This window comes from Lepisma saccharinum, chromosome 14 (genome assembly GCF_977018435.1).
Source record: "Lepisma saccharinum chromosome 14, izLepSacc3.1, whole genome shotgun sequence".
NCBI lineage: Eukaryota > Metazoa > Arthropoda > Insecta > Zygentoma > Lepismatidae > Lepisma > Lepisma saccharinum.
Genome location: NC_139242.1, coordinates 68,629,684 through 68,773,862, shown reverse-complemented (window position 1 = coordinate 68,773,862; position 144,179 = coordinate 68,629,684).

Below are 144,179 nucleotides of genomic sequence, written 5' to 3'. Positions count from 1 at the left end.
CAACCGTGACTCCTCGCACCTGCCGTAAATATTTATCCTGGCTTCCAGGTAGAGCGCGAACACGTGCTCTGGGTAACAGAGAGGGAAGGACAGGTTTGTTTGGCCTTGCAGCCAGTGGCGTGCCCAGGGGGGGGTTGGTGGGGGTTAAAACCCCCCCCCATTGGTTTCGTCATTTAAAAAAATTCAAAGCAGAAATACATTTTATTTCATAAATCGCCAATATTGTAAAATGTTTACATTTGGCAATTAGAAATGTATTACTTTTGATAATATTGGAGTTGAGTTACAGCAATGCACAAGCATTCATTCATTCCTTAGTCACTGAAAAGGAAGTAGAATTTCCTTCTCAGTATGGTCAAGAAAAGAGCCGCAACCCTTGGAATGCGAACTGAAGGAATCCCTCCTCCCCTTTCTTTCACCCACGATGACCCTCTTAGGAGAATGACCCTCCCTTTCCTGTTACGACAGTGCTGCTAACTTCCCTTTTCTTTCTTTCCCCTTCTTATACCATTTATGCCAGCAGAGCAAAGTTCTGTGAGATTTGAATCACTACAATTAGTAGGCAAAGTAAGTCAAAATCTTATTTCGCACCTGGATGCATATTTATTTCAAAATATCAATAATTATAATAATAATAATAATTGTTGCAGGCAGTAGCGAGGCATGGTTTTACGAAGGAGGCAAGCGATGTTTTGTACAATAGCATGCCGGGAGGGAGGGAGGGATGCGTTATATAGCGCAACTGGCCCAGTCAGTTTCATAAACAAAATAAAAGCAATTAATGTGCCAAAATATTATACGTTTTACTCTTGTGCTCTTTACAAATTAGATATTTTTTTCTCAACCAATTTCCAGCCTTCAGTTTATTGAATTTTCTTGTAACATGTGTGAAAGATCTCACTTGAATTTGTGCGTAAATAATTAAGCAGTTGCCAACACTACTGACACTACTGGTTGCTGTCAACACTGGTGACGTAATTTGAGCTGGACCAAGTTGGATGCATGTTTCAGACATTCGACCGCCCGGTATCTTTGTCCCAAGTCCTGGTGTTCTCTGGGGTTGTAGCGAGTTGCAGTCTGCAAGGTAGCAAGTTGAAGTGGTTGTGTTGTGTGTTACGTTTCTGCGTGTGTAATAGATTTTTGACGTGGAACTAAAGATGGATAGAGAAAAGAGGAGAAATACGTATTAGATTATTTAAAAAAGAAACAAAAAATGGAAGTTGAAGCTTCACCTTCCACAAATAGAACGTCAGAAAAGGTCGATTTAAGTTCAGAGGAATTCCATCCGAATTGCGAGAGTGAAACGTGCGAACTTTCAGACTCTTGATATTCAACAAGAAGGCATAACAGAAGATATTGCAAACCTTGTTGCAACATTATGTCAAGGAACTGTCGAGGTAAGTGACGTTCATTATTTGATAGCAGATATATCCATAGACGGATTTAGAATTGTTTTTCTGGGAGGGCACAGCATGTGCTGTAAGCATACAATCGTGTGTGTGCAGGGGAGGGGGGTACCCGCGTGTGTATGTCTGGAAGACGTGTGTAGGATGTCACCCTATATCACCAATAAACTTTCGCAGGGCGAGAGAACATGAGGATGAACAAGTTCCCTCAATGATTTCAGGGGCCTCACCGATGGTGGTGTAATCAAAGAGGTCCTGGGTTTGATCCCCTGTGAAGGTGCATTGCACAGTGGTACGTATCCCGATTTAAACTTTAAGTCCAGTCCCGATTAACGTATCTGAATATAAAATGGACTTTACAATCATTTACTTTTTGTTTTGTTCACGAACCCTCGAAAAACGATAGATCCACCAAGGCATTTGAAACCCTGGCATCGGAGCAGTGGCACTAGTGTCGCTAGTTAAAGTAACGGGGAAGCCTGTGGTTCACGTATTTTCCGAGGTCCCAGAAAGCTTGGTGCTACTATACAGTGTATATGTATGCAACCACATTATAAAATCAGTTTTATTATTTTGTAGGAAAGGGATAAAATTTGTATTACGACACGGGATAGACTAGATAGGCATCCTATTAACTGTAAATATTCCTTACAAATCTTCTGAATATTTCTCTTATACAAACGCAACAAATACAATAAGTAATATACGTGTGCAGTAATAAATTCATTTTCTGAAAGCATCTTTTCTGGCATCAGTGGTCGAAGTAGGTGATGCTGCCTCCAGTTAAGAAAGTTTCACAAATCATACCCCCAATTAGAATAATTTTCATATTGAGCATCCTCCACCTACTGTATTGTCTCCATGTTGATCCATACAAGGATGTACCCCATCGTATTTCCAAAATCGATCAAATATCCCCTCCCTTTTCGGCTACGAATTTCTATTTCGAGCACTGTCTGGCAAGATTTTGTCGGGCTCAGTGACAGATCCTGTGGTGCGGTACTGGGCTTCGGAGGGGAAGGGGGGAGTGGCCCCTTCAACAGTTGGTTTCGCAGTTCCATAACGTTAACATTATACACAATTCCTCTCCATAGACCTAATATGAAAATGAATATGACACATTAATGACACTGTAGTAGAAAATGTTAATTACTGAAGGGGTTCGTATTTGTTTATCGACTGTCAAACAAATGTTTTGACCAATAATATAATAATACAATGCCAAAAATGTACACAATATTTAGCAAATCCATCTCCACAACAAGTACAATGTTGATTGAATTGATGTTTTAAATCCACTTTATGCACAGTAAGGCTAATAGGGACTGGGCCTAAAGTTTAAAGTGAGACCCGAACCACTATTAGCCTCCACCGGGTGGGTATTGAACCTGGAACACCTTGATTACAAGGCGACGACGCTCACACTGAAATGAAACTGTGGTATCGTCATCTTGCAGCAATGCAAAGACGTCCAGTAAATGCTCTTGAAGCAATTGATATATGCATTGAAGTAATATTTCCCTGGGTAAACACACGTTTGCGCATATTATGTACAATCCCGGTAACAACAACATCAAATGATAAATCATTCTCAACTTTGAGGCGTTGAAGACCTATCTTCGAAATACCATTTGCGAAGAAAGATTAAATGGGTTAGCTGCTCTGAACATTCACTGGGATATAAAAGTTACTTGTGACGACATATTGTCAGAACTCGCACAGAAACCTCGATGCCTAAATTTCAGAATTTAAATTGTTGAACTGTGGTACCTTATTTATTACTGTCTTTAAGACATCAAGTAGTCTTAATCTCTTTAATGTTGTTACAATGTTGAGTGTACATTTTTTGTTTAAAAATTATATTTGAGCAATTAAATATAAAATATTAATAATTTGGAAATATTCAAGCAGGTGCTTTTATATGATGCAATAAAAACATGAAGCATCCATAGCAAATACATTGATTGCGTTCATTGGGGTAAAATCCAAGTATATTAATTATCTAATTTATTACAAGAAATTTGACCTGTGAACTGGAAAATGTATTGGATTCATAACCCCCCCCTTACGAAAATCCTGGGCACGCGCCTGCTTGCAGCAGGTGTCCAGGCGACCAATGTGACTCACTCCGATTCCCCAGACACAATCAGTGCAGTGCGTCTGGAGCGGCAGATGTCTTTTCGTCACGGCGGCGGGACCGACCAGAAGATTGGAAAAGTCCACAGAAAAAACTATAAAACATGGTAGATTCACGGAATCAAGTGAAATGTAAGGCCCCCAGGTATTCTGCACCAGAGCTTCCTAGCAACCTGATATATTTTTTGTAGAACACTGGAACACTTTCAAAGTCTTTTTATCATGGTGTTCTACACACTTCGATACCCGGTGGAGGCACATAGTGGTTCGGCACTTTAAATTATAGGCCCAGTCCCCATTAGCCTATCTGTGGATAAAGTGGACTTAAAACTCAATATTAACAACATGTACAGAGTGATACTTCCAAGTTTAAAGTGGGGTGGGGTGGATTCCAGTTACTTCTTTTTGAAGCACAGAGATCTTTCCTATAGTATGCAACCAGAGGGGGAAATTCACTCTAATCCCCTTCCACATGCCTTATGTATGTTTATGTGTGTGTGCGTGATCGCGCGCGCCCGTTTGTGTGTATTCTACATGCCAGATATCCTAGGTTCAAATCTTAGATAAACCAAGGACTCGTTATTGTGTTTGTTCCTTCATCTATTTAATGAAATAATTCTTTATTCATCTCTCATCTTCACGATTAACGCAGAGATAGAAAAGCGACGTAAAATAACCAGAATATAAATAAAATTTATTTTCAGAGCAGTTTCACTCAATTGTTTGATAAACCCCTGCCATATATTGAATTTCATTCATACAAAAAATGTACAATTTATTAACGATGGCTATCAAATTCAGTGTTTATTTGTAAAAAAAAAAGTATCTCTCTCTCTTAATTTATAAATTTGTTTTCAGAAATATTTAAGGGACGAAATTGTTTCTCAATCACAAAACATTCTTTCCAAATGTTATATATAGTTTTCAGAGAGGAGCCGAAATTTTCATAAAATCAACAGCAAAGAAGCCTGGAAAAACGAAAGTGGTAAATGCAACCTCCCCCCCTAAAATGGCCCCCCGATTACCATTTTTGCTTCTTAAGAACTATTGAAAAGAAGGTTATAAATGGTAATTACGAAATATTTTATACCGTAACCCTAGTGACAGGAGAAATACATATATGTGTGCATGTCTTGGTCTTCAGTTAATTATAACTGGAGAAAGTCGTGTCAGAGACAAGTTTACAGAGGCATTGTGTTGGCCACTTCATTCACATTGGAACTATCTCCCATATATTATACAAGTGCTTTCTTTGGACAAATGTAACCTTCAAATACTAAGAGGAATAATAACTACAGCAATAAAAAACACGAACTACAAAAACTTAACAGACCACAGAAAGGAAAATGAGCAGATATTTTCAGATGATTACAATCGATTGTATCGAATTGTTAGTAGGTGTTGCAAAATGCAATCCCGAGTACACGTCACTACCTTTTATGGAGGATGCCTTTACAATGAACGTAGACAATAAAAAGGAAAGCTGTGAACAATGGAGAGCGCTTGTGTTTTGTGAAAGAGATGATATGTTCCTTGAGGGAACTTGAAATTTCAATTCTGGCAACCGGCATGTCGCCTTTCAAAAGTTCACTTGTAACTATTCCTAATCCGGTGGCAAAATTCCAAATCTACAAAGTTATTGTTGGCTGTAAGAAGAAATTCACAATTCTGAATCGAAGAACAGTTCGCTTGGTTCACAAAATCACAACATCCACAAAATATTTACAAGAATTACGAAAGTTGCAGCACAGGTGTCAGAAATGTGTTGTTCTTCAGAGGGATTGTGTTGAATAAAAATATTAAAACCACTAGCATAGCTACTGTATTTTACTTCTAGGAAAGGCTAAAGACTAATCAGCCCCCCTCGTATTCTGAATGTGACTGAAAAAAATGATAAAATATGATCAATCAAGAAGAAATATGAACATACGTATATATCGTACGAATGACCTTAATTTAATTTACCTACACACACACACGCTACTGTGCGTGTGTACTGTAGCGCCAACTTCAAATATATTTGGGGACAAGATTGACATAAACGATATAACTATGCAAAGTTATGAAATCTTAGCCTTAAAAAGCAGTCAGTTGTTCAGCGTTTTATATTCTAAACAGGCACGTATATAGAACTATATATTCGAACCATGTGTCTCACATGTAATAACAACAATAATACAGTTTATAATTAGTAGGTTAATAAGATTAATTTATATTAATAATGATTTTAAAACAGGCGAAATAATAATAATAATTGTTATAACATTAAGAGATAAAACTGTGATAAAATGAAAGATATAACAGCTCGCATTCAGTATCTAGCTTATTATTTAAGATCACTAAAATTTGTATAAAAATAGCTGTCCAACCATAGAAATTAATGTAAAAATAATTATTTATTGAATACCAAAAAGGTTCTTAGATTGTGAAAAGTAAAGTCCCTGATCATTATTTTTATGCTTCTCAATATTGGTAGTGGTATGCATATATTTTCACTGGTGCTGTCAACGCAAAGCTGAATGATCCAGCACTTGAAATGGAAAATGTTTGCCGTGTTTTGGGCGAGCCTTGACTTTAGCTGGGAGATGCTCGTGTAATTTACGTGGTGACAACGAAACAGCTGGTGGGGATACTTTACGAAAACTTTACTAGCTGGAGGAATACCATCTCCCCACATTGTCCATCACTTGGAGCACTGATATGATCACAATTTACTTCTTATTTCTTACGTTAGTTCTGCCAAAATAATTTCACTTCATATTAAGATACCATTAAACTAGCTTTTAGCTTATTTAATTTAGTACTTGGTAAGTCTTTCGGGGGGTGGTCTGGACCCCTTGGGTTCCCCACTCTAAATACGCCATTGGTCCCAAAGTAGACATTAGAAAAAACCTTCGCTTCAGCACAGGATGGTTTCATGATTCCAATTGGTTTCTGTTCATTGTTTTGCCATATATTTTATCCTGTGGCTATAAAGAAAAATATCCATTTGGAATATTGAATAATTCAGTTTATGAATATGAAACAATATTATGTAGCTATGGAGCCTGTTGCGTTTTTCTTTAGAAGACAATTCCATGTCAGTGGGGAATGTTACGCACACGTGGAGCTAAGTTGCAGGAGAAATCATTGGGAAAACACGAACCTCTACTTGGGTGGTCCTCAGAGCCCGGAGTCTGTAATTTGGAGGTTGGGCTTCTCCTACCCCCCCCCCCCTCGTGGAATGGGAGAGGAGGTAGCGAATGGTCTTTCAAATGACATTGACAAAGCGATACTCTCATCCGTGGGAAGCTTTACAAGGACCCAAACACTTGTCAAAGAATATCGATTGCAATTGGTTACCATGGATGTAGTCTACTAATTTTATTTTCCTGTGACATTTAGCACTATTAATATTGTTGTTATGGTTTTGGATAGTGAACAAAATGATTTTTGACTGTAAAGCAATAAGGGTTGCAAACTTTAAAGATTGATTGATTTGCTTTATTGTACTTAGCTTTTGTGCCACTTTTGGCTAATTTGCGAAGATGGAGATGAGTAGAGCCCGGAAGTTTGGCAAAATGCCTCTTTTTATCTACTGCATATATTGATAAAATTTTTCCGGATATATGTTTCTTATGTTGTTTCGAATGTTTTGGAAGCCTTTTCATTTTGCCTATTTTGCCTATTTGGGACCCCACTGCCTATTTTTAATTATAATGCCTTTTTTTTGCCTTTTTCAATGAAATTTGACAATTTTTTTTTAAAAAATGTGTATATATATTATTTTTCTCCCAAAAAACGTTGTTGGCATTTATTTTTCTTCCGTTTATTATGTGAATAATTTTCGCCTTATTTAAGTAATATTGAACTCACGCATGTTTCAACATTGCTGAAGGAGAAAAGTGTGAGAAAAAAGTATTTCATGCTCAGTTAGGATATTGCCTTTCGGTTAACATTTCTTGTGCATGATTGACTGCTGAAGTGGACAGGTTGATTTCGAACACAAAGAAAATATTTCTGAAATCTCCCTCTCGAACCCGAAAATTTCAGGAAGTTGCGATTGAGCTTAGTTTACCTCAGCAACCAGTCTTGACGAGATAGGGAACCTGGATATCAGCAGCTATATATTATGCTAACAACCTTCAAAAAATCAGTGAGGTGATCGATGCTCTTCCAGAAAATGAAGCGGCTTCAATTCGTGAAGTGAAAAAACTCCTGTGCTATTCAAGTTTACTTTTGCACATTATGGTGCATTGCCGGAGACAATTACAATTATAGCATCCATGAAAATCTTCGAGGAATCTATGCAGCAGATGATGGAAGTGCCAGGAGAAAAGGGGTGAGCTGTTGCGGAAAAGTGCTAACGGGTAGTGAGTGCAAATGAGGACTTGAAACAATTGAAAACAATTTGTGATATTCTAAAAGGTGAAAATGCTGTTACCAAAATGAGTCCAGCTACATTAGCTTGTTATATGTATGCTCCAATAACTTCTGTCGAAGTAGAAAGATCATTTTCTATTATGAAAAACATTCTCTCTGACAGACGACTATCAATGAATGTTTAGAACTTAAAAAACACCTTGTAGTTATGTGCAATCAAGACGGAGAAAATTGCCCGACCCTGTGGCCGAGTGGTTAGCACATCGCGCTGCGACGCCAAGGGTCCCGGGTTCGAATCCCGGTCGGGCTTGGTTGTTTGTGAATGTCCATTCATCACTTTCATCATTTCATCACTCATCCTCATCTTCGCAAATTAGCCAAGAGGCACAAAACGCGAAGTAAAATAAACTAAATCAATCAATCAAGACGGAGAAAATTGAAATGCTCTTCCCAATTTCGATTTTAACATTTTGCCAGAAATTATAGATAAAAGTAAGCGACTTCTAAATGTGCCTTTTTTCGGTTTATTTTGCCTTTTTTTTCATTTTTAGTGCCTATTTACCACATTATAAATGCCTTTTTGCCTGCCTATTTTAACGAAAATAAATGCCTGAACTTCCGGGCTCTAGAGATGAGTGATGATATGATGAAACACAAACAGCCATGCCTAGGACGGGATTCAAACCCGGGACCCCTGGCGTCGTAGCACGATGTGCTAACCACTTTTTTTTTTTTTTTTTTAAAGGAATACCCCCCTATGCGGAAGTATTCCCCATCGTTCACACGACTTTCACTCATATCAATTGGACTATTTTCTCGATTTTTCTCAGGACAGACAAACACAAATACCCATGCCTTACCCGGGACTCGAACCCGGAACCCCTGGCGTTGTAGCGCGCTGTGCTAACCACTCCGCTACGAGAGTGAAGAAAACTAACGAAGTAGAGAAGTTTGCTGAAATGTAGTAGACTTTTGTGAACAAAGACAGAAAATCTTCAACTGGCCTCGAACAACAAACAACCTTCGCCTAACGCGTTCGTCAACTGAGGACGCTGTTATTCCTTTCACATATCTATATATATTTATTCATGAGCGTAGGCATCCTTTGAAACCCAGATCGTAAAATACAGACAAAAACTCGATTAGAAAATGTGTATTAAATTGTATCTCACTAAGATGATGATTTTTCATATTGCCCCTTCTTTATTCATCCCATTAAACATATATTTTAATTTTTATTTGATTGACTTTTCATTGTTTGCTTAACAGAAATAATAATAATAATTATTATTATTTTGTGATTTCTGATTTCAATTTCAATCTCCCCTTTTCGGCACTTTTGTTTTCAATTCAAACACAACAGTATAGTGAGGTAGCCCACATCTTGAACTCAACATACGCCACTGTATATAGAGAGAGGAGAGTCAGAGAGGAATATTTGAAAATATTCTTGTAGCGAAGGAATCCAGTGGCTGCTTTCGAGCATGGGCATGTTACATGGCACCCCCTCTCGCTTTCCAAGATAAAAGAAATGCAACCAAAAATAGGAATGTAATGTCCAGAGGGAAGGAAGCATTCAACAACTCCCCTCTACATACAGTGTGTTTGAAAAACAATCTTTCCATTTAAGTGGCAATCCCCTGGAGCCTTGGAGGGGCTTTGTGGGGCTGTACCCTCTCCACTGTTCAAGCTTTCCTAAAACTGCAAAAAGGTCAGATACAGGAAAACATACGGTAAAAAAAATTGGTAAAATGTGGCACAGATTACTAGAAAAAATAACCCCATTAAAATTCCTCTGCGATTCAGCAAAAGCTGCCGGAATTGGTTTGAGGAACCTCAAGCAGCAGAAGCCATGTTAGGAATGGTATCGAGACAGAATCTCGTCCCGTCTTGCTTGCGTGCGAGGAGGTCCGTCTCGTTTCTTGTCTCGATTTATAAACTCTCGTCTCGGTCTCGAGATACACAACTTATTATAGGCTAGATAAAAATATTATCGAACATTGTAAATGTATAAATATATAAATTTTATTTTTAAAGGCAGTTTGTGGATGATGCATAATAAACTTAAAGGAAATGATAAGGAAACATTCCTATTAATTTGTGTGGTTGAGGAGGAAAGTCACGAAGTGTTAGGTCAGGTTATCAGAAGGTTAGTTCCTGCTTGTATATTTTTATCATATGCTTGGTTCTTACTCATTTATTTTTGTCAGATATTTTTCCCATATAGTCCTTTCTCATGTAAACCAACTACAACTCCATTGTGCAACAGCCCTCTAAGGGCAAGGACCTGTCTAGAGGCTTTTTATTGGATGACGCGTGGTCAGCGCATCGAGTCCCATCGTCGCTGTTTTCGGCCTTCCGAGAGCGAAATCCCCTACTTCTTTTCAAACATTTTCAAGTAGCTTCTCAGTTGCCTCACAATGCTGGGTCAACACCGATATTTTTGTGCCTCACACAGGAAATCGAACCCGGAACCGCTCACACCAAGGGAGAGAGCGCTAAACAATTAGCTATGCGGGTGCGTGCTCTGTCTGATATATTTTTATCATGTGGTTGGTGCTTCCTGATATATTTTAGCCATACGGCGAGTTCTTTCTTATATATTTTTCTCATACGGTTGGACCAATCCCCCTGACGGAGTGGTTAGCACATCGCGTTACGACGCCAAGGGTCCATGGTTTGAATTCCGGCCTGAGCCAAAAGTGGCAGTAAAGCGAAGTAAAATAAACCAAATCTATCAATCATACGGTTGGTTCTTTCTGATATATTTTGGTCAGATGATTGGCTCTGTCTGATAGAGGAAAAGGTCTAAATATGGGTTCCCCTTTTAATGTTGTCATTTTCAGAGGGAAAAAATATATTAAGCACCTGCCTTTAAAATGCATATCTATGAAATATATACTTAAATGAAATAGCATGTTAAAGTATAGAAGGTCTCCATTTTTTTTATTTAAAAAAAAAAAGCAATTTCAAAAAAATGGTAAATTTTGTATTTCAAAATTGTGGTCTAAATATGGGCTACTAGTGGCAATATCACAAAAAGCAATTAAATTTTTTTTAAAAAAAACAGTCATTTATCGCTAAAACATTATAAAATTCATATTTATGAATAATCTGTTGTTTTGAAATTCACGCGGAATAGGAAAAATCGAAATTAAGAAAAACATCCAAATATTTGTTGAAAATGTGATCTCAACATTAGACCTCATGTCATAGCCCATATTTAGACCATCACCCTATTTTTCTTCTTCAATTTATTTTCACTCTCTGTGGTACATATTTCACAAACAAATCATGGCATTATAAACGCCCACATTTGTTTTATGTACTGTTAATATCATAACCTATACAAAGCAGATGAGAATTCAGAAAATGCTGAGTTAAAACATACCTGCAAAAAGTTTTCGGAGGTCGCAATTCTGTAACAGCGTCCAAGGCCGAAACTAACCACCACTTTCTCTTGAGAATAGGCGCCGCAACCTTTGTCCTTGACAGATAACCAGTTCTCATAGCCTCTGCCAGGCTGCACCACCCGAGAGCGCTGATAACTCTAAAACCCATATTTAAACCTTCGCCCATATTTAGACCTTCCCCTCTATATATTTTTTGTCATGTGGTTATTGTCAGTGCTTCTTATATCTGGTGGTACGCCGTACTGGCACCTTTTTATAGGTGATCATTTCTGAACATCATACCACAATATCTTGAGATGTTCTCCTGATGAACACAATAACAAACCAACTTAAAGAATTCTGGAACTTTTCTTCCCAGAGGAATAAAAAAACAATGTTTTTATCATGTGGCTCTATCTCGTATTTTTTGACACATCGTTCTTTCTCTTTCTCGCGGCCCTTTTCAGGGCTATTTCTTTTTCCCAGTGGAGACCCCTTTATAGATGGAACCCCGTGGCTGAAGTATCGAAGCCTCATCTCGTTTTCAATTTCCCACAATTCCCTTCCACCATTTCCTGCGATTGGAAATCTCACGCCACACGCCGACCTTCATCTGTTAATCTTTCGGGGAAGATCCGGTGACAGTATATCACATCACTTGCGGCTGTCCGCGGTTCACACCCGCGGAAGGAACCGACGACGGGAAACGGCGGGGCGGTCTGGTGCCGGAAGTATTCGCCCAGGGACAACGTGCTGGAGAAAAAGGACAGGCGGAGGAAAAGATAAAAAAAGACGATGCGTCGGTGCAGAATAACGCACGACACGGTAAAGCTCTAACTTCCTGTTTGGGTGCCAAACTGGAAACACCAAAAACCGTCCCAGGATTTCATTCAGGAGATTCTGCTTCAGTATTGGTTTTATTTTCCATGGAAAAGTTAACCCTAGATTATCCGTGCCGTACAAGAAACTTAACTTTTTGAGGAGGGTGCGGGGGGGTCAGAGGCCCACACTTTTTTATTACTAAAATTCAAGAAACCATTTTGTAATTGAATCACTGTTTTGTTGATTATCAGGTGTGGTTAAATAATAATTATAATAACTACAAATGTAACCATGACACGCACACACTGACTTTGAGTGTAAATGTCCTAAAGTAACTAACTAACTTCCCATAATCGGACTTCTCAGATGGTTTGTATAAGGCAAGAGTCCAGAATAACTTAATTTACACAATCTCATATGCGTGTAGGAAAAATGTTGAGTTTCCTCTCACAAAGCAATTTCAAATAACGTACTTCCAAACCCATTTCCAACATTTATCTTCGTCTATTCAGAGAAACCAACACACTTATGCAAATATGAAGTTTCATCATTGTTAATCACATTAAACACGGTAAAAAATAATTAACATGTAACTTACAAAATTGTTACATCCATATCTCCTTTTGACAATAAACCACAATCTTAATTATCACATTTTTCTCTGTCTCCATAACCGAACCTTCTAGATTATCACATTTTTTAGTCACCCATGAAGGTTTGTTGTTAACCACAATTTCAACAGAAATGCGTCATACTGTTGAAATCGTATCGATCACTGACAAGGCCGTTACAACCCACCAACAATTAAAATGAAGATCCTGCACCGTGGTCATGCGATCTAAAGGACCTCGCATACTGAGAAGCGGCGAAACACAGAAAAATCTGGCAACAGAACTTCTGTTGTCTGCTTCTATTGAAATCAAATGGTGTAACGCTTACTATATGGGAACGTGCGGAACCGAAGCACGGAAATTCCGGCTGCAAGTCTGCAGGTTATATTGAGGGATATGCCCCACTGAGACGCCGGAAGCAAAACTTTACCGTTTGGAAGCTTTGGGCTCCGGCTACGGGACGTGCGCTGGTTCGAGTCTCCTAGGGGAAGCATAACAACTTCTCTCATGAGATCAAAGCCTGTGTACGGGACCGGTGGCCACCCACTATCATGAGTAGGGGGCGGAAGTTGATGAAATGTCATCTTTTTTCTGACATCTCGGACACGATGCCCATTAAATATACGCAATATTACACTTCGTCTAGAACCCGAAAAAGGTAATTTTAAAGTGCATTTTTTTTTTTGCCAATTTTCAGGTTTTAGGTCATTTTCCCCGATTTTCCGTCATTTTTCGCAATATTGGGTGTATTGTTTCGTCATATTTTGTCACTTCTTTCATTTTGGTAATATTCTTGAGTATTTTCACCAAGGTGAAATATATATCTCCCAAGATTGCAATTTACGAGCAAAGGAAATGCTGAACTGGTGACGGTCTTTGTTGTCTCGGGGGAAACAACCAGGTGTCCGTCTGGGACAAACTCAAATTTAAGATCAGATAAGGAAGTAGTGTAATGGGCTATAATATTGGGTCGATAAATGATGAACCCCCCTCAGGCAGATTTGGCTACACTTAAAACTTGCTCAACATGCCCATATGAGCTTTTTGCTCAAGTGTGGTACTCCGTCTAATCCAAGATTTTTGTAAAAATGCCCTCGGGAAGTTCCTGTGAAATGATGAGCCCCCTCAGATTGATTTGTCCACACTTACAAAAGGCACTTCTGTCAGATTGTTGTCCATAAATTTGTTAAAAATATGCCCCTCTTGATATTTTTTTTCGCTACACATAAAACTAAGCCAAGATACACACACACACACACACACCTACACACACACCCACACACACACACACACACACACACACACACACACACACACACACACACACACACACAAAGCACATTGTTGAACCCAACTGATATTTTTTATTAAGTATAGAGTTTTGATTTGAACCCCAAGAAATTTTATATAAATACCAAAGCCAAAAAATATTAACACACATACACACACACACACACACTAAATATACAAAACACACTGCTGAACCCAACTGATATTTTTTTATTAAGCATAGAATTTTGATTTGAACCCCAAGAAATTTTATATAATAAACATAACAAAATTCTAATATTTATTTTTGTTTAACAGGTACAACAAGTTCTGAGCACATAAGCAGTTTCTGAGGAATACAAGGCAGCAGCAGCAGCAAGCAAATAACTTATAGAAGGCAGTGTGTATCCTATCTAATTGCATGGATAATCTTGACACAGGATTTTTTGAGAGAAGATGTATTACAAAATACATAAAATCTAAGTCACTTGTTGATGATTTAAAGCTTAGATTCTTTGGCCTGTCCGAGTATGACCTGTTTACAGTGCAAAATGAAACTGAAATGCAGTAAGTGCTTGCCAGTGACAGGCCATTCCAATGCCTATTTCTCAATTTTATCAGCAAGTTTGATAGGCTTGTATACAACAAGTACAAGAGAATTGTTGGATTTTTTGTTAATTTTTATACAGACAGGTGCCATTATTATTTAAGGTTGAAATTGTTTGACAATTATTGGTTCAACAATTGCTATGAGCATTGTTTTCAGTATAGGATGCCCATGATTGCATCTCAGAGTTTAAATTGGAGACATTATAAATATTCAAATAAAATTATTAACAGGATATCTAAAGATAAGAAGATTGAATTTGTTACAACTGATAATGGGAATTTGTACAGTGGTGAAGATTTCAATCCAGAGTTTGTATCTTATTCCGACTATATATATTTGAATGAGCTTGTCATGTATTTTATAAGGCAAAAATTTAGAGATTGCACTTATGATTGTATTGTTGAGGCACTGGGGCAGAATAATTTGCATAACATATGCAACTGTGGGAGAGTTTTGTCCAGCCTCTCAGTGTGATTTCAGGCACAGGAATCTGGCAGTTGGGAATCAACCCGCAGCAGGCAGCCCTGATTATTTCAGCAGAGACAGCAATCAAGGTAAATAAATATTTGCTGCAAGTGTAATTTAATTCTCTTCTCATCAGTGTAACACATTTCCTGTCTTATGCAGTTCCAAATCCCTGCCCCATCAGTGCTGTAGAAATATCAGCCAGGCTCGGGTCTGTATGCAGGAAGAGGCAAGACATTTGTTTGAAATCTGTTTTGAAGCCTGTACCTAATCACAGCACAGCTCTGTCAGAGATAGGGACAATGAGTAATATCTGTAATTAATAATTCAGTAATCATTTCTAACAAGTTTAATTTTCAATAGGCTCTTCTCATCAGTGTAACACATTTCCTGTCTTATGCAGTTCCAAATCCCTGCATAGCAGTGCTGTAGCCAGGCTCGGGTCTGTATGTAGGAAGAGGCATAGTTGAAATCTGCTTGGGTATAATTTTTTGAAGCCTGTACCTCATCACAGCATAGCTCTGTCAGAGGATAGGGACATTGAGTATACAATCTGTAATCAATAAGTCAGTAATCAATTCTAACAAGTTTAATTTTTAATAGGATCTTCTCATCAGTGTAACAAATTTCCTGTCTTGTTTCACATGCAGTTCCAAATCCCTGCCCCATCAGTGCTGTAGAAATATGAGCCAGGCTCGGGTCTGTATGTAGGAAGAGGCAAGACATTTGTTTGAAATCTGCTTGGGTATAATTTTCTGAAGCCTGTACCTAATCACTGCACAGCTCTGTCAGAGATAGGGACATTGAGTATAAAATCTGTAATCAATATTGTCAGTAATCAATTCTAACAAGTTTAATTCTCTTCTCATCAGTGTAACAAATTTCCTGTCTTGTTTCACATGCAAATCCCTGCTCATCAGTGCTGCAGCCAGGCTTGGGTCTGTATGCAGGAAGAGGCAAGATATTTGTTTGAAATCTGCTTGGGTATAATTTTCTGAAGCCTGTACCCATCACAGCATAGCTCTGTCAGAGATAGGGACATTGAGTAATAATTAATAATTATTCTTGTCAGTAATCAATTCTAACAAGTTTAATTTTTAATAGGTTCTTCTCATCAGTGTAACAAATTTCCTGTCTCATGCAGTTTCAAATCCCTACCCATCATCAGTGCTGTAGAAATATCAGCCAGGCTCGGGTCTGTATGCAGGAAGAGGCAAGACATTTGTTTGAAATCTGCTTGGGTATAATTTTCTGAAGCCTGTACCTAATCACAGCACAGCTCTGTCAGAGTGTAACAAATTTCCTGTCTTGTTTCACATGCAGTTCCAAATCCCTGCCCAGCAGTGCTGCAGCCAGGCTCGGGTCTGTATGCAGGAACAGGCATAATATTTGTGAAATCTGCTTGGCTATAATTTTCTGAAGCCTGTACCCATCACAGCATAGCTCTGTCAGAGATAGGGACATTGAGTAATAATTAATAATTATTCTTGTCAGTAATCAATTCTAACAAGTTTAATTTTTAATAGGTTCTTCTCATCAGTGTAACAAATTTCCTGTCTCATGCAGTTCCAAATCCCTACCCATCATCAGTGCTGTAGAAATATCAGCCAGGCTCGGGTCTGTATGCAGGAAGAGGCAAGACATTTGTTTGAAATCTGCTTGGGTATAATTTTCTGAAGCCTGTACCTAATCACAGCACAGCTCTGTCAGAGTGTAACAAATTTCCTGTCTTGTTTCACATGCAGTTCCAAATCCCTGCCCAGCAGTGCTGCAGCCAGGCTCGGGTCTGTATGCAGGAACAGGCATAATATTTGTGAAATCTGCTTGGCTATAATTTTCTGAAGCCTGTACCCATCACAGCACAGCTCTGTCAGAAATAGGGACATTGAGTAATATCTGTAATCAATAATTAATAATTATTCTTGTCAGTAATCAATTCTAACAAGTTTAATTTTTAATAGGCTCTTCTCCTGTCTTGTTTCACATGCAGTTCCAAATCCCTGCCCATCAGTGCTGTAGAAATATCTTCCAGGCTCGGGTCTGTGTGTAGGAATAGGCAAGATATCTGCTTGGGCATAATTTTTTGAAGCCTGTACCCATCACAGCATAGCTCTGTCAGAGATAGGGACATTGAGTATGTATTATTACTGCACCTGCCCCATCTAACATGTTGCTGTGTTTCTTCAATACATTAGTCATAATCAATAAAATATTCAGAACAAACCTCTATAAGATATGACAACCTGCAGCAATCTGGATGTATGAGATGTTTTATTTTCTGTATTTTTCAGGCTCTCTTGTTACAATCTTGTTTCTCTCTCCAACATTGCCATCACTATAATTCCACATGTTCTATGCTAACAACTTCAAACCTGAAAACATATCTGTAATCAATAATTAATAATTATTCTTGTCAGTAATCAATTCTAATATTTAATTTTTAATAGGTTCTTCTCATCAGTGTCCTGTCTTGTTTCACATGCAGTTCCAAATCCCTGCCCATCAGTGCTGCAGCCAGGCTCTGGGTCTGTGTGCAGGAAGTTTGTAGTTGAAATCTGCTTGGGTATAATTTTTTGAAGCCTGTACCTCATCACAGCATAGCTCTGTCAGAGATAGGGACATTGAGTATAAAATTATTACTGCACTATATTTTAAAACCTGCCCCATCTAACATTGCTGTGTTTCTTCATAATCAATAAAATATTCAGAACAAACCTCTATAAGATATGACAACCTGCAACAATCTGGATGTATGAGATGTTTTATTTTCTGTATTTTTCAGGCTCTCTTGTTACAATCTTGTTTCTCTCTTCAACATTGCCATCACTATAATAATATCTGCCACATGTTCTATGTTAACAACTTCATAATCGATGCAAAAAAATTAAACCTGAAAACATATCTGTAATCTAATCAATTCTAACATTTAATTTTCAATAGGCTCTTCTCCTGTCTTGTTTTACATACAGTTCCATCCCTGCTCATCAGTGCTGTAGAAATATCAGCCAGGCTCGGGGGTCTGTGTGTAGGAACAGGCAAGATATTTGTTTGAAATCTGCTTGGGTATAATTTTCTGAAGCCTGTACCTAATAACAGAATCACAGCATAGCTCTGTCAGAGATAAGAACATTGAGTAATATCTGTAATCAACAATTAATAATTATTCTTGTCAGTAATCAATTCTAACAAGTTTAATTTTTAATAGGCTCTTCCTGTCTTGTTTTACTTACAGTTCCAAATACGTTGAAACGTTTATAAAACGTTTTAAAAACGTTTTATAAACGTATGTTGAAACGTTTATATAGGAACAATGGTGGAAAATATCAGAATCAGATTATCAGCAGCAGCTATAAAGCAACAACAGTGTCTTCTGGATTTACCTCCAGGGTCACTGTCTTGCCTGTCAATGTTTTCACAAATATCTGCATTATATGTATATTTATAATGGCTGCTTCTCTATCAGAGCTATGCTGTGATGCTATTATTAGGTACAGGCTTCAGAAAATTATACCCAAGCAGATTTCAAACAAATATCTTGCCTCTTCCTGCACACAGACCCGAGCCTGGCTGATATTTCTACAGCACTGATGGGCAGGGATTTGGAAATGTGAAACAAGACAGGAAATTTGATACACTGATGAGTTAGAATTAATTACTGACAAGATTATTATTGATTACAGATATGTTTTCAGGTTTATTTTTTTGCATCGATTATGAAGTTGTTAGATAGAACATGTGGCAGATATTATTATAGTGATGGCAATGTTGCAGAGAGAAACAAGATTGTAACAAGAGAGCCTGAAAAATACAGAAACAATAAAACATCTCATACATCCAGATTGTTGCAGGTTGTCATATCTTATAGAGGTTTGTTCTGAATATAAATAAATTTATACTCAATGTCTCTATCTCTGACAGAGTTGTGCTGTGATGAGGTACAGGCTTCAGAGCAGATTTCAAACAAATATCTTGCCTCTTCCTGCATACAGACCCGAGCCTGGCTGAGCACTGATGTGAAGGGATTTGGAACTGCATGTAAAACAAGAAGGAAATTTGTTACTCTGATGAGAAGAAAATTAAACTTGTTAGAATTGATTATTGAGAATTATTGATTATAGATATATATGTCCCTATCTCTGACAGAGCTGTGCTGTGATGAGGTACAGGCTTCAGAGCAGATTTCAAACAAATTTCTTGCCTCTTCCTGCATACAGACCCGAGCCTGGCTGAGCACTGATGTGAAGGGATTTGGAAATGTGAAACAAGACAGGAAATTTGTTACACTGATGAGAAGAAAATTAAACTTGTTAGAATTGATTACTGACTTATTGATTACAGATATGTTTTCAATTAAATTTATACTCAATGTCCCTATCTCTGACAGAGTTATGCTGTGATGCTGTTATTAGGTACAGGCTTCAGAGCAGATTTCAAAGAAATATCTTGCCTCTTCCTACATACAGACCCGAGCCTGGCTGAGCAGTGATGGGTAGGGATTTGGAACTGCATGCACAAGAAGACAGGAAATTTGTTACACTGATGAGAAGAGCTACTGACAAGAAAAATTATTATTGATTACAGATAAGTTGTTAGAGCATATAAGCATAGAACATGTGACAGGGCAATGAGATTGTAACAAGAGAGAACCTGAAAAATACAGAAACATAAAAACAATAAAACATCTCTTACATCCAGATTGTTGCAGGTTGTCATATCTTATAGAGGTTTATACTCAATGTCCCTGTCTCTGACAGAGCTGTGCTGTGATGTTATTATTAGGTGCAGGCTTCAGAAAATTATACCCAAGCAGATTTCAACTATGCCTGTTCCTGCATACAGACCCCCTGAGCCTGGCTGATATTTCTACAGCACTGATGGGCAGGGATGGAACTGCATGTAAAACAAGACAGGAAATTTGTTACACTGATGAGAAGGAATTGATTACTGACAAGAATAATGATTATTGATTACAGATATGTTTTCACAATAAAGTTTATACTCAATGTCCCTGTCTCTGACAGAGCTGTGCTGTAATGTTATTATTAGGTACAGGCTTCAGAAAATTATACCCAAGCAGATTTCAACTATGCCTGTTCCTGCATACAGACCCTCCGAGCCTGGCTGATATTTCTACAGCACTGATGGGCAGGGATGGAACTGCATGTGAAACAACACAGAGAAGAGCCTATTAAGAATTAAACTTGTTAGTGACTTATTGATTACAGATATGTTTTCAATTAAGTTTATACTCAATGTCCCTATCTCTGACAGAGCTGTGCTGTGATGAGGTACAGGCTTCAGAAAATTATACCCAAGCAGATTTCAAAATTTTATGTACCACTGCAGGTATCATGCCTCTTCCTGCACACAGACCCGAGCCTGGCTGATATTTCTACAGCACTGATGGGCATTTGGAACTGTATGTAAAACAAGACAGGAAGAGCCTAATAAAAATTAAACTTGTTAGAATTGATTACTGACAAGAATAATTATTAATTGTTGATTACAGATATTACTCAATGTTCTTATCTCTGACAGAGCTATGCTGTGATTCTGTTATTAGGTACAGGCTTCAGAAAATTATACCCAAGCAGATTTCAAACAAATATCTTGCCTGTTCCTACACACAGACCCCCGAGCCTGGCTGATATTTCTACAGCACTGATGAGCAGGGATGGAACTGTATGTAAAACAAGACAGGAGAAGAGCCTATTGAAAATTAAATGTTAGAATTGATTAGATTACAGATATGTTTTCAGGTTTAATTTTTTTGCATCGATTATGAAGTTGTTAACATAGAACATGTGGCAGATATTATTATAGTGATGGCAATGTTGAAGAGAGAAACAAGATTGTAACAAGAGAGCCTGAAAAATACAGAAAATAAAACATCTCATACATCCAGATTGTTGCAGGTTGTCATATCTTATAGAGGTTTGTTCTGAATATTTTATTGATTATGAAGAAACACAGCAATGTTAGATGGGGCAGGTTTTAAAATATAGTGCAGTAATAATTTTATACTCAATGTCCCTATCTCTGACAGAGCTATGCTGTGATGAGGTACAGGCTTCAAAAAATTATACCCAAGCAGATTTCAACTACAAACTTCCTGCACACAGACCCAGAGCCTGGCTGCAGCACTGATGGGCAGGGATTTGGAACTGCATGTGAAACAAGACAGGACACTGATGAGAAGAACCTATTAAAAATTAAATATTAGAATTGATTACTGACAAGAATAATTATTAATTATTGATTACAGATATGTTTTCAGGTTTGAAGTTGTTAGCATAGAACATGTGGAATTATAGTGATGGCAATGTTGGAGAGAGAAACAAGATTGTAACAAGAGAGCCTGAAAAATACAGAAAATATAACATCTCATACATCCAGATTGCTGCAGGTTGTCATATCTTATAGAGGTTTGTTCTGAATATTTTATTGATTATGACTAATGTATTGAAGAAACACAGCAACATGTTAGATGGGGCAGGTGCAGTAATAATACATACTCAATGTCCCTATCTCTGACAGAGCTATGCTGTGATGGGTACAGGCTTCAAAAAATTATGCCCAAGCAGATATCTTGCCTATTCCTACACACAGACCCGAGCCTGGAAGATATTTCTACAGCACTGATGGGCAGGGATTTGGAACTGCATGTGAAACAAGACAGGAGAAGAGCCTATTAAAAAATAAACTTGTTAGAATTGATTACTGACAAGAATAATTATTAATTATTGATTACAGATATTACTCAATGTCCCTATCTCTGACAGAGCTGTGCTGTGATGGGTACAGGCTTCAGAAAATTATAGCCAAGCAGATTTCACAAATATTATGCCTTTTCCTGCATACAGACCCGAGCCTGGCTGCAGCACTGCTGGGCAGGGATTTGGAACTGCATGTGAAACAAGACAGGAAATTTGTTACACTCTGACAGAGCTGTGCTGTGATTAGGTACAGGCTTCAGAAAATTATACCCAAGCAGATTTCAAACAAATGTCTTGCCTCTTCCTGCATACAGACCCGAGCCTGGCTGATATTTCTACAGCACTGATGATGGGTAGGGATTTGGAACTGCATGAGACAGGAAATTTGTTACACTGATGAGAAGAACCTATTAAAAATTAAACTTGTTAGAATTGATTACTGACAAGAATAATTATTAATTATTACTCAATGTCCCTATCTCTGACAGAGCTATGCTGTGATGGGTACAGGCTTCAGAAAATTATAGCCAAGCAGATTTCACAAATATTATGCCTGTTCCTGCATACAGACCCGAGCCTGGCTGCAGCACTGCTGGGCAGGGATTTGGAACTGCATGTGAAACAAGACAGGAAATTTGTTACACTCTGACAGAGCTGTGCTGTGATTAGGTACAGGCTTCAGAAAATTATACCCAAGCAGATTTCAAACAAATGTCTTGCCTCTTCCTGCATACAGACCCGAGCCTGGCTGATATTTCTACAGCACTGATGATGGGTAGGGATTTGAAACTGCATGAGACAGGAAATTTGTTACACTGATGAGAAGAACCTATTAAAAATTAAACTTGTTAGAATTGATTACTGACAAGAATAATTATTAATTATTACTCAATGTCCCTATCTCTGACAGAGCTATGCTGTGATGGGTACAGGCTTCAGAAAATTATACCCAAGCAGATTTCAAACAAATATCTTGCCTCTTCCTGCATACAGACCCAAGCCTGGCTGCAGCACTGATGAGCAGGGATTTGCATGTGAAACAAGACAGGAAATTTGTTACACTGATGAGAAGAGAATTAAACTTGTTAGAATTGATTACTGACAATATTGATTACAGATTTTATACTCAATGTCCCTATCTCTGACAGAGCTGTGCTGTGATTAGGTACAGGCTTCAGAAAATTATACCCAAGCAGATTTCAAACAAATGTCTTGCCTCTTCCTACATACAGACCCGAGCCTGGCTCATATTTCTACAGCACTGATGGGGCAGGGATTTGGAACTGCATGTGAAACAAGACAGGAAATTTGTTACACTGATGAGAAGATCCTATTAAAAATTAAACTTGTTAGAATTGATTACTGACTTATTGATTACAGATTGTATACTCAATGTCCCTATCCTCTGACAGAGCTATGCTGTGATGAGGTACAGGCTTCAAAAAATTATACCCAAGCAGATTTCAACTATGCCTCTTCCTACATACAGACCCGAGCCTGGCTACAGCACTGCTATGCAGGGATTTGGAACTGCATAAGACAGGAAATGTGTTACACTGATGAGAAGAGCCTATTGAAAATTAAACTTGTTAGAAATGATTACTGAATTATTAATTACAGATATTACTCATTGTCCCTATCTCTGACAGAGCTGTGCTGTGATTAGGTACAGGCTTCAAAACAGATTTCAAACAAATGTCTTGCCTCTTCCTGCATACAGACCCGAGCCTGGCTGATATTTCTACAGCACTGATGGGGCAGGGATTTGGAACTGCATAAGACAGGAAATGTGTTACACTGATGAGAAGAGAATTAAATTACACTTGCAGCAAATATTTATTTACCTTGATTGCTGTCTCTGCTGAAATAATCAGGGCTGCCTGCTGCGGGTTGATTCCCAACTGCCAGATTCCTGTGCCTGAAATCACACTGAGAGGCTGGACAAAACTCTCCCACAGTTGCATATGTTATGCAAATTATTCTGCCCCAGTGCCTCAACAATACAATCATAAGTGCAATCTCTAAATTTTTGCCTTATAAAATACATGACAAGCTCATTCAAATATATATAGTCGGAATAAGATACAAACTCTGGATTGAAATCTTCACCACTGTACAAATTCCCATTATCAGTTGTAACAAATTCAATCTTCTTATCTTTAGATATCCTGTTAATAATTTTATTTGAATATTTATAATGTCTCCAATTTAAACTCTGAGATGCAAACATGGGCATCCTATACTGAAAACAATGCTCATAGCAATTGTTGAACCAATAATTGTCAAACAATTTCAACCTTAAATAATAATGGCACCTGTCTGTATAAAAATTAACAAAAAATCCAACAATTCTCTTGTACTTGTTGTATACAAGCCTTTCAAACTTGCTGATAAAATTGAGAAATAGGCATTGGAATGGCCTGTCACTGGCAAGCACTTACTGCATTTCAGTTTCATTTTGCACTGTAAACAGGTCATACTCGGACAGGCCAAAGAATCTAAGCTTTAAATCATCCCCAAGTGACTTAGATTTTATGTATTTTGAAATACATCTTCTCTCAAAAAATCCTGTGTCAAGATTATCCATGCAATTAGATAGGATACACACTGCCTTCTATAAGTTATTTGCTTGCTGCTGCTGCTGCCTTGTTTTCCTCAGAAACTGCTTATGTGCTCAGAACTTGTTGTACCTGTTAAACAAAAATAAATATTAGAATTTTGTTATGTTTATTATATAAAATTTCTTGGGGTTCAAATCAAAATTCTATGCTTAATAAAAAAATATCAGTTGGGTTCAGCAGTGTGTTTTGTATATTTAGTGTGTGTGTGTGTGTGTATGTGTGTTAATATTTTTTGGCTTTGGTATTTATATAAAATTTCTTGGGGTTCAAATCAAAACTCTATACTTAATAAAAAATATCAGTTGGGTTCAACAATGTGCTTTGTGTGTGTGTGTGTGTGTGTGTGTGTGTGTGTGTGTGTGTGTGTAGGTGTGTGTGTGTGTGTGTGTATCTTGGCTTAGTTTTAAGTGTATCCAAAAAAATATCAAGAGGAGCATATTTTTAACAAGCTTATGGACAACAATCTGACAGAAGTGCCTTTTGTAAGTGTGTACAAATCAATCTGAGGGGGCTCATCATTTCACAGGAACTTCCCGAGGGCATTTTTACAAAAATCTTGGATTAGACGGAGTACCACACTTGAGCAAAAAGCTCATATGGGCATGTTGAGCAAGTTTTAAGTGTAGCCAAATCTGCCTGAGGGGGGTTCATCATTTATCGACCCAATAGTATAGCCAATTACACTACTTAAGGAGATTGCATTTTGTTTAATTTCCTTATCATTCTGCGATGGCAGATAGGAAAATAGGATATCCGAAGGAAAATACATGTTATTGGAGCGCAAAAATCTTGACGTCGACGTCTACATATTCATATACAATAAATATTCTCATTAACTGGCGCTTAAAATAAACTTTGCTAATATAATTATATACCTTCTTCTGAAGAGTAACTATAAAATTCTAGTGATGTACTCGCTGAGCTAGTATTTTTAAATACTGCAAAAAAAATTTTGTGCCTAAAGCACATTATTAAATAATAAGTCTGCTTTTATTTAACCTTTAATATTATTAGTGCCATTTTATTATTATTATGTCACGCGAGTGGATTTAAAATATTAGACCTGTTTCACTTTAATAAATGTCGTAACTTGGAGCGAAAATTGCAATATTTATACTTTAAAATTTAAAACAAACTACATTTTAGAGTTTTTAACATTCGAAGCTACAATGTGCCAAGGATAAATATTCAACTGTCAAACGAAACAGTGTTTCGGACAGAAAAAAAAAATATAAATATATACTAACAAAAAAAAATCTCATTAATATGTGAGAAACGTCCACGCCGTGTAAAGCTCTCATAATTCTCTTCTAGTTATTCAAATAAGTTGGCTGTGCCTAACTTTGCTTAAAGCATATAAATATATGTAAATATGTGTACGGACTCATTCTCGTCATTACTGCTTAGCTGTGTACGGACATCTGTCGTATTACTTCTCAACTAGAACTTTTAATTAATCGGGCGGTTTATATCCTAAATCACGGTACGAACATTTGTACAGCGTGTCGAGGAATAATTAGCGTTTCGTCTCTTTACATATTAACATGAATTAAAATTTTCAGGCAATGTATTCGTAAGTTAAGGTAACATAAGGCAAGTGACTATCTCGTATAAACTTGACTATCTCCTTAATCTAAGCTCTCTTCATGAGGTGCTAGGAGACTTCAGTCATTAAGAATATAAATGAGTGGTCCTCGGGGCCTTATTCGTTCCCAAAACTATATATATATAAAAATGTAATATCCTCGCTGCAATAGTCTTAGCAGTTATAGTTCCAGCATTCTAAATCATTTACAAGTTACGGTCAGTTTTAAACAAAATTTAAATTAAACTTTTAAGGAATTTCAATTAATAATAATAACAAAAACAAAATATTGACTCAAACAAGCATACTCTGTGCTATGACTCGTTAAAATGCACATAGTGCCACTGAGTCAGAGTCAATAAACTAATTTATTTTCCTCATTCATAAATATCTTTAAAATCCACTTTTTTAATTAATTAAAATGTTAAGGTAAAAAAATCGTTTACTGTTGCTTACTGCATTAGTTTAATCCTCATAACCAACGTTGTGATAATTTTCGTATCCAAGATCATATAAAAAATTTTCCTACCTCTTATGTTCTAAAATCACTGTCAATGCAAGAAATCATTGAATCTAAATGCCTTATTCTCCTACCTTATTAAAATTCTGGGAATGGTAAAAATTTCCCAGGTGGGAATCTGTCGTAGCCATGGTACCGGGTTCGTGAGTGAACCACAGAGCTACCAGGAGCGGATTGATAGGGAAACGTCCACGGACGTCCCTGGCCGACCACATTTTTGGCAAAATGTGGCTGCCTGAAACCCGACATCGAACCTTCCGCCACGCGGAATGCCGGACGCTCCTGATACGATAGCGCCAGCCCGACGTGGGTAACCGCGATGGAGCTAGGGCGCAGGTTCCTCCGCATTCTTACATTTGGCTGATTACCGACCCAGACTCGAAGTCGATAAATTTCATCGCATTCATCCTCATGTTAAACTAAACATCTATCATGGCATATAATATTCTTCCTCCATTAATGTTAAAAAAATTTAAAAAAAACTTTAAGCCCTATGTATTTTCAACATCAATTGTGGCAAGGACATACTAAAAAAAAAACTAAACAAGTTAGCAAAATTTTGGGGTGGGTTTAAATTTAAAACTGATTAACAAACTCTTTTCATTTCTGAAAAAAAAAAATGAAAAGACCCGAGGCAACTCCTTCACGTAACGAGCTATTTTCTCATCGCATTTCCGAAAAAATGCATGAGAAGCCCCAGCAAATCCACCACGTAACGAACCTTAAAGTTCGTGGGATCTTACGAGTACCTAGAATGTTAACCAATTAATCAATGAGTGATGTAAATTACTCATCATTCACCCTCTGATGAGAGCACTCCTCATTGGCCTGACGAGTTAACGCTTGGCAATGCGAAAGGTACAAAATCACACTAAAGAACTAAACTACAGAAAAGACAATTGTCACTCGTTGGGTTTTGTGAACCGTTGAACCTGAATCATGGCTGGGTGTTACGATAATTACCTGTCTATCTGAAGTATTAGGCTGAATAGAATATGCGAAGTCCTCTGTTAGCTTCTCCAATTTGTCGACCAGAGCGTCGTTCCACTTCTGACCTACTGCTCTGCTAACCACCTCTTCTCTCAACTCCAATCCCAAAAGTCAGTCCCCTCTCAGCTTGTCTCACCTCTATACACTAGGCCATCGAGCTCTTCCTCTATGCCGAATCGTGTTTTTAATTGCCACCATGCAAACCGCTGACTCTATAACCAGAAGTATTACCTGTTTCCTGAATGCTCAGGAGGTTTGCATGGCACAACACTGTGCATTGTAAACATGCCTCAGAGGTTGAGACAACTGAGAAAAACAAGTGAATGCCCTGGTCAACGTGAAGCATTCAGAGACACTTAATAAAATAAACATATAATCTTAGGGATTGATACGCAATTTTCAGGTTTTAGGTCATTTTCCCCGATTTTCCGTCATTTTTCGCAATATTCGGTGTATTGTTTCGTCATATTTTGTCACTTCTTTCATTTTGGTAATATTCTTGAGTCTATTCACCAAGGTGAAATATATATCTCGCAAGATTGCAATTTACGACCAAAAGAAATGCTGAACTGGTGACGGTCTTTGTTGTCTCGGGGGAAACAACCAGGTGTCCGTCTGGGACAAACTCAAATTTAAGATCAGATAAGGAGATTGCATTTTGTTTAATTTCCTTTTCTTTAATTTTTTAACCCGAAACTAACAAATTTAATGGTCATTTTTTGCATTTTTTACGTCATTTTTTCTCCCATTTTTTAGGACATTCTATAGGTCATATACCTATATTTTTTAGGTCATCAACTTCCGCTCCATAATCATGAGGAAATTTGGGAGCTACGAATGAGTAGCGTAATCCGGTCATGGAAACATACAACGAATGGGGATTCGTCGTGCTGATCACACGTCACCCAATAACTGGTTGGATGATGGGAGTGAGGCCGGTACAGGCCCTGACCTTCATGGGCTGTGGCGCCATGAACTAATTACTTCATGAGTGTCACTCACATATTTTATCATTCACTAAACCTAAAAAAACCCACTAATGTTGCAATAATGCTTTTTTTTGTTTACATACGTGTAGTTATATCGTAATTATAATAATTACAAAAATTACCATAATTACCAACCAATTGTACACCGTTACATGCAGGACTGTCATGTCGGAACACACATCCAAAGGGGACTGATACACTCAAGAAACACTGGGGACACCCTTGCGAAAAATGTAATTATTTTCAATTTTTCCTAAAAAAAAAATCACAGTTAAAAAATCGAAATCGTCGAGTTCCTCGTCCTCCAGTTCTTCGAAGCGAAGGAGGAAAAATTCAATAACGGGAGATGGACAAAATGTAACCGCACAAGGTGGCAGCGGAAAACCCATTCATTTGACAAATGCAACTTGGTTTTCCCACCACTATGGTCTCTGTAATAGTTAGTAAGAAATCTATGGAAGATGCAGACCGGACGGGCACCCAACTTTCTCATGATTGGTCGAAATTGCAGCGAAACAGGAAAATCCCATTGCTGTAACACTGGATATCATGATCAAAGAATTTTACTTCCGAAGATATGAGTGACATTGGTTCTCGCAACTTAAATCTTACCAAAAATCATAATCTAACAAATCCAGCACAATCGTTTATGAGTTTTGTCTTCTGGGTCTTGTCCCTGCGTGTTTGTAATTTTCCATTCACGACTTTCATCCAATCATCCATTCTACATCATGTCTTGGTGAGTCAAAAGAGCAAAATAACACCACATGATAATAATAATAAAAACGAACAAAGAACACCCTAACTTTGACTGTTGCAACGGAGCGGGATCCAAGTAGTATGACACGGACGATAAGTCGAAACATGTTCTAACATGCCACGTCTTTCCACGCATGTTTTCCTGTGTCTCTGGGAACTGAAATCACGTTCATTTTTGAACGACCCTCGTATTTGCCTTATACTTGGCAGTTGTCTACGAAGCGTCGATGAAGGAAAGTGAGAAGCAACACTTGCAAATTCAATTGAAAAAACACGAAAATCAAGGTTCTATGTTGTTGCAGCCTTGTTTGGAGCTGCTATCACGCCCACAAGCAGGATGCTGCGAGAGAAATCTGCTGCGATTGCTTTGAATGACGCAGTCCATGCATGACTCCGGATCTCCGCCTACAGGAAACGTCATCAAACATATTTCCGGAGGTCAACGACGTTTTTATGAATATGCGTGTGTGTGTGAAGCATCAGGGCAAGGAACCAACGCACGGCGGTATAATTGCTGCTTGAAGGCCCAAAACTACATCCTCTTAATAATCTAACAGCCGCATTCAGGAAGCTCCATGGTGCCCACTCTAGGATCATGATACCATTACACTATAATTCCCGGTATTCAAGATGAACTCTCCAAAAATCAAGGATACAATCAGATGTTTTCTCTATTTGAACTATTATCGCCTCTCACCACCCACACACACGAATATATTAACAATATAAAGGGCCTGTGTGATAACAATGTATCCAAAAATTCTAATGATTCAATTAAATGGTATATACACATTTAAAATATTGAATTTAAGTATCATTTCACATCTTCAGACACGAAATACATCTACAAACACAAGTCACAAATGTTACGGGATATACTAATCTACGAAAAATTGTTAATTGTGTGAGAATTTCAACTTAAATTTGCTTAATCAATTTCAAGGTATCTTATCTTGCAATAATCTTCCGTCTGTCTAATAGATTCTTCTGCAAAGAACACTAACAAACGAACTGAGAGAATTTCCACGCAGCTTTCTTTTCCTCGATAATAGTTCTCAGTTCGGGCATCGAGTAGTTCAAAATTGTAACTAAAAAAGAAAAAAAATTGTTCGACTTAGAAAAGAAACCGAATTGCTAGAAACTCGGTTAGAACAACAAGGCCACAGTTCGTGTGAATAAGCCCGTGTTCCGAACTTTTCTATAACTTCTAGAGCAGGCCCGTAGCTAGAATTGATCTCCAGGGGAGGCTTTGTAAACCAAGTCCATTTAAAAAAAAATGAAGGTAAATTATGTGTGTGTGTGGGTGGGGGCGCTCATTCATTTATAAATATCATATACTACACAAATACTACATTTTTCTACATCTTTTAAAACATCTCCTGAAGTGTTAATTGACTGATACTGAAATTATCCCTTACACACCCCATATTATTTTAGATGATACAGATATGTATATCACAAAAAACGCATAATATTTAATCACAGTGCCTACAGTATATTCCACCCCCGGCCGAAGCAATTAAACTCCCCTTCCTTCCCAAAACTTGGGAGCTGTTGTTGGCCTTTGACGCAGACGCGGAGGGAACTTGCATGATGACATCAAAGTCACAGATTTCTGTCTAAACGGGAGTTTGCAACAGAGACAGTGAAGGTACAGATAAAGAAGCTCCCCTATGATAGAACTTTCTGAAGTCCAGAGAATATTCTAAATACTTGCAGCTACTTCTGCTCATAAACAAAATGAGCGAATGTAATAGATACTGTTCATATTCTGTGGATTTATCCTTAGTTGTGAGTTGTCTACATTTTCACTCTTCACTGCAAACAAATTATGCAAAATAGTTTAATTAATGTAAAGGGGTTCTGATGGCAGTGCCAGGGGGGCTGAGCCCCCCCTGGCCCCTGCCTGGCTACGGGCCTTTTCTAGAGCCAACAGTAATATGTTCTAAAGTTCCTGATGGTGCAGCAAGTTGTTATACAACCACATCAACATTCTCCAGATCTTCAAGACAGACCTGTTTTTAAAAAATCCCGAATAACTATGCAACTCTTCGTCATCCGGTTCTTAAAGAAAAAAATGCATACACTTAAAATGTATCTTGCATGACTCGTGTGGTAATTCGAGAAGGCGGGACAGCATCACAGAAGTCACGAGGTTCACAAATTGTTCTTGCACGCTTGGTCATGTCACGAAAACACTGGAAGTAGGAACTGTAATAATAGTGTAATGGTATCCGTGTCGTCTTTTCTGGAGTGCCTTCTCTTTTGCAGTAAGTGGAATCTGTGCAATGGTGTTCAAACGGGAAGATGGTTTTGGTTTGTTTCGAAGTTGCAAATATTGAGATGGTTTTCATCCTTGTAAAAAAAAAAATAATTAAAAACTCATTAACCCAGGAGGAGGCATGTTCTCTGCCAGGACGCAAGGACTTCCTGGGCAGTGGTGTCGCGTGTGATTCGCATACGAGTGTTCACAATAACGTTTTTGTACTGAATGCAGATTTACTCCTCTCCCTTGTAACTTCATCTTCAATTTCAACAATTTCCCCCCCAATTCACGCTATATTTGAAGTAATACAAGAAGGACCTAGGTGAAATTGTCCCTCTCCCCCTTAAAATCCGCCAGGTTTAGCGAATTCTCGATAAAGTTTGCAACTATGTAGCGCAGAACTTTTCGAGTTCCCCTAGACATGCCTTCTATAGGCTATATGCTGCACTCTGGTGCCGAATGTAAGAAGTATTGTCGCTTGCAGTGTTCGCACAGAGAAGTGAACATCTTCGGGGTATAGTGGCCAACAGCCCCTTAGCTGTCAGCTCTATGCAACACGCACAGCAATTGTGTTGAACGCCATCCGTGGAACACCGTGGGAGTCAGTGTTACCAACTATCTAGAGAAGTTATCAGACGGTGTATATACTCGTACATCATAGTATTTTATCGAATAAATATACGTACGTGTGTGTGGATTTAATATGTACGTAATTTAAGACATATACATGAGTGTTCATGTGCTCATGCGAACATTATCAGGCGACGCGCCTGTTCCTGGGTAAATACTGTATTATTCACAAGAAAAAACTTTTCCGAATTATAACTGTTTTAAAGCATGTAAATTATAATACGTTCATTGATTTGACTAATCTGATTAACTTCCAGCATTTTTTATTGTATTACGGAAATGATATAAGAAAAAGAGACAGTAAGATGCGCTGTCCTCGCCAGGATGTGCGCTTGGTAAATATTATTTTGAGTGTTTGTTTAAAGTTCACTTTATGCACACATGCTAATTGGTACTAGACCTACAATTCAAAATGCGATCCTAACCACAATGTACCTCCACCGGATAGCGAATCCGGAGTCCGTTGATTACAAGGCAACGTCGCCATAGGGAAGGCGTAGGGTAAATATTACTCACAACAAAAATTACTTCTTACGTCAGAATTATAATTGTTTTAAAGCATGTAAATAGCGGTACCTTTATTGACTAAACTAATTTTAGTAGTTTAGTCAATAAAGGTATCGTTGCGGTAGCACTGGCAGAGACGATTCCACGCAGTTAAAACAGCGATAGTGACCGTGGCGGAGTGGTTAGCACAGCGCGCTACAACGCCAGGGGTTCCGGGTTCGAGTCCCGGGTAAGGTCTGTCCTGGGAAAAATCAAGAAAATAGTCCAATTGATATGAGTGAAAGTCGCGTGAATGATGGAGAATACTTCCGCATAGGGGTATTCCTTTAAGAAAAAAAAGTGGTAGAGCAATGGCACGGTATACCAGAGACCCGGGTTCGAGTCCTGGTCGAGCCTGCATTTCTCACTGAAAATTTCTACGTAGTATATCTCCTGTGTGTGTGCCTAATCTTCAATAATTTGATTAAGTTTGAACGTGTTTTTTACATTACGCAATTGGCCAAAACGAGGAAAGAAGGACATGTTGATACCAGGTATGAGCGCGCGTGGGGGTGAAATTTACCTAGGTGGTGCTTTTGTACAGCCCTGCGAGCGAAGTCTCACGGCTGATTTGACGTTGCGACATTCGGAAGGGTTCACTGGAAAGGGACTATTAAGGGTGGCCTCAGGCATTCGATGGAAATGATCAAGAAGTATATTTCAAAATCACCAGAGTATTAAGATTGGATCTTTCCAGGCAAGAACTTCAGTCTAATGGAGCCCATTTTACGTACAGTCACAGGCAATAAAAATGGCACCCCTAAATCCTGAAATACTCGTTTCCCTGCGAGGCGATAAGTGTGTTGCCTAACTCTAAGGGGATAAGTGGATTTTAATAGGAAATTTTCAATGGTAACTTCCACCACCGCCGTAGAGTTATGCAACACACATAACGCGTTGCAGGGAAGAGATTGTTTCAGGATCTAGGTGTCCCATTTTCATTGACGATGACTGTACATAAGTTTGGACCTTCCGAGGCTGGAGTAACTTCGTTATAATTGAGTCGGACGGTTTCAGACCAACCAAATCCTATCACTAAAATTATTTCCAAAAAATAACCAGTGAGAGTTCATTCAACTTCTGCAAACAAACATATAAACGGGTAACTAATGAAAGAAGCAATTGTGTCGGTTTTCAATGCAAACCTGCCAGAAAATGCCCAAACATCCGTTCCACAAATTAGCTTGTTCTGTAATAATACTGGAGCAATGTTTTACAGAATTGCGAGCACTGCCATCTGTGGTTGGTTTTCCAAGCTCTTAAATTTCCGTTACCAAACAAATGGTTTGTGAACCATTGTTAAATCAGAAATTCTCGAGGGAGAAACAAATGAGCATGACTTAAACAAACAACGCAGTTTAACGGTTGAAAGCATTACAAAACAGTGAAACAACTTTTGTTCGTCAGCTTTTTTTGCTTTTTTTTCCTCCCTTGCGCTTTCAATGAGACGAAACAATGTTGGCAGAGGGTCACTGCGAGGTTGCTGAACAATGAGCGAAGCAAGACATTTTTTTATTTACCAAATATAATAATATCGTTTTGAGGATATTTTCTAATCTTCCCACATCATGCAGTCACTTGGTATTAGGGTTCAGTATATTATTGATTTGATTTGATTTGATTTTAAAATTTTTGGGTGCGTCAGCACTAAGGCTATTTTGCACCCGTCACACTATACCGGGTCCAGCCCCTTACCGTTACACGTAACAACTCTAACGTTGCTTAATTAAAATCATAAAAGATTAAAATGTTCTGACTGTTGTTAAAAGCCGAGGCTGCAAAGAACACTCAGCACAAATAAGGACAAAACACAGGACAACACAAACAAAATTATACTGGCCATGGGGCCAGTCGCCAGAGCCTCGCTAGTCTTCAGTCCAGGGTGCACTACGTGGAAGTGAGGTTGACTTTTGGGCGCCTACGTGGAAGGTACCCCTTACACCCCCAGTATATTATTGTTAAATGTATTTGTACAGTAAACCCTCGTTAACACGAATCCTAAGGGACAGAAAATTCAAGAGTTCGTGTTAAAAAGAAATCGTGACAACCGGGGACTCAAATTTTATTGTGGCAATACAGTTCTTTCTACACATTAACCATTTGCAATACGTATCATGTATGTCGTCATAAGAAACACTAGTACAGTACTACAGTTATTAACTTTTAAAAAAGTACTCACAGGTCATTTTCTGGTGAAAAATTCCTTTATATTGCGCTTTCGCAAGTACGATAAGACCTCTTCATAAGAGCAACATGCCTTGGTCCAAAGGCACTTGATGTTACTCGTACTGGCTACGTCTTAAAGAATAGAAGGACACATCTGAACACACAACTGAATTTGTTGGTTAAATACGTATAAGCTCATTGTTGACGCGATGCTCGCGATTGTCGAGCAATTGCACACAAGTTTTAATCTTGATGTTACTCGTACTGGCTATGTTTTAAATAATAGAAAAACATATTTGAGCACATTGTTGATCTGAATCTGTTGGTTACAATACTGTCTAAGTTGATTGTTGACAAGATGATAGAGATTGTTGAGCGATTTCTTACATACCTAGCAGAGGAACGTCAGAGGAACAACAGAAAATAGTTATGAAAAACTTTGACAGTTCGTGTTAAATGAGATCTAATGACTCAACGGACTAAAAAGCAGTTCATAATTCGTGGTAACCGAAATTCGCGTTAACCGATACAACTTTCTATAAAATATAATACATCCCTGCCGGGACCAACATTTTGTTCATGTTAACAGAGTGTTCGTCTTAAGCGAGTTTGTGTTAACGAGGGTTTACTGTATTATTAAATCACATGGCATCATTGACATAGGAAGTTCTTGGAAGTGTGTGTTTATGTATGCGTGTGTGTATGTGCAGCAAACAAACATAGAATGTGCAGTCGCCTTAGCAGTTCCGCAATTTGCTTGTTTATACAGGATTTATGTCCAATGTAGGTCGATCGAACCACCTTGGACAAAATTTATGTATAAACAAGCGAAGTGAGTATGTGCCAGTTGAGCGCTATTGAAGTCATTTAGCTAACACCTCAAATTGACGGTTATTTTCTCATATGCACAATTGGAAGAACACACACACACAAATTTATATTTAAGAAAAGTAGGCTGGTACCAAAATGGCCGACTTCAAGATGGTCGCCATGTTGGCAACCTAATCTATCAAGTATTATTTCCCCTCTCGCTTTTCATGTTTGGTTTACACGAGTGTTTCTACATTTATGAACTACACTGCACTTCCGCCAAGGCAATACTAAGCATTCTAGCAGAACGTAGCAGAATGAATAAAACTTTTATAGCCTGTTTGAATGGTGGTCTGTCCTACCGTAACAACCCATTACCACAGGAAACCCTTCTGCACACAATAATATCCTACATAGCAGGATTTAACCACAAACATATGGGGGTAGAAAGAGAGGTAAAACAGGATAGAAATAATGAGAAAGAAATTGATAGAAAGGGATGAAGAAATGGGAGAGAAGGCGGGACACATAAAAAGCCACGGCGGTCCATCATTTGGACAAAAAGAATAAAGAGGAAGTGAGTACCTATCAACGAAAAAGATAAGAGGGGAGAAAAAGCGAATATAGAGAATAAACAAAGAAAGCGAGAAATGGAAAATAAGAAAATAAAGAGAGAAATGAAGATAGAAAAAGAAAGAGAGAAATGAAGATGGGGAAGAAATGAGAGAAAATGGAAAGAAAGGGATTGAGAGAGAAGCAGATGAGAGAGAAAATAGAAAAAAATGGGTGGAAGAGAAATGAAGACATGAAAGGAAGAGAAAGAGAGAGAAATGAAGATAGGAAAACAAAGATAAATGGAGATCGGAGAATGAGGAGTTAGGAAGAGTGTGAGAGAGAGTGAGCCACAAGAAAGAGATATAGCAAGAATGAGAGAGAAAGCAATGCAGAGAAAGAAAAGAGACAGAAAAGAAAGTATTGTAGTCATTACCACCGAAGCAAACATAATTGACTGAAACAAGGAGACTGCATGATGAACAATTAACATTTCCTCGTGCAGTCACAAAACCGGAAACCAATTTCAAGATGGCCGACGGAGGAGAACGCCAGATTAATGCTCGCACCTGCATTACGATCGTCGAGGGTCAATCCATTTGACACGGTTAGCGAATGACCTGTCGCGCGGAGTGGACCAGCCTCCAGATCCCAGCTGTTGCTGCCGCCCGTCTATTGATCGCACGTGAGAACTAGGTTAGTGGTACAGCAGCCGACACAAGTCTGGCAACTGTTGGACGCCGGCCATCTCATCTTCATAATTTAGGCTGTTTTTGGCCCAGTCTTAAGACACCTTTCCAAGCTTGTTTTTTTACGGTTTCCCAACTTCATATGGAGAACAGTGGTATCTGATAGCTGACGTTACCAATGATATACAGGGTGCTCAAGACTTTACGGTGCTCGAAGTGAAAATACTAGCTGGAAGGATGTTTGGTCGGGTTTAGGGATAAACATGAAGACAATGTAGTAGGTGGCGGAGGCGGGATCCTTATGCAAATTATCCTAGCCAGGAGGATGCTTCATGAAAATATTCTTAAGGGGAGGCGATACAGTTACGCACCAATTATGCATTTACGTATTTCAATATCGCCCGAATGGGCACTGCTACTAAAAAAAAACCTGGGTGTATCCAAGAGTATGAATTTCTCTCCATGTTGCAAGTGTAAGCGTTTTTTCATGTTGATTATTAAGCCGAATAACATGTTTGAAAAATATGATGAATAAGAATTTTCGGAATCCCATGTATTCCTTATGGGGAATCAACTTCAACATCAAGTTACGGCTAATGAAATGGAAGTTTCGACTTTTCCGCTGGTGAAATTCATCTTCAAACTGCGCTCTTCCCGTTGACATCTCTTTCTATTCCATCGGAAGTTTTATATTCCCAAGAGAACGAATCAAATCATACTCCCATATGATCAATGCTTTTCTCCTTGCCTCCTGGTAGTGTTGCCAAACCTGATGCGCATAAAAGAACTAAATTGCACCTTAAATGGAGTTAAAACTGACTTTCATGGAGCTAGATTTACGATGGCTGGATAAAGTGCCTTCTAGGGTAATGTTAGTTGTCAAAGGGGTGGGGCACTGCTATTATCGTTAACTCTAAATTGATGACAATTTATTCTTAGTTTTCATCGTCTAGATCCGGCGGCATCGCCTATCTCAATAATCCACCGATGGTGGTATCAAATCGAAAATAAAGAATTCACTGATAACAATATTTTATCAATTTCACGTCAAACATTGCGCTATAAAGAAGTAGCTGGGGAGATTAGAGGGAGTGGGGCGACGCAGCCAATATAACAATATCACGTCACGTGCAAAATGTATATTTATGATAAAAGTTGGTCTATGTGGGCCAGAACCAGTGATGGCATCATAGTGGGGCACGAGGGTGGGCGTGCCAGTTCACAGCCGAACGAGTGCACGAAAGAGCCAGATCTGGCTCCAAGAGAGCTAAGTTGGCACACTGTCACGGACGGAAGAGCTTGGGAAGACTCCCGTGGAAACTGTATCGCATGCCCTTAACTGGGGAGATATCATCCCCCGTTTGCTCCCACTTCGAACACCGGGCTTATGACGAGAAATGGAGTCTCCCCGATGGTGTGGTGGTAACGTCGTCACCTTGGTATCCTTACACACCCATACAACTGTGACATAATGGAAAATTAGTACCCTCAAGTTATACCGAATTCTTGATTTTGGCCACTTGTCCTTGTCCCATAGACTCTAGTAGTAGAATTAATAGGAAAGAAAATCTTCCATAATATCAACTTGCTGACCAGGGCAGATTATTAAAAATAAAAAAACATTAAACGTAACGTTTCTACCCTATCGGGATCTTCCTCAGACGAAGTTTAGTTCTTTGTCTGAGCAAGATCCTAATATAGGATAGAAACGTTACTTTTAGTGTTTTTCATTTTTAATAATCTGCCTTGGTAAGCAACTTTAGTGTATCATTTTTAAATCTAAAATAATAATTGTTATTTGGAGTTATAATACAGTTTCTACATCAAAGACGCGGAAAATGTCAGCAATTACAAAGAATAGCATTGAACATGGAATTCGCGATGAGGATTTTGAGTGAAATCCTCAATCGAATGGATATATTTTTTGTCGATCGATAAGTTTTTTGTAGTAGGGAAGCTAAGGCTATTGCTGTTAAATTAATTAATATAATGATTAATACACCAAGAGTAAGAAAAAACAGTATTTAAGATGATTAGGAGATATGGGTTAAACAAAAATTTACATACTTTCAATGTACCTAGAAAGTTTTTAATTTTAATATTAAGATTGAGAACAGGCCACATCAAATTATAAATCACCACTTACATAACTTCATATTAACTTAGTTAATTCACCAAAGTGCAAATGTAAACTAGACCAGGAGAGGAGGATGCTCATCACGTTATATTTCAAATTTCAATGTCCTCTTTGTACCAAACAAAGGGAGGCCTTTTATGAAAAATCTAAATAAAAAATCAATACCTCTACCAACTTCTTTATCCTCTTTATCGGGTTCGATACCCGGTGGAGGCATATTAGTGGCTCTGATCCCATTTTAAACTGTAGGACCATCCTAATTAGCCTATTTGTGCATAAAAGTAGACCTAAAGCTCAGCTTAACTCAACTCAACTCAAATATAGCCACTAGAGGCAACAACTGTATATACACAGCAGGAGCGTATATTCTAGGCTAGCTAGGCTACCTGCGAAACCTGAAGTCTAGATAATTAGATAATAAAGTACAGGAGAAAAATCTATCAGAAATTGTAAATAAAATTATTCATATCAGTGAGATGATGATGATCGTGATTCTGGAGTTGGCAACCTGATTTCCTATGAGTTGGCAACCTGATTTCTTATGAATTGGCAACATCATTTCCTATGAGTGGGCAACCTCATTTCCTATGAGTTGGCAACCTGATTTCTTATGAGTTGGCAACATCATTTCCTATGAGTTGGCAACCTGATTTCTTATGAATTGGCAACATCATTTCCTATGAGTTGGCAACCTCATTTCCTATGAGTTGGCAACCTCATTTCCTATGAGTTGGCAACCTCATTTCTTATGAGTTGGCAACCTGATTTCCTATGAGTTGGCAACCTCATATCTTATGAGTTGGCAACCTGATTTCTTATGAGTTGGCAACCTGATTTCCTATGAGTTGGCAACCTGATTTCTTATGAGTTGGCAACCTGATTTCTTATGAGTTGGCAACCTGATTTCCTATGAGTTGGCAACCTCATTTCCTATGAGTTGGCAACCTCATTTCCTATGAGTTGGCAACCTGATTTCTTATAAATTGGCAACATCATTTCCTATGAGATGAGTTGGCAACCTGATTTCTTATGAGTTGGCAACCTGATTTCTTATGAGTTGGCAACATCATTTCCTATGAGATGAGTTGGCAACCTGATTTCTTATGAATTGGCAACCTCATTTCCTATGAGATGAGTTGGCAACCTGATTTCTTATGAGTTGGCAACCTGATTTCCTATGAGTTGGCAACCTCATTTCCTATGAGTTGGCAACATCATTTCCTATGAGTTGGCAACCTGATTTCTTATGAATTGGCAACATAATTTCCTGTGAGATGAGTTGGCAACCTGATTTCTTATGAGTTGGCAACCTGATTTCCTATGAGATGAGTTGGCAACCTGATTTCCTATGAGTTGGCAACATCATTTCCTATGAGTTGGCAACCTGATTTCTTATAAATTGGCAACATCATTTCCTATGAGATGAGTTGGCAACCTGATTTCTTATGAGTTGGCAACCTGATTTCCTATGAGATGAGTTGGCAACCTGATTTCTTATGAGTTGGCAACATCATTTCCTATGAGATGAGTTGGCAACCTGATTTCTTATGAATTGGCAACCTCATTTCCTATGAGATGAGTTGGCAACCTGATTTCTTATGAGTTGGCAACCTCATTTCCTATGAGTTGGCAACATCATTTCCTATGAGTTGGCAACATCATTTCCTATGAGTTGGCAACCTGATTTCTTATGAATTTGCAACATCATTTCCTGTGAGATGAGTTGGCAACCTGATTTCTTATGAGTTGGCAACCTGATTTCCTATGAGATGAGTTGGCAACCTGATTTCTTATGAGTTGGCAACATAATTTCCTATGAGATGAGTTGGCAACCTGATTTCTTATGAATTGGCAACCTCATTTCCTATGAGATGAGTTGGCAACCTGATTTCTTATGAGTTGGCAACCTGATTTCTTATGAGTTGGCAACATAATTTCCTATGAGATGAGTTGGCAACCTGATTTCTTATGAATTGGCAACCTCATTTCCTATGAGATGAGTTGGCAACCTGATTTCTTATGAGTTGGCAACCTGATTTCCTATGAGATGAGTTGGCAACCTGATTTCTTATGAGTTGGCAACATAATTTCCTATGAGATGAGTTGGCAACCTGATTTCTTATGAATTGGCAACCTCATTTCCTATGAGATGAGTTGGCAACCTGATTTCCTATGAGTTGGCAACCTCATTTCCTATGAGTTGGCAACATCATTTCCTATGAGTTGGCAACCTGATTTCTTATGAATTTGCAACATCATTTCCTGTGAGATGAGTTGGCAACCTGATTTCTTATGAGTTGGCAACCTGATTTCCTATGAGATGAGTTGGCAACCTGATTTCTTATGAGTTGGCAACATCATTTCCTATAAGATGAGTTGGCAACCTGATTTCTTATGAATTGGCAACCTCATTTCCTATGAGATGAGTTGGCAACCTGATTTCTTATGAGGTGGCAACCTGATTTCTTATGAGTTCGTAAACTCATTTCTCATAGTCTAGGACTACGTGACGTAGTGAGATAGCTCGGATCTTGAAGTCAGTATACGCCACTGATACACAGGGTATATTTAGATTTTTCCATGAAATTGGATATTCAAGAAATTGTGCTTTGATTCAATTATGTAGGACACTTGGTGTACAGCTGGTACAACAGCTAAATCTAATAAAGAAAGAAAGAAAGAAAAATGCATTATTTAAAGGCAAGGCCAAGCCTTCAGCTACGAGGGAGTGAGTACCCCTCTCCTTACAAATTCCCGGAGACACCGAGCGTGCAAGCCAAAATTCTCGCTTAACCTAACCGCAAATTTCAAATTAGAGCGCGACGCTCCATTCCACCCAATAGCCTTGAAGACCGTTTAACAAAACCGTTACCTCAGGCCCGTTTACAAACGGTCAGAAGCTCTGCCTTTGGAAACATGAGGCAGGTACGAGAGTAATCACTTCGGGACGGTCCTTGCAGCATCCTCCGACTCTCATCTCGCCGAGATAGCATCGGATATCCTCTCCCTTTGCCTTAATTATCTTCCCTCAGGAACGGGGGGGGGGGGGTAATTGGAGTGACGTAGCAATCTTGGCACTTTGATTAACTGGCACTTTCGACGGCGGCGTAACCAGACATTCTGAACTTTCGGGAAGGCACGACTTCAGATATTATCTCGAAATTTGTCACTTCGTGCGCTCCCTTCTTGGCGAAAATATTCCCCGATTTTGCCTCCATTTTAATGTAATAACGAACTCGTATTATGAGCCCGTGGTGTTCTGTCGAGGGATTTATGGGAAGGGTTAAAACCGCTTGGTTTAGGAGTTGTGGCAACAGGACTGGATTTAGAGGAGTTGGGGGAGGTTTCAGCCCTGAGACTCCATCTGAAAAGAGCAAATCCGCTATGAAAAAAGAATTGCTTTTAAAAGGTTCGTAAAAGGAATGAAAAAAAAACAAGATATTTGATACTCGATAAAATAGTAGTAGTAGTCAGTCCTCGTTTTGCCATCTTTTCCTGCCATTCACGTTCTTTTACTGTTAGGAATGATGGGCCAAAGGGGGATATGATCCCCACCAACTCCTTGGGCACGCCACTGACATAATACACCTTTTCTATGGAACTAATATTTGAATTCCTTGCACACTTACTCGCACTGTGTGCGAACTTCCAAAAGCTGTTCGTGCCTTCCTTCGCATATCTTGATAATAAGCTGGGTACATACAGAGTAAGCCAAAATGAAACATTCACGTCTAATGGACCCCAAATGCCCACGATTGCTACAGGTGGAAAAAAGAGTTTGGTCTAGCTTTCTGCTGCGTAGATACAATCTTCGCCGATGAACAATGAATACCACGCAGATGAGAGGTAGACCGACGTAATTTTTTATCCTTCATCTCTACCAATTTCTCAGACGATTTAATTAAACGCGAGTAATATATATTACAAATCGGGACCTGTATTGTCAGTGTCACACAGTGATGTGCCGTAGATTATAAGTTTACGTCTACATGCGTTGTCTACACGTAATCTACGCGTAGATTACATTGGGTTGTAGTTTACATAGACTACGTAGACAATTTAAACTGCATTAAAATTAATTTTCAAGGGTCTCATGAAAGGAAAGTGACATTTTCAACTATATTAGTTCCTAACGAAATAAAAAGAATCCTGTTTACAACAAATTTATCTTCTCTTCTATTATCAACTATGGAAGAAGATAAATAGTATGCAAAAAACAACAACAGATGGCAGTCGTGAGGCAAAAGTGGTCTTTTCCCCATAAAACACTAGAATATTTCCAATATTAGATTTTTTCCTAGGTGAGAAATTGTTCGAATTTGGAAGAAAGAGTATGGGAATTTCTTCTCACACATCAGCAACTGATACGCAATATAATTTTCTTCTAATTCCACGGCGCCCTTTGCTAAGTTATCACCTTTCGCCATGTTGTTTACATAGATTACGTAATCTAAGCGTATAAAATAGTCTACGTGTAGAATGTAGACTATCGTTGTTTACGCGTAGACGCACATCACTGTTGTAAGGGATGACTTTCGATGGAAAGCTGTATGTTGTCCTGTGGCTTGACCCTCTATGCGCTGAGCGCTTCTTTACTGCCTCAGCTTTTAACCTGGGTGCGGAGATTTTCAGTCCTCAAGGACACACGTTGATTTTAGTTTCGGTATGGGGTTTTTGATCCGGTAAAATGTGACTCTTTTTAAGAGTTAGACGTGTTCCTAAAAACTTTGATAAATCGGATTTGCGTCACTCTTGTTCTCACACCACGTAGCCCAAGTGTTCAGGCGCCCCAAAATTTTCATTTCAGGGATAAATTTTTGTTGCAAATGTTACTATCATATTCTTATGGGGTGATAAAATCATCCATTGCGAGGAATATAGTAAGGGAGGTGGAATTCACCGTGAATTCGCGACGTGTATGTATGTTGCTGCCATAAGCATGTGCTTTTGATTGATTGATTGAGTTGGTGTTTTAAGTCCACTTTATGTACAGAAAGGCTAAAAGGGGCTGGACCTACAGTTTAAAGTGGGATCCGAACCACCATGTGCCTCCACCGGGTATCGAACCCGAGACCCCTTGAGTACAAGGCGACAACACTACAACTGCGCCATCGGGGAGACCCATAAGTATGTGCAAATCCATTACTGTGCGTTCGTGTGAGTGTGTAAAATTCCGCTAATGTGTTACTATTCATGATTTTGACTCAATTGTTAGTAAAACAGGAACATGTTCCCTCCATAACTTCCCTCGAAATAGGCGAGAGCACTTTAAAATTTCCGTTCAGTAATGAAACCCAGGACGATTTGCATAATCATAACAATAATAACAAACGTTGTCGTTATGAGATTACCAAGGCCCGTTAGAATGCAGAATTAATTTTCCCGACTCGGAGGTATAAACAGTTCCGTTTGTTCGCCTGGCTCCCCTCATCTGCATCTCATCCCGAATATTCTCTCCCTCGTCGTCTCCTGGATGCTGTGTATGCACACTGCGGTCAAGCTGCGGCTTTATCTGTCCTGTGCATTTATCACCCGTCATCCATTACGCACTGTTGCCAACTTACGTTCTGGCAATCCTCACGCACTCCACAGCACCCAGTGTGTTACTCGTATTTGAAAAATCTCCAACTAACTCTCTAGCCTTGGTCCATCTCAACGTTGTCCCTCCATCTTCGTCTCGGCCTTCCTACAGGTCCCTTACCATCAGGTTTCCCAGCAAGAATCCTGTAAACTCCTCTTTCCTCTCCCATTCGTGCCACATGGCCTGCCCACCTAAGTCTTCTTGATTTAATCATTCTAATAATATCTGGACATGAATACAAATTATGTAGTTCTAAATTATGTAACCTTCTCCACTCACCTGACTCCTCATCCCTTTTAGGTCCAAATATTTTCCTAAGGATCTTATTTTCAAATACTCTCAATTTGTGTTCCTCTTTCAATGTAAGGGGCCAAGTTTCACACGCATCTAATACTACAGGTAATATTACTGTTTTGTATATTTTAACTTTTAGTTTCTTAGATATTAAACGAGAAGACAAACGTTTATGAAGAGAAAAGTAACATGCATTTCCTGAATTAAGCCTACTTTTTATTTCCTCTTTAATATAATTTTCATTTGTTAATATTACTCCTTAGTATTTGAATTTGGAAACTGGTTCAAACGAGTTGTTATCAATAATTAGATTTTGATTATTACCTAACAATTGGTTTCGGTCTGTAAGCATATATTTAGTTTTCTCTTTGCTAACTTCCAAACCTATCTCTTTAGCTGCTTTGAAAAATATTTCAGCATTATTCTTAATTGTATTTACATCATCCCCCAGTAAGTCTACATCATCTGCATATGCTAACAACTGAGTCACACCATTTAATTTTAGTCCTTCTTTAGTTTCTTTTACCTTCCTAACAGCATATTCTAAGGCAAAATTAAAGAGCAATGGAGATAATGCATCTCCTTGTTTTAACCCATCATGAATTGCAAATTTGTCAGACACATTAATACCCGCATGAATTTTACTTTCTGTTTCACTGGTGCATACTTTTATCATACTAACAAGCTTCTTAGGTATTCCAAACTCTACTAATATATTATATAATTTATCTCTTTTGACCGAATCATATGCTTTTTTGAAATCAATGAATAGCTGATGGACATTTTGATTATATTCCCACTTTTTTTCAAGTGTCTGTCTGATGTGAAAAAATTGATCTGTAGTTGATCTGTTACGTTTAAATCCACATTGATATTCACCTATAATTTCATTAGCATATGGGGTTAGTCTTGTTGAAAGAATGTTAGATAATATTTTATATGTTGTTGAGAGTAAAGAAATTCCACGGTAATTATTGAAGTTCATGTTATCATCTTTTTTAAACACATTTTTTGACATATTAACGAATTCCCACCATATTTAATTAACTCAGCTGGTATTAAATCAATGCCAGGTGCTTTGTTATTCTTTAGCCTTTTAATAGCATCTTTAACTTCAGTCAGGTTAGGTTCTGGAACTAAAGGTTCTGCTGTGTGTACTTCATTTACTTCTGATTTATCTCCTACATGAACATTTAAAAGGACATTAAATTAGTTCTTCCATCTATTTAGAATATCGCTTGGGTCAGCTAGAAAATCACCGTCTTTATCTTTTATCAAGTTTACTTTACTTTGCCACCCCTTTCTAAATTCATTTACACCTTTATATATGTCCCAGTGCGGGACATTTTAGTAACTGCCCTTGAAACACTATGATGGTACATACATTACATATAGTCTAGTCCTTCCCCCTCAAGAGCCAAAAATTGGAAAGAGAGGGAGGGGCTATCCGCCCCATCTCTCTTTCAAATACCACCCTCAGAGCACTCATAATAAAATATCAGCTTGAAGGTTGAAACATTAGAATTTTATCGGGTATAAAATATTCGCCACTTCGCTTCACTTACGCATGTATTTTCAAGAAAATCGTTTTATTAAACATATGGACTATTTATATACAACAATAGAGGAAAAGGTCTATATGGGCCCCCCCTTTTATTTTGTCATTTTCGGAGGAAAAAAATAATATATCAAGCACCTGCCTTTAAAATGCATATCTATGAAATATATACTTAAATGTAATAGCATGCTAAAGTATAGAAGGTCTCCATTTTTTTTTAAAAAAAGCCATTTCCAAAAAATGGTAAAATGATGTATTTATAAATTGTGGTCTAAATATGTGCTACTAGTGGCAATATCACAAAAAAAAATTACGATTTTAAAAAACACTCATTTATCGCTAAAACATCATAAAATTCATATTTATGAATAATCTGTTGTTTTGAAAATCACGCGGAATGGGAAAAATCGAAATTAAGAAAAACATCCAAATATTTGTTGAAAATGTGATCCCAACATCAGACCTCATGTCATAGCCCATATTTAGACCATCGCCCTATTTTTCTTCTTCAATTTATTTTCGCTCTCTGTGGTACATATTTCACAAACAAATCATGGCAATATAAAAGCCCACATTTGTTTTATGTACAGCTAATATCATAACCTATACAAAGCAGATGACAATTCAGAAAGCGGTGAGTTAAAACCTACCTGCAAAAGGTTTTCGGAGGTCGCAATTCTATAACAGCGTCCAAGGCGGAAACTAACCACCACTTTCTCTTGCGAATTGGCGCCGCAACCTTTGTCCTTGACAGATAACCAGTTCCAATAGCCTCTGCCAGGCTGCAGCACCCGGCAGCGCTGATAACTCCAAAACCCATATTTAAACCTTCGCCCATGTTTAAACCTTCGCCCATATTTAGACCTTCTCCTCTAATAATTAGCAGACTGTTCATTCAATAAATGAAATGTTCGTCTTAGTCATTAATATATTATTGTATTGGTCGTATGTAAAGAAAAAAGCTGCCTTGAAATAAACAGTCGGACTTCTATTGCTCTTCCATCTTTTTTTACCTACTTCAGTTGGCAAGCGTACTCATCTTCTGATTGATTGTTGAACTTAAGAATGGATCTAAAGATGGTTTCTAATCCTGAAAGGAACTGAAGACAGTAAGAAGAATAAGACACGATCTTGAAGTAACAAAGCTAGAGGTCGATCCGGAAGTGAAGACGGACCTAAGTATCGTGTGAGATTAGTTTAAAAGTCCCCATACCCCTTCAGCGGAAAAATCTCGCCCGCTTCGGCCTCAGTGGGCGAGCTTGCCTTTGATTTCTCATATTTCTCTCAACTGGATTTCCGCTGCGTCAGAGGCTTCGCATCGCCTCCGCTCCGGTGGGCGCCCAGCTTTTGAAGATCGAAGCTTTTGGCCAACAGCACGAAGACAAGACGCCTTACCATCCCTCTTCCACCTCCAGCAATAAGAAGATAACGACCGTCTTCTGGCGGGAATCTACTCATCGATGCATGCGCCGGCTGAAACAAACGAGCGTCATTTGGAGAGATGTGAGAACAGCATCCGAGCAGGGAACTCTCCCCATCTGTTACGCGTTAATTTTCTCCTGAACCCCTCCCCTCCCTCGGAGCCACGATGGAGCGGCTCTCGTTTCACAACCTTCCATCCCCATCTAACATTTCCATATGGGAGGAACGTCGCATCCTCCATGCACTCTTCTCCCCCACCTGCCAGCCGGCAGAAAAAAGTGCATGTCTTTTTCGCTTATCTAACTTTCATGTACAGAGTGCAAATTAGTTAAAAATACCCAGCTGTAACATAAGAGGAAAGCTGCGAGTATCCTGGTATTCATGAAGTTTACTTTTACGAATTGTTATTTTCATCAAACAACTTTTGGGAGAGACATCAGAAAGACAAATTCTCGAATATAAAATCGGGGATTGAGACCAAAAATCGCACGTCGAAAATAAATGATTGTTGTTTACAAATATATATTTTTGCTATTTAACGCCGATTTTCTGCCACCTTTGGCTAATCTCGACGATGTGAATGAGCGATGACATAAAATTGATCAAGGAACATTCACAAAGAACACGAACGCACAGGCCGTGCTCGAATCCGGGACCCTTAGCGTCGCATTGCACTGAGTTAACCACTCCGCCAAGGATGTTGGCATGAATAGGTGATGATGATGAAGGAGTAACCAACAACATCCTCAGGCCGGCGTTCGAACCCGGACATCGGCGAGATCGAAAGCCGACCACTGAGTCGGCACTTGTTGTTGTCATGTAGTAGTTGTCGTTGTTGTTATTATTATTATAATCATTATTATTAAAGTGTCCTGTGAGCCACAGTGCTCCCAGTCGGCACACACTAAAAAAATATGCAAATGAATTGCCACTAAAAGTTCTGTAAGAACCTAATTTGCGTAATACAACATCTAATCGAGTGTTAAAGGTCTTCCTTAATAGTGTGGTTTGGCAGGAAATGTTGCAAAAAGACACCACAACGCCAATGAAAAGAGGTGTCATGTTGTCACCAGTTGCATATTTTTTTAGAGTGTATGGTGTCTGGCTGCAACGTGGGAGACCTCAGTGAGTGACCTCACATGGGTAAAAAAAAATTGCCGGCAATCTCCCTGTATAAAGCAGCTCCAGTCTAATCACCTCCACTATGGTCCCGATAAAGACTACATCTTGTATCTTTGTGCACGGCTGCAGTGCACAAGGGATAACTTTATTTTATTTTCTACAGCAATATTTCATGCACATATTCTGTGGTTGACCGAAATGCTGCAAATGGAATCCTGGGTACATTGATTACAAGCCAGCAGCGTAGAGGTGATGTGATCAGCACCACCCTGTGACCACCTTTACCCCACGATAGCTTCTTATTCAGATTTACAATAGAAAATCTACCACACGAGATCCACTACTCTGGGAGATTGAGACTGTCCCAATTCTCAAACTGTGATATTCAATGTTAATGTTATTTGTTATTAACGTTGCTTTATGTTATGCATGTTTCTATATGTTATATTGTTTATTTATTTATTTATTTATTTATTTATTACGTCTTGTTTATCATGGGGAAGTTAAGGCTTTGTAGCCTTTTCTACCACTTGATCATGTTTACAGCGAAATTTGATCATATGAAAATTAGAAAACAACATTTAAATCATTACATAGAAAGAATTACAAAGAAAAATTACAAAAAAAGGATAAGAAAAACAATACATACGGGAATAAAAGTCTAACCAATACTCACAAGCATACAACAAAACACACACATACACATATCGCGCTGTATAAAAGACTGCATCTAAAAAGGAAAAAGAAGAAAACAAATTGTTGTGACCATAGCAACGAAAATCAATAAGTACAAAAAATGGTGATGGAAGTGGTGACATTTCCTGCGCCTGTACTGTATTTGTTTTAAATATGATTAACGTTAATTACCGCAATATTATTTGCATTGGTAATCGCTCTGCAAGTTTAATTGCAGCGGCGGTTATCAAAATTCAACCCAGTTCTCCCACGAGGTATAGGGCGGCCACAAATAAAAGAACCTTCGGCTAAAAGGATTCGCACATCTTTCCCTCCATCCGTTCAACTCGAGCCACGGCTAAGCATGATCCATTCTACTCCTCCCCTCCACGCACGAGAACGATGCGGGTCTGAGCAGGTCCCTGTGGTCCCATCCTTTCAAGACTGCATAGGAAATCAGTATATTTCCAGTTTCATTCGATCATGTGTGGACTATTTAGGCAAATACTTCTGTACTCTTCATATTACAGTATGCTAAAGGAAGTTATTCTAACGGTGAGGAAGATGAATAAATCCTTGAAGGCCTATTGGTATGGCGTTTATGTAGACAGTGTTGCCTCATGGTGCGCAGCAGAATACAGTTCCATGGTTCATTGCATAGGCGCCGACTCCAAGCCCCCCAAATGTTAACGATGTGGGGGCAGAGCCCCCTAAATAATTTTGCTTAAGAGAATCTAATGTATTATTTTGCTTCTCTTGTAAAGTTTACTCTGAATTGTGCCACATGAACTTAACTTTAAATACACATTTGAAATGTTCTAGACCATCAACTTTGAGGGGATGAGACCGCTAAACCATCAACTTTGGGGGGGGGGGGGGCTATAACCAGAGACAGCAAAACACATGACTTAACACTATATACTAAGTATGTAATGAGTATTATTAACATTTTTACTAAAAAGAGTTTCAAAAGACGAAGTAGGGTAGTGGATGGGACGTTCGGGCTACAAATGGCTCTCACATGACATTCAGAACGAGATCATTGATATATTAGGAAGATCTGTTTTGCGCTCCGTGGTAGCAGATATTAAGAGTCGGGAATATTTTGTTATTATGGTTGAGGAAACTGGTGACATATCCATTCGTTGACAATTAATATTCTGCATTCGAACTGTGAATAAAAATTTTGATATTTTTGAGGAATTCATGGGCTTTTATGAGATTCCGAACACTGAGGCCAAAACTTAAAAAGGGAGAGAGTGAGTCATTCATTAATTTATTTCAGTGATCAGAGCCCCCCCCCCCAATAATTTTCACAAGTCGGCGCCCCTGGTTCATTGGATGTCTGTTGTAGCACACACCGAAACAAAAATTAGCAAGCCACCATTACTGTTAAGTACAAGAGCGAAACTTCCACGAAATCAATGGCCCTAAGAAACACTAAATTTAAATGCAATTTAGGGGAACCGTAGTCACAAAGATTTGTGTACTCAGAATACCACTAACTTCTCATGCCAAAGGAGCAAAACCGTCCTTTGTCTCGTCACAGCTTCAAGAACCACTCAAAATACTCTCATTTTGGGATTGCGAACTCAAAAGTCAAAGCCCATAAGACTGAAGTCTTTAAGTTGCGATCGCCTATAGTTGTAGACGCTACTCTGTAAAATGTTGGCTGAGGAAATAAATGATTGTCTAATACCGCCAATTTCCGCTACCATCCAGTCAATGATAGGGAAAACCGTCGAATGTTGGAAAAATTCAGTAAAATCTGCAATTTGGTCAGTTGTTACAACATTACTAGAAGTGAAAAATCGAAAAAAAGTACCTGTTCCTCCGCTAAACATCAGATTCACACACTCTCTGTTCCTGGTGTGTATCTCCGTAACGAATTATCAGAAGCATATATTTTTTAAAAAATAAATGTTGATCATGATTATATGCTGTAAAGAAGATTCTCTTTGATTTTTCGCTAATGTCAGTGATTTTGCTTTAATCTTTATAAAAAAGGCAATTTTTCTATTACGTTTTGAAGTTTGCCCCCTTGTAACTTTTGAAAAAAATTACGCGATAGGAAATTGTTTGGAATAAAAGTTATAGCCTAATTTGTAAGCTTTAAAATTATATCAGTTTTAATGTATTTTAATCAAAGATACACCATAAAATGTGTCTCCAATTAGAGGATGTCGTACGGACGATCTTCATCATAGTCCAACGGTTAACTCTCTCACAAATTATTACACTTTTTGATAAAAGCAAGAGATTGCCATTTAAGATATATTTTCAGCCGAGGAACCAATCGCTTGCGTGCTGACGCCCGTCATCATTTGACGGATTTTTCTTTTTCTTTCTTTAATGTACGGTCACCGGCAATAAAAGTGGACACCTAGATCCTGATATACTCGCTTCCCTTCAAGGTGTTATGTGTGTTGTCTAACTCTAAGGTGACGGAAGTTGTCATTAAACATATGCTATTACCTTAACTTACCAACTGGCTCTACAGCTCTAGGTAGCTTTGGCCTCCTGTACTATCAGCCTCCAAGCATCTCGGTCCAATATATTCTCCCTCCATACATGGACTCCCATTCTTTGAAGATCTTGTACGACACTATCCCGCTATCTTAGTTTGGGTCTGTCTCTTCTTCTTGTGGAATACATTCTCTGATACATGATTCTTTGCGGCATTCTACCCTTCCTCATACGTTCTATGTGACCCATCCAACAAATTCTTCTGGCTTTAATAAATCTTACTATATCCCTTTGGTTTAAGATGGAATTTATATCTCTTTATTGTTTCGACTTCTACAAAAATCTCCATCCTTGATTGGTCCATATATTTTTCTGATTATTCTTCTTTCTGTTTTCCTTAATTGTTGTTCATCTTGTAAACTCATTGTCCATACCTGAGCCCGGTCTTATAAGTGTTTTGTGAATCAATAGTTTTGTATATCTGCTAATTAACTTGCTTTTTAGTAATTGTATATTGGCATAATATGCTTTGTTCCCTGCGTTTATTCTTTCTCTAATTGTATCATGCATATTATTTTGGTCATTTATCCCCATTCCAAGATACTTGAAGTTTGTTACTGCTTCAAATTTCTTGTCATCTTGTAAATTGGTGGTAACGTTTCTTACCTTGTTTTGGTGTGAGTAGTATGAATTTCATGTTTGTCTGTAACCCAATTTTATTTGCTTCTTCTTCTAATATCCCCGGTCGAGAAGACCTACAACGGCTGGGGGTTCGTCGGGCTGACCACCCGTCACCCCAATACTGGTCTAAGATCTCCACGCTCTAACAGGTGACGGAGGAACAGTGTGGGAGGGAGACCAGCAGTCGGTAGGTAAGCCAAGGCTCTCACGGGCTATGGGTTATTGGGTTCTTCTAATATCCCGTATGTTCTCTTTAATTCTTCTTCTGTTCTCGATATTATAACTACGTCGTCGGCATATGCATTAATTTGGATAAGTCTCGTAAATATTGTTCCTCTGTTGTCTATTTTGCTTATTATTCCATGTAGTGCTATGTTAAATAAGCATGTAGATAGTCCATCTCCTTGGCCGTAAAATTTTCAATACACATAACTCCTTGCAGGGAAGCTTGTATTTCAGGATCTAAATGTCGCACTTTTATTGCTGGTGACTGTACACACTTTTCTGTATGTGAATACGAGTCGAGCTAACGCCCCAGAGCGTCGCGACGCACAGTTTTGGAACTCCCCGCGTCAGGGCACTAATTGTGTTCTAAGGGCGAGGCGAGTAATGTGACCCACATAACGAAGGCCAAGGGCAATCCGGCCGGAGCGAGGGAGGAGGACCACGTCAAGTATCGTTGATGGCTCGAAACGAAAGTTCCCATGCTGTTGCGGACGCCGGAAAGAGACTTTCACATTGCGAAAACGTTCGCTGGTCTTTTCGCCACGTTCACTTGTCCTTTCGCGACACCCGTCTGTAAATGACAGACGGACAAAAAACCAGCGCAGTCACTGTTATGGGTTTTAAAAAATGTGACCAAGGTTAGTGAAGCATGAGTTTCTGACACACTTTGGGCAGGAAACAGTCCTGTCCTACCTTTTAAGGCATGATCAACTAGTCTTCATTGCTTCCTACGACTCTCCCCAAGGGCCGGACGCGTTATAAAACTCGATTCATTAAACTCCCTCGCCCATCCACCGAAGAAATAGAAAGGAAAAGACCCTGTCGTTTTCTCCCAAAGTGACATCCATTAGGTCGATGCTTAATGTCGATTGTCGCCTAACGTGACGAATCCTAATGGCCTAATGAGCTTCGTCTTCTGGAGAAAGAGAGAAGAGGGGAGAAAGGGTGCTAAGCCTCATCCATCTGCATCATCATTAGATGCTGTCTTAACCCATGCTTGTCAAGAATCTAGAACCGTAACTGGCAAATGTAATACTTGCAGAACGAAGGCAACGGTTATTAGGGATCTCGTCGTTTTATTTTATTCTAGAAAGTGTTTGAAAGTAACTAATTAATTTTTAGGCATTCTTACTGTACTTACTTACTTACTTTCAAAACTAAGTAGCTGTAACTGTAACAGAGTTAATTTTTGCAATAGAAGTAACGTTACCAGCTTACTTTTGCAGCTACAACGAAACTTAATGTGCTTAAAAACTCAGAAATATTTTTTTTATGTGTCATAAATGTTGAAAATATATGATGAAAACAGGAAAATATGTGACAAAAATAAAAAAAAAAACATTTGGTAACAAAAACAAAACATTACATGCATTTTAAACTCCTGAAATCAGTTTCTGTGTAAATGCTTGCCTCCTACTGAGCTATTTTTTTGGAAGAGTTGCAGTGGATCACCATAGTTTTTTCCAAATTCTCCATTGTAAATCTGTGACGATTATCTCTAAAAAGCATCTTATATTGTGCGAAAGATCGCTCCACGTCACAAGAAACAATTCTTGCATATTTGAAGCACGAAATGTCACTAACGCTGAAGTTTTCCAAAGCTTCCTCTTCCTCTACTTCACCTTTCAAAACACGTGCAATTTGGCACAAAGTTTGAAAACCTTGGTTTTTCCCCCAAAAAATTCTGTAGCTGCATTTAGACATTAGCACTTGTGCATTAGATCCAGTGGGGGTAATATTTTCCCCCAATTGGATCGTAGGCGAGGCGCCAGAAGTCAGCCAGCGAGCTTGTTCAAAGACAAAACAAACCTAATTCTCGATATGAAAGAGGTGAGGAGAATAAACATTTTTCCTTGGAGGATTTCGAGGCTGAAGTCAATGAGCAATTTTATGTATTTAAAATGAAAATTCGCAAAATATGTATTTACATACGGAAAACTGGAAAATATGTGTTTTTATGTTAAATAAAATTTGCTGTGTTGACATATAAGGCTATGATCAGAATTTTGGCAAAAACAAGCGTCTCTTTCTTATCGCAGAAAAAAATTTATTTACCTCCGTTCCCTAATCATGACACTTAAATTGTTAACACTTGCATCGTGTTTAGCTAAATTGGGAACTCTGTTTCTAACTGTATGTCTTCTCTGGATGCCAAGATGAAATTGGATTGTTCTTTTAATTACAATTAATGTACAGAAAGGCTGATCGGGACGGGACTGGACCTACAATTTAAAGTGGGATCCGAACCACTGTGCCACGTACCTCTACGGGGTATCAAACCCGGGAATGCGAAGCTGACTTCTTGTTCCATTATCTCAGAATTTCTCGCACAAATTATTTTAATACAATTAATTACCATTGATTGCGTGTAATTTTTGCAAAAAAAAATCCAGTAGAAAGTAAAGTAAAAGTAAAAGTAACTTACAGTTACTTTTCAAATAACAATAATACTAACTGAGTTACTTTATAAAATTAGTAACTGTGACTGTAAGTCAGTCACTTAATATTTTAGCCAAGTAATTGTAACTGAAACTCAGATAATGTTAAAAAGTAACTTTCCGAACACTGATTCTAAAAATGCTGTTCTGCTGTCAGTATACTGTAAAAACGTTGACAAGAGGAATGACAGTCTAAAAATATGTCCGTTTTTAAAGTAAGTTATTACTGTTAAAAATCTAACTCACTTTTTAAAACTACATTCATTATCTATCTTCATGCATTCTAAAATGTTCAAACATAAATTTGAAAGTAATTTCCTTGTATGTCTCAATGCTGTACTGGAGGCCCAAGCATGTATGAGTGTGTGTGTGCGTTTTTTATTCCAAACGGTTACTGACCTCGTAATGATTACTCCTCGCAGTGGTGACGACAAATATGCCTGTGCTCCCCACGAAAAAAAAACCGTTGCGACCCGCTTTTGTAAATTAACAGGCAGGCTGCTAAATTTTAACGGTACAATACTGTAAATTTGACGTTAACTTCTAACAGTGTATTTAATGGATTACTTATTATAAGCCTATTTACCATTCCAAAATTCTGATTATTTTAGCAGAATTTAGAAACAGATCTCGTTACTTTTTTTATGTAAGTTTTCGTTTCATACTATAAATTTTCATAAACGTGTACTGCAAATAAAGAAAGCAAAGCTTATAAAATAAGTTTTAATTTTTCAAGAAATGGCTTATTTTCTAGATAGTGTTTCAGAACTTTTAATAACATGTATAAGCTAGATAAGTTCTATGGTTGTTGTCATAGTTTTTAACACATTTGAAATAATTTTAATTTCTTTGTAAAGTTTTCCTAGTGAAGTAATCTGACAGCCGCGTGGCTTGACTTTTTCAAAAGTGTTACCGGCCATCAGACGTTATCATCTCCACCCTACCGCCCCCCCCAAAAAAAAACATGCCTTTCATCTGGATATTTGTTCTCTTTTTCTTTTTGCAATCCGCTCAATGATTTATTTAGCCACAATACCACTCATTTATTTATTTATTTATTTGCCTTCTACAGAGAAACGATATCTTCAATTACAGAGGCATTAATATAACATAAATAATGTGAATATGAATATAAATGGGATTAAATAACATGCTTACATATTACATAGTTATTAACTATAACATAAGTACACTTATATAACGTAGAGTAATGACGTGCTCGCACACACACACACACACACACACACACACACACACACACATACAAACATATACACAACACACATAAATTATTCATATATCCTCAACCAATATTATCACCTTTCACATGAGGTGTACAGAATAAATATGATCATAATAAGATAGAAACAACAATGAAATAAACACATACATATATTAATGGGCACATATCCTTAAGCTTATCTACATACATATATTTACATTATATATACACACACACACACACATTTATGTGGATACAATAAATAACCAACCATTTGTGAAAGTATCTGTGTTAAGTGTGGCTTTTATAGCATTTTTATATTCCAAAATGTTAAGATTAAAATCAATATTTGGATTTGTGGATGTTATTCTATTATACATACTACTCATTCTAATTAATGGTGATTGTTTGTACTTTTCAGTTTTAGGGATATTATATAGCAATAAATTTCTTTTTCTTAAATTACATGTGCTAGTATTGAAACATATTTGGTGAAGAAACTCTCTATTATCCAACAATCCAGTTATAATTTTATAAAGAAATATCTGTTGTCCTAATTCTCTTCTACTGCTGAGTGTCATAAATGAGAATTCCTTCAGTAAAAGGACATTTGAAACTCTGTTTGCGTATGCAGACATGTTGTACCTCTTGTAATATAGGTATCTCAAAAACTTTTTTTGCACTTGTTCTATTTGTTTTATGTGGGTTTTGTAAAGTGGCGACCAAACAATAGATGTATATTCTAGTTTGCTTCTAACTAAGGCACTATACAGAAGCTTAATAAAAGTAGTACTGCTAAAATTGAGACAATTTCTTATTAGTAAACCCAAAGATCTATACGCATTATTTATTATTTGAGATATATGTTCATGAAACTCTAGTTTACAATCAATTATTACTCCAAGATCTTTAATACTTTTCACTTGTTTCAGTTTTTCCTGATTAATGAAGTACTCATAATGTGTGGTATGTTCTATATTTGATATTATCATAAAACAGCATTTCTTGATATTGAGTCCAAGATTACTTTTAACACTCCACTCAAATAAGCTGTTTAAATCTGTTTGTAGTTTCATAACATCCTGGGGCCCATTAATTTGTTTATATAACTTTACATCATCAGCATACATTAAACAATATGAATGTTTAACATGTAACGGTAAATCATTTATGAAAAGAATGAAAAACAATGGTCCTAAGTTGGATCCTTGAGGTACCCCTGACTCTGCAGTATACATATATGACTTAGCATTTTTATATGTTACATACTGTTTCCTATGATTCAAATACGACTCAATAAGAGATAAAAAATTATGTGTCAACCCAAAGCTTGAAAGTTTTTTTTAACAAGACATCATGATTAATTTTATCAAATGCTTTGGAGAAATCAGTGTAAATTACATGCATACTTGAACGATCATGCAGTATGTTGTGTGCATATTGGACAAAATTAATTAGATTCGTTGTTGTCGATCTATGAGTAAAAAATCCATGTTGACTTTCACTTATAAAACTCTTTACATGATTAAATATTCGCATATATATAATATGTTCAAATACTTTTGCTGGTGCACATAAAATTGCAATGGGTCTATAATTTTCTATATTTCTAGAATCTCCTGTTTTTAAAATGGGGCAGACTTGCGTTAATTTCCATAGATTAGGGAAGTATTGATTTTTTATTATTAAATTGAATATTGAACACAAAGGTTTTTCTAATATTTCTGAACATGCTTTTAATACGTAAGGAGGGATTCCATCCGGCCCAGTTGATTTTTTTATTTTCAATTTTTTTATGGCTTCAAAATATTCTTTAGATGTTATTGTCCTAATTGATAGTTCATAAGGGACTTCCGTTTTAGAATATTCTGATGGATTATAAACACCAGTACTATCTACATACACTGATTTAAAATAGGACGCAAAGCCATTAACAATATGTTGACTCGTTTCAAGTAATTTATTTCCAAAGACCATTGTAGGATTATAATTGGTTCTCTTGCCCCTTTTACTTTGCAGAAATTCCCAGAATCCTTTGGTATCTTTTTGTATATTTTGTTCTATTTCTTTGATGTAGATTTTGTATGCTTTATCTATCAATATTTTAGTTATTTTTATAAGCTTTTTATATTCTACCTCGCTATTTACACTATCTTTCTTTCTCTTTCTATGATATTCTTTTAGTTTTAATGTATTAATAATTTCTACAGTAAACCATCGTGGATATTTGCTGTGCATATTAGTTTTCTTATATGGAACAGTTTCATCAAATACCTTATTAATTACATTATAAAAATAAGTTATGGCCTCTTCTACATTACCCATTTTGTATAAATATGCCCAGTCTATACCTCGTAATACTTCGTACATGCGCATAAAGTTTGCTTTACAAAAGTTCCTTCTGAGAGTGATATTATTTTTAATACTCTTGACCTTTATTTCCATAGACACATTTATAATTAATGCAGGATGATGTATATCCTCCTTAACAAGAGGATATTCATCTCTAGATACTGTAATGTTACTATACACATTAGTAAGTATAAGATCTAAGGTTCTGTTATTGCCATTCTTAACATTGTTTATTGAATGTAAATCATAAAAACTTAAAAAGTTTTGCAACAATTTATAACAGGGCCCACCTTCTTGTAGATTGTATGAACAGTCAGATATCAACGGTAAATTAAAGTCTCCAATTATAAACAGATTATTTTGTAACTCTTCTTTGCATTCAAACAAATTGTAAAATGATTTATAGATATCAATTTTGGAAGCAGGAGAGAGATAGATCCCGATTATATAATACAATTTGTTACATATAGAGACTTTAATACATAACATATCAAGATTACTTTTTAGTTCAACAACATCTGAAGGTATTTTATTTTTAACTGCAATAAGAACACCACCTCCTTTATGATTACCAGTTTTATCATGACGAAAGACCCTATAATTATCATGAAATAATTCACTGCTTAGGACCCCATCATGTAACCATGTTTCTGTTAAGACAATAATATCATATCTACTTGCTATATTATTTACATAAAACTCATAAGTTTTTGTATTGAGACCCCTCACATTTTGATAGTAAACCATAATATCAGACGAAGCCATTTATTGCTTCAAGTTATCTATGTCATCAGTTATTACATATACATCCTTTTGTGAAGCCATTTCAAATTATACTAACTTATCAACATCTTCAATTGTTTTCAGAACAAAAATATCTCTATCACCTTCTCTTTTTCTTAATTTTATAGACCCTGAACCATCAACCCATAAGTATGCGTAGTTTTTCTCTCTTTTAACTTTCCTGGCATAGCCATAAATTTTCTTCCTGAGGGGAGTGAGGCTTTGATTAATATATACAACTTCGTTATTTGTGTAGCCCAGATGTGTACAATTTAGATTTCTCTTAACTTTACGTCTTTCAATTATCTTATCTCTAACTACACGTCTAACAAACTTAACAATAATGCCTGCCGATTTCTGTTGCGGAAGTTTTTTCATTCTGTGTCATATGTCGATCATTTCATTTTCTACCTTTACATCTAGTACTTGTCCTACTTTTTTTACAATTTCGTAGGGATCTTCGTTCAAGTTTTCTGGTACACCATATATTTCAAGTGTATTTCTCCTACCAAACTGTTCCAGATCGTCTACTTGAAGCTGTGTCTCCTTCAATTGCTTCTTTAATAACAGATTCTCACTTTCCAACACTTCTATCCGCCCTAAGCATGCACCTATACTCTCGGACTGTTTTTTTTATTAGTTCAGCGTTTTCATCTAATTTCTCGTGAGCAAGGTTTAGTGATTTTCCTAGTTCACGTTCCGTTTCTTCTTGCTGCTGCTTCACGTTTTTAACTTCATTTGTAAGAGCTTGTAACAGTTCATAGACGTCCGTTAGGGATGGATTCACTACCTTAGCTGGTTCCTCCGCACTTTCAAGAAGTAGACTACTGCGCCGTTCTTTCATGCATTTTGTACATCGCCATTCCCTGTTTTCAGATTTTAAATATTCCACATCACTTTCCTTTAACTGCACACATTTCATATGATACCAATTGCAGCAACCACTGCACTGTATTTTGGATGAGATATCCTGTCTTGATACAGGTTTAAAACATTCTGAGCAAGTACTCATATTTGGAGAAATCCGACACAAAGCTCCAACCGTGCTGTATAAAAAATAGGTGCACTAATCGACTTGTATGCTGTTTGTTTACATTTGCAAGGACCACAAATTAGTTAATAAAGTATATAAAGAACGTATTTCCTTCCCATATTTTTATCTAGTTACAAAGTTAAGTACTTACTGCATTGTTTCTCACTACTATTTCATTTCAATAACCTGCACATACTGTAATATTTCACTAAATTTACGGAGCGATAACAGCCGTGATCCTACTCCATTTCTTCTTCTTCTTGAAGAGAGAGTTACCGCGAAAATCCAGTGAATAGTAGTCGAGCCTTGACAACCATCTCTGTTTCTTTGCAAAGAGGTGGAAAGGGGTAGAAGAACCACACATTCGGGTCAGTTTGACATTTCTGCGTTGAGCAGACGACAGAATTCCCCTCCTCCAGTGGTGGGAGGAAGTCCAGATGTACGTACTACTGTTGCCAACTTAGTTTTTTGGAGCAAGGTTAGTCCAAATCACGAATCGCATCAAGTACTTATCTTTTCGTCTATTACTAAACGGTCTCAGTTGTAGTTAAAGCCAGCTTTGGCTTTGCAGTCTAGCTCTTGTTGCTTCAGAGAAATAGTATCCCCGTTTTAGGCGGGATTTAGCTCTTTTCTGGAAATCCAATGTGACAACACTTGCTGATCCGGTAGGCCGCAGCGGCAACAGGGGCCCTAAGCAGGCATATGAATAACCCCCTAGCACACTTGCCTCCAAGTCTTTCCCCGCTGTTCCCTTGCATTGGCACCCTTTCCTCTTGTTGCCTCTTGAGGGTAGCGGAACGGCCTGCCTCTTCGCTTTTGTCGGCTGCAGAAAAAATGTCCTCTGCAATATACACTCAACTGCAACGCTGTCGGTTAACTTATTTAACAATGTTGTTATTTTATTGAGAAAAAACAACTTTTCTTTACATTTTGCTGTTACCTGCAGTAACAATCAGTGTCTTTTTTATTCTTTTGGATACGGAGACAATGTAGAGCTTCTACGTACAGTTTCTAAAACTAAGATTATTTGAACGGTTTCATCTTTCGTCTCACTTCAAAGGGGTTATACAAGGGGTACAATCCGGATCAAAGGATTTAGGGGGGATTGTACCCCTTACCAAAAATTTGCAGTAGTACAATGTATCCCTGTATCACTGAATAAGTGGATTTTAATAGCAAATTTTCAATGACAACTTCTACCACCGCCGTAGAGTTAGGCAACACACATAACGCCTTCCAAGGAACCGAGTATTTCAGGATCTAGATGTCCCATTTGTATTGCCGGTGAGTGTACATTTTTCACAACTTCTATGCAAACTAAAATACTATAACCAAAGTACTTTGGGCATCCTATGACTTCAGAGGACACTAATTTGCAACTAATAACAATGAATTTGTCAACTAAGGCTTTTGGAACCATTTCCGAAAGGAATGACTTCTTTGTTTCCCGTCGTTAGGAAAGGTTATGCAGACAACTTTGTGCATGGTCCTGAAACGAGATGAAACTAGAGAAGAGAGCTCCAACACCACTTCCCCCAGCCCACCGGATGCAAGTAGAGGGACGTTTCGGAGGATGCGGGAGCAGGAGGTGCGGAGAAAGCCGACGGAAACAATGGGAGCATTTGAAGGAAGAAGATTTCTCGTTGCATAATATTACGATCTTGGAGCAGCGGGAGAAAGCATCTTGTAGAATCCCCCACATCCTCACACTTTTCTGGTTGAATGGCCTCCACGCAGCTTCTGGCTCGCGTGATCCATCCCAACACGTTTTCTAATGGCAGGTTACACGGAAGAATGCAATTCGCCTAAGGCAGTGGTGCCAAGTAGAGGGAAGATCCCTCTACGAAGGGAAATTCGGCTAAAGGAAACGGAAATAAGGGGAAATTTTATGAAAATCAACAGACACAAAATTATTTAAGAAAGTGCTATTTGCTTATCGCAAAAGAAAAATTTCACGGATGTTTCATTGTGGTGGTGCCAAGTGAAGGGAAATTCGGCTAGAAATTGTGTTGAAAAACAGAAATAGGGAAAATTTCATTATAAGTCAATTTCTTAAGAGAAGCCACTGCCACACATAAAATTAATTAAGAAATTGAAAAATATTTGTTTATCGCAATAGAAAATTTTCATCAATTTAATATAATCATCATTTCAATCATCATCGCCCCGAACTCGAGAGTTGCAGATGTAAAATTATATACAGTTGAGGCAGTTATTACCTCTGCCGATATGCTAAATTACAGGGTGCTTCCTTGGTATGAGGAGCAATGTTGATTTGCTTTATTTTACTTCGTTTTTTGTGCCAGTTTTGGCTAATTTGCGAAGATGGGGATGAGTGATGATATGATGAATGGACACTCACAAACATCCATGCTCATGCCGGGATTCGAACGCGGGACCCATGGCGTCGTAGCGCGATGTGCTAACCACTTCGCCACGGGGGACCGGCGAGGAGCAATGTATACCACTACCTAGTTCTTACCGCTGGTACTGAATATAAGGGGAATCTAGAAAATCATGCTTTTGAATTGTTTTTAAATATTGACTTGATTTGATTTGTTGTTTTAAGTCCACTTTATGCACAGTAAGGCTAATCGAGACTGCACTTACAGTTTAAAGTGGGATCCGAACAACTTTTGGCCCCACCGGGTATCGAACCCGGGACCCCTTGATTATTTTAAATATTGAGAGTATAGAACATACGACTACTAAAGCTTACCGATACATTCCCAAGACTTCTTGCTAATTCTAATAATCTATCTCTGGTTTTATTGCGATATTCCGAAAGTGGCATAAAAGCGACGCTAGATATGAAAAATTCCAATACACGCATTAACTCCACCTGAACAGTTCCAACTTTTAACTTCGAAGATTCTAAGAACTTTCCGAGTTCAAGCCCAACCCTGCTCTTGGAAAAGCATTTACTTCCCGACTTCCACGAAACTCAACGGATATCCTCTGAACTTCTGGAAGAGAGCACCCAGACAGTTTGTCTCCAATAATTCCGCGGTAAGTTCATATAATTTTTTTTCTTAGAAGTGATTTAAAGCTATTCTGATCTCATTTCCCTTTATACAAGAAACCTGATTGTCATGCGTTGACTCTCAGGACATAATTAATATGGTAATGGCGTGACGTAAGATTAAAGGAATGGTAAAAGTTCGGAGGCAATCAAGAAATCTCCCAGAGTTAGAAATCTTTATTACGTCATGCTAAACCACCAAAGAACCTAACTCTCTCTTATTCCTAAACCCGAAGGTTTACTGCCCCAGCAACATATGTCTTTTACATGCGCAACAATAATTCGCCCTTGACAGTCCTTAACACTATCTTCGTCTTGGACATCCTACAGGCCACGTTTCCCAACATGAATCCTGTAAACTTTTCTATTATTTCGCATGCGTGCTACATGGCCTACCCACCAAAGCCTTCTTGATTTAAATATTGTAATATCAGGAGACGAATATAGATTATGCAGTTCAGTATTACAGAATATTTCCCAGTCTTCTGTTATTTGGGCCTAAAATGGATGCAACATCTTTATTATTATATATTAGCTAATTACCCGGCGTTGCCCGGGTATTTATTTATCCCAATCTTGTATTAGACAGGAAAATAATGAATTCTAACTATAGTGTAAAATGTAGCTAATTTTAAATGTGATCGTGAATGTCACCAATTAGCTTAGCGACTCCGAAAACTATGGATTCGACACTTATCTAGATCATTTGTGGCATTTTATTCTTCACCCCCTCTCACCCCGATGCCAATAGGTGGTGAACTTGGAGTTGAACCGCATTGGGAGTGCTACGAAAACAATGGATTTCATTCGCAACACAGCCTGAATGTTAGACAACCCGAGAAACACTATCGTTGTGCGGATTGCATAGAGTCACGGATGTCTGTTTGTGCGGATTTAATATCGGTGGTTCTCGATTATTTTTACATGTCACCCCTTCCCACCCCACCCTGCCAGGGGTGTCTTACCCACACAGTATTTCTTTCCAGGTTGCAAATGATACGCGTACCAAGTTTGGTTGAAATCGCTCCAGGCGTTCGAGAGTTATGCCGTTACAAACAAATATACACACCCACCCACATCCATTTTATATATATATAGAGATAGATAGATTTAAAAAGTCTTAGTTCATTGATGAGAAATTTGCAAACAGCATGAATAGCTAGTTCAAAACGACGATTGGGTTAGATTTTTGTTATTTATTTGATGAAGGGACGGTTACCCATGCCTAGATCGGGATTTGAACCCGGGACCACTGGCGTTGTAGCGCGTTGTGCTAATCACTCCGCTCAAAATAACGATAATCGTTTATAATAGAGGTAGAGACGGGGGAGCAAAGAGAACTAGAGATAAGAAGAGAGAAAATATGTAAAGCAAGAAAAAAGGAGAGAAGATGGATAAAAGTAGAGAGTGAAGGTAATCAAACAAAGGTAAGTATTGGATTGCTGGAGCGAGAGGATTTCGCTCGAGCGCCAAATAGTTCGCACGGACGACGCTAGATAGCGTACGGAATTGACTTGAGAGCTGCTCCGCTCGAGCGAATAACGCTGGAACAGGCAAAACGAGCGGTACACACTCGAATCCCAGCAGTACACGTATAACCGGAATTTGTCTGTGGTACGGACCGTGAAGTAAAAGCCGCTGTGAAATTGAAACTTCAATGAACATAGTCATCATCTCCATGTTGAAATATAGTTTAGTTTATGTTATCAATACACAATGATATATGAAAGTAAAAGATGATTGTGGGCTGAAACTATCAAGGCGGATACTTCGCATATGGGTCATTCCACGTCAATTCATCCAGGCCATGTCACCCACCATCCCCGATTTTGATGAAATTCGGTATGCTTATAGAACTTTTGATGCTGATTACAAAAATGACAACTTTTTTAAAATTGGTCAAGGGGTTCAGAAGTTACGCGCTTTTTAAGATCTCCGTGTACCCCACATGCGGCTCCATTTTGAATGACACGCATTAAGTTATAAACGATCGTATCTTCCCTCGGGTTTGCCGTAGAAACTTCAAGTTTGTTTTCTTTTGTTCAGAATAGTATAAGCTTTCATTTAAATAACGTTTCAGATGAATGCATTAATAAACATGTATTTTTATATATAGTTTTATGTATTTTTTTAGAAAAATAAATGACTAACTTCAAGAGCGAATTTCATGCAATGCCCCCCCTTCAATTTTCCCCCAATTTTATATGTAGGTAGCTCAGTGTGTGTACTAATGCCTGATGAAAAAATTTGGATGGGCGGTTCAGAGACAGGGTGATAAAAAAATCATTTGTATAAAATGACATTAAAAGTAAATCTTATTAAAAATGCTTATGTATTTAGCACAAAGCCTGAAGTACAATATGTTTCAAGTTACAATATTCAAAATTTTTGTTCACTATGTGTGAATGTAAGCATAGGCGTAACCTGTCGGGGGCAAAGGGAAGCACTTGCCCCCTCCAAAATTTATAAGTTAAATATATTTTGTGATCCTTCTGGCACTTATGGAACAAACGAATAAAGAGTAACAATTGTGATTTTTCAAATGTATTTATCAAATACAGTAATGCTGGACAATATTTTTATGCGATGGAAAACTTTGTGATCTCAACCCGAAGATAGTTTCCAAGTGACCCATTAAGATAGTACCTAAAAATTGTACTCTATGCATTGCCAAAATTTAATGTACTATAAATTGTGCCGTTCACATTTTAGATGGATATTTTGACCATTTCAAACACACTAAAGGATTTCACTTATCACTAAGTACATATGTCCATCCATTTGTGTTGTTAATGTCCACTGGACACAGCATACTTTTTGGCCAGTAGTAGGAAGTTGATGGACCAAGTGGATGCAAGAATTTAATAGCTGCATCGTCATTTTCACGTGGACTTTTGAAGCAATCCTACAAACAAGTTTGAGTCATGCACACACATGTCATACATAACTGTTTACTGTTGGAATTCGGAAAGCCACTTCTTTACAAAAGTCAAACCATACAGTTATACAAAACATATTACATCAGCATTTACTATTTTTGCTCTGACTGGTAAACAACTAGTGTTTCGAAGTAAATAGTTACACAGTTACAAGTATAGTTACTTTTTATTAATTCTAACTGTAACTAGCTACTTTTAAAAATAAGTACCTGTAACGTTAACAACGGTAACAGAGTTACTTTTTGCAGTAGGGAAATAGCTACACTGGACAATTATGTTCCAGACTATAAAAATAAAATATGTACTTTCTCTGGATGCTACGTGAAAGGATTTTCTTGGAATTGCTGGCAAGGAAGCTATACTTTGTTGCATGCTAAATTTAGAACATCCACGCTTTACTGTAATTCATTCTAATTGTATGTAAAAACTCCATTGTTTTTGGTAGACTGCTGCGTTCGTTTGGAATGTTGTTGTCCAGCTAGCAAAAAGTCATTGTCGAGGGAGTGGATCTTTGGATCTTGTTGAACTTGGAAAGGAGGAGAAAGAAATAGGTGCAAGTGGAATCAATGACACCACATTCAAAATACCATGGTCAGCATACAAATTATCTTTAATTATAATCGTTCAAGCAAAGCTGACTGTGTTTTCCATAATTTATTAGGAGTAATAATGTAAATATATGAATATATATTATGTACTAGAAAGATAAGTAAAACACGGAAGTCTTCATGATCATTGATTTTGTGTAACGTTTACACAAATCAATGATCGTTAACAGTACGTTACTATTACAGTAACTGTAAAAGAAACTCAGTTACTTTCAAAGTACCAGTAACAATAACTGAGTAACTTTTTTAATGATTGACTGTAACTCAGTTACTTGTAAAAAGTAACTTTAGGAACCGGACGGTTCAAAATTGCATACTTTCTGGTACTGTTGTAATACTTTGCAATCGCTGATACACTGTACTGTGGGTTGTTGTCATTTCACCCTAGATGATTACTAAGAAATTTATGCCTTGAATACTATTTCTACATAATTGCCGTACTTGTTGCTTTATACTATAGAAGTTTTTACAAGTATATTTACTGTTCCAATCATCCTGTCAGAAGGATATTTTCTGTGGTATGTGGCGAAAAAGCTCCATTTGAAAAAACTTCAATCAGCACAAATGTGTAGTATTCTTACTACATATTACATATCCCCATGAAGAGTAGCCAAAAAAGAACTTCCATATTGAGATAAAATGCACAAAATGAATGTTCTCGAAGATAAATTTGCTAAACTTGGGAATGTTAATAATAATTATATAATATATAAAATTTTATAAAATGAAGACTGTTGAAACTAACTTAGATACAGTGGAACCTCAATTTTACGTTAACCAGGAGACCAAACTGAAAAAAACTTAATATGCGGGAAAATGTAAAATCTTGGAAAATTTCTAACCAGACCATCAAGATTGAATGCAAAATGAAGGAAAATATAAAATCAAGGAACTTAAATCGGGGTTCCACTGTAATTATTACTTGCAAATTTTAAATTAATCTATAAATTTTGGAGGGGGCAAGTGCTTCCCTTTGCCCCCGACAGGTTACGCCTATGCTTACATTCACACATAGTGAACAAAAATTTTGAATATTGTAACTTGAAACATATTGTACTTCAGGCTTTGTGCTAAATACATAAGCATTTTTAATAAGATTTACTTTTAATGTCATTTTATACAAATGATTTTTTTATCACCCTGTCTCTGAACCGCCCATCCAAATTTTTCATCAGGCATTAGTACACACTCTGAGCTACCTACATATAAAATTGGGCGAAAATTGAAGGGGGGGCATTGCATGAAATTCGCTCTTGAAGTTAGTCATTTATTTTTCTAAAAAAATACATAAAACTATATATAAAAATACATGTTTATTAATGCATTCATCTGAAACGTTATTTAAATGAAAGCTTATACTATTCTGAACAAAAGAAAAGAAACTTGAAGTTTCTACGGCAAACCCGAGGGAAGATACGATCGTTTATAACTTAATGCGTGTCATTCAAAATGGAGCCGCATGTGGGGTACACGGAGATCTTAAAAAGCGCGTAACTTCTGAACCCCTTGACCAATTTTAAAAAAGTTGTCATTTTTGTAATCAGCATCAAAAGTTCTATAAGTATACCGAATTTCATCAAAATCGGGGATATTGGGTGACATTTTCACAAAATTCTGGATGATTTGACATGGAATGACCCATATATGTGTCTACGATTATTGTCACATTAAAATGATATTCGAATGAAGTGTATATATGTATATATATTGGGAGATATGGGTTAAACATAAATTTACATATATGGGTTATTCATATATAAATGTACTAAAATTAAACAAATAGACTCCCTGGTTTTATACATTTAAAATACCCAGAAAGTTTTTAGTTTTAATACTAAGATTGAGATCAGATCACATACGTTTAAATCACCATTTACATAAAATTAATTTAGTTAATTCACCTATGTGCAAGTGCAATCTAGATCAGAAAGATGCTCATCATGTTATATTTCAATGTCTCCTTTATACCACTCAAAGGGAGGGAGATCTTATTCAAGAATTTAATAAAAAAGGAATACCTCTCCCAACATCTTTATCATTAATATCGTCACCAGATTATAAAAATTGTATTTATCATTTTTAGATTTTTTCATGATATTAATATTGACATATGAAAATTGTAAATATTTAAAATATGTAACTTGATATAGTCATCAGATATAACAATTGTATTTGTTATCAATTTTAGATTTTGCATGATATTGATGTAGATATATCATGTACTTATATGAAAACTGTATATATTCAAAATTAATAATTTGATGTAACAATATCATGTTACATGCATGATGTATGTTTAGGACACTTGGTGTAGAGCTGGTATACGACTAAAACCATTAAAGTATGAATGAACGGATATACGATCGAGCATATCACGCACGAGGGTGGAAGACTATAACGAGTACCAGTGAGCGAAAGTGGTCCAATGCAGTACTCTAGTAAGTATACAAAGAACGACCAAAAGACAGAGATAGAGGGAGAAAGAAGGAAGGAAATAAAGAAGAACGGACAAGAGGTCCAATGAAATACATGTGTATATAGAGACATTCTTAAGCACCCCTTCCTATAGAAATTCTATGTTGTCACTATACTGTTAGGTATGCTAATACAACACAAGATATGTTCGACTTTGTTATTTTGCTACTCCACGGTTGTTTCAACAAATTTCCAAATTATGCCGTTCCGTCTTACATGTCGGAACTGTCGTTCCAAAGCAAATAGTTTCGTTCATTATAAAGAATTTCTATTTAACAATACCCTGCGGTGGACCTAGCTTAATTACGTGAAAGCAAGGTAAATTCTTTCGAGAACTCAGGACGAAACTACTCATTGGCAAGGTGCAGTACGTTCAGTGCGATAACTGATTTGAAACCAAATGGAAAGCGAAATCAAGTGTCTATCATTACCTGAGGATACGCGCGTGGTCTTCACGCTTCACGTTTCATTTACATTAATTTTCTCCAACTTTCACCAGTTCCAGTGAAAAGGAGCGACTCCTCAAACTTCTGCATTCTGAATAACTAATAAATATCGCCCCCCGTTCGATGAACTTTTGATCAGGGATGAGGAAGCTGGTACCTTACGTCAAGGCACTGGTGAAGTTTCGATCGACTTGAAAGGCTCTGGTGGAAGTTGCCTTCTTGACGCTGTTTCGATATTGAAGATGAAATCATGTCCTTGCCTTCTCCCCTTAACTACGCCCTTGTTCGTTTTTATATCGAATTCGGAATTCTTGCAAATCTGCAAAGTAACGGTTAGGAGATTTCATCACTTCGCCACCAAAAAAAAAAAGAGGCACACTTTTCACATTATTATTATTAAGGCTCGAAAGTTGATCAAAAATCATATTTTTTCCTGCGCCTTGAAGATCAATACTAAACTTGATAGTAGTCAGTTTTCCTTCCTTCAGAACCAGAAAAGATTGTTTTTTTGTGCATTTTTTTCATTTTCCTGCCTTTTTTGTCTTTTAAGTCATTTTCACTATTCTTTGCTGTTTTTGTTGCATTTTTGAGATTTCTTTTTCTCCTTTCCTGTTGTTTCATGAATTTTATATCCATTTGCTAGCTATGATTAAATTATGTTAAACGAAAGGTTACGTCATGTCCAATCTCTCAGAAGGCAAAATACACTAATATGTCTCTAAATGTATTAATTTCTGAAGTTATTAAGAAGCCTTTACAGCGTGTTTGCTGTGATATTGTGGGAGTTTTGTTTCAATCATATGGGTGTAAATACATCCTAGTAGTGGTAGATTGGCTTCGTTATTACGTCATTGCGTATCTGATTTTATTGACCTCTGGTGGCAATAACAAACATGATTCCATCAATCTGGCACAAATGAATGCGAGATAAACAAAATGACGGCTCCGCCCGCACTACGGTCCATGTAGCATAACGTAACATGTTTACATTTCCTAACATGGTCTTTTAGCAAGTACACTATTAATCGAAAATATGTTCAAAGCAAAATCACAATGTCATTTTTAACTGAAATCTTTGCCAATGGATTAAATAATTGATTGTAAATTAATTGTCGTCCAGTAAACTTGAAATACTTTGGGTGAAGCCTATTTTGAGGTTCCCCTGCTAAAATTAATCACATTAAAAAATCTGTAATCTGGCGATGCACGTTGCGTTTTGGCGAAATAGACGCAGTTAGGAAAACGCATGCAATTGAAACAATAGGAGATGTGTCAAGGCGATTCGGCAGCGTGCGTGGGGTGACATTTATAGAAAAAGCGAAAACAGACCACACAAAAATTCAAGTGAATGCTCTAAAAGGGATTTTAAGCATATGCAATTCTTTAGATTTTGGTATGTCATAACGTATTTCGAAGGGAGAGAATATTTCAAAAACAGTTTCGCTTGTGTCAGCCAAAGGTCCAACTGAACCTTAATTAGAAGGATGTGCAAAGAAAGGCGAAAGGAAGCTGGTGGGAAAAAGCAGTGTAGTGGTTAATTGATAACAACAAATTTGAAGGAGACAACAGTGGCTGGAGACTGTTGGCAGATACTTAGTACTTAACCAAAAACTCAATATGCTGACCAAGGCAAAACTTATTTTATTTTAAAACATTAACTAAACGTTACGCTTCAACCTTCTAGCAAGGTCTTCTTAGTATTTGGTACAGAGTCTGAAGAAGGCCTTACTAGAAGGTTGAAATGTGACGTTTAGTTTATGTTTTAAAATAAAATAAATTCTGCCTTGGTCAGCATATTGAGTTTTTGGTTATCATGGAAACAAGGCTTAATGGTGTTATCATTAGTACTTAAGCCAGTGTGCGAATTAAACTTTTTGCTTTGGGGAGGATGCAAATTTGTATGTTAGCAATTAGTAAAGTCTACTATTGCCTGCCAGTTCTAAGTACCAAGGACATGAAATCTTATTATAACATTTAGACGTAATTTAGAAACAGTATATTTACATTCTAAGAAAACTCAAACATATGCACAAAAAGAGATATTGACTTTGAAACAGCGAGAAAACGAGATCAAATATCTATTGCGCGTTCAAGTCAATGACGGCGTGCGGCGAGAAATGTGATGTACGTACCTCCAATGAATAAGGCTGACGAAATCAACTCTTCTTGCCATGGCGGTAGGTTTTTGTACTTTATTTGGCAATGGACAGAAAACTTCAGACGCGAAGCAGGATACAAATGTCTTAATGCTTAATTAACTGTTTCCCGAATGATTCTTCAGAGGGGTTTCTTACATAGTTAAGAATTCAATTCCATTTTCTTTGGCGGTGATAAAAAAATAATCCCTGGCAGGGATGAATTTTTTTCTGCCGGGGATAAACATTTTTGTGGGCCGGGTATCCCCCTGTTAATTCGCACACTCACCTAAGCTCAAGTAATGGGTCGTGTGGTGATTCAAGGATGCCATTTTAAACTCAACTAAAACTAACCCTCTAGCCTTCTTAAACCAGAAGGTTTATGACTGCAGCAACACAAGCCTTTCATCTGTCCCTATTCTGGGCAAGATCAATCCGATTTCCTTTAGAACTATCTATCTTCGTCTTGGCCTTCCTACAAATCTCTTACCATCAAGTTTTCCAACAAAAATCCTGCAAAACTCTTCTTTCCTCTCGTATTCGTGCCACATGGCCTGTGCATCTAAGTCTTTTTAATTGCAATCAAAAGCATCTAGGTTAGTCTGTGCTAAAGCAGCGAACGACTGACCCAGGATACATTTTCATTACAGCAATACTTGTGTCAGAGGTTTGAAAAGATCGACAGACTTCACCACTGAGTTGAACTTTGCGTCCTCGCCTCTGCATCACTGTCACTGAAATTCAAGATAATCAAATGTAAGTTCTTCGATTCTCTGGCATGTATAATTCTTTCTCCGCATGATCCTTGACATACACGTTTCAGGAAAATCGGACGTAGTGCCACTTCCTGGAGAAGGCGGCGGTGGATGTGACACAGGAACCCCCGCCTCGCCAGGTGATCAATCTCGAAAGCCGACTGCAATTTTCCAAGTCACGACATCCGCTCGTAAACTACGCAATTTCGTGCACGCACCTTGGGGCTCAAGTTACCTCAGAGGTCGCATGCGTGGGATTCTTGAAGGTGTGCCGCTGGTGGAGGCAGGCGAGGAAACTCTCATCGAGGGAAGTGGCCAATGCTTTACCTGCAATTAACTCGTGTCCATGTGGTACAAATTCAGGTTGTCGTCAACGATATTTCCTTTGGAATTTTCTTTCCATTCTTTCCTCACAATTCTTTCAACCTCCATAAGTACTTGAGAATATGAAGGGATATAACGGTATGACCCATCAGCAGCCCATTCACTCGCAGAAAAAAGCCACATGGTGCTATTATAAGGGATAAATTATGTAATACATGAAGTGTGGAACCTTGAGAACGTGTTGATAATGTTCAAGAATACTTGACTGAAACAAAAACCCGGAAAAGATGAAGGTATAAAAATACACATGAAGAATTAAACAAGTAGATGAAGGCAGCTTTGATGACAGCTATGTCTATATCAAATACCGATCACAGAAATAATACTTGAGCTATGAAGATGAAATTTAGTCAAATTAATTCCTAAATAGCTGCTTAATACCTTGATCAACCAACAAGATGCTATGAATATCAACTGAAATAGCATGTAAGAACTAAAGCGGTATCGTAATTTCTAAAATTCCTTTTTTCAATATATTTCAACCTTTTGGTCATAGAGAACAGATTGGCAAATTTAATGCACTTTTGAACTGTTTTTCTTAGAAGGAAATATACATAACAAATGAGGTTTCGAAGTTTTGTTTGCTTGTAACGTTTTCGTGTTTCATAACTTTATTTCTTCTCACAAATGTGTGAAAAGTGATCTGTACCAGTATACAGTATCTGAGGATATTTGTAAACCACAAACACAATTTTTACAGCATTTTCCTGATAATCATATCGCAATTGATTAAACAAAAACTGCGAGTAAATAGAAATTTGAACACTTCCTAATTCGTAATTAACATAACACCAGCAGAAAACATATATTCCCCTATTAACGAAGAAGGAAAGAATTCCCTGATGAAGAAAGTTTAAAAGGAAGGAAGGGATTCTCTGATTAAAAAAGTCTAGAAGGAAGAAATTATCTGATTAAGAACGTTGAGATGGAAGGAATTCCCTGATTAAGGACGTTGAGGAGGAAGGAATTCCCTGATTAAGGAAGTTTAGAAAGAAGAAATTTTCTGATTAAGGAAGTTTAGAAGCAAGAAATTCCATGGTTAAGGTTTCGAAGTAAGGAATTTTCTGATTCAGAAAGTTTGGAAGCAAGGAAGTTTCTGATTAAGGAAGATTGGAAAGAAGGAGTTAAATAATTACGAATATTTCGAAGCAAAGAATTTCTTGATTAAGAGTTTTTCCTAAATCTGAATAATTTCTGCCCTGCAAAAGATTATTTTCCAACATCTGTATTAGAGGAGCTAGGAGGTTATTGGGATCAATTTCATGCCTCCCTCTCCTTGTATAAATTTTTGTAACAGTTTAGTGGCGTATGTGGCTTAAAAATATCTTTACAAATCCTGTAAAACCAACATGTAATTCATACCTAACGTTTCTACGTTGCTGTAGGATTTAGAGACATGAAATAATTCTCCAAAACCTCAAGATTACGAAAACGTTCCTTCACAAGGTATATTTTTGAAACAGAAAAAATGAAGCAGTTGTAAAAATCATGACAAGAACGAGACCAAACCCTTCATGACGAGATCGAGAACGAAAGAGACTGTAAAATCGAGACAAGACCGGGACTTAGTGTCAGGGACATGTACGATATATGAAAAATGCTTAAACCAGCATCTTAGAACATACTAAGGAGGATATGAAGCTGACTATTGTTAGATAAGCCACATGTTTTGCTTGTAGTAATTGCAAAGCCAATCCATTCAGCCTGTGATTTTGATTTGATTTGATTTAGTTTATTTTACTTCGCGTTTTGTGCCTCTTGGCTAATTTGCGAAGATGTGGATGAGTGATGAAATGATGAAATTGATGAATGGACATTCACAAACAACCAAGCCCGACCGGGATTTGAACCCGGGACCCTTGGCGTCGCAGATTCAGCCTGTGATGCTTGGTTGAATGTATTCAGGATAAAATTCCGTTTTACAAGGGCTTACAGCAGCGTAAGAAAATTTGCTTTTAGAACCTGTGTTCGCTCTGAAAGTTTGTAATGTGGCAAGTTGTATAGTCGCGGAAAGAAATACTTCCCCCATAAGACTACTGATATTAAGGCTCCAAGACTGCCATGTTTCGTGTCAATACCATTCCTATTTGAAAATCCCACCCAGCCCTTCCAAATGCTAAATCTTGATGAGCATGCTCTCTGCGATGTCTGAAATTAACGTATTTCAAAGGAAATGTTTTCAAAAATTAAAAAATGTCATTCCCAGGCTCGACGAAGCTAGAATCTGGGCTCTGGAACTGATATGCAACGAGTAGCTCTGTGCTGACCAGCAAAGCACGTGTGATTTAGCAGACAGATCCACCAAATGACGTAGCCATCCACAACGATTGCCTGGCATAGCGGGGCTTTCAGGTTTGAGCCGTGTTATCGCCTCCCCAGGCAAATTAGCACGACACGGACACAGGGGGAGCACACAAAGCATTAGCCGCGAAAGAAGACTTCATGTCAGCGCTTTGTGTGGCTCCCGTACACGAGCAATTTGCATTCGAACAAAGCATCGGAGGCTAGTTTTTGTTTGTGGGAGCAGGGGAAAACAATGTCTGCAACCCGCTATGAGGATCCCACCTGACATGAAAGGGAAGGATAGGGGTCAATTTGTGATAGACTGGAAATGGTATCTTCCACCAGGGGTTTAGTCAGAATTTTCCAATTGGGCCCCCGTTGCCTTAGTGGTTACGTCGTTGCCTGGTAATCAACTGGTTCGATCCCAGTGGAGGCACATATTGGTTTGGATCTCATTTTATACTGTAGGTCCAGTACCGGCGAGCCTTTCTGTGCATAAAGTGGACTTAGAACAACAATTCAAACACAAAATAATTTTCCATGTGGGGGTGATAGTTCGTGGGTGCGAAAATTGATATATAGTTCTACCAATAATAATAAGCATAAAAATAATGAACGGAACTATACTTATCATCAGCTGGACTTAAACAATCTTTTTGGTATTCAATAAATAATCCATTGAATTTTTAACGTTAAAATATTTGTTGGGACAGCTGTTACTATGCACATTTTAGTAATAATAACTAGACGTGAACTATACGAGCTGTTGCTGTTTTTATGTCGTTTTGCCTGCTCATAAAATAATAACAATACCAATTATTATTAATTGACATATTAACTTATTAATAATAGACATTAATTATATTAACCTATTAATTATAAACTTTGTTATTATTATTATTATTATTACATGTCAAGCACTTGGTTTGGAACCCTTCGGAAATGTAGATATAGTTCTAGATACGTGCATGATATAATACTGTTCCATTTCCAAAACCTCTAATAATGGTGCAATTCTTCGGGACTTAAAAAATAACACTTTCCATTTCACCCTTAAACTAAATGGAGCAAGCTCGATCCATAATGCTGGTCTCCTGGGTGTTTCGAGCTTGCTGACAGGTCTCGAATTTTGAACCAGGAATACGTTTGGCTGGTCAGTGACTTTGCAGTGGCTCCCCGGGCGAGGTCTGACCTTGGATTGGAGGAGCACCTGCCCAAATATGTCGACCCGCGTTGGACCAGGTTTTCCCCTTCGGAGACCTCACCTGTCCTGTTGGATGGGCCGTGAAGTGGAAAGGAAGAAGCCTTATCTGGGAGGGTGAATTTTACCCCTTGTGTCTATGTGGAACAAACTTTAATGGTATAGATATCGTTACTCTGCCAAAAAGGAAGTACTTTTGAAACTGAATGTAATTATTTCTACTCCCAGCAAATTAATTGTGTTTACAGCCTGCTTTACAAATTTCCCTATTAATTGTCTGAGTTTTTTGTATTTACTTGGTCGCAATATTTCTGTATTGTTGTTTACTTGTTTTTCGTTTATAGTCGAGTGAAAAGTAGGGCCTCCCCCATGGCGTAGTGGTAGCGTCATTGCCTTGTAATCAAGGTGTTCCGGGTTCGATACCCAGTGGAGGCACAAGTGGTTCGGATCCCACTTTAAACTGTAGGTCCAGTCCCGATTAGCCTTACTGTGCATAAAGTGGACTTAAAACACCAACTCAAACCAAACCAAACTCGAGTGAAAAGCAAAACAGTAAAAAATAACGAGAGAGAAGAGGTTAAATGGGAATATGAAACTTTGGATAAAACAACCACGGTACCGTTTAAAATTCAAATGTTTTCATTGTTCAGTGTTTTTATGGATTAATTAAATAATTAGTTATTATGGATTAATTATTCAGGATCTTAAGAATATAAAATTGATTGAGCTAGATTGTAATTAAAATATTATTAAATTGCATTATTATTATTATTATTTTGTAAGCTTGTAGTTCTGGCAGTTTGTTAGAAGCCCACTTCAATTCTCAGATAGGCTAATCAGGACTAAACCTACAGTTTAATGTGTGATCCGAACATCTGCGCAGAGAATCGAACCTAAGACCCCTTGATTACAAGGGATTACATAACCAGGGAGGCCTATTTGCGGTTCTGGCGAATGTCTTCAGCTTTTGATTGTTGGAATAGAAACTAAAAGTAACGACCATCATGTGTTCATTATGAAAATTAGTACTTGTGATAATAATAATAAAGTTCCCGCGTGGGCACAACTAATATTTACTCGTATTTCCTAAAAACTCAGCCATACCTTATTTCGGAATTCAGAATGGTAGCTGTTGTAATGGTTTTGAATGAAAGAGATTACTGGACAAACCCAATGATGAAAACTTGAATGGAAACTTTTATTACCAGCAGTCATTCACCCTTTTGTATTTTCAGTATTTTTGTTATGTATGTTTTATGCATAAATGTTTACTTTTCTTATAGTATATGTGTGTTTTTCCTCTCTTTATTTCAATGTTTTTAGTCCTGGTATCTCAAACTCTTATCATCAATTTGTATAATCTCAAGTAGAGATGGTTTTAGGTGGAAGAATAGGCTAGTGCCTTTACTTCGCCATCCAAAACAAGAAATAAATAAATAAAATAAACACACCCAGTGTTTTCGGTTTCGTACCTCGCTACAGGGTTCAACGGTGGACCCGTGACTGCAAGGCTCTTGTTGCTGATGCGACAAGGGACCAATGAATATGGAGTAAGTGTGCTGGTCACGATTTCAAACTGGAAGATGTGGGGGAAGTAGAGAAGGAAGAGCAGAGTGTCAGCTTGTTCTCGCTCGTTAGTTGGACCTTGACGTCACGTGGCAACCAACGGAAAGGCCCGGCGCGAGGAGATCAAATGGAACAGGTTATCCTTGCTCATCAGGCCGTGAGTCAAACGGCTGATTCATCTTCTTTTCCCTGACGAGGAAGAAGCGAGGAATCCTGCTGGAAGAACCAATCAGAAGCAGACGTTCCACGTTCAGCTGCTTCAGATCAGGTGCAGAATTCAAAATTAGTCACATCTACAATTTTTGTTGATTGATTGATTGATTGATTGATTTAGTTTATTTTACTTCGCGTTTTGTGCCTCTTGGCTAATTTGCGAAGATGGGGATGAGTGATGAAATGATGAAATTGATGAATGGACATTCACAAACAACCAAGCCCGACCGGGATTCGAACCCGGGTTTTGTTGTTTTAAGTGCATTGAATACTGTTCTTGCACTGATATGCAACCGATTTGTACACATACACACACATACAGTGCTCGAGGTGAGGGGCATGTGGGAGAATGGTATCCCCCAGCACCAGCTAGCAAAATTTTCGCAAAGCATTCCCTCAGTCAGCATGTGATACAACAGGAGAATCTCCCCATCCATTCACAAGCCTTGACCAAACATCCCCTCAACTAGCAATTTCCACTTCATGTTCTGCATATGTGTGTGTGTGTGTGTGTGTGTGTGTATGAGAGTTACGATCGGTCGTTAGGTCGTTTGACTGCCACTTAGGAGTCCCGAGTTCGATTCCCAGGGTAGATAATCTTTCTAGCTATGCCCATGCAGAAATAAGTTCTGGAGCTCACTCAACCCTTGATCAATGGGTACCTGAAGGATGTAGGCGTACAAAGCGTGGTGCAAATCAATTCACTTTCACTATGGACAGATCGAGAATGTGTGGGCCCGTATCTCCACACCTCCTTGTACCTTCATGTCACGGGTACAGTGCACAGAGTTACAGCTTTACTTTATGTACTATGTGTACACACACACACAAACATGTAATATCGTTTGCCTCCCATGCCCGTACAAAATATAGTTGAAGGTGATTGCATTCGGTGATGATATACTTGCTTCTTAAAGATCGGGTAATTTTTAAACTTGCTTTTTTCTCCATTAGATATAAGGGTTTATTGGAGTTATAAGCAATGGTGTGTCCAAAGGCATTTGATGGGATCCTACCAGACGCAGATTTACATGAAAACACAAAAACTGCGCTACCCTATACGCCCCCTATACGCCTTCATGGCGTGGTGCTATGCACAGGGGAGCACTTTACCTTTACCTTTACTGTTCAATATCTGACACCCAAATTTTATAATAATTTTACCACATCATGCACAGAATAATACTGATTTGTTCCAAAAAACGTTTCGCAATCACAATAAAAATGGATGGTATATTTTACTGAATTTCATAATTTAATGGACACAACTTGTTAGAAATACTGAAAAAACTGGCATTGGTGAACTATCACTTGCTTCTGTCTTACGTTTGGTCTGATTTTTCTGATATTACAAACCAATATTTTCTGTGTGTGTGTGTGTGTTCTCTCGTGTTAATATTGCTTACTACACTAACCCTTTACGGGCCATAAATATAATTTTAACTTATGAAAAAATTAAAATATACACCAATTGAGTTAATAGAAACTGCTCATTATCGTTTCCTTCAAGTGGCATCTATAGGGCACATGCCCTACCGTAGATACGCCACTGATCACACTCTCAGTTTCCATTAAAGTATCAACAAATCCAAGAAAATATAGTAAATTCTCCAACTAATTGAAATGAAAGGTGATAGATTCAAACCGACCTCTTCAAAACTAGCTGCAGACTACACTGGATACAATGCTGTCTACGGGTAGGTTGTCTGCACTGTGTAGGCAAATAAAGTAATATAAAGTTCGACTGATATATTGAATATCTTCAGCAAATAGAAGTTATGGTGATTCCAAGTACTAAGACCTTGAAGAACTGCATAACACCCTTAAAATTACCTTTTAAATATATTAATTTTGTTAAGGTAACGTTCAATAATTTCCAAAATATGCATTTCTAATCGTTTAAACAAGATTGTCAAAGTAACTGAATGTATAGTGTGTTATGTCGTAACTTACCAATGTCTCATTAGCATGCCGATCCAATCAGTGTAGATAGTCAGGACATGAATCTGCCTGGATGCATACCATTTCAGAAGAGCAACTTGATTTCCGTTTCCGGGACAGAGAGATTATTCTGGAACGATAAATGGTACCAACATGGTTATTACAGTGAACCAGTAACTGGTTTAAGTCAGTGTTCAAGATAAAAAAGTAGAACAAAATAGGAAAGTGAAGAACATTGATTTATATCTTTGAGAGCCACAACTGGTAGAGAAATAGCCCAACTGGAGACTTAATGTTTTATCATTAAGAGAGGTTGTGAATTGTGACAAAAAAAAGTCAAGAAGGACATCATTGAAATTAAGATTCGTTACATCAACGAAACGTAGAGTTTTCATAAGATACAAGAAATGGTGGTCTATGGTAGCGAGAGTTGGCTCCTCTCACCAGGAGAGAAAAATATGAAAGTAAACCTGAAGGAAGATATGTCAGCGATAGCCTGAGGAGATCACGATATAACCATGAACTTTATACTCTCTAAAATGAGTCAAATATCGTGGGAAAAATCAAAACGAGGGATTAGATGGTTAGGGTATTTAATTCTAATGTAGTAGAACGAATGTAACAAGTTAATTTTACCGGCCCTTGAAAGGAACAGATGGATGGACTGTGCGAAAAGAACGAGAATTGCAAACAATGGGATTAATGAATTGGAGATGAAGAATGGACCAATGAGAGGATGGTAAGTAAGGTCAAGGTTCATTATGGACTATATTGTCAGTAGCAGAAGAAGACAAATAGATCAAAGGAATATGGAATTTCACGAAAGATACCTGCGCGTAAGATGAGACATGATGCATCAATATGTGCATTTACTCACTCCTAACGGTCAATATTCGTCAAGAGGACTGTTAGGTGCCCGAGCTTGTTTTGTAGGTTTGGGAAGTATAAGCCCTCCTCTCACCAATCATCGAAGGGAAGGGTGTCTTTGAGGAGCCATGCGAGCGTAATATGGGGAGTCTGTTGCGTTTTCCCTGTGTACTTGAACGATTTGTACTGGAACTTGCTCAGTCAGCCAACCAATCGTCATTTCCACAAACTAACGTTGTATATCATGGAGTAAAAGTCCTAACTTATCTGTAGTTTTCCACATTCTCCCATATTTCAGCATATTTATAAGTTATCATTTTTTTCTCAACTCGACCAATATTCATTTCTCATTTGGTAATGTCCTTTTTGTAATCAAGGGTACTTAGATTGGATTCCCAGAGGGAATATATTTCAGAGGTTCGGATTCTTTGACACAAACATGACATAACATACTGTTATTGCTGAACCTTTATTCCTTTTCGAGAATGAACAAGAGATAGAGACTGTAGTTATTTCTATCTCGTCTAGATAAAGTTTAGGAAAATTGCGTTTTAAAGACATGGGAAACTGGACACACTCAAGCTTCTGGATGTGCAGGTACGTTGCTGGCTGTGCTAAAGAAACAAAAGACAAACGCATGTCCTTGGCACTGACTTGTCCGATGCGCTTCAGGAGGTCTTTTAATTTTGAGAACAATGAACGTACGCTGAGATCCATTCTTCGCCTTCTAGCACGCGGCATTGTTCGCTGATTTTAATTGGCATGTTTACCACTATTATCTAAGTACAAAACGCACCTTTTTTTCGTTTACGCCAGGTCGCTTTTTATGGGATTAAAGACCCTTAAGTTTTCCAACGACCGATAAGGTTCTGTGTTCCCAAGGTTAGAACAGCGATGAGCAGTCGTACGAAGCATTTGCTGGACGTCTGGCCTGCGTTTCAAAGAAATATTAGGATGGATGTGAGTTTATTGTTTTTTACCGAGAACAACCAGGGAAATTGCTAGAACTGAATGTCTTGTTCCCTGGAATTTGGTAACAAAAATAGATTTGATAATGACATCAGAATAAGTATCAACGTTTTGTGTGTCCATTCCCTTATTAACTTAATTTTGTTATTAATAAGTTCTTTATTATGTTCCTTATACAAGGGGCCTATATTTAAATATTACAATGTTTCTTTACAAACAGTACATGAATAGTTAAATACATACTTAATATATCACAGGGGCTCGACTACATACTGAACATGTAATTTGATAAAAATACTATTGCATGCACAAACACACACGCAGGATTGCATTGCAGACAAACGAGGCTCTGGCGCCTGGGCCCAGGGCTAGTTTTATCCTCTGCAGGACTTGCTTCCTGTCCATATGTGTTTGTGATTGTCCCTTCCTAGGGGTGGCCATACGTTTCCCGTTTCAAAGGCGTGTCCCGGTCGTCCCGTCGATATTATTAAAAACCACTGTTCGTCCTGTTATCTTGGAAACCAAATCTAAATTTGAGATATTTCATGCTAAAAAAAAATCACTGTTTCAAGGACTTCATAACAATGTTTCATTGTAGTGGAGAATGTTCGAGCAGGCAGCTGTTTACTGTTTAAGTTAGCTCTACTCCAGAGTTGTATTGCTTTGTGTGTGTGTGTGTGTGTGTGTGTGTGTGTGTGTTTGTGTGTGTGTGTGTGTGTGTGTGTATTGCGTTATTTGTAGAGAAATGAGTGAGTATAGCCAAGACGTGTATTTGTGTTTCATTTGTTGTTTATTATGTATAATTTTATGTTACCCATACTTTAATAAATAATTAATACGTTAATAATTTTATAATTAGGCCAAACCTATTTTTCAGGAGGGAGGCAAACTGACCTTCTTGTGATGTCCCGTTTTTGGATCAAATATTATGACCACCCTATCCCTTTCATCCTATTACCATTTATCCTCATCTTTGCAATTAGCCACAAGCAGCAGACACACACACACACACACGAGAAAGACAGCGAAATGAAAGTTGATGTAAATATTATTTGTTACTTTTGCTACTTTGCAATTTGTACCATTTTATATTTATTAGCATCGCCTCCTTTTCCCATATATTTTTACATATTTTGTGATAATTTAATGTTTGTTTGAATTAGGTTATTTTATGACACTTTTCTGCTGAATATTGGCGACGATGCGGATGAGTGATGCTATGACGAAATTGACGGACACTCGGAAAGAACATCCACGCTTAGACTGGGATATGAGGGGACCCTTGGGCGCCATACGCGCTGTGATAACCACTCCCTCACGGAAGTCGGGTAATATTTGACAGATGAAAGACACTATAAATGGAAACAATTATGTCACAGAAATCGCTGAACTACATCTATGCATGCCCTGAAAGTAAAAGGACATGGAATAAAAATTCCGCATTTTCGTAGAGATAAAAGCGCATTAGCTCAACTTCGCGAGGCGTTTATCAGTGATTCAACCATATATGGTACCTCCATAACACCCCAAAATTTCCCCAACATCACATTGGCTTTCTTTTTCTTTCTTACAGAAATGCCTATTTATTTATTGTCATTTTGGCTCTGAATTTATCCTTACAACCCCCAAAATATGAACTCACTCCCTTCCACGTAGTACGTTCCCTTGACTGCAATTTTGCAGACTAACGAGGTTCTGGCGTGTGGACCTGCAGTCCATATATATTTGTGATTGTCTTTTCATCTATCCCATAACATCACCATTCATCCCCATCGTCGCGACTAGCCAAAAGTGATAGAAAAGCGACGTATAACACAATTCAATCAACCCTCAAATGGAAAAGTGAATAAACCCATGGTGGCTTTCTTCAAAATACACGGTTCTCCCGATTTAAAGAAGAAGAGTGTGCTCTTGATGAAAGGGGAGGACTTTACAGTGAATCTGGCAGCACTGCCCCTCGAGTTCTTATCTTCCTCCCAGCCAAGGGTTGCTTAGATAAGCATCTGTGAGGAAATGAAGATGCAGTCCCGTGATATATTGAGGAAACAGCTCACGTGTTCCTGCACAACGTTTCCCTCCATCACAAAGCGGTTGTTGTGTGTTGACTTCGTGATATCTTAGTCCCCCGACTATCTTCTTCCATTTTTCTTCTCTTTCCTTTTTTTTATCCTCCCTCCTTCCCTGCGTATCCCGACACATGTATTACCAGTGTTGCCAACTACAATTATTCTATCCTCAAAATGTTGCAAACTAAATGCCAAAAGTTCTCAGTTGAAATCAAGGATGCATTCAGAGGGGGTTGGGACTCCTAAAAATGAAATAAGCGTACTCCCCAAAATTTCATTTTTTTAAAAAAGGACAAGAATATTTTTGTTAACCTCCTTGGTCACGAGAAGTAAAGAAACGAAGAGTAGTTCTTATGTAACAGTTATTTAACAAAAATAGTAAGGAAAGCTATAATTGTGGGATGGAAACCTTTTCGATTCTAGGACCCTCCGCCCTCACTCCCCTAAAGTTAGGCATCAAGTTACGTCCATAGTCTCTGGCCTATATCTCTAAACATTAATAGATTTTAAAATGTTACCAAGTATATACTAATTAGGACTGATGGCGATGTATGGGTATCGGTATCGGAAAGTACTTTTCCGGCATTTTGGTTTTTCACGAGCTCCTCAAAAATGGCGCACGACACTTTCGGGGAGTCAAATTTTCCAGGAAATTTTGCAAAATTTGAAGTTTCTTTTTATCCGACACCAGTTTTGTGAAAAGAATAATTTTGCGATAGCATAACATGTAGTTTAATATTTTGATGTAATTCTTGAATATTTTAAAGGGAAAATCCTTGTAAATTGATGCTTACATAATTGGAGAGGAATAATTACAAACAAATATTAATCAATATTTTTAACAACTTTTAATTATCACAATTTTCAAGTATCGTGGTATCGGCTCAGCTCTAATAATAACAATATATAATATAGTAATTGCACCAATTGTTGATTTGATTACATAATGAAGACAAAATATTTACTACATATACTCTGTTCTGGCCTTCTCTGGAGCTAGGACACGCATAGCTACGAAGGGTGGAATGAAGGGCAGAGCGAAGCAGTACACGCTGCTGACAAGGCTGGTACTGTCTGGCTGGCTTAGCTGAGACCATGGACGGAAGTGCGCATGCGCCAACTGGACGTGCTCATTGGCAAAATAGGGGTGATGGTACTTTGGTCAGGGAGCGGGTTCCGTGAAAATGGACTGCTGTGGAAACAAGAATGAAGTTTCAAACGAAGTAACATCGCCGCCAAAATACATAGAGATGTTTACGAATTATGTAAGGGTCCAGAATAAACATAAATAGCCATCCATATACTATATAAGCAAACAGAACATATCAGGAAAGTATTCATAACGTCACATTAGTAGAAAAACTTGTTTGTAAACCAGTAACTTTACTTTGGATCATTCAATTAAATTGATCTCCTTAGTAAATATTATAATTAGCACAAATGTACACAGCGGTAATCAGGATAGTATTCCGGGACTTTATGTAATAACATATTTTTCATTTGGCTTTGGATCTAATATTGGGGTGAGATCTTTACATATCTGATGAAAATCAGCCGAAATAGACAAACTTGACAAAGCATATTTTGACATATTTCACCAATTTCGCGTTTTTACAACATATTTCTTCAATTTTGTTGTAATAAGACATATTTCTGTATAATTTCGTAATTCTCTAGCACATAATCTGTTATTTCATAATTTTTTCTTCGTAGCTTTAGCACAACGGATAGTTCATATTGTCGATGGCAGGATATGGAAATTACGGAGGAAGAAAAGTGCCGTCTTTTCTTAGTACAGAACAATATAATACCCCACTTTTTATCCCGCCGACAATTGATAGCCATGCAAACATTACTGAGGCAAAATGTTCTCTTTCATTGTTGCACGGGAAGTAAAGAAGTTTCGTTCTCATTTCTTTGCCTTTTTCGCTTTTCACAAAAATCAGTCAAAAGTAAAAATAACATTCGGTATATTACAGCCCCTACTCTACTCTACCGTGTATGGGAGAAATTCGAGAGTACTGTCGTACATATTTGTACTTTACTGGGAATATTTCTGCATTTTCTGACATATTTGTAATTTTTCATGACATATTTTCCAATTTATATGACATAATTACATACATATTTTACAGTTTTATAGGACATTAAGTCCCGGGCCATAAATAAATATAATTCAGAAAATGTAGTAACTGAATGGTTTGTGGGATTGTGTATTATATCGAGGGTGTTTTGTAGAATGTGCAACAGTGACCAAAACGACAGTTTTCTATGTTCCACTACGAAACGGTTTGTTACGAATTGTAAGTGACATCACAAACACAACACAGCAAGCAGTAATAAACACAACAAGCGAACCCATACAAGCAAAATGCCACAGGATGGTTTGATGAGTGTTCTACCTGCTTCGCATTTCGCGTTTGTAATCGTATTTCCCAGCTAGTTTCGTTTCCCTCGGCCGGACTGTATATATATGTATAAAAAAAAAACTGCAGCGCTTTCCGTCTTGCGTCACTACTTGCCCAGAGACTTGTCTTTGCTCACTTGCTCCAAAGATAGCGGGGACAGAGTATAAACCAACGAGAGAGCTTTGGAGTGTGAAACCTCCCTCTTTATGCTTTACAAAGTGAGAGAGCTCAACTTCAGCTGAAACACGATAACAATCCACAGTTGGCAACATCTGCAGCGGAACTGTTCCATTAGCTTTTGGTTAACTGGCTGTCGTCGTCAATTAATTGTCCCTTTGCCTATGCAGCGAGTCACATAATGAAACTCGGTCAAGTTCGGATGACAGTGGATTAGTAGGGGTGCAGATGGAAGTTACAAATTGTGCCCACAGAGGGCTCTGTTGTTTCGTGTGTAATGGGTGCGGGGGAGAAGGGAGGGCGAGCCAGTAAAAAGAGCAATTTTTCTCCTCTTTCAGTGTCATGCGGTAGCAGGAACGTGAAGATAATTCACAAAAAGTTACTTCGGGATGCACTCGGGTAGCTAATTTCGGCCGGCTGCTGTCTCTCGTTTACAAACAGTGGCATTTTGAAGTTAACAAAAAGTGACAAATGAGAAGGAAGACATTTACAAAAATTGACTTGATCGGAAAAATCGCGTTTTGGCACTATCAAATATAAGTTAATACAAATGGTGCAAAATGCCTGCTTCCGATACATTTTTCAAGCAAAAAGATCCGATCATATTCTTCCATTCTTAAATAATAATCAGCTTCTTACCATGGCAAACAGAAGGAAGTTGCACTATCTCCGTTTCATACTCCGAATACTGACAGAAGGTAAACCGCAGTACCTGTTTGAGAAGATGCATTCTCGTAGGGAAATCCATCAGTATGTTACCCGTAAGCGGAACAACTTCGATTTACCCATTCACTCTACCACGGCCTACAAATCATCTTTCCCCTTTTCGGCTCCCAAAGCATGGAATGCATTTTCCGCAAATATTGCTAGTGTAAACAACCCATTAAATTTCAAAGATAAAATAAAAGATTTGCTGTTAATTGAACAATGGCAGAGTCGGGGCACATACTGAAGGTATCAAGTCACTCACTACAAGGAATTGTATTATTGTTATTACTATTGTCTTTTGTATTTCTAGTTACACTTTTTTTTGTATTACTATGTATTTTTTTGTATCTGTTTTTTTTTTACGTTTAGCTTACTTCTCCATAAGTTATATAAACTTATGGATTATCATATGTATTATCATATTGACAAGGGTTAGGTGGCAGAGCAGCCCTTGGCTGAACCTCGCCCGCTGAATAAAGACAATTTATTATTATTATTATTATTATTATTATTACTGCTATCAAAGGCCTATTATGCAAATGCTAATTATTGTAGCAGTCTAAATGGAAAAGTTAGCAATCAAAATTCAGAGTATTTCCTTGTTGCTTCCGATCATTTTTTTGAAAAAAAATCGACCAACCGTATGCAGCGGCGGCGATGGGGTTCCAAAATTTGGGGGGGGGGCAAGGTTACAGAACTGGAGGCCAAGGACAGTCTACTTTCAATTGGTACATAAGTTTTAGCATAGTGCGGCGGCAAAAGTGGCAAGAAGCAGGAGAGGGGACAACTCCCCTCCCCACGACCCCCCCCATTCGCCGCCACTGATCGTGTATATACTACATTCAAGATCCCAGGGGCGTGCCGTGACCTTTCGTGATAGGCAAGCGATGGGTTAATTTTTCGTTTCGGTTAATTATAACAATTTCAAATATAATATAGGCCTACACACAATCCTATATACAATAATGTGCATAGTGGTGAAGTATCGGGCTTGAGTGTGTGAAGTGCATACATACCGTAATATAAAATCTTCGCTGCAGATTTATAAAGAAGAAAAAAGCCTCTCGATATAAACTTGTGAATTTCAACCATGAAGAAAATAATGATTTACTTGATATTTGAGGGCAACTGCAAATTAAATTACGTTCTTTTTTAACCCTAAAAATAATAAACATCCTATTAGCATAAAGTTTCGATCTTAAATAAACGGACGGGTTTCGGTTTCTTACTTGGCTAGAATTATGAATCATGACTTGTCTTCAGTTTTATGCAAGCGCAGATGTGATTCTGGGAACGTTCATGTCTTTGCACTGCATTATAAAAATTGCTCAAGTCACTGTAGCTTGTTCCTAAATTTGTATTGAACAAAACACATGGCCAACAAAATAATTTATTAAGATCATTGCTGCCACATAACCACATAATATTGTTGTACTGAGATGTTTTAAACTGCCTAATGAAAACTTTCCCATCTTTCTTAGTTGGTTTGGTTGTGCACAGTTCAGGACACGGTCGCTCGACTCACAATCACAAGTTCCAACTTTACACCATATGTTCTCGAACTGAATGGTTTTGAAAGAAGGTCCCTAATGAAGGCCTTACCTGCAGCACTGCAAATTGATGGCTCTTCTGGTATGTCAACCATCGCGGAAATTTTCAATGTACTTTTACACCAGATACAAAAACACGACACAAAGAACAGAAAAAAACAGCACAATATCACAGTAAAAAACAACACTCAACAGCAGCACCCACGCTTCTAAATTAACCTTCCTTTCACCCTAACCTGCAGTGTTACATACTCTCCATATTTCCGAGTAACCGACCACATGACGAATATGTTCAAGTACCGGCTGTGATTTCATTTCTTATAAATAGCATACGACTGGTGATCACTGGCTAACTTCATAATGTAATTTGTTGATTACTATAGAGTATCAAACATGAAAATCGTACCGCGTTAGGTGGTGCTACGGACGCACAGAACATTCTTGAAGTTAGCAACACTTGTGGCCGTGTGGACGAATTCTTTCCACCACCCTTGCCAAAGACAGATGCGGTCTTGGTGTTGCTTGCCCTCGGCCTTTTCTCTTCGTAAACGGGGATGGACAGTGTCCATGCAAGAACTGCATAAGTCACTCGAAAAGCGGGGAGAAAGGCGAGCAGTCCTCTTCTTCTAAACGCGGTCAGTCGTAGCGCATCGCCCAGCGTCGTCAAGGGTGTAGCCGGTTTATGTTTCAAGCCAAAAGAACAGAAAATAGAGGAAATGAAAATTCTGCAATGTAAATGCGCCCTAATGCGTATAGAGGCATTGAAAAACACAAACTTTAAATATCAAAAGTGTTTTAAAAAACAACGCAAGCGGCGCTTGCTCCGCCTTTCCTTACCGCACGCTTCTGCAAGATCCACGCAAGAAGGTGACAAGTGAACGGGGGAAATGATGACCGTAATGCATTGGGAAGCCAGGTTCCAGCAATCACGCGGCCAGAAATAAGCTATACTCTATCCCAGGAAGCTTTGGAGCAAGGCCGCGCATTACCCAAAAGAAAGAGAGAAAGCGAGTGGGCGGAGCGAAGCGATACAAGCTGCTACAAAGGGTGGTAACCGAATTCGATTTTCCCCTCCACGCAATCCCGTTCCCTCACACTTGTTCATTGGTCGAGCCCTTTCGAGTCACTACTTGCGCAGAGACTTGCTTTCGTTTGCTCGCTCCAGAGATTCCCGAGACAGAGTATAGAGGCGAGACGGAGCGGAAGGGGGGGGGGGAGTATTTTCTGAAAGAGAAATCACATTCAGATTCACAACACACCCAACTACCAAACAACAATGCAGGGCCTTCCCGATGGCGCAGTGGTGGCGTCGTCGCCTTGTAATCAGGAGGTGCCGGGTTCGATTCCAGGTGGATCCCACTTTTAATCGTAGGTCCAGTCCGGATTAGCCATACTCTGCATAAAGTGGACTAAAAACACAAAATCAACTGGCGCCGTCACTGGGTCCTAGGTTCGAACTCTGTATAAGCATGGGTGTATCATTTCGTATGTCCCATAATTCATCATCAGTTCACCATTCATTCTGCCTACCGATGTTCCTCAGCCTGAGCATGGCTGTTCTTTATGAGTGTCCCTTCATCAATTTCATCTAATCATGAATCGTCGCGATTGAAAAGGTAGACAGAAAACTGCTAAATAACAAAAACAGAAATATAAATTCCATTCATTCTCACGAAATAAAGATTGTTGTAATGTTATAGTGGGGCTGGATTCACACGCAAGTAACCACGGGCACACACACACACACACACACACACACACACACACACACACACACACACACATTCAGAGAGAAAAGAAGGGTCAATAGAAATAGTAAGACATCCAGAGAGAGAGAGGGGGGCGGGGATCAAAAGAAAGAAATGGTATGAGCAAAGGCGGAGTTCTGGAGCGGCCAGGGGGGGGGGCTGGCTCCCCCAACTTAAAAAAGATTTTAAAAAATATAACACATAATTAAGTTCAGTTACGACATTTTTGTTATGAAGCCATACCGCAAATCTTGACATTTGGCATGATGTCATGTGCGGTAATAGCGCCGCAATAGTAGATCTTAGACGATTTTATTGATGTGTACAGTTTGAAGAAAGAAAAACGTAAAATGACTTTGTGTTGAGTCAACAGTTACTGCTGAGGCATGAAAAGAACTTTTCAATTGAATTTTTCTAAAATTTCTGAAGCTTACTATTGTACCGTAACTTTTTTAAAGTAATATGAGTATTGTATCAATAAAAAATCAATGAAATGAAAAATGAAATAATCGTACTGTTTTGCTTCTTTTAAAACTGATAACCAATATACTAATTAATATTTGTTTACTTAAGCGAGGAAATTTAACATTTTCAAATCTAAAAGGCCTAGAACTCAGTGTTTTTAAGTTGTTGTTTTTCTTTTGTTGTTTTTTTTAAATTTCCGGGGGACCCTCAGGTATATTCACCCAGAGTCTGGCTCCGCCAAAGCAAAAGCTAAAACTTCTCCCATGGGTATGGGACAGAAAAGAAATGAAAGAGAAATAAAAAAAAGGGAATTGTGGGTGAAGAGTTTGAGTTCTTGTGTTAAGTCCACTTTATGCACACAAAGACTGGACTAGCCTACAGTGGGATATGAAGCATTATGTGCCTCCACGGGGTATCGAACCCGGTACTTCTTGATTACAAGGCCAAACCGTTACCAGTCATCGAGGTAGCTTGTAGGTGAAGAACAGGGATATGAAAAAAATAGAGCAAAATAGAGAGAGAGATGGAAAGAAACTAAAGAAAAGAGAAAACGGAATAAAGAATTAATGGAAAGAGAAAATACACAGGGAGAGGGTCAAAAGAAAACAAAATGATGAGAAAGACAAGAAAAAGAGCGACAGGGAGAGACGGAAAGACAAGAAAGAAAAGAGCGAAACGAAGATAGTGAATGGAATAAATAAATTAAGGGAAAATATACTGTAAACAGAAAATTCGATGAATACCAAAGCAGAGCAAGTTGGAAATATTCTGCCAAGTAAAGCAAAATTTTCTGGAGACCACTACGCCAGTAGTTTAATCAAGGAGTCGGTTTCCCTTCCCTCCACCGTGGCGAGGTCGTATAATCACCGCCGTTTCTCGTGTTCAATGCTCACGGAGGCGTAGGAAAAGGTCCAAAGTTGAGATCCGACCGGCGTTGACCTTCACGCCTCCATCACGGGATGTGGAAGGTCGCGAGGGGCGTCTCGTGCGCCGCCGTGTGACGAGCCCTTCTCGTGTTTCTACGTACGTTGCGGGCTGCTTAACCTCAGCAGAAGCAAATGTTGGGGAATGAAACGACGTCGTGTTCCAATTGAGGGACTTTGCTTTCTATTGCATTCAGACACTGAAGAGAAATTCTAATACGGCTGTTTACAGCCAAATTTTCCGGTTATACCCAACTGACAACAAACGACATAACACTTACATTCTATAACTGTAAACTATTGACAATTTATTACTATATTTAGATTTTTTTTACTTAAATGAAACCTTATGTTAACCTTCACATTTATATTTTTTTCCTCAATTTTTCTCTATTCATACGTTTCTACATTTGTAATTTTCATTATTTTTTAAATCTTTCTTTTGCTCTTTCACATTTGTATTACTTTATGACTAATTACTATGAGTGTAATTGTAGGTACACATATATGAAATTATTATATTCATTCCTTCCATCTGTACTCATGCATTATTAGCAGGAGCGTATATTCCAGGCTATCTGCGAAGCTTGAAGCATAGAAGGTAAAATACTAAAGAGAAAGCTCTTAGAAACTGTGTGAATTAAGCTGATATGGAAAAGAAGATAATGTGGATTCTGAGGTTGGCAACCTGAATTCTTAGTAGTTGGCAACCTGAATTCTTAGGAGTTGGCAACCTGAATTCTTAGGAGTTGGCAACCTGAATTCTTAGAAGTTGGGCAACCTGAATTTTTATAAGTTTGCAACCTGACTACCGTTGGGATGGCAACATAGCTTCCTTGAAGACGTCAAGAATGAGTCTAGCGTAGGACCAAGTGTCATAGTGAGACAGCCCAGATCTTAGACCACTGATTATTAATATAGTATTCTATATATTTATATTTTTTTTTACGTAGCTCATGACAAAGGTTAGGTGGTAGAGCAGCCTACGGCTGAACCTCGCCCGCTAAATAAATGAATAATAATAATAATTATATTATTATTATGAAAACTGTAATTCAAGGAAGAATGTTGTTTGATACCAGGTGGAGGCACATAATGGTTCGGATCCAACTCTAAACTGTAGGCCCAGTCCCAATTAGCCTTTATGTGCATAAAGTGGACGTAAAACCCGAATTCAATCAATCATTCAAAAATCAAGGAAGAATGGAAGGTTTCAACGCCAGATCTTCACTCACACCAGCATGGGGACGATAAACTTCCCCAAAAGGAGTAAATTCAGGGTTCTATGTCTTGCAAAGGCTCGGGAGAGAGGAACTCATCGAGAACGTATGTCAAACAAATCGATCAAGATGTGAATTCCGAGAGCTACAGAGCAAGGAAGACCGAAACAAATAAAGAAACGCAACAATGTAAGAAGAGCATAATATACACAAGTTCCACAGCCCCTTTTGGTACGAAGTCATGGGAAACAAAGAAGACAGAAGAGAAGAGGGTAATATGAAGTTAGAAGGAGGAGAATAACTTCGGAATGGAAGAAAGAACTTGAGCAAACTAACTTCATGACTGAACACGTAAGAAGAAGACTATTTCCAACCTCCGTGGTCAGTGGCGTAGCAACATATCGCGAGGCCCTGGGCGAGATTAGAATGCGAGACCCCATCCGTTCTTTAAATTCGAAATCTCAATATGTATCGAACTAAATCTTCAGATATATGCCAATTTTTAAAATCGAGAGTGCAGTCAAGACAAGACAAAGTGCTTTTTTTTTCAATAAAAGAATAAATGGGTAAAAATGTCCAAGCAAGTTATCGTGAATTTTTGCCTAAATGTATCACATAAGAAATACGACAATAATCTTTATTTTTTCGGGCCCGCCCACCTGTATGTTACCCATATTTGAGGTATTCATTCAAATTATAACGTTTAACTAGAATTTAAAAGCAGAATGTCTTAATTTATTGCCCACGAAAATTAGCCTTTCTCACCTATTTTTCTGATTTCTATTACTGCATTTATTGTATCAACACCATGGATTGCGAGGCCCCTCCAGGTGCGAGGCCCCGAGCGGTCGCCCAATTCGCCCACCCCTTGCTACGCCCCTGTCCGTAGTCGACAGTGCGCTACGAAGGCAGGAGTCCCAGGTTCGAATCCCAGCCGGAGCATAGGTGTTCTTTGTGTGTACCCCTTCATCAATTTCATCATACGTAACATCCCTCATTCTCATAGTCGCGATTAGCCAAAAGTGGTAGGAAAACAACGCTAAATCAAGAGGGATGTGACAAAGCTGAAAATTTACCGATGCCGATGTACTCACCGATAATTTTTGGAACCGATACCGATGCCGATATTTAACCGATTCCGATACATAAGATTATTAAACAGAAATGGGATGTTATTTTCTGCATGACAAAAATAAATTTCCTATGTACATTTCTATTGCATATCATATGTATATACATATATATTCTCAAGAGATGCAAATGTACATTTGCATCTGCAAAAGGTTATGTGAACCTAGAGATTTAGCATTATACGGCGTACGCTTTTAGAAGGAACACGAGTTCAGCCAATACGCAGCCAGTGCTATCGCGCTGTTGCCAAACCAACTGCTAGCGGAAGGGAAACACAGAGAATGCGCTGTGTCCAATATTCAGCTTTTTATATATATTGCATGCACGTGATATTTGAGTACAATGAAATATATAGTGAAGAATTCTACACAGGATTATATCATATCACTACAGCATATAGGAAATGAGAAACTCGTACCTGAAAGAAGTTTCAAGGTACGTATTTATTGTAGAGGAACTGCAAGGTCATCATCATCGATCACTCTCGTTTCTGTTTTTTGGCATGTTCCCCAGGAGATTTGAATAGGGGTTCGCCGATTTTTGTGGTAGATACTTTACCCTGTTTTATAATACGCAACACAGTATGCACACTAGGGTGATGACTTTTTCATTTTTTTTCTCAAAAATTATTTCCTGTAGCACAAATTAATGAACTTTTGCCTATTAATGCCTAAAGGTATATTCCATTGAAATATTGAAAAAGGTCACGCACAAACCATTTTTAAATTTTATGTATGCCATTTTACCATTTAATAAAATTGTATTAACAATATTTATATATAATATAATTCAGCAAACGGAGTTGTGCAATAATTTATGCACCAGAGAATTGTATGGAATATTCCAGAAAATCATAGAATGCTGTGCTTCGTCCGGCCTGACTGAGAAGAACAAGGAAACCTGGACAAAGAACTTAGTTCAGTTTCAAGCGCCATCAAGAAGAGGTAACGTGGCAATTTATGAAGCACCCTTGAGTGAACAGAGTTGCATGCCCCTGAAAAGCCACGTCATTGGACGCTTCAAATTTCTAGAATCCACTGCCAAAGAACGGAGAGAGAGGATCGGTCTAATTGCTGTGGAGCTTAAAGCCCCATGGAGCAAAACATTGAACTTCCCGCATGTATCTGATCAAGCCATTTGTACAAAACTAGCAACCCTTCTTAAAGACTACGAGCGATGCAGAAAGAAACAAAACTTTGATTCATTGAATGAACTGTTTGAAGTGACCAAGGTGAAAGGCGAATGGATGTGCAAAGAGGATGAGAACCTCTACAAACTGCAAATTGAGAGCAAGGGCCAGGTTGGTTATTCCAGTTGCAAACGTGCTAGTGCAAAGACCATCCACCCATCCAAGCGAAAGAAGGCAATGGAAGCGACTGTGTCAACACTTACCAGCTCAGTGCCACCTGATTGTTCCGACAGTTACACGGACTTATCCGACAACAGCAAAGACAGTCCTTGGGAGCATGAGAATGAAGCATCAACGAGCACAAGGAAGCATAACCCAACAGGCATTGCAAGATGCCTTGTTACAAGCTCAAAGCTGTCGCCCCACGGAGCAGCAAAGGTGTGCCGCCAGCTTTCTGGTGAGGGCATTGAAATCCCAACCCCATGTCAGTCAGCAATCCACAAGGCTATCTACACGAGAGCTGCTCAGATGAAGAAGCACTTGGTGAGCATGCTTCATCTGGAGAAGTGGAGCATAAACTTTGACGGCAAACACATTGATGGCTTTGAATATCAGGCCGTGTCCTCAAGAATGAAGCAAAAGAAATTAAGTTGTCTGTACTCAAATTGAAAGATGGGAAAGCTCAAACAATCGCAGAAGGACTCCAGGAGGTGTTAGAGGAGTTCAAACTGTGGGGATCAATTGTGATGATTGTTGCCGACACAACAAGCGTGAATACCTGCAAGAAGACAGGCATTGTTGTTCGGCTACAGCAAATGTTCGAAGGTCACCCCAAACCCAAGTTCATCAGTTGCCAGCACCATGTGCTGGATCCCATTCATCGCGTTGTCATGGACGATGAGCTCAATGGTTCGACTAAATCACCAAACATAGAATACTTCTTTGTGCAGGATTTGATGAGCAATTATGATAAACTGAAAGCAGCCTTCAGCAACGGTAAAACTGAGATTAAGGAAACAGGCGGCTGGAGAGACGACATGAAGTTTCTCTACCACCTCACTCGTGTCTTCCGTCACTTCACTGACAGGAATGAAATCCCCTTCGTGAAATTTCAACAGATCCCAAACATCAGCAATGCACGATGGAACTCTCGTACCATTCTAGCCCTTCTTGCGTTTATTCTGATGCCTGAAACTCGGAACAGACTGCGTAAAATTTGTTCATTCATTTCCTACTCATGGGCTGACCATTGGTTCAGCAGTCAATTGTTCAGCGCTGAAGTTTTTGATGAACTATCTGCAGTTCTGAATGACTACCCAACAGGTCTCAAATGCTTGAAAACCCACTGGAAAACAGATGAATCTACAATCAACATTGCCCGAAGCAACCAGTGCTGTGAGCGTGCGATCAAAGTTATGCAAGACTTGCACGACTCCTGCCGCAACAAGGACAACCTCCCACCGAGATTCATCCTGTCCAATGACATTATCGTGAATAATTGACTTCCTTGTGTGTTTGATGATCCTATACAATGTTGTATATATGCGACACTAAAGCTTGTGTTCAATTTTATATCTGCTTTCAGTGACTTCAAAAAATGGGCAAAAAAACTGTTAAATAAAATTTTTAAAATCATTTTGTGCGTGAGTTTTTTTTATCTAATCACCTTGCAAGTAAGATTTTATCTAATCTTTAATGAAAGCTCATCAAATTATGATACAGGGAAATGAGGTTGTAAAAAAGTCATCACCCTAATGCACACATACATCACACGCTTTAGCCGTAAGTTCTCGACTCTGAGAAAACACTGTTTCAGCACGGACGTCTTGCGAAGTAAGAATAAGCTTTAAAAATAAGATTTCTGTCTTGTGAACTTAATACGAGTATTTTACACTTTGTACTACTGGTACGTACTAGGTTTTGAGAGCGAAATTATTAATTTGATTTGATTTGCTTTATTTTTCTTTGCTTTTATGTCACCTTTGGCTAATTGCGAAGATGGGAATGAGTGATGATATAATGAAATTGATGAAGAGACGTACATAAACATCCATGTCCAGGCCAGGATTCGAACCCGGGACTCCTGGCGTCGTAGAGCGATATGCTAACCACTCCACAATGGCGCCACTCATCAAGTGTCCACTCATCAATTTCATCATATCATCACTCATCCCCATCTTCGTACATTAGCCAAAAGTGGCAGAAAAAGCGAAGTAAAATAAATAAATCAATAAGGGCTGTATTGAATCCTCTCACAACTGTTCTTCGTGGCGTACGAGTAAAATTATCTTACACCGCCCTTGTTATGAAAACGCTGAACTCAAAACTGACCCAGACTCGCAATGTTTGTGAACACACAAGACAATGAAAGGTCATTGTGCTTATTCAGCCGAATTTGACACCCGTACCTTTATCAAGACACAACAACTCGTCGGGGTCAACACGGTGGTAACGAAAAAACAACAGACGGAACACGGAAGAAAAACGAAATTGTCAATGTGTGTGTGTGTGTGTGTAGAGACGTGTTGTTTCTCGTGTTTCTTCGTGAAACGATAACTCCGGCTGTAGGCGACGGAAATTCATGGGACTTGGACAGTCAGGTTCAAAATGTCGTGCCCCATCTTATGAAGAACCTTAAAGTGGCGAGTTTTATGAAAACTTCTTGCGCGCAAGGAAAATACAGAACACGGCGTTTAACTCGCGCGCCGCAGTTTCCTAACTGTACAACGTTGCCCTCTTGCTATTGGCTGGTCGCCACGCACACCCTCTGCGTGGCTCCGCCCGATATCGCTTCTAAAACCGTGCGTCGTTTTTTTTTATAGTACACAAGCAGTTCTTTGAAATGCAAAATGAATTCCTGTTCTGCCAGATTCAACTTCAGAAACACGAGTTTTGGAAGCACTTCAGGAAGTAACCTATTTCTTCTCTTATCGCAAATCTGTTCAGCAACACTGAACACTCAATCACTGAATACTGATGCAGCAGGTATGTCCAAGTATTTTCTCAGCACTTGCTTCAGGTCTGAATATTCATTTTTGAATTTCCAATATAACAGCAGATCCTGGTTCAGCAATGTATTGTTTTATTTCCGATTTTGAGTTAGGTTGATCCTCTGTATGATAGTTTGCAATCATAACCAAATTTTCAATAAATCTTACAAAACTAGAATATAAAACTTATTAGAAGGTAAAACTCTAGTATAATCTGTACCGGTTTAAATATCGGATTTTTGCCGATGCCGATATGTCAATTTCTGCCGATTTTCATACATCTGTAATCGGCTTCGGCACATCCCTAGCACTATTGTAGAAACAGCTAAAAAGTCAAAACTCTACTAGAACATTCCTCTATGGTTGGATCAGTCCGCACACAGGCAAACAAAAAGGGAAATCCAAGGATGGCAGGTTAGGGTAGGTAAGATAAAGGCACGGTATGTCAAAGACACCTGGGTTGGAGGCCTGGCCAAGACTGCACTAAGCTCCATCTTTATGCAGGTGTGTCGCCAACATACAATTTAATGGTCTGGTAAGTATAAGCGCGTTGCAAGCGTCAAAGAGAACAAAAATCAGCTTGCAACGGTGACGTCAGAAAAACCCACCGGGATCACTACGTTGTCATGGGAACGGGCCTTTTCTGGCCTTATAATCTCCATCGCCCGTTATCTCTTTCCGAGAAATTACAAAAAGGAGAAAATGGGGAAATCGGAAGAAATCTCAAGCTTCAGTCTGACACGTAGGACGTCGACGGAATAAATGGAAAAATCTTCTTGCTCCCTACCGAGGGGGGAGCCCCCCTTTTCTGTCTCGCCGTTCAATTATTAACGCCTTCTTTGGCAGGGCAATCTCCCACACAGACAGTATTAGCGTTTCATTCCCCCCTTTGTCCTGAATATTTCAAATGCTCCAGAAATAACCGAAGCAAGTCCTCGGTCGTGAAAAGTTCACGAGGGGGCGAAGGAGATTGGGAGCACGGGAGCTGCATGCTAGTGCCTATTGTCACGTCAACTGCTCGTTCGGGATTTTTCCGACTGTTGAGTATCGTCTGCAACCGATGGTTTGGAGGTCTTGCGGGAAAAGAACTTGTGATTATTTATTGCGCCTTTCACCTACATAAAACTGACCCATAATCCCATGCAAAGCTGCAAACTGACCTTCGGATTCCACAAACTTCAGATATAACCGTCTTCGAAGTCAAGGTGAAAAGATTCCCTCCGTGTCTTGTAATTTATACGGAGCAATTTTCATGCACTCATTTTAACGTTTAGCAAAATTAATTAGAAAATTTTTCACTTTCACTAAGAAGAATTAAACACTAATTACGTGGAGTAAGAGAAAATTCTACTTGAAGACAATCGAACAATATCGGTCGAACTTCACAACGGACAAAAGTGCTGTATTAAGAAGCAAATTCCGGTATTACTAAGTAGTGGTGACGTCGTTGCCTTGTAATCAAGGGGTTCAGGGTTCGATGTCCGGTGGAGGCACATGGTGGCTCGGATCTCACTTTAAACTGTGGGTTCAGTCTCGATTAGTCATTCTGTGCATAAAGTGAGCTACGTCATAGAACAACTTTGCAATATCCTGTGTACACTTCAAGATCTCTACATATAGTAGTTCATCGCAGAAAGGGAGAATATATATATATCGTCGCCTTTATGACAAAGGGGCGTAAGCGACAAATGTTGAGAATTTGAGAAATTTTGCTTAATGATGTATGATGTATTAATCTTTCACCTGACAAACAGGCGTAACTCTATCCTTATTAATTTCTTCAGCATAGAAAACGCGACTGTGGTGTAAGCGACACTTTCGAATGTTGTATTATCTGACAAATGGGCGTAAGTGACAGGAAACCTATAACATTCACATAGCGGAGAAGAATGCTGTGAGGGAAAGGAAAGAAGAAGCGAAGTTACAAGCGAAACAAAATAGTGACAAAAAATGCTGCTCTGGTATTCGATCTGCAGCAAGTAATACAGTTGCCGATATCAATGGAAAGTGGAGTGTATTATCGAAGATGCCTCTCTACATACAATTTTACTGTCTACAATATCGGCAACAAATACTGTCATTCCTTTCTGTGGTATGAAGCTATCAGCAAAAGAGGATCTTGTGAAATTGCCACGTGCGTGGAGATGTACTTGAAAACATTGGATGAAAAGGGTATAACGCAAGTAAAATTTTTCGCTGATTCATGTAGTGGTCAGAACAGAAACACGATTATAATTGCCATGCTTTTATACGTATTGAAGTGCTCCAAAAATTTGAACCAAATAATGTTACACTTCTTCGAGCCAAATCATGGGCAGAATGAAGGGATTCTACACACAGTGTTATTTCAAGAGCATTCTCAATGGCAGGAGACATTTTTATTCCTTTCCAATTAATACCTATATTGCGACTAGCTCGGCGATCAAACCCATACGTTGTTCACAACTTGGAAGTAGAAGACTTCCTTAACTACAAACTATTGGCACAAAAAATGTGTGTTCTATCTTTATTACAATACGGATCGGGAATCAAATTAGACTGAACCAGGGTCAAAGAAGTAATGGTAAGGAAAGAGGATCTTTCATGTATCAACGTGAAACTCAGCCACTTGTCTGAAAGTTATGAAAAACTTATCCTGAAACGAAATGCCATTGAAGAACTACAAGAACCTGTGCCGGAACTGAATGATTGTGCACCTAAATTAACTACTAACAAGTATAAGGATCTGCAGGCTTTGTGCTCAGGAGTAACCCCTGTTGTTAGAGAAGCTACCTTTCAGCAATTCTACAAGCAACTTCCACACTGCTAAAATGATGTGCTACTATTTTTTCTTCATTTTGTCATAATAACTTTTCTAAACCAATAGTTCTAAACCAATTTAGTGATTCTGACAGTTTAGTGTAAAACTTGCTTAAGAAATAATTCTTATAACTAACATTTTTTTATATTGTTTAACTCTTACATTGTAATTGTTTTGTAAGTATCTCTTCTTAAACCAATAAACAATACTAGAAGAAGTTAAAAGATGAAAATAAATATTAATTTTAAAAACGATTATAATTGACAGCCATTGTAATTCCTAAATTAAATAGACTAAATTAGTAAAACCTGACAAGCTCACTCGCGCTTCTGAATTCCATTCCATAACATTGGTTTCAGGGACTCGATTGACCAGGTCGGACTCTTAATTAAACTTAGTAACAATTCAAGCGTGGCCGTAGATCCAATAGAACAGTAACAGCTAATCTGACAAACAGGCGTATCTCCATTCCACGCCCCCCTCCTCCCGGTTTTTACGATTCATGTCACCTGAAATTTGTCTTGAAAGAGTAGTTCTTCTGCACAAAAGTCAAGATTTAAATTTGAAGATAGACTTATTTTCCATTCCAGGGCAAATGGTTAAACAGCACAGTTTGCCTTTGAAATGCTCTACTGTAAAAAATGCTGTTTGTCGCTTACGTATCTTTGTCATAAAGGCGACGATATTATATATATATATTTATATATTTGGGGGCAGGAACGCTCGGACACGCCCTTGTAGTGGATGTCAGCAATACTAAACTTTCTATCTCTACGTAGATGTGAAATAAAAATTCAAAACGCATGAGCAGAATGCACACCTTCAGAGCACCGTAACAGCTCCGAAATGTATGCATACGGTCGGTTTTCTCTCCCTATTTCTTCCATCCCTGCCATCCAGAAATCGAGCGAGCGTGAAAATTCCCTTTCTGAGGGTGGCAGTTGACGTGTTTATGGCATAGGGGTTCCCCGCTCTCCCCCTCCGTTCGATCGTATTTTATTTAAAGAACAAAACACTCGCTTCAGTCTATCGCTATGCCCTTCTCCCTCCCCCCCTTTTTGGATAGGGGCGAAGAGCCCAATTCCTCATCGGTGACGATTCCTTCCTTCTGCATCGTGACGTGGGTCGCTGCGAGAGGAGGCGCAGATGGCGCCATTCGAGATGTAAAGGGGCTGGGGGTGAGCGTCTTTCGAGCCTGCATCCTGAAGGGGATGCTGTGCACTTGATCCTCTCTGTTCGTCACTGTTGCCATATATAAGACAATTTCACTGTTCGCAGGGAAATTCAGGTAAGGTTTTTTGGTGTGTGCTAGATCCCGGAAATTCTGAACCAGGATCTGGATTTCGAACATTTCCCGCTCCTGCCGAAAATTTTCCTTCCCGCACATAGCTAAAACATTAAGGTAAAAAGGAAAATTTAAGGAAATGGTGCTTGAACATAAGCTTCAAATTGTCTACGTTTTATTTACGTCACAATTCCTACTCACTAGAAAATCTGACCACATGTTTCAACATGGTTTTGAAATAAAGAGTCGATCTTCCCCGATGGCCTAGTGGTAACGTCCTGGCGTGGTACTCAAGAGGTCGTGGATTCGATACTTGATGAAGGCGCATGATGGTGCTGATCCAATCTTTAAGCTGTAGGTTCAGTTCCGATTATCCTATCTGTGCATAAAGCAGACATATCATCATCACTCATCCTCAGCGTCGCGATTGCCACAACAGAAAGAAATACAAAGTAAAATTACAAAAAAATACAAATTCAAATTCAAGAAGGGCCAGATGAGATGAACATTTTCAGCCCCTATTAAAATGTAAAAGCAGAGAAAAGCATGAAAAAGTTCAAACACAAATTAAAAAAACAAATATTATTAAATAAGTAATATTATAGGGTAAGTTAATATTTACATTGTACATTATTGAAATTTTGTAATTAATTACATAGTTTATATCAAATCTGTAGTTTATATGGAGCAATACAATTCGAATTTAGTATTATCATTTCACGGATATTTCTGGAATGTTTGACTGAACTTCAAATATTTATGAAGCAAACGGAATGCAGGGGTATATGCAAAGTCACCAGCAATAGAAATGGTTCACCTAGATCCTGAAGTACTCGCTTTCCTGCAAAGCGTTATGTGTGTTGCCTAACTCTATTGTGATTGAAAATTTGCTATTACAATCCGTAACACACAATGCATTGCAGGGATGCGAGTGTTTCAGGACCCATTTGTATTGCTGGTGACTGTACATTACTCAACTAATAATGTGTCTGTGATTATTTTTTATGACTTCTTATTGCCATCTTTTCAAATATTACAGAGATGAGGGGTGACTTCTACCTCGGTGGTCATGGCTACTTGTACTCATTCCTTTTCTCTCACTGTCAATCTACAACTTCTTTCTCCCCTTCTTCCCTCTCTCACTTTCTTTGCTTCTCTATATTTCTTTCTGTCCTTTCTCAATCTGTTCTCTTTCTTTCTCTCTCTGTTTCTCATTCTATTTTCTTCCTTTCTTCACTCTCTCAATTCATTCTCTTTCTTCCTTTCTCTGTTTCTTTTTCTTTCATTCTTTGTTCTCTCCCTCAATATTTTCTCTTTATTCCTTCCTCTGTTTCTTTCTTTCTGTCTTGCCTATCTCAATCCTTTCTATTTCTTTCTGTCTTCTCGTCTCAATATCTTCTCTTTCTTCCCTCTATTCTATGCTTCCCTTTCTTCCCTTTCTCAATCCATTCTCTTTATTCCATTCTGTTTTCCCTCTCTAAATCTCTTTTCTTTCTTCCTTCATTGCTCTCTTCCCTTTCTCAATCCGTTCTCTTTTTTCTATGCTTCTCTTTCTTCCCTTTTTCAAACCGTTCTATTTATTGCATTCTCTTTCTATTCTCCGCTATCTAAATCTCCTATCTTTCTTCCTTCTTCTCTCTGCTTCTCTCTCTTCCTTTCTTTCTGTCTTGCCTAAATCAATCTTTCCTTTTCTTTCTGTCTTCTATCTCAATCTCTTCCTTCGTTTTCTCTGCTTCTCTTTCTTTATTTCTTTCTTCCCTTTCTCAATCCGTTCTCTTTATTCCATTCTCCTTTCCCTTTCTAAATCTCTTTTGTTTCTTTCTCCATTTCTCTCTTCCCTTTCTCAATCCGTTCTCTTTTTTCTATGCTTCTCTTCCTTCCCTTTCTCAAACCGTTCTATTTATTGCATTCTCTTTCTATTCTCCGCTATCTAAATCTCTTATCTTTCTTCCTTCTTCTCTCTCTCTTCCTTTCTTTCTGTCTTGCCTAACTCAATCTTTCCTTTTCTTTCTGTCTTCTATCTCAATCTCTTCCTTTCTTCCTTCGTTTTCTCCGCTTCTCTTTCTTTATTTCTTTCTTCCCTTTCTCAATCCGTTCTGCTTATTCCATTCTATCTTCCCTGTCTCCCAATCTAACAAGCACGGTGCACTAACAACGAATGAATGTTAAAAGTACCACGGATAATATTGCAGAGACTGCCCTGTGCACAGCTCGAACCTCCTCTTTCTCTTCTACACTCGGAAACACTTTTTACTTTCGACTGTCCTGACCCCAGTTCTGACAATAGGATGTGGCTGGCACGAAAGAAAGTGTGCGGTACGTTCGCAGTTAACCCCTGCCCTATCTCTTTTGAATATTACAAGGTTCTGAACAGAACATTTTTTTCTCTTTTGAGTTTCTTCCTTTCTCATTCACTTCGGTTGCTGAAGCCATAACGGATGTAGCTATGTCAAGACATATTTCTTCCTGATGGTGTGTCAGAGCACAATCAGCATAGTGCAATAAGGTGAGTTGCTACTGAAAGAAAAAATATAATGATACGAAAATAAAAGTTTGCAAGAGTAAATTGAACAAATGTCTCCAAAAATTAAAATATAAGTTGAAATCGTTTTAGTTCTCACTTCTCCATTTCTAAATTGGTACAAGTTCATCTCGTATCAGTTAATCCTTCACCTCGTACGATAGAGTTACTCCCCGCCTCTCAAATATGGCTATATTTTCACTCCAGTAATACAGCAAAGTACATAAACTGCTGATGAAGCAGTTTCGGTGCATTAAAATGCACATAGAAATTCATAGAAGATTATTTTTATCAATTGTTTAAGACCACTTTATGTAAACTGGTCTTGCAAGAGGTTGTTTTCACTAACGAACTCTAGGGTTAAATATAAGAAGTAGAGATGACGTCAGGCGTGATCTGATTGGTGCTGCACAAGACGAGCTCGAGTGTTCAAGAGCGACCAGGAAGGCTGAAACACTCGAGTTCTGGGTAGCACGCCGATCAGATACACTGCACGTGCACTAGCGTTATTCATGTAAGGTAGAGTTCGTTAGTTCTAATTGGTATTTGGTATGTGTCTTTAATGTAACTTATATGAGTAATGGAACGATAGAATGGTTCCAAAATATTTTTGTTAACATTATAGTTTTCAATTTGATTTCAATACCGTGCAATAAAACTCATGTTAATATATAACTTTATCTGGTTTCTTTGAAACATGCTGGTTTTAATTGTAACATCTGTATTTTTCAATGAACATTCTCGAGACGCATAGGACTCTCTATAGCATGCTCCACTGCGCGGTCACATCAGCCTCGTTTCCTCACGGGAGTTTGCTTTTCTCGAAGGAAACGAGGGTGGTGATAAGAGAGAGCATGGTTAATCGTGTGTTTTCAGAGGCATGTTCATTTGACCTTGCATACCAGCTGTCGGTTTGCTCTGCTCGTTACATTGAAAAATGCCAGTATTCAATCTGTTCATCGTAAAAGAAAAGGAAAATGTAATTGGATATGGAACAGAAGGGGGGAGATCTGAAAATTAGAATTTAGTATTTAGTATTAACGTATGTTTCTAATTACAGATACACTATTTGCAATATAAAGAAAATGGATGGTGTGAATTCTTTATTAACCTTAGATCAGGTGGGAGACTCGGATCTCACGCAATACCGTGAGCCTTTTTCTTCAACTCGTAACAGAGACCAGCGATCTGAAGGTAATGAGAATAATCCTATTAATGTACTCGACCAAAGAAATGTAGAGGTACAACCTAGTTATAGGGTTCCTATCAGGACTTCCTGGGTAAATAGACGCCCTCGTCACAATTTAATACAGTTCTCTGATTCGGACGAAGAAGTTAGGCTTAATATTAATGAAAGAAGTAACAATAGTGTTATTTTTTCTGATGGTGTGTTAAGCAAGTTAACTAGTCATATTGCACAGAATACGTTAGTTCAAGCTATTGCTGATGTTCCGCCCGTGGTATCCGAATCTTCGGATAATATATTTCAATTTTTGCTAGCAATAGAGAAAATTGTGGAAAAGGGTTTGTTTCCCTTGAGAGAAATCATGTTGTCAGTGTTAAATAAAGTGGGACAAAGATTGTATAGTTTATGGTTGACGTGTATATCGAAGAACAGCATGTGGCGAGAAGTTGTAAGGAAAGTGCTGGATACTCATGTGACGTCTTTGGGACGTGAGAAGCTCATTACGAACTATGTATTACGCAGGCAGGATAATTGGGAAGACCCAGTAGAATTTTTAGAAACTAGATTAAGGAGAGCCCGAGTTTTGCAAGTTGCTTGGACAGATGCGGAATTTTGTGCCTTGTTGGTCGAAAGACTGTTGCCTAGATATTCCGAGAAATTTCTTATAATGAGTGAAGTTCCCGACTCTCTTGAAACATTCAAATCGAGTCTAAAAAGAATGCAAAAACATCATGTTATTGCAAGTGAATTTTATGCCGAAAAAAGACAGGAAAAACTTGTTTCCTTCCCCTTGCCTAAAGACAAAGTTCCTATGCAATGCCGATTTTGTACAAACTTTAATCATAAAGAATCAAATTGTCCCCTTAAAAGACAGGCCTATATAATGAAGAGAGATCTTTCGAAAACTATAAATAAACAGGGGCTGCAAGCAGTTTTCATTGACTGTTCGGTGGAAAAGGTACCAGTGTTGGCTTGTATTGATACAGGTTGCTCTGAGAACATTATTAAAGACAGTATTTGGCAATTAATTAAAGATAAAATAAATTTTCACGAGCATGACGTAGATATCAAAGTTACCGTGGGTAATTCGTCCAGTTTACATCTTAATAAGAGAGTGACAGTTGGAGTTCAAATCAATGAAATGTCGTGGCCAGTTGATATGTACATTGCTAAAAACTTACCTGTAGACTTAGTTCTTGGCCTAAAATTTCAAATTCGAACTGGAATGAATATAAAGTTAAGTGATGGTGTAGTGCAGTTAAAAAGCAGCAATAAGATTGTGCCTATTAAGTGGAATGGTGATAGTTTACTTAAAGGATGTACAATATTTCAGGAAAGTGTTTCTACTCCTCAATATTCAAATGGGCAGACGATTCGTCAAGCAAGTGGATACGACGACCGCCGGGAACAAGTTGGAGTCCGGAAAAGAAGCAGACCAGGAACCCGAGAACACTTTGGCAGGCCTAGAAGACATCAAGGGACACATCTGGGAATGCAGACTGCAAATATAGGCTATTATGAGCAAGAACTAGGTAAGCTGAAAAAGGAATTTTCTGACGTACTTACTGATAATGATATAGGATGTATAAGGGATTATGAATATCATATAAAGTTAAAAGATACAACTCCCGTTAGAATAAATCCATATCCAGTAACTCGTGAGAAAAGATTAGAAATTGAATCAATTGTTCAAGATTTATTAGAAAAGGGAATTATAGAAGAGTGCCAAAGTAACTATTGTTCACCTTGCTTCATAGTGAAAGGTAAAAACAATAAAAGTAGGCTTGTTTGTAACTACTCTGAAGTCAATAAACATATACTATTTGATGCCTTTCCTAACACGGTGTTGGAGGAAAGTTTGATGTCAATTAGCCAAGGAAATGTTTATAGTGTGCTAGACATAAAAAAGGCTTTTCATCACATTAAATTAACTGAGGATTCGAAAGCACTGACTGCCTTCGGGACCTCCTCGGGATTTTACCAGTACACTAGGATCCCATTTGGTCTTAAAATTGGCCCTAGTAGCTTAGCCCGAATTATGTATAAAATTTTGGGTGACTTGAAAGGTAAAATTTTGGAATTCTATGCAGATGATGTAATTGTGTTTAGCCCAGATAAAGACACACATTTGAGACACCTTCGAATTGTATTCGACAGATTTAAGCAATGGGGGGTCACCATCTCCCCTACTAAAAGTCAGTTCATGAAATTAGAAATTCAATATTTGGGATTCATTATTAAATCAGGAAAACTATGCATGGATCCAGATAGAATAACCGCTATACATAAACTTCCACCTCCTAAAAATATGAGAGGTTTAAATAGACTTTGTGGGTTTCTCTCTTACTTCAGCCGATTTATTCCAAATTTTCATGAAATAATGGCACCTTTGTATGATTTAAAGGTTAAAGGAGTTAAATTTCAGTGGGGACAGTCTCAACAGTCTGCCTTCGATAAACTAAAGCAATGTTTTGAAGATTTTGTAGTTCTGAAACTACCTGACCTCAATAAACCCTTCACAGTACAAGTGGATGGAAGCCTAAAAGGGTTTGGATGCACGTTGTTGCAGGAAAATGAACAAGGTCAACTAAAACCTGTTTATTTTCATTCCAAACGGTTGAAAGAGAAACATAAATCAAAAACTATATATGAAATAGAATTAATGGGTTTAATGTTAGCTATCGAGAAATTTGGTTTCTATTTAAAATTAAGACCATTTACGGTTCAGATGGATTCCCTCAGTGTTACATGGATGATAAGGAGAGCTAAGAAATATCCATTGTATGCTCGCTATTTACAAAAGCTTTCCGAATATCAGTTTGAAATCTCTCACATTTCCACCACGGCTAATGTTATAGCTGATTTTCTCTCACGCATTTACAACAGTCAAGAATTTGATACAGAAAGTTTAGAACTTGAAGAATTGCAACATGTAAATTTGGGAATGTATTTTCATCCATTATTCTCTTTATCATTTGATTTGGAACAGAAAAAGGATAAAGTATTGTCCCGAATCATAGATAAAATAAATAACAAAGAATTGGTTCCAGATTATAAGTTAGTTAATAATATTTTGTACAAGAAAACTCGTGCAATAAATCAAACGTTTAAAATGTGTGTGCCAGAACATTTACAAAATTCAATAATCGATTATTTTCACTCGAATGTAATTGGTGGATCCCATTGTTATTGGGTAAAAACTCTCAAGAAAATACAGTCTAGTTTACGTGGGAAGGTATGAAAAATCACATTCAACGATTTGTAAGTAGTTGTGATGTTTGCCAAAAGGCAAAGAAAAGAAATGTACCTGCGTCTAATGCTTTGATGTCAGAAATCATAAAATTACCCTTGCAACGTATCTTTATTGACGTAATAGGTCCGTTACCAATGTCTGGTGGAAATAAGTTTATATTAATAATGGTAGACGCCGCTACTAGGTTTTGTGTATGTCACGCAATGGCTAAGATTAGTTCTAAAATGTGTGTCAAATTACTACATAAAACATTTATGTTACTAGGAGTACCTTATGAATGTGTAACTGATAATGCAGCTTATTTTAAAAGTCAATATTTCACCTCATATTTATACTCCATGGGAATTCGTCATATTACAATTTCGCCATACCATGCGGCGGCAAACTTGAGTGAAAGATACATATCTACTATTAAAAGTTCCATGCGAACTTATATACACAACAGACAAGACAAATGGTCAAGTGTTTTACAAGAAATTGTCTTTAGTATCAATTCAGTATATCATGAAACCTTAAAGATGTCTCCGGCAGAATTATTTTTGGGTAGGAAGTTGTACTCTCCTCTGGAAGTTAAGTGGCAATTTATCTTGTCGGATGAACATCTTGAAAAACAAGATTTAATAAATAAATGGGAACTTGCCATTGAAAATATGGTTAAAATGTGGCATAAGCGAGACAAAATGTATAAAAAAAAATTTTCAGACATAAGATTTTCGGTAGGTGACTTAGTTTTAGTAGAGACGCATGAAATCTCTAGTCTAGCACAAAATATAACAAAATCATTGAGTATGAAATATGCTGGACCTTATAAGATAATGAAATTTCTAGGGGGTAATAGTGTTTTGTTAGAAAAGGTAAATGACTCCCGAAACGTTCGTAGAGCTCATGTTAGTCAATTGAAAAGGTATCTGTCTCGCCTTCACGATTAAAACTCCTCAGGTTTTTTTTTATCGACGTGCTACCCAAAACACGTGTCAGAACTCCTTGTCTTGCGTCTTATCTGTGTAACCATCTGTTACTTGTAGAGGTCTGCTGTATAGGCATGTCTTTATTTCAAGTTGTACCTGTCTAACTGACTCAAGGTCAGACTTTGAAATCCTTTCCGGAAATGTGTGACTAAACGAAGGTTAAAGATTACGTAATCTAAAAATCCAAAAACAATGTTGCAAATCCATTAATGATGTGTCGACACATACATTTGTAAATAATTTGTATCCTAATTATTGTTATATGTGAAAAGTAATCAAAATAATATACATATGTTTGAGTTATAAATGTTATACAGTGTGTTCATGTAAGTTACGAAGATACTGTTCTCGATTTTGTATATTTCAGATGGGGTCTGTACGCCTAGCTTTATGTCGCGATACACAACATCAGATTTATTGGAATAACGGCGCTGGCTACCCAGAACATACTTAAATTAGAATGGTATCATAACTAAGGTGTAATTTTTGTAAATTACCCCCGAGTGGGGGAGGTTAAGACCACTTTATGTAAACTGGTCTTGCAAGAGGTTGTTTTCACTAACGAACTCTAGGGTTAAATATAAGAAGTAGAGATGACGTCAGGCGTGATCTGATTGGTGCTGCACAAGACGAGCTCGAGTGTTCAAGAGCGACCAGGAAGGCTGAAACACTCGAGTTCTGGGTAGCACGCCGATCAGATACACTGCACGTGCACTAGCGTTATTCATGTAAGGTAGAGTTCGTTAGTTCTAATTGGTATTTGGTATGTGTCTTTAATGTAACTTATATGAGTAATGGAACGATAGAATGGTTCCAAAATATTTTTGTTAACATTATAGTTTTCAATTTGATTTCAATACCGTGCAATAAAACTCATGTTAATATATAACTTTATCTGGTTTCTTTGAAACATGCTGGTTTTAATTGTAACATCTGTATTTTTCAATGAACATTCTCGAGACGCATAGGACTCTCTATAGCATGCTCCACTGCGCGGCCACATCAGCCTCGTTTCCTCACGGGAGTTTGCTTTTCTCGAAGGAAACGAGGGTGGTGATATGTTGAAGGTAAAACAAAGAATTATGTGAGGCTAATTAAGATTTGAAGCTTGTGTTCAATACCAAATATGATTTTACGGAACAAAGTGACAGCTTTTTATGCTATTCAATAACATTCTTCATCATAATTCTCTTTTGTATATACTTTTCATTAAAGTTACATTGTTTTATGTAAAATATTATTTTCACTTTACGATTTCGTTTTATAATTAAACTAATGGTGAAAACTGACTGTTTTTGGATGAAATATTTGAACATATTTTTTATGTACGGCCTCTTCTAAGGTGTAGTTATAGCGTCGCCGCCTTGTAATCGAGGGGCCCTGGCCTCGTTGTCACGGTATCTAGTGACATGTGAAACGCAGTTCGATATAAATTATTTTTTGTTTATTGATTCATTTTATGCACAAACATGAAAGTGTGAGGTTTGATCTTATTTTGTGGATAAACTTGTATCCGAGCCAGACGTCGGGAGTTGGGAGAAGGGTTTTTCTTGAGTGACAGCCGCCGCTTAGAACATGACATATTTGCACCAACGCGAAGATAAGGAAAGATTATTTTCGCCGCTACCGGGCTTGAGTCGCAGCAGGCGTTCGAACCCATGTTCACGGATGACCAGGAAAACCAGCTGGAGCTCAAGCCTGCAAGGATCCAGGACGCGTCGCCGACCGCGCCTTTCAAGACAATGGACAGAGGTCATTTCCATCCCCTGAGAAAGCGAAGCGAAGCCACCTTAGCGTGGGTTTCAACGGACGAATTCGAATCTCTTATATATAGGCAGTACTATGATTCCAGACACAGTTTTTGACCCGGATTTCACCGAGAGAGCATCTCCGCGCTACACTCTCGCGTGATTATTGTTTTGTGTCCGTGGACTTTGTTTCCTTACGTACCGCGAGCGAGTTGCAGATAGGGAGTTACCAGTGTGCGCCTTATTTTGGTGAAGATTACGCGGTTATTTGTTTTTGCCAAGCGATAGCTACATAATCATGGGCGGCTAAAGGAGATTGAGAAGGGAGTCTGTCGACTTCCCTGACCCCGCAACGATGCATCGCCATCTTCCGATGAAGCCAGTCAGCCAACGCCAAAGACGACATCAAAGCCAAACACTGCCCAAAGCCCGAAGGACGTCTTCAGAACGACGCCGATCGAAGCCCGTCACCAGAGAGAGAGATTGAAGGACGACTCCAGAACGACGCCGATCGAAGCCAGAGGGAGAGATTGAAGGACGACTCCAGAACGACGCTTCCAGAACGACGCCGAATCGAAGCCCGTCACCAGAGAGATTCCGAACCGACGCGTGACCACGTACACCCGATGCTAGTGACAAGAGGAACGCCCGAAGTACTGAGGAGGTGCAAGTACACCATGTCGTCGCAATTATTCCTCGTCGCGATCGACCTCGGAGGACAATTTCGCCACAAAGGAACCGTGTGCAAGTCCCGCGTCCAGGAGAGATGAATGACCACGCCATGTAGCAGAGTCTGGTACAGTATACTTCAGAGGGTCTCATGTCCATGTAAACGTGCGTCGTTAGTATCAACACCGTACAGTTAACGCCGAAGTCTCACTTATTCGCAAAGTTACTCAGGAAACCCCGAACCTAACTTCCGTCTCTGACAATTTTTGGTATTGTAGTGAAAAAGGGTTATTTCATGTTCAGATGTTCTAATTTAATTGTCTGCATTCAGGGCTAGAAGCTCCATTTCATTTCTTTAATATTTAGTATAAATTGTCAAAAGTGTGCTCCATTTCTTGTGTAACCGACCGCCCCGTCGCGCCATTTAATTTGTCAATGTTGACTGATGAGTCCTTTTTAATTGTGGAAAGCGTAGTTGTTTTTATTGCAAGGTCGTGTGCGTGAAATAGTATTATTTGTTGCATAGTGGTTTTTAAGGTAATTTTTGCTCGCGCCGACGATTGATTAGTGTATTCCGGCAGCTGGAGCCAATTAAGTTTTTGCATCCCTATGTAATTGTGTAGTTGTTCTCATTGGACGAGAGAGGCTTATGTCCGAGAAACTTGTATAATGTCGTGCTTACGACTCGATGCATACGTTCATTCGAACGAAAGATTTAACCACGCCGACCCAATTGTCTTAGTTAACCGCTTTCCGAGGGCTGGCACTTAAGTTACTTTAAAAGAGCACAGGAGCTGGCAGACAAATGCCCTAAATTCACATAAAGATTTAAAAATTAAAAGGAATGATATGTTAATGAGATCCATGATTTGTATCCATACTTCACATGTAAAAATACCTCATGTGTGTGAAAGAGAGATAGAATGAATGAGAGAGCGTTTGAGGAGGCTTTGTAAACAGTTGTTGATTGCAATATTTTTTTTGTTGTTACAATATATATTCACTTTTTACCGTTCGTCAGTGTTGTTATTTGACGTTTTTCAGGTACCAGATATTATGCTATTAGTGTTTTATGATTGTTCGAATCTACATATCAAAGGTAAACAAAACAGTGTAACTTTTCAAGGTATTAATCTCCGCCTCGCAATAGTATGGCAATAAACGACCGTCTCAGTACCGAACTTGATAACTGGACCGTGAGTCACGACCGGTTTCCCGTACGCATAACGACGTTTGGCCCCGTGCCGGGGTATGATTGACACGTCATTTCGGAGACCGCGAGTGCACTCGTTACATCGTTACTTGGTAGAGACACATACTGGCAAGGATCCCACGTTAAACTGTAGGTCCAGTCTCGATTAGCCTTTCTGTGCATAAAGTGAAATTAAAACAAACTCAAACCAATCAGATCAAACGTTTCTTGTTCATTGTTGAGAATATGGTTTCATTAATTTTGAATATTTTTGAGTGTGTCAAAATAATCCGTGAAATCAGGAAAAATCTGTTTGTTGCTTAATTGGAAGGACCAGCGCCCTTCCCTAGAGCCTGTTCTGATGTCAATGTCAATACATTTTTTACTGTGTATCCACTCTTGTAGGTACACGCATAGAATATACCAATAAAGCACTTTGATTTTCTGTTACGGGAATATATTGGGAATGATACATTGGAAGCAACGAAGACCACAACAATGGGCGAGTATAATATCTGACCTATACATTGTTGATGTCCTGGGGCCGTTAAGTCCACAACCAACCAAAGAGCTTGTTCAATAGTTCATTGTGTTGAAAGGACCACAGAGAACACTCGTGGTGAATGCCAACCTCGAGTACACCGCGTGGCAAGGACAGGCTGTTGAACACGGTCACGTACCGCAGAATTTACAAACCAGCGATGGCATAACGGTTCGCGGGGGGAGAGGAGGACAATTGTCACGTGACCACACACGCACGCACGTATGTACTGTACTGCACAGTACACAAGGCGATGTAATTTGCATAATAACGCGGTGTTGTTCTTCTCCCTGGCAGGAATTGCGATGAGGGTCACGGGGGAAATCGGGGAACGCTTTTTTCCCACGGGATTTGACACTTCGAGATACCGCTCCTCTCGGATGCTGGGACGCTCATCGTGTTCAACCCCGAGGTTTCTATGCTGACGATTTTTTTCCGCGTGAAAAGTTTCATTTCTCAATTATTTCTCTGCTCGCTTTATAATTTCCTTTTCTCTTCTTTGTTTCTTTGAATTTCTAGGGTGTTCGGGAAAAAGCATGCAATTTTACAGCAGGCAGTTTCTACGTTTATTGTTTTAAAAGCTAACATTACAGACGTTATATTCACGTTGGACTGTTTAGAATCCTTGAACATGCCCAATAACAAAATTAAATAATTTCCTTAATTGATTCAGTGAGTCTTAAAAGAAAGCAATAGAATCAGAAGAATTCAGAATCACAAACTCTTGAAAAGTGTAGCAGCAGAAACAGCCTGGTGGACATATTGTTGACTTTACATCTCGACATCGAAACTCCTCTAGCATTACATAGTCAGTCCTTTTCCTTGTTAATTCTTTTGAAAATAAGGATTTTTACTTCGCCAAATACAAGCGAACTACAAAAAGGCTCCTTGACTGTTTTTCAACCATATCTAATGTTTACCATGGTGATAAAAGGCTTGCTTGTACTGTTAACATTTTATTGCCACTGTTAATTTTACTGTTATCATATTTCGTGATCCATACCAGGGCCGCACACGCCTATTTCTAGATTTGGCAAGGCCAACACAAGGGAAAATGCATGTATGTTCCAGCAGCCTCTTCCCCTGTCCTAAAACCAGTGGGCTCTCTGAGTGTTACATACTGGACTCTAAAGTCCACGCGATGGAAGAACAGGCCCTCGACTTTCCGGCTCCAAATGAAGGAGGGAACCAGACTTGGCTACAGTGTTGCTCTCCCACAGTCCCGAGCCGCATCGGGTAGTCAACATATGTTACTTCTTCTACTTGCACCAATACGATAGAGAACAGAGTCATTACATACCTAGCACTTATTGCTAACCCTTTGGGCTGTTACGTTTGGCAACGGGGTACAAGAAACAAACATAAAATCGTCTCCACGGGAACGAACCTTTCCTTGATTGGTTCAAGGGCCAACACAGCCTCTTCCAATCCGCCTACAAAAGTGACAAATGGTCACTGACACCTTGGAACTCTCGTCGCTTGGAGTAGTGCCATTGCTTCAAGTTCAGAGCCACAGATATGTTACCTGGGCGACGTGTCAATCGCGACACCCACTTCAGCGGAACAGTAATGCTGTTTTTTTTAGTTGCCTATGGAAAGTTTGCTCAACGAGAAATTGTAATTTGGGCCTCCAGCTGATTAACAATCGCATTCACTGAACGTTGCCTGAATAGGGCAGGGCAAAACAAAAAGAAGTGAAGAAGAAGCGAGATCGAATAAATCCACTAACTGATCCGAGCCAATGAAACAATATCCTTGTACAGTACAAGCAATGCATAGGGTACAGACGTTTCAGTCAAGCATTCAAGGTCAATTTCAAGTTTCTACATGGTGTTGACGATTTCAAGAATCCTTCATTCAGACATAAAGTAAATCATATTTATGTCCGTGAAGTGCAGTTAGGCGTAAAACCAGAAATGCCTGATTCTCGTGAAAAGGTCAGTCTGCACAATGCCATTGCGAATTTCATTAACCACACTAGCCGTACGATGTATGGTTTGAGTGTGACAATAACGTCAATTCTATAGCTGGCACGTAAAACTTCTGCAGATGAATTTTGTCAGGAATATTCGCAAGCTAAGAGGCGCAGAATCGCTCTTGGATGGAAGCGAGAGCTGAGGTTTACGTTCAAGGCGCCTGCAAAACTGCCTAGACATCATTAAAATGATGTATTATCGAGACGAAAGTTCGTAGCGTATCGTCTCGTGTTTTAAAAACCTTTCTCGTTTTCATCTCGGTCTCTAAGAGCAAGTCTCGGCCTCATCTTGAGTTTCGAAATATGTACAGCAACATAGAAACGTCACCGCACAAACATTCATAGCGTATTGAGGTTCTGAGACACACAACTTGTTGGACGCCTCGTATCGATGCGACGAATCCTCGGGAAAAAAATATCGGATTTTATCCTGAGTGGATGTGTGTGTGTGTGTGTGTATATGCAATCTACTATGCAGCCATGCAGCACAAATTTACAATTGGCGCTCATGGATAGACTTTTAACAAAATATGTGTTTTCTGAGAGAGAGAGAGGGCCTCCCCGATGGCACAATGGTAGCGTCGTATCCTTGTAATCAAGTGGTCTCGGGTTCGATACCCGGTGAGGCACATAGTAGTTCGGATCCCACTTTAAACTGTAGGTTCAGTCTCGATTAGCCTTTCTGTGCATAAAGTGGACTTAAAACATCAACTCAATCAATCAAACAATCATTTCTTAGAGAGAGGGAAAAACAAAAAAAAACAAAAAAAAGGCAGTTATGTCCTTCATATGTCTGAAGAAGAAGTTGGTGTAGGTATATTTTTACATCGAACGAAAACAAGTCTCTGCGCAAGCAGTGATTGGAGAGGGCTCGGCCAATGAGTACATGGAGTTAAAAACGCAGGCGCCGACTTTGACGAGAGGAGGGGGGGGGGTGCGCCTTCACTCCAATTTTTTTTGTCAATTTTGCCCCTCCTCCCATTTATTTGAAGTTGGCACTACTGTCTGTATGCATGTCTTTACAATTACATCAAACCCAGACAGCCCATTGATAATAAAAGGACAGATACTGTACATTATTAGCAGGGATGATTACCCCACCGCATTGGTTCATTTTAGACGATTGCAAAATGGGATAAGTGCTTTGTTTTGTCACTGAATTATGTGCAACAGTGTGCAAAATATGAATTCAACTCCTGAACACGACACAATACTTTTAAGAGTCTGGATTTTCCTGTGAGTTATGCAAAATCCCAGACACATGGAATAATCTAGATGGAAGTTTTTATTAAATGCAGCAAGTGCGAAATTTCCACATCAAATTTGAGATCTTATTCACCACAACAGCGGAAATATAATTTTCCGTATTGAATTTGTATCTGGAATTCAGATTCTCGATTCAAATTTCTCTAGTTCATACGCAACCACTACTCCACATCGACGAAACTGTTGTTTGCCGCATGGACAAGCCAATGGCGCCCAGTTTGCCTAACTTCACCCCTCAACAAAGGTCATGCCCACCGACAGAACTGGAGAACCCCTTGGGGTGACATATTGCAGCAAGCTGTCAGTCTCCCCTTTCAAAATGGGGAGATACCCAACCTCTTATCCCCATACTTGTGGGCGTGGGAAACTCCGCTTCCCCTTTTGAATTCACACCTGCCCCGTTCCTCGCCGCAACATGTGTCGGGGTCATAGGTCTGCTCTTGGAGATGTGGAGGAGACAAGTGAATGGGGGGAGGGAGGGAAGATCATCCGTTGATTCAGGAGGCCCCCATTCTCTTTGTCCAACCCCTGTGGGAAACTTTTGCCACCGGATTTATTCCATTCACAGTGTTCTATTTGGTTACTTCAAGGGTTGCCAGGATACATTAATTTTGCCAAGACAGAAAACTGAGCTACCAAATGGTAACAATGCATAGAAAAATTATCGATTGTTTGATGTTACAACGTATTATCTGTTGGGTTACAATTGATCAATATAATTATATGACTCGCCGACGTGGTTCGCTTATTTGGAAAGTTTTGAACGTAACGTTATGTGTGTACGGGCTCTAATATGGTACAAATATTCAAAATGTTATTGTCTATTTTCTTACTAATAAACTGGGTAAGCAAAAATCGTTTCAAGATAGTTAGATGTTTTATGTAAACGAATTCAATAGCGACACTAAATTGGAAAAACAATATTTACGTCTTTTGTCATCTTCACATTTTTAAAGGGAACTGAAAAATAATTGTTTTCCGTCATTCCCCCCAAATTCCTTCCTGAGTATACCAACATATACGTAATTGTATCTGGACTGAATCATCTCCTTATATAGATGTCACCCTTGTTTGAAGCACCGTTTCTAACCAGGAGTTGATTCATCTGTATGTTATTGATCTGTGAGAAACATTGTAGCAGCTAGACAATGAAGATATGAAGCAAACAATGGGAGGAAGAAATTCACTGTGGAAACGGACGTGCTATGGACAAGAAAAAAGGGCATTTTCATCCTTAAAAAGGAGCCAAGTGAGCGATTTTTAATTTTCTCGGCCTTTTTAGGACAATTTCATGGAGGGGTCGTAATCTGGCATTTTTTGCCTCCGGGGCTTTCTCCGTGGAGAACATTTATGTCAATGAGTGGTAGGATTGGGTCTATATTGTATATTGGATTGGATGTAAACAATGGTAGCTTGACATAGCGTACAACGAATAAAGAACAACATTAAGCCACAAGTTTAAATGCAATGTAAAACGCCTCGTCTAATAAAACACTATATTACACAATCGCATAGTATAAAGTTCATAACTAAATATCCATTTTTCACCAATGTATAGACAATATCAATTACCAAAACTTGATTTGTTTCAGATATCCAGTTTCGATTATTTAAAAGACAATTCACGGACATCAAAGAATTGATATCCAGGAAAGCAGTAGGGTGTCAAGGGGGCATTGGTGGGGTCATGTCCCCCGACTCATCCCGCCAACTTGGCCCAGAATTCTTTTTTAAAAAAAATACGTGAAAGGCAGGAAATAATGGCAAAATGAGGGCTGACTACCCAAAAAAAAGGTAAATGTTAACAGCCCTCTTTCGAAAATCCTGGGCACGCCACTGCAGAAAAGGGCATGTATGAGAGAGACATCGAATGGTCATTCCATCCACAGACAATAGACACAGTATAGAATCTAATGGATATGACTTTAGACATTTGTACTATATGGGATAGTGCAATAGTAAATCCAGGAAAACAAAATACAATGCAAAATTTGAATATACAATTTTAAGGAGATAAACGAGACAAAGGGGATAATATTTAAGAGCCACGAGCAGAAGAGACAGTTTGAACAGCTCAAAGTAAAACGAGAAGAGATGGATGGTTGCAGAGAAAATAGGGAAGCAAAACATCCCTTTGGAGTTTATGGTGGAGTTTTTGCTATGTGTCCAGTGGCAGATAAATCGAGCAAAGTAGCGGTCTTTGCATTTTCGCGTATCTTGTTCTTGTATCTTTAGTGGCGCCGACGTATTTGTTGTTTCAAAGGTCTAATCAACACCCCATGAGATTCACAACACCATTCTCCTGGTGTAAACACTTCTTATTTGTTGAAACCAAGAATTGTTGTGGCCTTCGAAACGAAAACACATTTCATGCTACCGCCGACCTTTGCAATGTACTAAACGAAACTCTATGGTGCAATAGATCTTTGAGGGATAAGGGTAGCGAAACGGTTTTGACATTTCACGCATGGTCAGTGCAAGGAGTCCCATTAGCGTTGGTCTTTGATTTCTTGACCGTCGGCTTCAACTTCAAGTAACTTTCAAATTGCCAGCCGGGAAAATAGTACGTACTATGGAAACAAACATTCCTCTAAGGAATAAGAAAACCTTCCAATGGATAGCCAAATAGTTAGAGCTCTTCCGATTGGTACGAAACAGTCCTTGGTTCGGTTCACGGTGGGAGCTCCAATATTTCGGCGTTGACCCATTATATGGCCCGCTTTAGACGAAAGGATTTTCCTTAGCATCCATCTTTCTTAACATTTACGCCATGACCAAAATGCTACCGTGCAAAGTGAAAAATCTTATGGCATTTCAGATCTCATGGCATATTTCATGGCATTTCTGAAGAATACGATCGGTCCTATTTCCGTAACACTTTTCGTAGCATAACCAATCAAAAGCGACCTCCATGTCACGAGTGCAAATGTAACGGCGGCCGCGCGAGATGTAAACAATGTATCACTTCACATTTTTAAAAGATGATACCTATTTAACCGAGAGGGATGTTATTATTATTATTATTGGTACGTTTACCCTGATACTTGCCGCCCCAGGCAAAAATTCGTGGTTGCACCTCTGGTATTATAACTTTCCGCAAATTTTGTCCGACAAAAATAATTTAAGTAATTAATTAGGCATAAACCGGGGGGGGGGGGAGTACAAAGCAATGGCTTTGCTTAAATACATGCGTACTTTATATACAGTGCACGTATGGATGAATATTTCAGCTGTTTCAATTGTAAACACCGTGCACTCACCATACATGGTGTAACTCCATGTGCCTTTCGTGCTGTATATATTATACATTGTAATCGCAAAATCTAACCCAAATGTTACATGGTTACAAGATTTTTGTAGCATTTACATAGCATTTCTGCTAACAAAAATGTTAAAGGAAATGCTTCCGTCTACAGCGGGCCTAATTAGTGAATTCCGGTTAAGAACTACGGGAAACAGCGGCGATGGGAGCCTATGTGCCAACACTCAATGAAAAACCTCTTGGGAAACCTTGGCCCTCAAACACTGTTGAAATTTCATTATCACACTTCCGGAATGGAGGAATAAAAATTTGCTGCTGATATTTTGAAAGACTTGAAACTGCAAAACTTTTAAATTACAGCACATCCCCAACCATAACAGAACAAGAAAAGTCTTAGCATGCAATGTTAATTGCACATTATCCATTGTCTAGTGTTTTTAACAGTACTTACTCTAACACTATGTTCCTGTAGGGCACCTCTTCTTTCGTCTGGTGTCCTAACTAACTACTCCATGGCACTAGACGTTGATTTCTTTTTTAAATTTTCATTTCCTTTATTTTACTTCGCTTCTTGTGCCACTTTTGGCTAATTTGCGAAGATGGGGATGAGTGCTGATAGAATGAAATTGATGAATGGACACTCACAAACATCCATGCCCAGGCCGGGATTCGAACCCCTGGCGTTGTAGCGCGATGTGAACTAGACATTGGATAATGTCCATTTAAAATTGCATGCTAATGTAGAACCATTGTAACTAACATTTAATTTACCTCCAAAATAAATTTCACAAATATTCTTGGGGTAGATGAAATGTATTAAATGCAACTGCCCATATACTTAAAAATATCCTCATACAGCACACTAACTATATTTTTGTATAACTAGCTAACTAACTCTCTAGCCTTCTTAAACCCGAAGGTTTATGGATGCAGCAAAACAAGCCTTCCATCTGTCCCTATCCTGGGCAAGATCAATCCAATCTTTTCCATCCTTGCCGATTTCCTTCAGGTTCATCTCAACGTTATCCCTCCTTCGTCTTGGCTTCCTACTAGTCTCTTACCATCTGGCTTCCGAACAAGAATCCTGTAAACTCTTATTTCCTCTACCATTCGTGCCACATGGCCTGCCCTTGTAAGTCTTCTTGATTTAATTATTCTAATAATGTCTAATTTTTGTATTGTAACCGTTTTAGTAAACCTGTGAGCCTACGACATGCCTGCAAGTTTGTAACGAGATATACAGTATTAGAGTAGCACGAACATTGTACTTTTCAAGGAATTATTTTACAAAGCTTGGTAATGTTTTACTTTCCACAGAGGTGACAAGATCTTACCTGGCAACCCTGATGTTTGCCCAAAAAAAGATTGAGGAGGCTTAACCGCAAATTTCAGTGTGAAAACTGTGAAAGTGCTACCTACGTGTCAGAGATGCTCACATCTTCTTTTATTGCACCAAATTCATATAAATATGTACGATCGGCTCAAATAATGGGAGGTGAAATGAAGAACATTGATTTCTCCCACGCTCCCTCCCGAAGCAATGGTAACTGTCTCACAGGAGAAAGGAGTAAGTGTTGCCAACTCATTTGGAAGCTGAGGTGAATAGACAAGTAAACTGGAGTGGCAGAATTTTATTTATTTATTGAACTCAACAGGTACATCCCTAATTACAGAGCCCATATGAAGGATACATAGTCATTACAATTACATATATTTCTGTAATATAGAGATAGAAATTATATATATATATATATATATATATATATATATATATATATATATATACTTTATCACACAATTTCAATACGAACTTATGTGTTTAAGCTTAGGCCATTGTGTTAATAGTGGCTTTACTGAAGCCCCTTAGGTTCATAGAAAATATGTCAATGGTGTTATTCTTGATTAGCAAGTTATTGTAACTGGTGCACATTCTTCACAATGGAGATTTCTTTTTAATTTCGGATCTAGCCTTCTTTATAAGAAAAATTTCATTCTTTAGTCTAGTTTTCGACGACGGGATTCGAAAATTAATCTGGCAGAGTAGATGTTCAGCATCTATTTCGTGATTTAACAATTTCCACAAGAATACTATTTCATGTAACCTCCTTCTGTGACACAGCTTCGTAAACCGACATTCATATATTAGGTTGTCGTAGTGTTCAAATGTGGGGTAAACTTTCTGAAATTTGTATTTTAAAAATCTAAGAAATCTCGATTGGACTCTTTCAATTGCTACACTGTACTTTGCTGTGTCTGTATTCCATATAACAGATGCATATTCGAGTTTGGGTCTTACATATGAATAATACAAAACTTTTAGTGTCTCTATACTCTTGAAATCCCTCCCCATTCTAAGAATAAACCCAAGGTTCTTGAACGCTTCACTAATTATTTGTTCTACTGTACGTGTTTATTAAAAGTAAGATTTTCTATCTATGTAATCATGTACGAGTATGTATACTTGTATTTTCCTCTGTTTTATGTCGCCTTTCTTCAACTTTTGATGTTGGCGACGATGAGCATGATTAGATTCAATTGACGAAGGGACAATTACTCATGTCCAGATGGGGAGTCAAATTCGTTAACTATAGATTATGATTCGGCCCCTCAACGTGCTATGAATATTAATCCTAACCCATGAAACTTTGAAGATAAAGTTGTAATGAGACATTTCTCCCTCACTTTGGAAATATACCTAGTTATTTTCAATTATAGAAACGAACTGTGTAACTAACCTAACCAGACCGCCACGAAGGTTGGGTGTGTTGTTCTTGGGATTTAATCTTAACACCAAAGACTTCGAAGGTCCCGTCATGCAAGACATTGGGCTTGCCATCCGCAGAGGATGCATTAACGATATTCTCAAACGGCGGATAAACTTCTTTTTAATCATCTCCCACTACAAACACTATATACGAGGCAGGTCAGGAAGTCTGTAGCAGCGCCAACTTCTGCAAACTCCTTCATAAAGTAAGCAATTAAGATTGGGGGAGCGAAAAATGTACACTCAAAATTTATTATGAACGGAGGTACCACAATCTGAGGGAAAAGTTCCCCCGTTTTTGTCCACTAATGCCCCAGGTTCACACCCTGGTTTATAATTATTTTTTCCATCATATATTTCATAAGTTTATCATTCACCCTCAAAGCGCAACCATCCAAAGATGTAAAATACGCAAGATAAAAGAGACTTATAGGCTTATAATCAAACAAGTAGATATAAGAAGTAGCAGGAAAAAATTAAGGTTATGAAACTAAATCCTGATTTAACCTGAGTTTGACATCTTAAAATTTCCCTGAAATTTTGATATTTTCACCGAATTTTAATTTTTGTTTAAAATTGGGTCAAAATTTTCCTGCAAATGGAAACTTTCCCTTAATATGGCAACGCTGATATGGACCTTAGTTCATGGTCATAAATCTAGAGGATGAATGTACAGAATACATAGGTAAGTCAAACCTAAGTGGGCCTCCCCCATGGCGCAGTGGTAGCGTCATTGCCTTGTAATCAAGGGGTCCCGGGTTCGATACCCGGTGGAGGCACAAGTGGTTCGGATCCCACTTTAAACTGTAGGTCCAGTCCCGATTAGCCTTACTGTGCATAAAGTGGACTTAAAACAGCAACTCAAACCTTAGTAAAATTCCCAAAACTTCCACCTTGTTCCAACGCACTATTGTATCCTCTCTTTTTATGTTTTCTCACTTCCTAGGCTAATAGCAACGATGAAATCGATGCATTCATCCACGTCTGGACCAGGAAACCTTCAGTGGTGAGATAGTGAGTCGATCACCGAAGCGGATGGACCAGATTTGGTACCAAAACTACCCAGTTGGCAACGCTTCGATTCGGTGTTGTTTGTTTCGGACGTGAGCGCCTTCCGAGGAACAGGAAACATTTTAATAATGGGAAAGGCTTCTCTCCTCCTCTGTGGGCTTTGTCTGGTCCCATCTGCCCCAGCGTATCCCACAGGACGTGTCTCTCAGAGATCGATCCCACGACGGATAAAGCAGCTCCGCAACTTTGGCTTCCCACGCTGTTCTGCGGGGCCTTTCACACAGGCAACCCCTTCCATCTCTCAAATGTACAGAAGGAAATTCAGATCAGGAAAGGTGGAGATGAAAGATAAGCATCTCACCACTTAACCTTCCCAGAACAAAGAGACCACGAAATAGTAACCACAGATAAGGGTATACCCTTATCTGTGATGTAACTCTTAACGAAGTTCAATACCTTTGCGAAAGCCCTAATAGTGAGTTTGGGAGGAAAACTCGCGATGGTCCAGTGGGTATAGGGTGTCCGACTACAATGCGAAGAACCTGGGATTGTGTTTCTTTTTCTGGAATTGTGTTACCAACGAATCACTTTTTCGGGAGTTGCATTAGTAACATTACTTTTTTGGGTTTTCGTAACATATTACTTTTCATTACTTGTTTATGTAACTGAAATTATACTAGTAATTTTAACGGTCTTGTGTTACTTGCATTACCTTCATAAATTCAGAACTGGAGGATTTATATACCCAGGATGGAACGTGCTTTGTTGTTTTAAACTTGCGAATGTAAAGTTACGATGGGAAAATATGCACAACGAACAGACGTGGAAATTGTGTAAACAGTTCAATATCCATTTGGCTTGTCAGTGTCCACGGTTATGGTAACGCGTTACTTTTGGAAGCAAAGTTACGGTAACGATAACTTTTGGAAATAAAGTAATTGTAACGGCAACTTTTGGAATTAAAGTAATGTTAACGGTAACTTTTGGAAACAAAATAACGGCAACGGTAATGCGTTACTTTTGGAAGCAAAGTAACGGTAACGGTAACTTTTGGAAATAAAGTAATTGTAACGGCAACTTTTGGAAACAAAGTAACGGCAACAGTAATGAGTTACTTTTGGAAGCAAAGTAACGGCAACGGTAACTTTTGAAAACAAAGTAACGGTAACACGTTACTTTTGGAAGCAAAGTAACGGTAACGGTAACTCTTGGAAACAAAGTAACTGCAACGGTAATGCGTTACTTTCGGAAGCAAAGTAACGGTAATAGTAACTTTTGGAAACAAAGTAACGGCAAGGCGTTACTTTTGGAAGCAAATTAACGGCAAGGCGTTACTTTTGGAAACAAAGTAACGGCAAAGCGTTACTTTTGGAAGCAAATTAACGGTAACGGTAACTATTGGAAACAAAGTAACGGTATTGCGTTACTTTTGGAAGCAAAGTACCGGTAACCGTAACGCGTTGCTTTTGGAAACAAATTAACGGTAACTTTTGGAAACAAAGTAACGGTAACGCGTTACTTTTGGAAGCAAAGTAACGGTAACTGTAACGCGTTACTTTCTTGGATTAACTTACCCATCTCTGAGAACAAGCTGCCGGTTCATGACTCCTTACGTCAGCTATAGGTAAGGAACATGTCACGAGACCCTATTACAATGTACAATGCGAACAGAAACAAAAGAATCAAAGAAGAAGAGGCCACGTGAGTTTTTCGAGTGCGTGAAGGAATTCCTGATGGTTACGCACCCAGGTTTTTGTTTACTAACAGAGGAATACCTCTGCGGCTGTCACAATTCATTGTCTTGCAGTGACGTCAGCAATGCTTGGATGGTATGTTGACACCACACGTGATGGAAAATGGGGAATTCCATTAGTTCCACGATCTTCACTGCCAAATGATGGTAAAGAGGGATTTTGCTGTAACCAGGCATCCAGTCACAGTTCAGAAATATGCAACAGCAGTGGCGTATCCTACTGGTAATCGCTTTTACCACCGGTAAACCAACAATGTTTTTAAAAAGGGAAAAAAAGGTAATGTGGGCTGAAAATGGGGAAAAAAAGGGAAGTTAAAACCATGTAATCTTCTTGGTGGAAGATGATTATCAACACTGTTGTTATTTATTCCATTTAAAATCCGGTCTTTACTCGTCATATATTATGCAAACTATTAAAACAAATTTTTGACGTCTGTGATTCCTCTCCGATTGTAAGCGTTAAAGGCGAGGGAGCCGAAGTGTGGGGGTGGATATCTATAAACACACAGCCTGCCACCGCTAGAAAGAGCGTTGGCGGGAGAAAACTGCTAGTGTTGCTACAGACAGTGTTGCTACCTGAATGGGATATTTCCTTTGGTGAAGGAAAGTCCAGGGAAATTTTATAAAAAATATCGAAATTTGCGGAAAATTTGAAGCTGCTCGACTCCTGCTTTTGTTTTACTTGCACGCCTGCGCATTGGCGTTTTATTTCAAGTACATCTAGTTCATCTAGTTAGGGACGTTTATAATAAATAGATGCAATAAATAAGAATTGGAATTGTTGCGGTAAACCAGGTTAACTTTTAAGGATACGCCACTGTGCCGCAGTGACTTTTTAAGCAGAGGGCTATCTCTGGCATTTCTAAACTTGCAGCTACACAAGTCTTCCACCTTACCCTCTCCAGGACAAAATCAATGGAAACTTGACCGCTTTTGCACCGTTTCAACATTTTATCTCGCACTTTCGTGAAGTCTTGGACATCCTACAAGCAGGTCTCTTACCGAATACGCGACAAAACGTACGTACCACCTGGGAGGCTACCTGCGAAGGGTTTTCTAATGAGTCTAAAAAAATTTGCGATGCGTCAAAACGTACCACTTGATGGGACGGCATCGAAAATACCGAAAATTACGATTTTCTCTAGTTTTGCTCATTTCCATCACACTTTATTCAGGCTTTGGATTGGGAAAATTACTATATAATGTATATATAGCCATTTTGGAGTGTTTAAAATCAGCTGTGGTTGAGCTGTCGTCCACATTTTTTTTCTTTTGTTTTATATTTTCGTCTTTTTTTCCGATTTTCGTTTTAGTTATGTCAGTTCTAACCTAACCTAACCTTACCTAACCTAACCTTTGTCGTGTAGGTTACCTAGAGTATCATTGTAAATCTTGGTAATTGGCGTGTCTTCCTCTCGAACCCTTTTCTTCGCCTCTTGCATACGCTTCTTCACATCTAACTGAGCATCATTTGGGACTCCACAAACGTGATGCGGGTGTCAGATAGCACACCGTATTGGAATGTCTGACATGTTCAAGCGTTTTCCTTGAAGTGGTACGTTTTGTCTAGTGTTGCCCACGAGACGAGACTTTGGACTGTCTCGTCTCGTGGAAATGCTGTCTCGTCTCGAAAATATTAGTTTGTCTCGGGACCAGTGGCGTAGCGTGGACATTTCGGGTGGGAACGCCAAGTCCGAAGGAAGGGTCGGCCCTTTCTTGCTTAATAATTTACTTATGGTATTAGTCGCCACAGGTATTGTTTATTTGCCTGAAGTCCGCTGGGTTTTCAATAAAACATCATCCATTCATGTTTTAACTAGAAAATTAGATGCCTCACTATGCCACAAATGTTTTGAACTCTGGTGTTTTATACCTTTTTTTTATATCTTTCTGCATGACGCAAGTCAATAAAAACTTACCTGTCACAAGCGCCTCTGCACGACAGTAGACGTCATTGTTGTGGATGATCCAACTACTGATTGATTTGGTTTATGTTACTTCGCTTTTCTTCCACTTTTGGTTAATTGCGAATATGAATATGAGTGATGATATTGATGAAGGGACACTGACAAAGAACACCCGTGCTCACGCCGGGATTCGAACCAGGGACCTCTGTCGTCTTGGCGCACTGTGCAAAGCACTCTGATACGGAGGTGGGTGGAGGATCTAAATATCGTACACTCTACTGACGTAACAGTGCCGATTAGTAATTCATACCACTGTTTATTACATCTTGAGAATCCTGATAAACATTTTAAAATAATTTTGTCCAGAGACAATTCGATGTTAAGAGTTTTCAAATGAATGGTAAACATTTCCATTGACACAATATTAAGCAGTTAGATTAATAACGAAAAAATAATAACAATAAAAAAAATAATAGTTTTGCGGGTTAAGTGGTAGAGCAGCCACAGGCTGAATTTCTACCACGAGGACTTTACCAACTTATTTGACAAAAACTGTGTTGATCTTTTAGTTTCAAATGCACATCGCTGTTCGTGCGATAAATTATACAATGCAGTGATCATTAAGAAGCGGTATATTTGAGATTGGTAAAGTTACGTCATTCAATATTGCGTATTGTAGCATCACATAACACGAGTTGCATGAGCGCGAAGAACCAGGTAGGAATTCTACCGCTGTCGTCTGCTTCAGAAGGCAGGAAGGGTCACATGAACCAATCACGGTAGACCTCTGCTGCTCCGTACGCTGGCGTATGAGAGAGCATTTACGCGCGTGCTGTAGACATCGAAGCTTTCCCTCCAGAAAGGCAGCAAGGAATATAGAGTCTTTTAAGCCGAACCTGCTCGGCGTCCAGCCGGGAAAGGCATTGAAAAGATATGCTAGAACGAGTGTTGAGAGTGGAGCGTTGCAAGCGGATCGCGAGAAATAGCTATTATGATGCCATGAAGGTCAAACATATATGGAATTAGTCAAGTTTTACTTTATATTCGCAGCATTTACGCATTTTTGAAATTTTAAATCTGGGAACGCCGGGCGTATGGGCGTACTATAAGGCTACGCCACTGCTCGGGACACATGATCAATCTCGTCTCGTCTCGAATTTTTAAAAGCCTGTCCCGTCTCGTCCCGTGGACAACACTAGTTTTGTCGCGGAGTAAATATTTTGAAGTTGATGGTGGATCCTTCACAGGTAGCTGTTTATCTGAGTGGTACGTTTTGTCCCTGGTACGTTTTGTCGGGACACCCTTTTACCATCAGGGACACCAAAAAAAGGATCATTTACCACACGTCGTACCTCTTTCGATGTAACTATTATAAAGATATCAGGAGAGATGAATGTCGATTACTTGTATATCTCTACGTTCAAAAATTATTCTAAGGATTTTTTGGGGAAAAACCCTTAATTTATTTTCCTTCAGTGCGAGGGAACATGCTTCACTTTCATTTAATACAACAGGGAAGAATATTGTTAGAGAACTTGTTACTTGCTTTTTTTTTTAAAAAAAACAAAAATAACTAACTGAACTAAGCAACGACGACAAAGCAGAATCGCTCCCCGTGACACTTGTCACGCATATTAAACATTACATGAATTATAATACGGTCAGGATAAGTGCCTACAGTCGGAGTTACCGAGAATAAACCTAGGAGGATTTGATTTCAAGCACCTGAAATGACGTGACATAGTACTACGGTGGTTCAGAATAAACACATGTATTAGAACACAGATAAATAAACAGTACATCTTGCCCTCTTTCACTCGATCTCTCACTCAGACACACATTCCATGGCATATTGTGATAATATGACAATTACAAAGGTTAGATTAATTAATACTTTGACTATACTCATGCTATTTCTTGGCTACCTTGCCTTTTACAATTTACCGTTTAGAGTTTTAAGTATAATGTGAATATCTGTTCTTTGTGCGAACCCTTTTATCTTTTCTGAAGGTACAAATATATTTCAATGAATTATTGTTTGGCTGTTAACATATACTCTGATCAATAACGTTCATTAGTCCGCCGGAATAACGATGTCTAGTTATGCCATAGCACTGATTTAAGTTATGCAATGATTTGATTTACGCAGATTCGCGGTAGATTGGCGTCATCTCTCTCACACACGCACATGGTTGGATCTTACCTTCGCTGCATTCCCTCTGACCTGGGTAGGGTGAAAGTGGTTCTACAGTTTTGGAAGACGTCCGCACTCCATTGTTGTACTTCGCGGTTATCCTGGTTGGCGAAAATGGATCCTGGCTTCACTCGTTCACTTCACTGGCACGTCCATGACGGTACACGTACACTGTCGACTCCATACGACAACTAGCGCAGTAATAGGGCAGTCCTTCGCGGTCACTCGTAAATAGAGATACGTGGCTTGGGCGATGAGACGAACATACGTAATGAGCCATTCGCGGTTTCACATGGACACACATGGATATTAAATGTTATTAACTTCTGCTAACTTAGGACGTTGTTTCGGACGATTGACACAGGTGGACGTGTCTGGCGTTATCCTCACATAACCACACGTATGTGCACGGATGCGTTGACGGCGAGGGGGAAAACGACCCCCTGATTCTACTCTGCTCTACTCCATGGCTCTAAAATATTCACTCGAAGAAAAAAACAATTCCAGACCTCGGGTCCGATTGCGACTCGCAGCTAGGTCGCGCGTAGCTCACACTCTGGTGGCGATTCTAGGCAAACTGTTTTCTCGCTATTCCGAATCATCCTTTTATTCCAGATTTGAACGAGGTGACGCTCTAGCCTCTGTGTTTAGGTGCTTATTTATTGTTTCTGGCGCTTTGACCGTTGTCCTCCTATCCTGGTAAACGCTCACTCCGGTCCTTAACCTCTGGTAGCAGCCCTTCGTGCAGAGATTAGGCTAAATCCTTCGCTATTGTGTCAGACACGGACAGAGAGCGCTAACTCAGTAGGGTATCGTCTTCATTGTATCCAGCGATAGATTTTTAATAATTCATAACTCCCGTAGTTCTGTTCTGATTAGGCTCAAATCTCGGAATCAGTACTTTCATGGTGTGGTCTTCCGCTGGTTAAAATCTCATCCAATTCGGTCCATTGGTTTAGAAGTTGCTCTTTTCCTGCTATTCCCCATATGAATGCATGTAAATCCGGATTCGGGCGAAAAACGGTGGTTGAGCAAGCTAGCGTTGGCTAAGGCAGTCGCTAGACACCTTTATTCGCGACGGATTTTAAAACTACCAATTGTAATTAATTCTCAATAACGGGCAATTAGATTAATTACCTGTTACTCAATATTTGACCGTTATAAACTGTATTCATTATTTGAAATTGACAACTTCAAATTTTCTCTTTAATGCAAGTTCTTGAATTTGAAAACTGATTCAAATTGATTATCACTAGAGCGCGGATTTATAAGCACAACAAACAGTAAAATAAGCAAGTTAATAAGCACAAAAAATGAAAAAATCACCAAAATAAGCATAAACAAATACAGGAAAATCTGAAAAAAAATATTTGTTTATTAGATATTACCTTATTCAAAGCTGTTACAGTTTGTAAGGAAGGTCATCCTGAGATTTTATTGTGTGAAGCTCCTGCGTCTGTCAGTGAATAATGATTTGTACAGTGAAAATGTTCTTTCCACATCGCATGACATCACAGACGCATGTGAAAAATACCACAGTTCGTCTTCGGTGAATTCCTCTTCAATGTCTGTTTCTTCACCAGAAATCCTTTTATAAATTTGACACAGTGTTTTGTAACCGGGATTTTTCAGTAATACATGATTGATCTGGTCGGACACAATTTTAGCAACACTGAGTTTCTGAAGACAACGGTACTGAAATTTCATCAATCAGAGAAAGTGTATGTTGCAATGCAATATTTCGAGCTTCCAACTGTGTTATACTATCAGGTAATTTGGAAAAATAGTTATGGATATACTGTATCTTTTCTTGGATGCCGTGTCTCCCGTGCGGCTATTTAGAAGCATTGATCTCGTCATCCCGATGCCGTCGTGTGATTGAAATAGGATTGAAATATGACAGATTTCGGTAAAATATGCTATTTTAAACCAAAATCATAAAATAAGCAAGCATAAACGTTTCATGCAGAAATAAGCATTTATAAACATTTTCAACCTTAGTTAAATAGCTCATCAAGGTATGTAATACGAAGTATAACCTTTCTTTTTCGCTTATAAATCCGGGCTCTAATTATCACCATGGGTGGTACTAGAGCATGCGAAGGGCCACCTAAATCATCTAATTGCAAAATTTCAGAAGCATTTAGCTTAGAGTTGAACAGAATAGAAAGAGAAAGAATTATAAGAGATAGCAAAACAGAAGATAGAGAGAAGGAAGGACAAGAAGAGGAACATTCGAAGAAAGAAAAAGAGAGATATAAACATGCGAAGAAAGAGAGAACAAACGAAGTAGAAGAGAGAGAGAGAGAGAGAGAGAGAGACAGAGAGAGATGGGGAAGAGGAGGAAGAAAAGGAGAACGAATAGAGGTAGAGATACAGCAAGAGATGGATAGAGAGAGAGAGAGAGAAGAAAAGACAAATAAAGATACAGAGTAAGAGAGAGAGAGAGAAAGAAACAGACAGAGAGAGAGAGAGAGAGAGACAGGAGGGGGAGACAGAAACAGATACACACACAGAGAGAAGAGGTGAGACAGAGAGAAACAGAGAAAAAAAAGCAGAGACAAAGAGAGAGAGAGAGAGAGAGATAATATATATAGCCTATATATAGATATAGATAAAAGCATAACCACCGAGACAGAATACACCTGAAAAATTTCGTCCACCCAAAACGAAATTCTTTGGTGCCTGTAGGATAGCTCTCTGTAAAGCTGTGTGCTATCCTAATTCTGTTCGTGTAAGAGTGCCCTCGGCAATTTCACCTTCACTTTAATCAAAGTCACATGTTTAACAAGTTTATGATGAGAAAAGTAACATGCATTTCCTGAATTAAGTCTGCTTTTTATTTCCTCTTTAATATCATTTTCATTTGTTAGTATTACTCCTAAGTACTTGAATTTAGAAATTGGTTCAAACGAGTTGTTATCAATAATTAGATTTTGATTATTACCTAACACTTGGTTTCGGCTGTAAGCATATATTTAGTTTTCTCTTTGTTAACTTCCAAACCTATCTCTTTAGCTGCTTTGAAAAATATTTCAGCATTAGTCTTAATTGTATTTACATCATCCCCCAGTAAGTCTATATCATCTACATATGCTAACAGCTGAGTCACTCCGTTTAATTTTAGTCCTTCGTTAGTTTCTCTTGCCTTCCTAACAGCGTATTCTAAGGCAAAATTAAAGAGCAATGGAGAAAATGCATCTCCTTGTTTTAACTCATCATGAATTGTAAATTTATCAGACATATTAATATCCACACGAATTTTACTTTCAGTTTCACTGGTGCATACTTTTATCATATTAACAGGCTTCTTAGGTATTCCAAACTCGACTAATATATTATATAATTTATCTCTTTTGACAGAATCATATGCTTTTTTGAAATCAATGAATAGCTGATGGACATTTTGATTATTTATATTCCCACTTTTTTTTTTTCAAGTGTCTGTCTGATGTGAAAAATTTGATCTGTTACGTTTAAATCCACATTGATAATCACCTATAATTTCATTCACATATGGGGTTAGTCTTGTTAAAAGAATGTTAGACAATATTTTATATGTTGTTGAGAGTAGAGAAATTCCACGGTAATTATTGCAGTTTATTTTATCACCTTTTTTAAACACAGGAACAATTATGGATTCTTTCCACTGTTGAGGGATTTCTTCTTTATTCCATATTAAACAAATTAATTTATGAATTTGACATATTAATGAATTTCCACCATATTTAATTAACTCAGCTGGTATTAAATCAATGCCAGGTGCTTTGTTATTCTTTAGCCTTTTAATAGCATCTTTAACTTCAGTCAAGTTAGGTTCTGGAACTAAAGGTTCTGCTGTGCGTACTTCATTTACTTCTGATTTATCTCCTACATGAACATTTAAAAGGTCATTAAAGTAGTTCTTCCACCTATTTAAAATATCGCTTGGATCGGCCAAAAAATCGCCGTTTTTATCTTTTATCAAGTTTACCTTAGGCTGCCACCCCTTTCTAAATTCATTTACATCTTTGTATACATCTCTGATATTTTTGTTTTGCTGTTTGTTTGAATTTCGTTAATTTTACTTTTCAAGGAAATCTCTTTTTTTACTTCTAAACGTGCAGTTAACTTCTCGCCTTATTATATTATAATTGCTTTAGATTTGTATCATCAGAGTTATTTAACCACCAAAGTCTAGCCTGATTTCTTATTTCTATTAAATTATGACATTCGTTATCAAACCATGGCTTACTTTTTCTCGGTTTATGGTATCCTATACTTTCTTTATCTGCTGATTCTATTGCATTACGTACTCCCAATTCTTATTTACGTCTGTTTCATTTATATTTTCATCATCATTTAAATCCTGCAAAACATCGAATCTATTTGATAGTTTAATTTGGTAATCTTTCTAAATTCCTTCATCAGCAAATTTTTCTGTATTAAATTTTAGAACTTTTAGATTTTGTTGCTTATGATTTATCACTGAGAGTCTTTCTCTTAATTTAGCAATTAGCAATTACTAAATAATGGTCACTGGCACAGTCAGCACCTCTATGTGAACGAACGTCAATTATACTAGCATGCCTTCTCTTATCAATGAGAATATGATCTATCTGATTATGAGTTTTACCATCTGGAGAAGACCAGGTATATTTATGGATATCTTTATGTTTAAAAGTGGTACTTTTCACAATTAAATTCTTTGAGGTTGCAAAAGTAATTAATCTTATACCATTACCATTACTTATAATAATTCATGAAGACTTTCTTTATGCTGTGGTTAAAAGGCATAACGGGAGTAGGGAGCACCTAGTCTCATTGATGACACACCCATTACAATAAATAAATCAATCAAAAGTCTTGACAGCTTGCGCAGGCAGAGAGCAGAAACACTATTTGCACTGACGTAACATTGCTCGCTGTCAGCTGCTGGTTACAAATAGCCATTCTGGGCAGCCATTGCGAACATGGACATCCACTCCCCTTGCCAGGACATGAGAATTGATGCTGCGGTGGAGATATAAACGACGCCGCAGGAGCCGTGCTATGCATCACAATGGGTTCCTGCATTCCATTCCGTTCCTGTTTTTGTTTACGGAACAGAGGGAAGGAACGAGCGGAACTCGGGTGCCGGAGAATTGGCAAGAGCAACGGAGCGACGCTAATGGTAGTTGATAATGAAGGCGGAAGAAGGAACTGGGCGGGTCGCTTTTCAGGGAATAGGCTACAAAGAGGGTCCTTAGACGTTACGTCACAATACGGGAATGACTGAAAGGGACCTTCAAGTGTTGCAGAAATGTCTTTTTCCAAAGGCTGCTTTGATGTCCAAGAATGACACAGTTGTTTAGTATTGCTTAAACCTTAGGTAATCCCTCCAGTTCAACCATGAAAATTAGAGTGGATGTCGTACGTCATTGCTTGAACTATCCTCCAATGGAAACAAGTCTTCCAAAGAATGAAAGAGCACAGGATAGAGTCTCAGTTAGACCTGAGAGTTATCAAAACAGGCTCAGATGTGCTAATTAGGATTGAACGTACAGTTTAAACTAAAACTGAATACACTCCATGGCTCAGCAGTCCTCTGAGGGCCAGGGGCTTCTAACTGCTTCTTCATTGGTTGATATGTGGTCAGCCATCGAGTACCATCGCTGCCGTTATTTGGCTTGAAGGATGGCTTCCGCTATTTCTTCTTTTCGTAGTTCCCCAATCGTCCTCACGATGCTGAGTGTGAAGACAGAAATTTGGGGACCTCGTATTGGGAATCGAACCCGGAACCGCTCGCACCAAAGACGAGAGCTCTAAGCATTTGTCTAGGCTGGAGTCTTACAGTTTAAAGTGGGACCCAATCCAATCCACTGAACAATGTGCCTCCACCGGGCACTGAACCTCTTGACTACAAGGCGACCACGTTACCACCAAGCGCGATCGCCGCTGCCAACTGCCAGCTTCTGGATATTATGATGCCTAATATTTTTAAAGACTCAAATATGCTGTATTGTTTCACTAAGTTCAAAAGCTCGAGAATATTTTTTAAAGTTTTATATAAAGCCCCTATCACACGGAACTGGATTTCTAGTAGGAATGCCCTAGTTGGCGCTGAACTAACTTTCTAGGTAGAAATCATGGCCGCCTGGCTGACTGCTTGACTGGTTTGGAGGAATACGACATGTTCTAATTGCTACTTGCTTTCCTCGACTGGATTCTGTGGAACAGCCAATCAGAGCGAAGTTTCGCCATGTGAAGATAATCTGTGAGTGTGCAAAGGAGCGTTTTTGTCTGTGGTTTCTTAGTGTTACTCCAGCAATGTATAACCTATACAGCATGAAAGGCGCGTTGAGTTACACCATCTATGCTGAGTGCACGGTGTTTACATTTGAAACAACTAAAATATTCGGAACGAGTTTACAATACCGGACCACTCTCCAATTTCTATGAAATGTCGCCTACTCACTAATTGTGAACTCCTAATCACGAATCTGCATGTAATAATTGGCGGTCAAGTATGGAAATCGAGAAAAAAAAAGGAAATAAACTATGTTTTCTTAACGTAACGTAACCCTACCATAAGAACAATAGCTCCACGGAAGACGCCATTTTCCCAACATGAAGAAATCAACAGGCAAGACAAGGTATAGTTCTCGTAGCTAAAATATTAATTTTTCTTTGTATTTATGCTAATGGAACCTAACCTAACAGGCCTAACCTAACCTCGTAGGCATTCCTCGTCTGACGTCAGCAAGATTGTTGAGCGTAAAGGAAGACCATTAACAAATTGCGAAAGAAAGATGGTTCCGAATTGCTGTGTAGGGACAATCAGCGTGGTAAATCGCAAGGTTATTTTACAATTTCTAGACGTAAATGTACAATTTTAACAAGCGACCGCCAAATATGAACTACAATTACGTCATCAGGACACCGAAATTAGTAAGTAGGCGAAATTTTATAGAAATTGGAGAGTGGTCCGGTATTGTAAACTCATGCCAAGTATTCTTTCATACGTGTAAAGTAAACGTTGTAAAGTATGTATTTAAGCAGCGCCATTGTTTTGTACCTAATAACGTTTTATACGAAACGTTATTCCTCTCGGTTGAATAGTTATCGCTTTTAAAAATGTGAAGTGGTACATTGTTTTCATCTCACGTGTGAGGCGAAAACTAGCAAATTGATAGCAAGTCCAGCGCCAACGAGGGCATACCTACTGGAAATCCAGTTCCGTGTGATGCGGGCTTAAGTCAACTTTATACAGGTTATCGAAACTGGACCTATAGTTAACTTTGGATTCGTACGACTGTGCACTATGTCTCAAAAGGGAATCGAACCTGAGACTCCTTGAGACCTTTTTTCTTTGTTCATTCAGTTTACTCCTCATACCTGATGATTCGGTTTACCGTGACAATAGGAGGATGTACGATAATATCCATCTATTCCATCACTGGATCCCTATTTCTGCAAAACTATAATCTGTAGAACATGAAAGTCACATTGGTTCCTGTTCACAGTACTACATATTGTTTTGCATAAAACAGTACAAGTGTAGGTTAAAATTGATTCTGGGTGAGATGAGATACCCGAATGTTATTTGCTCCTACCAACGGTTACTTCTGGATCTGTCACTGGTTACCACTACGCTATCCGAGAGACCCCGGTATGTGGACGAAACAACAATTACTTTATGCAGGTTAATCATCATTCATCCTCGTTGCTGCGACTAAAAAGAGTAGAAATGTGATTCTAAAAAACAAACAAACAAACATTGAGAACGAAATGGGACAAAGGAAATCAGACAACACTGAGTTCGAATCCTGAAAAAGGACTGACCGTTTCGTCCCATCTGATTCTTCATCTCTTTCATCAATTCACAGTTCATCTTCATCCTGAGGATTAACCTTCATCAAGAAGGGAAGCAAAATTGAAATGCATTTGCAGTGGGCATGATGTTGCAGCTGGTTTCAACAGTAGAATACGTTTGCTGAAGTGATTTGCAAGAATCGATTTTTTCCCTTCAAAAAGGATATGCATTATGCTGTCACCAAGTTTATACGATTCCGTCAGTTGCACACGAAACTCGAAAACTCTACATTTTGCTGCAGAAAGGGGCGCAGAGGAAAGAGAAACGAAAGATCAAACCAAAAAGAAAAAAAAAAGAATAAAAACAATCCAACATCATGACTTGCCAAAAGGTAGAAAAATCGTTGCATCATGTTTCCGTGTTGCCTCTTTTTCCTTTTTGGATTTTTCCTCTCGGAATTCTGTGCTAGGAAGGAAGGGCCAACTCACGCCACCGCTTGCATCGCGGATTGAAAAAGCGGAAAGGCGGGAGGGGGGAGGCGTGGAAAGGGAGTTCTCTCACAACATTTCGCTCTGCTTTTCGGAGGAGAACGCTCGGCGGAAAAGTGTTACTTGTCCTTTTTTTTGTTGACCTGCATAAGATATTTTCGTCTCGCGAATTTGCAAACGGGCCTCTCGTGCTTTCTTGCATCGAAATTGTGTTTTAGGATCACAGCAGCTGCATATTTTTCTCAAAGGTTTGACGGAAAGAATCGTTTAACCTTTCTCCAGAATAATTGTTTCACAACCTGCATTCCTTTACTAGGTCGATTTTTGGCACACCACTCGCCTTGAGGTCCGCAGTGCACATGCAAAAGTTTCAGCAAGGACTTTTTCGAACAACGTCCCTAGCGGCGTCCCGTTTGGAGGGCGAGGAGGGGCTGTAGCCCACCGCGAATTAGTCAAGAGCCCATTCTCTTCCCTACCCAAATTATTATCTGCAGTTTTTTGAGTGATTTGGTTTAATTTACTTCAATTGGCGACTCTTGGCGTCGTCAGATGTAGCGTCGTCACCTTGTAATCAAGGTATCCTGGGTTAGATACCCTGGGGAGGCACATAGTGCTTCGGATTCCACTTTAAACTGTGCATAAAGTGGACTTAAGGCGAAGAGGGACAATTGCGCACCAGTTGTGCATTTATTTCAATTTCGTCGGATTGGGCACTGCTATTTGAAAAAGGGGTTTAGTATGGAAGGGAGTATGAATTTTTCTCCATGTTGCAAGTGGAAACTGTTTTTCAAGTTGATTAGTAAGCTAGACACGATATCTGAAAAATATGATTAATAAGTATTTACAGAATCCCATGTATTCCTTATGGGAAATATACTTCAACTTCAAGTTACGGCTCATCAAATGAGAGTTTCGACTTTTCCTACTACTATGACATAGTTCAACGTGTCCTTTTTCCGTCCATGTATACTTTTCTACGTCATTGGATATTTGATGTTCCCGAGAGAACGAATAAAATAATGGTCCCATAAGCCTAATGCATTTCTCCTTGCCTCCTACGGCCATCCTGGCAGTGTTGCCAAACCCGATTTTGTATAAAAGAGCTAAATTTCACCATTAGTAGAGCTAAATTTGACTTTCAAGGAGCTAGATTAACGAAGGCTGCATAAAGTGCCTCCTAGGATAATTTTAGTTGTCAGAGGGGTGGGGGCGCTGCAATTACCGTTAGCTTTAAACTGATGGCAATTTATTCTTAGTTTTCACCGTCTATATTTTCTAGATTTGCCGGCATCACCCATCGCAATAACCCAATGATACTCATATGAAATCGAAAATAAAGGATTCCCGGATAACAATATTGTCATCTTCACCTTATGCACGGCGCAATATATAAAAATAGGTGGGGAGGTAAGAGGGAGTGGGTGATGCAGCTTATATATGAATATCATGTCACGTGCAAAATGTACACTCATGGCAAATGTTGGTCTTTATGGGCCGGAGCCAGTGGTGGCATCATAGTGGGGCAGAGGGCGGGTGCCACAGTTCACAGCCAAACGAGCGCACGAAAGATCCAGATCTGGCTCGAAAAGAGCGAAGTTGGAAACAGTGATCGGCAGCTGCCCCAGCGAGAAAGACCTAGGGGAAATTGTCCCTCTTCCCCTTAATCAACGAATCAATCAATCTTGGCTAACCACTCCGCCAAGAGTGGTGGAAATCCAGTGCAATGGAAGTAAATAAGGTTAAAACACTAAGTACATGAAATAATATTTAATAAAGTTCACCACTGATACAATTATATAAAGAAGTTATAGACAGATAAAAAATAGAGAGAATTATCAAACAAGCAAACTATAAACAAAAAAACTTTAAACATTGAACACTGTCATAATAAAAAGGTATATAATATATTCATCGTCACTAATGGCTGGAAAGAAGCCCCGGGTTCGATACCCGGTGGAGGCACATAGTGGTTCGGATTCCACTTTAAATTGTAGGTCCAGTCCCGATTAGCCTTACTGTGCATAAAGTGGACTTAAAACACAAAATCAACAACAAATCAACAACAACAACTAATGGCTGGATATATGGAAATATGAGAGGTAGGCAACGACGTAAGTGAAGAGCTATTCATGTATCAATATCATAACTTGTTTAAAGATCATTACTTCTCTATTTAGTAGATGGCTGTTTGTGTGGATTACCTAGTGAATTTTGTGTAGGAACGCATATTTTCATCTGGGTTTGGGCTTTGACAACTCTTGTACGAAAGTTTGTTTAAGTTCACTAAATGCACAGAAGGGCTAATCAGAACTGAACCTACAGTTAAATTGAAAACCGAACCACCATGTACCTCCACTGGGTATCGAACCCAGACCCCTTCATTACAACACGACGATGTTACCACTATGCGATCGGTGAAGCCCTGCTATCACTGGCTTCCACTTAATACCCCTCCTAAAAAAACACGTATACTTCAAAGTGTGAATCATCGCATTGGAATAAAATCCCTGAAGCATCTTTCTCTCCGCTAGGCCTCCCCGATGGCGTAGTTATAACGTCATCGCCTTGTAATCAAGTGATCCGGTGTTCGATACCCGGTGGAAGCACATCGTGCTTCGGATTACACTTTAAACTGTAGGTTCAGTCCCGATTAGCCTCTCTGTGCATACAATGTATTTTAAGACAAACTCTCTCTGCTGACTTGGGCAACGGTAAAGGGCGTGTGAAAATAACCACAGAGTGAATCCGAAGAGACACTAAAGCACCAATGCTTTATGCTGTATACTCGTATCAAGAACATCCAGTTTTGGAGAGCATGTTAATGGTGGGTGTACTCGTATAGAGGTAAGCGAACCTTTCCCTCGGTGATTAGATATCCTTGAGAAGTTGCGCGTTGCCACACACTTATTATTAGGGATTTATGAATTGTAATGAACGAAGCCATTTAAATCAGAACGGAGAGTGCCCTGAACTTCATCCGCAATTTTATTTCCATTGCAAAAGTCCATATCGACTTTTACCACAAGTTTGGCCTTTTACAAATTATCAAGGAGAATGCTTGCTTCAATTGAAATAGATTGCGTTGCACAGTACCAGGAAAGCACTTGGGGAATGTGAGAGTTGGTCTCCACACATTTGTCATTTTATATATATATATATATATATATATATATAAAAAGAGAGAGGAAAATTGAAAATGGGGAAAAGGGAGAAAAAGATTAAAGTGATATGTTATATTTATTTCTTCTCATGTGCGAGCCGACTGACTGTGCGCACTACGGGATGGAACCGAACGTCCGGTTACCTCCAGGTGATTATCACAGTGAAACGAATTAAACTTGTTCTCTGCCTTAGTTGTGGACGAAAGACGAGCAGTGTGTATGGACATATTACAAGTCCACAGACCAATAAAACAACAAGGGCAGTGCAATATGACTGAGGCCTAACCGAGCCAGACAATCTCACACAGAAAATGCAGACAAATTATTTGTGTCCAAGAAATTGTGGAAGTCATCCCGACCCTAACTTTGTAAATTGTTCTGCAGGGGGGGGGGTAACAAGTCACTCGGACCTATACTTGTTACAATTGCGAAATATAAATGCATTATATGAATAATAATAATAAAAAGGAATGGAAGAAGGTACAGTTAGTTCTACTCTGCGTCTAAGTGATCCGGCAATTGTTTTCTTTCTTACACACACACTCATGGCCAACATAAACAAGTACTACAGTTCCACATGGGTTAACACGGATTCTGTTTCATTTTGCAGTGTGCTTACCGATTTTCCTCGCCGTTCCCCACATACGCAAAAAGAAGTCGTAGAAATAAAATGAAGAAAGAAAGATGAAGCTCAGGTCAACATCTCCCATGCCCTTACACCAATAGCCATCTTGACAAGTTGCCAGTCAGGCCTTTCGTAACGTGAAAACATTGGTGATACATGCTTCTTGGAAGACAAATCCTGCCTGCGCCAACACTTGTTTGCTCGCCACTTGGACTGATAGAGCATGGGTCGCACGTACGTATTCCAGCAGCTTGGTCCATTCTCCAATTTACTCGGAATGCTGATCTGGAGGGTCAGCCAGCGAAGGTTCCAAGAATGGGAAGCAGCTTGTTTGGCCAATTGTCTTTGCTGACTCTTCCATACCGGCGTCACAGAGAGGCTACTGGTCTGTTTGTTGCGCAAAGAAAGGCTAATCGGTCCTTCTTCCCCTCCAAGACAGGGAAATGAGTTCATTGTTATCAGCTGTTGTTCCCCGCTGGAGGCCTTTGCTCTTCCAGTGAATTATCTTTCATTGCCCTACGTAACCGTAAGTTATTGCCAGCGACAGCTCGAAAACGATGGTTGCACGTTGTCCTCCGTTTCTCGTCCTAGTCTACACAGCAGTGACGCAATCGCC